The 120,911-nt window shown below is 41.8% G+C and overlaps 1 protein-coding gene and 1 non-coding gene across 3 annotated transcripts; one reads left to right on the top strand and one right to left on the bottom strand.

Annotated features, from left to right (window-relative positions):
- Positions 1–10,794: 10,794 nt before the first annotated feature.
- On the bottom strand, positions 10,795–107,655 carry SLC22A15 (solute carrier family 22 member 15). Of its 2 annotated transcripts, XM_069601497.1 has the most exons (14): positions 107,121–107,655; positions 89,469–89,681; positions 58,296–58,382; positions 57,870–58,002; positions 57,079–57,243; positions 47,938–48,067; positions 43,266–43,481; positions 37,556–37,696; positions 30,300–30,385; positions 16,931–17,051; positions 15,348–15,420; positions 12,512–12,700; positions 11,826–11,970; positions 10,795–11,740 (listed from the first exon to the last, which is right to left on the bottom strand). In XM_069601497.1, the coding sequence occupies exons 1-13, from the start codon at positions 107,205–107,207 to the stop codon at positions 11,881–11,883; spliced, it is 1,731 nt and encodes a 576-aa protein (XP_069457598.1). In that variant the 5' UTR covers positions 107,208–107,655; the 3' UTR covers positions 10,795–11,740; positions 11,826–11,880. The 2 variants fall into 2 exon arrangements, with proteins under 2 accessions (XP_069457598.1, XP_069457591.1); XM_069601490.1 differs by lacking the exon at positions 58,296–58,382 and having other exon boundaries at positions 107,121–107,359.
- Positions 107,656–120,672: 13,017 nt separating this feature from the next.
- On the top strand, positions 120,673–120,744 carry TRNAC-ACA (transfer RNA cysteine (anticodon ACA)). Its single transcript has one exon. It is a non-coding gene; the product is annotated as a tRNA-Cys (tRNA).
- The last annotated feature ends 167 nt before the right edge of the window (positions 120,745–120,911 follow it).

Below are 120,911 nucleotides of genomic sequence, written 5' to 3'. Positions count from 1 at the left end.
TGATTCTAAAACTGTATTCTTACAATACTGTGAAGATTTCAGAGGGTCTTTAAAATATCTTTTGGGAGCATGTTGAACTACTCCAAAGTTAAAAGTTATTAAGTTATCAAATAAAGAATTTTAATGAGGAAAATGAAAAAAAAAATTATGGCAGTCCTGGTCTTTGCACAGGACTTTGAAATGTGGCTAATCTGATAAAGGGAAAGAGTGTTTACAAGAGGAAATGTTTAGGTGTCCCTTTGCTGATAGCAGCAAGCTTACTCTCCTCAGATAACAGGCTTTAGTTAGCCTGTTAGTTGTTGGCATAATTAACCACTATCAAATGAAACCACTATCAAAAGTCTCAACCTGAGACCTCACCTCTCAAGAACTTCTTCATTGAAAAAGAAATCCATTTCAGTCACCAGCCAGTTTCCCAAACTTGGATCCCAGAAGGTCTCTCAGTTTCACTAAGTCCTTTTCAACTTGTTGGACTTAAATCCCCCCAGTTAGACCAAAGACTCTGGGAAGGCTCACAGCTTAAGAAACCCACCTCAATGATCTTTGACAACTCCAAGCTTATGAAAATGCTTGGTACACAGTAGGTACTCAGTGAATTTTTCTTGAATATATTCGGTGGAAAGGTAGCTTAATAGTTGCCCTAAAGTGAACAATGAAAGTAACCCCCAAAACTATTCAGAAATGGAGAATTTTTCCATCTTCTCTACGAGAGCATAACTGGATTTGATCCATTAATGAGCCATGTGAATCTTAATGAGCTTCTCAATCCCTATTTTTGCCTGACAATTATATTCCTTTATTGATTTAATTCTGGAAAGGAAAAAAAAAAAACACCTTAATGGTTCTAAAATATAGGGAGAATCATTAACTAATTAGAATCCTTTAAATATTCTGCCTCCTCAAAGAGCCTAATCAAAACGTCTGGGCCTTGGCAAAATGTGATCTAGACCTAACAGTGCCCCTAACCAGCTGTGATATTGATAGTTACATAATGCCCCTAAACTTTGTTGTTGTGCACCTGCCTAATAGGGTTGTTGTGAGACTCTTAGGACATAATCATAGACTGCATAGACACGGTGACATGATGCCAGGATGCATGGTGGTCAGTGTGTGGTAGTTATAAACAAACAGCACCTGGAAAACACAAGGCCTGCTACAATCATCAAACAGCACCTGGAAAACACAAGGCCTGCTACAATTTAAGAACCCCGGAAGGGCCCTTGGAGAAGGAAATGGCACCCCACTCTAATACTCTCGCCTGGAAAATCCCCTGGACAGAGAAGCCTGGTGGGCTACAGTCCATGGGGTCGCAAAGAGTTGGACACGACTGAGCTACGTCACTTTCACTTTCGTCACTTTAGAATTGTAGCAGTATAGCTTAGTCACTTAAGAAGTGACTTCTGAAGCCAGATAATCCAGGTTTTGCCAACAATTAGTTGTCTGACCTGGGGTCCTTAACTAGGGCCTCAGTTTTCTCACCTATAAAATGGGATCCATAGTATACATTTCATAGTTTTCTTCTGAAGATTGTATACCAAGAAATAGAAACTGTTTAGAATAATTCTCAATACATGTTCTCTCTTAACCCAGCACGAAGAATAGGACACAGCACAGAGTAGGCACTCTAAATATTTTAGGAATAAATTATTTTCCCCTGTAACTTTCCTCTTGAATATAAGAAACTAGTTAAGGAAATCTTTTGATATTTTGTGCACAAAATAATAATAATAATAATAATAATAATAATCTTGAAGCTATCTTGGGTGGTTTGAACGTAAACATTTAAAGCCTAGATGGTCACTCTTTTCACTGGATGTCATTTTATGACACCTTTGTCAACAAAACTTGTTAATGATTCTATACCTCTGCTTAACTTGGACATTTTGTTCCACAAGACAAAACAACACTCTTTGTTCTGTTTTTTTTCCCCACATTCTCTGCTGTTGTCCAGGTCTCCAACTTTTTACCTAGTCATTCTTAATCAGTTAAATCCTTATCAAGCCTCATCTCTCTCCTGATGGACTGGGTTGGGAAGATAATAAATTCTTTTACTGTTGGAAACGCATCTGCTATGTTCTGACTCTGCTTTGATACTGGCAAATCAATCATTATAGAATTCTATAACCCAAAAGCATCTGATTCCATTTTCTGGCCTTGAATTCAAAATAGTTTGGAACCTGCTTATCAATAATAAATAGTTTCTGCACATGGCAGAATGGACAAGTAAATACAACTAGCCTAACTATCCAGGTTTCCCCTTAGGCTTTACTCTGAGATGTTTTCAGGTATTTCTGCATTCCTCTGATAAATTAAGGGAAACATAGTCAACACCTGACAGCCAGCTTCTGCATCAACTAGCAAACAGGAAAATCAGGACATTGATCCAATTCCTAACAACTTTTTTGTTAATGGGCTGAGCCCTCAAATGCCTGGAATTGAATTGACAGCATTTCTGAAACTTTTACAAGTTGTTTCCATTAGATGAATTATATTAGGAGAGCTGATTATTATAACATTGATGGTTATACCAAAAACTTCCCCAAAGAATATCCTCTGGGAGAGGCCTCAGTGAGAAGAAAAGAATCACTAAATTGATTTATTCTACAACTCAGTAGGATGAATGGTGTTTTAGTAATAGGTATATAAATACATGGACGGGGGTGGTAGAGAGGCTCAAGAGGGAGAGGGTTATGTATACCTATACAAGATTCATGTTGTTGTAAAGCAGAAACTAATGCAATATGGTAAAGCAATTATATTCCAATAAATAAATACATGGATAAGATCATTATTTAATAATTAATCCTTCTTCGCTTACTTCTATTTTCAGGGTAGACATTTTAGACCTTGTTAAAAGGGATCATTTCTCTCTTGAACACACTCTAATCCCAACTTTCACTTTGCTCACAATGGTGATTTAGGTAATAGGAAGGTTAATGTGGAATGAAGGTTGTTTTTTGTTTTGTTTTTTTAAGGAACCTGTAAGTAGCTTTTTCAGAGCTAAACACTCCACAGACCTTCTTTTCAAACTGATCTTGGGGAAGAATATCCTGTTTAAGAACACTAGCTGATAGGTTAGTTAAGCCAATCTTGAATCCCTTGTGTCTAGGTATTCACTCATTTAAAAATTTAACGAATACCTACCGTGTCCCCAGTACTGTGCTAGTTGTTAGAAGTACTAAGTTGAGTAAGATACAGCCTCTTTGGTTGCTTTTGAGTTCAATGCAGTGACAGAGCTCATAGGAAAGAGTAGTGAGGAATCCTCAAAGATACCTGAATGTTTGGGATGGACATGTACAAATTGTTATTATCAAAATGGATAACCAACAAGGACTTACTATATAGCGCATGAACTCTGTTCAATGTTATGCGGCAGAGTGGTGGGGAGGGGAGTCTGGGGGAGAATGGATACATGTATATACATGGCTGAGTCCCTCGCTGTTCACCTGAAACTATCACAACGTCGTTAATCAGCTATGTGTGCTAAGTCGCTTCAGCCATATCCAACTCTTTGTGTCCCTATGGACCATAACCCACCAGGCTCCTCTGTCCATGGAATTCTCCAGGCAAGAATACTGGAGAGGGTTGCCATGCCCTCCTCCAGGAGATCTTCCCAACCCAGGGATCAAACCCACATCTCTTATATCTCCTGTGCTAGCAGGCAGGTTCTTTACTATTGCCACCTGGGCTATAATTGGCTATACTCCAATATAAAAAAAAAAAAAGTGCCTGAATGCCTAATAATAACACACTGGGTCCAGTGCTATGGGTGGGCATTTAGCAGGAAAAAAGATAGACATGTACCCTGTTTTCATACAGCTCATGGCTTAAGAGGAAAGACATCATCATTTATTAGATTACACAATAAATACTATAATTATGGAAAAGTACAAGATGCTTAAGAATATACAACAAAGGTAGAGAGAACAATTGCTTTTGATAAGAAAACTACTGGAAGTTAAGACACGGCAACAAATAAAACTCAAAGTCTTAGTAGGTTTAAATTCTTTTCTAAGCACTTTATTCTTTCAAACAATAACTGGGAGACTTCAAGTTTAGCCAACTGTGTCTATAAACTCATTAAGAAAAGTAGATTTGTGGCTGTTACCCATGGTCTGAGTACAGCTTATCTTGATGATGATCAGGTTTTCCCATAAAACTTACAAGTATACACTGATGATGCCAGCAGGTCCTGTCCACTTAGAAAACTTCAGTGACACACACTTAAGACACCTATAATAAGCTGACTGCTGGCCCCCAAAGATATTCACATGCTAATCACCAGAACCTGTGAATGTTACCTTTAACAGCAAAAGGGACTTTGCAGATAAGGATCTTGAAACGGAGAGAGGAGTTGGAATTATCTGGGAGGGCCTGATGGAGCCACAGATGTACTAGTAAGGAGGCAGAAGATCAGAGCGAGTAGAAGGCCATGTTAGACAACAGGAGCAGAGACTGGGGTGCTGTGGCCAGGCCTGAGGAACGCTGCGCTGTCTAGAAGTTGCAGGAGACAAAGGAACGGATTTCCCCCTGAAAGCTCAGGGGGGAAAACAGCCCTGCTGACATCTTCATTTTAACCCCTTAAAATGCACTTTGTCATCTGACTCTCAAATATGTAATAGAATAAGTCTGTGTTGTCTAAGGTCTGTGATATTTTGTTACAGCAGCAATAGGAAACTAATACAGCATCCAATTACCGATGTGAACTAAAAAGGGTCTTGGGGGCTTCCCTGCTGGCTCAGTGGTAAAGAATCTGCTGGCCGATGCAGGAGATACCGGTTCCATCCGATTTGGGAAGATTCCGCATGCCGTCGAGCAGCCAGCCCAAGGGCCACAACTACTGCGCCCATGCTCTAGAGCTGTGTGTGTTAGCCGCTCAGTCGTGTCCGACTCTGTCCTGCCAGGCTCTTCTGTCCATGGGATTTTCCAGGCAAGGATACTGGAGTGGATTGCCATTTCCTTCTCCAGGGGGTCTTCCCAACCCAGGGATCGAACCCAGGTCTCCTGCACTGCAGTCAGATGCTTTACCATCTAAGCTAGTAGGGAAGCCCTGGGGAGCCATAATTACTGAGCCTGTGTGCCCTAGACCCTCCACTCCCCAACAAGAGAAGCCACTACAATGAGAGGCTTGGGCATTGCAACTAGAATGTAGCACCTGCTCACCACAACCAGAGAGAAGTCCACACAGTGACAAAGACCCAGCACAGACAAATAAATAAATATACATATATTTTTTTTAAAAAGGAGTCTTGGGAATCTTTATGGAAAAGTTAATTTGATTGACATTTTCTAACCACCAGTGTATTCTGCTGCTATTCTACCTGTAGAAGCAAAATACTCGTTGTCTTCTCCCTTGATTACAGCACATATTCAGATAAAAGTACAATGGAAAACTTAATGATGATACATACTACAGGAAGGATTTTATTTGAAAGTGAATCGTGCTGTTACAGTCCCTCTTCTGTTACATTCACACACATATAACTGGGTCCTGCAACACGATTAAATGGATGCATGCCACCTGCTATAGCAAATAGGAAGCAGGCATCCTATCCATGGGGAAAGGCAACTATAGTAATTAAAGTGGCTCTAGGAAGCAAATGAATCCATTGTATCGTCACCAGCAAGCATATCGTAGCTTCTACAATTCAAAACCCCTAATCTGATGGGACAGATATTTACCAGCTCTCAAATGCTTCCCAGTGCTGAACACTTGACCTCTGTGGATCCAGCCCTCAACCTGTGCTGAGCCTAGGAAGCTGACCTGTGCAGACTGTATCGATGGGCTTCCTGCTGCATACTGCCTTCTATTCTGCGGTTTCCGGAAGCTCTGCCCACGTACTGGCAAATCACTCATTTATTGTTAAATTCACCTCCAAGTTGAGTGTGCATCTTTACCTATCTTACACAATCATTTCACCCAGTTACATTTTGCAGCAAAGCAATTCCATCAGAATCCAGTCTATTCAAAATCAGTTGTTCCGCAAGGTCTAGACCGGTTATTTTAATACTCATTTGGCTACATCTGCCCCTGATGTTTTTCAATAAATAACTAATCTCTTCTAAGATTTATATTACAGAGCTCTAGGGTCTCAGTTGAGAAGCAGTCTAAATGTTTTCACAGATGCAAAGGTCTTTTCCAGGAAAAATTCAGACGTAGAGGGAAGGGGGATAACTCTTCATTTGGGTAGGAATAATGGTGAGACTTGTATTTCTGCAACAGAATATCAACAGTCTTGACTGTAAAGTATGGCCTAAAAAGCATTTGGATCTCTTTAACTGGCAAATACTCCTGTCACTCACTAAAGAATTTAACCATGAGATAACTTTGATCTAGGAAAGATTAGCTAACATTTGATTCAACATTGAACATCCATCCACCTCAGTGCATAGAAGTCCCAGGTTTAATTCCATTTCCTGAATATAAAATGGTATCTGTACATTTCCCTACTGAAGGTATTTAATTTCATTGTTTCATTACAACTATAATGGACACCTCCGTACATATCTACTTGCAGACAAGCACACTAGGCAAGTACTAAGGTAAATATGAAAGGTATATTTCACTTCTTGCAACTGCATGCTTTAATCACTTTTGTGTGTCTTCACCAATATTCTTTTCATTTTAAGGTAAAATATAATAGCATAGAAAATACAGTGCAATGCATTTAGCAATGGTATTATTTTATAAAAAATGACTGGTGACATATATGTACATATGGACATGTATATGTAGGTTTGTGTACTATGTGTGGCACAGTGTGAAACGGTTTTCTTCAAAATATCTGAAAACTCTTCCATGACATGTTAATAGATACAGAAGTGTCACAGAATGTTTACATTTTTCAACCTCACTGGCTATTGACAATCTAACTAGATTTATAAGACAAGTAAATTTATACTTCTATCAGAATGTAGAGAAATTCCTTCTTCTTTGTATCTCCAAAATGTTGTTTTAGAATTCTTCTTTTCTTCTAATCTAATGGATTTTGAATAACTTAACATTGTTTCAATTTGTATTTCTCTGATCCTCTAGTGAGGCTGTAAATTACCTAAAAATATATTTTATAAGCTTCCTCCTTATTTTTCTTTCTGATCGGCACTAATTCTTTCTATATTCTGGATACTGATCTTTGTCTTTTACAGAAGTTGCCAATATTCTTTTCCCCATGGGGTCGCACAGAGTCGGACACGACTGAAGTGACTTAGCATTAGCAATCTATTGCTTTGCTTTTAATTTTGTGGTGTATCTAGTCATATAGAAAGAAGTTTTACATTTAGATGTAGTGAAACATATCAACCTATCTTCTTAAAAATGATTTGTGATTTTTACTTTTTGTCTGAAAAAATCCATCTATCCCTCAAGGTCATAAGAACATTCTCTTATATCATTTTATAATTTTTTTAAAAAGTTTTACCTTTTTCCATTAAGTTCTTCAATTCATTTGGAATTTTTGTTATGGTATGTAGAAGGGGTGTAATTCTTTTATTTTTGATATGGAAACCCAATAGTTGCCACAACAATAATTGAATAATTCAGTTTTTTCCCCACTGAGTTGTCATACCATCTTCAAAAAGTGCCAAACTGTTATATATCCTTTGTTGTTCTGAGATTTCTATTATGTTTTACTGATCTGCTTACCTATTACTACACTCATACCATAGCTTCAAAAAGTTTTAGTATCTGGGAAGTCAAGTCTCTTGCTCATCTTATATTTTTGGGATTGTTGAGTATTTTTGAAGTTTTACTTTCTTTAACTAGAGTTATTTTTCCAGGTTCTGTGTAAAAAAAAAAAAAAAAAAAAAACCTTATTAAGGTTTTAATACGTGTTGCCCCTGACTGTCAACATTTCTGCTGAAACTGCCTCAGCAAAACCAAATGCCTCCATCTTTGTAGACCCCAGTAGGGAAAAATGATCCACCACAAGTACGGCCTCCACCTCACTCCCACATTCCCAATTCCATCTGAATCTGAGTGACGGAAACTTAATTGCACCTAGAAGCCTAGCTGCAAAGGGTGTTTGGGAAATGTACATCTTAGATTTAAAGCCTTTGCAGTACAAGAAGACAGAGAAGAACCACGGATTTTTATGTTATAGCAGGTCATGAAATTGGTTTAGTGGATCACAAATGGCATTTTAAAAGACAAAATGGGACAGAATATAAGCTATCTTAAGAATAAACATGTTTCATGAAAGTTTTATATACATATTTTAATGTATTTTAAATATTTTCATCTAGTAGGCATTTGTAAGGCACGAAGAAAGAGAAATTGAAACAGACACAGAGATTAGAAAGAGGTGGAAGAAGAGGGAAGAGAAAGAATCCATTTGTTATTATGGTCATTATCAATAAAGTCTGAAGGCCACAGTTCTGGGAAGGTGACAAGATCTTATGTCCCAACTAACCTTATGTACTACGATACCCCTCATCCTGAGAAGGCAGTTTCCTTTTATTCCTTGTCTGCTAGTAGCTGTTACTTTAAATAGGTGTTGAATTTTGTCAAAGAATCTTCATGTATCTATTGAGATGGGCTTCCCTGGTGGCTCAGATGGTAAAGAATCTGCCTGCAATGTGGGAGACCGGGGTTCCATCCCTGGGAGGGGAAGATTCCCTGGAGGAGGGCATGGCAACCCCCTCCAGTATTCTTGCCTGGAGAATCCCCATGGACAGAGGAGTCTGGTGGGCTAAGTCCATGGAGTCACAAAGAGTCGGACCCAACTGAGCAACTAAGAACATCTATTGAGATAACCATAAGGACTTTCCCTTTAATATACTACGCAGATAAATTCTCTAATCATGCCCTAACTTTGCATTTTTCTCCTTCTAGATATATTTTTACAGTTATCTTCTGTTTCCACCAGCTCCTTAAACTTGCTATCACCCCTGTCCCACAAACCACCCAGTTACTAGCGTAATCTATATTTGTTCCATTTGTCAAAGATGCTACGGCATACACCCTGACATATTCTGTAAGAACCAAAGAAAAAGCCTATGTTTTACAATTCTCTATCAAACTCACAAGAAGCCAAAAAAGCTGCATTTTATTTACTGAAAAAAATCGTTTATAGATGTCCAATTTAAGATCTAATGATCTAATAAAAAACTGTAATGGAGGACTCAGTTCTATTAGAAAGCTGCATTTTAATTCTGGTTTAGTAGAGAGAATTACTGCAATGTTTTTGTTAAGAATATAAATCTATTAGAAGTATCTTTATCAAATTTGACCTCTATAAAAATACTTGTCCAGATCAAATTTACTTGGGCAGTGTCCCAGGAACATTTATTTGCTTCTTACTTATTGTATTTGTGTTTTTTTTTCTTTATTTTTAGATACTAAAGAATGTCTGTTGTCACTTGAAATCAGCCAAATGACAAATACTGCATTTTCAATGGGCAGTGGTTTTTAACTTACTGATCAGAAAACTACAGCACAGTTTCTTTCAAGACATCTGTGTGGTGCTTAAGTTCTGGACAAGCTGTTGATAAGATCTTAGATGCTGGAAGCCCTGGGATTTCTCATGTGTCTTACATTTTTCTTGTTGCTTTTCTGGAGAAAAGAAATTTAATTTTGAATACAATATAGACATTTAAAAGGAAACCTTTTACAGATCATCTGAACAGACAACATTTGTTATCTATAATTAGGAGTTTTCCAATAATTTAATCAACACAAATGTACTCATGTGCACAATCTCCACAATCACTATTTTTCAACAGTTAACAGCAAAAAGGAAACAAAATCTGTTTTTATAAAAGGCAAATTATTAAACTTTGCCAAAAGACCATCAAGAAAGAAACACTAAAGAAACGTAGTGGCACATCTGACACCAGCAGCTGCAAGTCCAGCCTTAGCGACATATGTTCCAACTGCGTTTCCTTCCCTCCCTTCTTCTCCCCTAGAGCTGGAAAAAGAGAACACTCAGGGACAGAACTAATGGAATGCTCATTCATCTAGTCAGAGGCAGAGGGAACCCCAGTGCCAACAAAAAAGATGGGCTACCAGTCGGTCTTCAAAGAGAACAAAGCCACAACACTGGCTGTCTCTGGGTGTTGAGTCTGTGAGTAATACATTTTTTTAGCTTCTAGTTTCCACATTTTTTGATAATGGGGTTATTACTCTTATAACGCAAAGAGGCTGACAACCAGACAAGAATCACCATATGTTAGCTGGTGTTTTCCCTTTAACGTCACAACAAAGAGCTGCTAAGTGTCCTTGTAAGTGCTTCTTTCTTCTTCTCCTGATGGTGGGCAGGGTCTCCAGCTCCCAGAGAAAGATGCCAAGATTCCACAGTCTGGGGGTTTGGGTCAGATTTGCCTGGGTTGGCCAAAAACGATACTGGCAGGAGTTCTACAACTTCCTTGATGGCTAGAAACAGCAATACATAGTGTGTTCTGGGCACAGCGGAGAGAAATAAACAGTAGCAGAGATGCTTCCTATTTATAAAGAGCCCAATACATAAGGGCATGAAGGATATAAAACACTTTAACAAATACAAAGGTACAGGCTAGTATAGTACAAACCAAGAGGCAAATGGAAGAAAACAGGAGAGGGCTGGAGCCAATTTGAGGTGAGTCCTCCAAGATTTCCAGAAACAGACACAGTGATGACTTCTATTTCTAGTGAAATTTCTTTTTCTCCAAGAGATTAGCAGAAATGGAAATTCTGAAAACACAGCAGCGGTCCCAGTTGGGAAACTGACCTAAAGCAATGCTGTCCAAGCTTATTGACGCCAAGATAACACTTCTTTTTGAGATAACACTCGAGTTTCACAGGAAACACTTCTGGCACAATTTGAGGAAACAGTATGACTGATTTTATTTGAAAGCCAGTGGTACTTAATGAAAACCAACATTTCCTAGGAAATTCCTGCGCCTTCCATTCTAGCTAAATTAAACAGGCTGGGGCTGACCTAGGACTAAATGAGTTCAAGTCCTTAAAGGTTGCCCAGGTTCCTCCTTGCACAACACTGAAGACAAAACAAACGGAAAACTGTGAAAGATGACGTTCTTTTCCTCCTTATTAAAAGCGGCATCTTTTTTCTCCCCTTTAAACATCCAAGGGCTCAACAAAAGGGTTCAACAAATCACTTTTTAACTTCCCTTCCCCTCTATAAAATGTCATCATTTACTGGGCATGTTTGGAAGTTTTGCTGGTACTAGAACCTGAGATGGAAATTTACGTATCAAAGGGAGCTGCTGGGGATGGGGGGTGGGGGTGCAGCCACACCTTGGACTCTGAACATTACTTTGGTGCGGCTGGATTCTTCTAGTGGGTCATCTGTCGGACTAACACGAGGAGCTGGAACCAATCACTGAACCAGGGACCAAGCTGAGGGCCCAGATTTCATCTCCTGGGGTAAAGCTGGAGGGCCTTAGGTCACACAAACAATCTCTTTCTTCTGGCACAAAAATGAATGCAACGCTAACATCAACTTGCCTCCAAAGATTCCTGGTGAGGAGCAATCCAGACAGGCAGATGTCAAATCTGGTATACAGATTCCATCTTAATGGTGAGAAGAAATTTTACATATTTGCCTTTAGGTCACAATGAAGTTTAAAGGCAACATAATCAAATGTCTAGAAACAACTGAGTTTACCACTCTGGCATGCAGAATTGAGCAATCTGGCCAAAGGTCATGATTCTGCACTCTATCTCAATTGTAGGCAAAGTAATAGTTCTTCACTCAAAGCAGTGATGTCCTGTTCACGGAAATCTCTTCTCCAACTTTCTTGGTGCCTATAAAACATCAGGTCACACTGAGTACCTTGTTTGTTCAAGCCTTTCTTTCCATAGCTCTCTGCAATTTCCCAGGAGCACCTACCCTCGACAGAGCCACAGAAGATGATCCTCGGCTTCCGAGGAGGAACCTGGGGCTCTCACTTGATCATCTGAGTCTCCTCATCCGCATCGTAAAACTCTTCCTCTTCGTCACTCTCGCTCCCTAAAGGGCTCTCTTTGTCCACAGACTAAAGCAGGAGAGAAGAAAAGGGCAGGGAAATGGTGTCATGACATTTCTAAAATTAAATTACTGTCTAGCATTCAACTGACAAAGGTACTCTGATGATATTTATTCCACTAAGAATTAGTCCCTAAAGTGTTCTAAGAAAGCTAATGAATCATCTTTCTTTCCCTGAAAATTAGCTGCAATTAGATCCCACCTTTGTTTTCCGGCATTTTTGCTCAGTTCTATTACTCTAACCAGGAGGCTTTCCAGGTGGCCCAGTGGTAAAGAATTCGCCTGCCAATGTAGGAGATGCAGGTTGGATCCCAGGGTTGGGAAAATACCCTGGAGAAGGAAATGGCAACCCACTCCAGTATTCTTGCCTGAGAAATCCCAGTATTCTTGCCTGAGAAACAGAGGAGCCTGGCAGGCTACAGCCTGTGGGGCTGCAAAGTCCACGTGACTGAGCACACACACATTACTCTAACCAGACATTCTTTCTTTTTATTACCCCCAAACTGTCATCATGTAGTAAACCAGAATGATTAAGAACAACTGTGTCATACCTGAGGGGGATCCAAGGTCTGTAAAGATAATGCTTCCTCCCCTAGCCTCCGATATGAGTATACTTGAAGGTCAGAAAATGTCTCCAGCAATGGGCTGTTAAGGGTTTCTGGCAATAATAAACTCAGGAGGCCTGAGGTCAGCCCTGTGGCTCCAAAGACAATGAAGGGTAAAGACCACTGCACATACTTCTGTGGGGACAGGGAGTGGAATGAAAACAAACAAAAACTCAGTGTTAGTTTCCTAGCAGATGACATCAGCAGTCTCATGACTAAGGACCTGGCACGTTTACTGTCCAGGTCCTGCTTTCCTACTAGAATACACCACACAGCCTTCCTTCTCTTCCCATAGAGAATTACTGGGGGAAACTAGAGCCAGTCCTCAGGCACAGAGATGCAGCTGAGCAGATAAAAAGGACTTCTGGCTGTGGAGCGGAAGCAGCAGACTGTTTTATGCTCGGGGTGGGGGCTGTGGGGTGGGGGGGCTGTGGGGTAGGGGCAGCGAAGACACACGGCCAGGGTGCATGGTGAGCCAGACACTCGGCTTGCACTTCAGGCGAGTGGCCTGTGACACGGTGATCTCCACATGCAGGCAACACTGCAAATGAACTTTTAAAGTCCCCAACCCTGGAACTGGCCAAATAGTCTCATACAACTGTGCTGATTCCCTAAGCACGAGAACTGAGAGGCTTGGGGGTTAAAGGTGTAAACACCCTTAAATATTCAGGACTGATTTCCTTTAGGATGGACTGGTTGGATCTCCTTGCTGTTCAATGGACATGAGTTTGAGTAAACTCCGGGAGTTGGTAATGGACAGGGAAGCCCAGCATGCTACAATCCATGGCATCGCAAAGAGTCGGACACGACTGAGTGTCTGAACTGAACTGAACACCCTGAAAAGGAAGAGAAAAGCCTAGAGAAACCTACACATATGGTTTTGCTATGCTAGCAGGCTGATCCAAAAGACATTCTCAGGAAAATTTAAACACAAACATATCATTTCAAAGATAACATTATGGTCCTTGCAGGACTGGGCTCCAGGAGATTCCTGAACTGATTATCATTCCTAAATTCCTGCATGGGAACCACCTAGTTTTTGTCATCCCTGGTTTGGGCTTCTAAATTCTGTGGCTGGTTAGAATGTCTGCTTTGGTCGTCTTTTCCTGGTTTTTCAAAGGTGATGACATGACGGGGGAAGAGAGGGAGGCATAGGGAGGAGGAGAGGAGGACTCCGGCCCTCTGCATGCAAACACGTGACCACACTGCAGGCGTGTGATTGAACCAAGGGGAACACTCGCCTCTTCTCAACTTAGCCAGACTCAGGGGGAAACACCGTGTTGGGTTTTATAACGTTCTAGGACAACCATCCAAAACCAGGCATCTTTAATGATAAACACCTAATGTTGGACACATTTTGCAGACTGGAACTAGTAAGACCTATAAGAAGGGTCCTGTGATCTAAAATTGAGTGTGAAACATGGAGAGATGGCTCAGGGAAGAGTCAATTCTTACTTCATGTTGGATCTGTTTCTTTGACTTGCTTTTCATTGCTTTTGTCATTATAATCATACATAATGGCCTGCCTCAGAGAACCTTGGGCTTCTCAGGTGGTGCTAGCGGTAAGGAACCTGCCTGCCAATGCAGGAGACGTAAGAGACACAGGTTCGATCCTTGAGTTGGGAAGATCCCCTGGAGAAGGGAATGGCTACTCACTCCAGTGTTCTTGTCTGGAGAAATCCAAGGACAGAGAAGCCTGGCGGGCTACGGTCCATAGGGTCGCAAAGAGTCAGACACGACTGAAGCAACTTAGCATGCACGCAGCACACAAAGAACCTTGCTTGAGGGTTAAAGTGCCATCATTCAACTCACAGAAAGATAACGTGACCCTGTCCACCTGTGAACTGCGGCAAGAAAGAAGAGATCAACACATCCCCTCTCCAGGCTGGCCATTCCAGGAGATATCTGCAAGATTAATGGCCTTTTTATTTCATTTCTTCATCTCCTCTGACTCTGTGTTCTATGATAGGACCTAGCATTCAGACTCTGACAAGATGGTCCTATTGAGACAGCAGTGGTTAACTGGCCTGTCACTCAGCAAGCAGAGAGAGCTTGGACTCAGTAACAGAGACACTCAGAAAAAGGAAGTGTATCCCGCTTCCTCAAGAAAAGAAAAGGCTACAATGGCACTTCAGAAATATCCTATACTAGGGCGTGGTGAGTCGTAGCCTGAGTGATGAGCGGTTGTCTATACAACAGGCTCACAGCCTCACATCAAACCTAGTCATGTTTCAACAAGTCTTGGCTGGGAAAGTCCTAGAGAAGACCAACAGAGACATGCCCAGGGGGGGTCCATGGGATCTTTCGCAGAACATGGACATTTGAAGATGGGATGGAATTTACAATATTCATTTCTCCCTTTCACACATTTCCCTTGTAACTTTCTTTTCCAAGTGGTGTGCTTTGTTCTCCTCGTTATTTAATACAGGGTACCAATGCCTAGCACATACTGTTATAGTGAAGACTGAATGGGATAATGTATGTAAGAGGCTTAGCACAGAGCCCAGCACACAACAGAAACTTCAGAAATGCTCACTAATCTGCTAACTTACAAATAGGGACAGGAAGGTTCAGGTTGGCATTAGCTAACTGCAGTGAACACAGTCAATCCCAGGGAAGGGTCCATCTGCACTGACAGGTCCTTAATCTAAAAGGCACAAGGTTCACGTTTGCATCAGGCTGGTCTTCCATGGCAGCTGTTTGCTGCCTCTTTCTACTCAAGAGCACAAACATTTACAAAGCAGACAATCAAGAAAAACAGAACTAGGAGGTACAAACCAACCAGTGAGGGGATGAAGGGAGCAATGATCCCACCAACTCGGGAGAACATGGAGCAAGTTCCAAGCCCAACATTCCTGTAAGGTATAAGAAAAAGCAAAAAAACAAACAAAAAAAAACCAGTAAGTTCTAGGGAGACAATTTTAAGGCTCTAAGGGATAGCGGGCTTAGAATAACAAATCCCAAAATGGAAGTACAGGATACTATAAGCAATACTGCCCATTGAACTTTCTATAACGCTAAAAATGTTCTGTAAGTTCCCTGTCCAACATGGAAGCCCCTGGACACACGCAGCTACTCAGTGCTCAACGTGAGTAAGAATGAGGAACTGCACTTTTAATTAATTTAAACTTACATAGCCACATGCAAGATTGGACAGTGCAGCTATAGAGGCTGGTGAAAAAATGAGCATGTGAATATTTCTTGTTAAATGTTCTCATGTTTTAGGTCTCCTATTAGTTCAAACAGTCAAAGAAAAGCCAAGGCTTTATGGTCTGAAAAGTCTGTCCATTCTTTTAAACTCAACTAACTAGCTACAGAAGGATCAGGCATATAAATAGGAACTGGCTGAACATATTTTCTCAGGAAACCAAGAACATTATCTTTTTGGGAGTGTGGGTATTAAGGAGGGGGGAGGAAATGAAAATGATAATGATTATAAGTAGTGTGATCATATAGCACCCTGCTATCCCAGCTGAACTGTTAACAAGTCCACTTTCACTCTAAAAAGTGTCCCAGTTTGGAACCAAATGGCCATCCTAGTTTTATAGGCAATAGCCAGAGAAAGCAGTTTCTGGGAATAACCAGGGAATGACAAGCCAATTGCAGATGATCTGATCTCTTACTGGGAAAAAGGCAGACAGAACCGTTAGGCTTCTTGCATGGATGAAGGAAACAGAAGGATTCATTTGGAATGATCCTCAAAAAAGACTGGGAAAATGCTAAATGGGGAACCAAGACCCAGCACACAGAGCCAGTTCTGCAAAGACTAAGCTGCATCTCTGCCCTTCAAATTAGGTTTGGTTTCTTGTTTCCAAACTTATTTTATGAGGAGAAACTTGGAAAGAAATATGTTGAGGCTTTTCTTGGTTTGTTTTTGAATATGTTATTTTTGATATAAGCATGTCCTCATTAAAAATTACTTTTAACATATAAATACTCACTTATAACTATAAAGGATTATCTCTTTTGAAATATGTATATTTTGTGCTAAAATACAGATTCTATGGTAACAGGGACCTTGTTCTCTGATCCACTGTGTGCCTGACACAGGAGGGAGGCATGCTGAGTCACTCAAGTGACTGAAATGGAAACAACATACGAGCGCTATCTGGGTGATGGGATACGCTTAGTGTAGAGTAACTCTCTCACAAGATGGACAGAGAATTCAGCCAAAGATAAAGCAATATTTTCCTCAGCTAATAGGGCAAGACTGAGCCTCCACAGGCCCTGGGTTCATGATTGCTTACTGTGTTGCTGCTGGCCCCCACCAGCTGTGCTCTAGAAGTGAGGACCACGCCTATGTCAATGCAAAAATCTACAACAAAATGCAGGAAATAGAAGGAGAAGGGTGAGTGCAAGGCGTACCTGATGACTGTGGGGTATAGCTCTGAGGTGTAGATATACACAATGTTGAAGGCAGCACTGATGGCCAGCTTTCCCAGCAGGGACAAGGAACGGCTGTTCACCACTGCAAGCACACCTGTGCCTGAGGAAGACAAGCGCCATACCTGTGAGGCCTTCGGTGGAGAAAAGTCCCTCTGAATGACACACTTAATTCTGAAGGAGTAGGACACATTCGTGGTGACGTCAAGTAGCAAAGCGGTCGTATAACTGGACACACATGCAAAAGGTTTAGTCATCACAAACGGCACAAAAAAAATATTCCTCAGCGTTTTGGCCAGCCCCAGGAGATCTTTCACAGTGGCTATCATGACGGGTGATTAAACCGGCACAACCTAAATGTCCATTGACAGATGAATGGATAAAGAAGATATATGTGTGTGTGTGTGTATATTTACATATACGATGGGATATTACTTTGTCATAAAAAATGCCATTTGCAGCAATATGGGTAGACCTGGAGACGATCATACTAAGTCAGACAAAGACAAATGCCATATGATGTCACTTATATGCGGAACCTAAAATATGACACAAATGAACATACCTACAAAACAGAACCAGACTCACATATAGAGAACAGACTTGTGGTTTCCAAGGATGGGGGTGGGGGAGGGGAGACTTGGGAGTCTGGGACTATGTGTGTGCTCAGTCTCAGCTGTTTCGGGGATTAGCAGATGCAGACAATTATATAGAGGATGGATAAACAACAAGGTCCTACTCTACAGCACAGGGAACTGTATTCAATATCCTGTGATAAACCATAATGGAAAAGAATGTGAAAAAGAACATATATGTATAACTGAGTCACTTTGCGATACAACAGTAATGAACACAACATTGTAAATCAACTATATGTCAATTAGGTGGAAAAAAAAAAAAAAAAAACAACCTGCACTCACTCCTTAACGACAGAGCTCCCTGAAAACGTCTGTACTGGAGTCAAGTAAGTGTCACAGAAGTCGTAAGTTCTACCTGTCTACAGGTATTACCTGCCTCTCCTTTCTTCCCAACCTCATTCAACAATCAATGATGTAAAAGGCAGATCAGCATGAGAAGCCCTGATACATGAGAGGAGTAAATTCCCCCAAACTCCAATCTTCAGTTTGTATTCCTTGGCGTTCCACTGCAAAGATAAGGAATAATCCCACTAAACTATTACCAGAAGATATACATTAATGTTCCTTAAAGAACAAGATTCTAAATATGGAACTACTTTTCATCCTTCCTCCTCCCCAACTTCTTACTTGGATTACTAATCAATAATGATATTTGAGTTTCCTAATGTAACCTTTTTTTAAACACACAGTGCAAAAACACAGTTTATGCCCGCTCGTTTTCCTATCTAAAATGCTATCAGTTGTCCAGTGGTTCTTTCTTTTTATTAATACTATCTTCTCTGGGATCTTACAATGTAATTATTCCTCAAAAATATTTAACCTCTTCCCTTCAGCAACCCACTAACCTCCACCTTCAAAAGAACACATTTTTCCTTCTACAAAAATACCAAAAATTCTCATCGGCTCCATTGCCCTTTTCCTCACTTCACAATCAAACATCTCCAATGAGTGACCCTCCCTTTCCTCAAATGCACCTGCCTTGTGACTCACTACAATGTGGCTTCCAATACCACCCTCTCCTGAAACTCCTGTTCTTGAAGGTCAACAGCAATGTCCTGATCACCGAAGTAATTGCTTCTCATTCTCCTTGACATTTCTGTGTAATAGAACATGCCTGTCCCTTCCTTGGGACTGCATATGTGGTTCATCAAAACCACTCTTCCCTTAAGTAACTCAAATGCAATATCCTCTCCTGCCCTTGACTTTCATGGCCCCTATTCCCCAATCCACACAACTGGCATGCTGCAGACACTCTCTTGTACTTGCTTACTTTCCCATTCTGTCTGCCCCAAATATATTTTGACTTCTCTGAGGCCAAAGCTTTGTTTGTGTTTCCCTCATGGCACCTCCCATAGTCTGATGCACAGAGGTGCTCACTAAATATTTAATGAATGGATAAGTGTAAACACTATGACAGGGATTAATTTAAGTGAAGAGCATCTGTGTTCATGCTCTCTCAACATCTGAAGAGGGAGGCACATAATACACCCCATTCCAAAATACAAGTTTCACATTCCAGCTTGACTATGAAATAAATCTTCATCTACTTTAAAGATGGCGTTCTAAAGATGATGTTCTGAATGCAGTGGCCCAGCACTGCCAAACTCGACCATCTGGGGCCTGCTTCTCTTCTGCCAGGCTATTTGGAAGACTGTGTCAGCGATTTTAAGTACTGAATATATTATTTCAAGCCATGAGGTGCTTGCTTCTGGAAAAAGAATCATGTTCAAGGTATAGGATTGGATTTTGATATCTAAAAAATTCAAGTAAACCAATAATGAGGGCAAATTAAATTCATCAGTGATTTTTCAGGAAACCGGGAAAGTCAGGAAGTGTCTTGAGTGGCACTGAAGCAACCAGAAATGTGCACATTTGCTTGATTGCAAATGATCTTTGGGACTATTTTCAACCCACACAGGATGGCATCTTTCAGAACATCTTTAAAACAGGTTAGGGGACTGTCATCCTGAAAATTAAATTCAAATAATATGTCGCAGAGGGCGATATCTAAACACCCACAAGATCCCAAGCTGAAAGACATCTCCCTGGCAAGGTTCAGGACACTTTCAGCCATGGTCCATCTGGGGAGCCTGGGTCCAGCCACATACCCACAGGATCCTCCCATCAGCCTGACACCTCGTCTGCTGCCTGAAACTTCCCCTCTATGTTCCTGCCAATGGAGTCTGCAGTGGCCACTTGAACGTGGGGAAGCTCACTTTCCCCAAAGTAGCCCATGTCAATTTGAGACAGCTCTGATTACTACAAAATGATTTCTTAGCCTTTTCCCTGTGGAGCTGCTCGGCTGTTGGTCATCATGAGTCAATGATGAGGTAGGCTTTGCAGCCACTGGGCTGGTTCCCTGGATTTCTGACCTTGGTTCTTTATCTGAAAATGAAATCATATATTATTGGCTGTTTATAAATGTTCAAAATGACTGTTGAGAAAACAGAGTGTTTTAAAAGGAAAAATTAAGCTCAATTATCTTTGTGAGGGAAAAAACAGAATTTTCAAAACATTTATATCCTTCAAAGTAATGAACTTAAAAGGCTTTAAGTTAATTCCAATGACGTAGCTACTAAGGATGTCATTTTCAGAACTAGTTATCTGAAGTTTTCTCAGAGTCCACTGGGGTCACCAGAATACATATCTCAGTATATTACAGTCACGTTGCGCTGACCCAAAGAGTACAAGTTCAACTTGATCATCCACTTCATTCACTGGGTGATTAGAGTACATTTCTACTATTTGTGAATATGTTAAAAACCTATCAGAGAGCTCTAATGCTTCTGAAATTCACCCACGACCCTGCATGTATCAGAAGGTTGTAGTTTCTTCCTTTGTTGGTGGTGAGTAATTCACTGTATGGATATAACACAATTTGTTTATCCATTCCTCAGCTGGGGCGCATTTGGGAACTATTACACACTAGGAACATTTTTACCAAAGTCCTTTCATGGATCTATGCTTCTGCTTCCACTGGGTATATAGAAAGTCCTATACATTCACTCTTATGCCAATACCATACTTACTATTGTTGCCTTTTTTTTTTCCTTTTTCTTGTTTTTAGGCCACACTCCGTGGTGTGTAGGATCTTAGCTCCCCAACCAGGGGTTGAACCCTGGCTACTGAAGAGAAAGCGCTAAATCTTAACTACTGGACCACCAGGGAATCCCCCATGTTGTCTTGATTAATACAAATTTGTAATAAGTTTCAAAATCAGGTAGGATAAAATCCTCCAACTTAATTTTTCTTGATTAAAAATTGTTTTGGATATAATTTGCATTTCCATAGAAATTTTAGTATTAACTTGTCAATATGTATCAACAAAAAGAAGCCTGATAAATATTTTACTGGGATTGTGCTGAAGATAAATTGATGTGGGGAGAACTTGACATCTTACATAGTATTTCCTGATCCTTGGGTTTGGTAAACTCTTCATTTATTTTATTATCACCATTACCACCAATTCACTTATTTAGCCTTCTTCAATTTCTCTCAATGTTTTATATTTTATAGTTTTATATAGGTTTTATACATATTTTTAAAATTCTATTCCTAGATATTTAATATTTTTATTTTTTCAAAATAGCATTGTTTTGTTTCAATTTTTTTGTTTATTGCTGCTGCTGCTGCTAAGTCACATCAGTCATGTCCGACTCTATGCGACCCCATAGACGGCAGCCCACCAGGCTCCCTTGTCCTTGGGATTCTCCAGGCAAGAGTACTGGAGTGGGTTGCCAGTGCCTTCTCCGTGTTTATTGCTAATATACAGAAATAAAACTGCACCAAAGACTGCTAAATTCATTTATTTATTCTAATAGATTTTTTTTTTTAGTATTTTCTATGGAGACAATCATGTAGTCTTACGAATAAAAACAATTTTACTTCTTTGTTTTCCAATTTGGATCCCCCTAATTTCTTTTTAATTGCCTCACTGTATTCGCTAGCAATTTCTGTAACTTCAGTAAAATGCTCCAAAGAAGTGGCAATCCTTGCCTTGTTCCCTGATCTTAGGGAACAACAATTTAGCTTTTCACCATTAAATGTGATGTTAGCTATAGGTTTTCTTTTATCAGGCTAAGTAGACTTCTTAGTTGCTGTGAGTTTTTTTCCCCTTGCATTTACACCATACTATTGTCTTTTTATTTATTTTTAAAAATCTTTAATTGGAGGATAATTGCTTTACAATGCTGTGCTGGTTTCTATCTTACGTCAACATAAATCAGCCATAGTACACATACGTCCCTTCCCTCCTGAACCTCTCTCCCACCCCCCATCCTACCCCACCCCACCCTTCACCACACAGCACCATGTTGAGCTCCCTGCCTCATATGGCAAATTTCCACTCCAGTATTCTTGCCTGGAGAATCCCCAAGGACAGTGGAGCCTGGCAGGCTGCAGTCCATGGGGTGGCCAAAAGTCAGACACGACTGAGCACAGCGCAGCATCTGTTTCACATGTGGTAATGCGCGCATTTCCGTGCTGCTCTCTCAGCTTGTGCCTCCTCCTTTCCCCGCTGTGTCCACAAGTCTGTTCTCTGTTTGTGTCTCTATTGCTGCCCTCAAATACGTTCATCAGCACCATTTTTTCCAGATTCCATATATAAGCATTAATATATGATGTTTTTTTCTCTTTTTGACTTAACTTTATTCTGTAAGACAGGATCTAGGTACAGCCACCTCACTAGAGCTGACTCAAATTTGTCCCATCTTATGGCTAGGTAATATTCCATTGTGTATATGTACCACAACTTCTTTACCCATTCATTTGTTGACGGACATCTAAGTTGCTTTCATGTCCTGGCTATTGTAAATAGTGCTGTAGTGAACACTGGGGTACATGTGTCTTTTAGAATTGTGGTTTTCTCAGGGTATATGTCCAGCAGTGGGATTGCTGGGTCATATGGTAGTTTTATTCCTAGTTTTTTTTAAAGAAATCTCCATACTGTTCTCCATTGTGGGTGTATCAATTAACATTCCCACAACTGTTCAAGAGGGTTTCCATTTGTCCACATCCTCTCCACTATTTATTGTTTATAGATTTTTTTGATGATGGCCATTTTGACCAGTGTGAGGTGGTACCTCATTGTAGTTCTGATTTGCATTTCTCTAATAATAAGTGATGCTGAGCATTTTTTTTCATGTACTTGTGAGCCATCTGTATGACTTCTTTGAAGAAATGTCTGTTTAGGTCTTCTGCCCATTTTTTGATGGGGTTGTTTGTTTTTCTGATATTAAGCTGCTTGAGCTGCTTGTATATTTTGGAGATTAATCCTTTGTCAGTTGCTTCATTTGCAATTATTTTTTCCCATTCTGAGAGCTGTCTTTTCATCTTGTTTTATGGTTTCCTTTGTTGTGCAAAAGCTTTTATGTTTAAGTAGGTCCCATTTGTTTATTTTTGTTTTTATTTCCATATTGTAAAGAATGGGTGTTGAAGTCTCACAAGTGCTTTTCCTACTTGTATTGAAAGGATCATATGGTTTGTTTTTCCTTTTGGTCTTTTAATATGGTGAATAACACTGATTAGCTTTTGAATGTTAAGCCAACGTTGCATTTGTGGGATAAGTCCTGCTTGATGATAATGCATTACCCTTTTTATTTACTGCTGAATTGAATTTGCTAATATTTAGGTAATGATTCTTGTATCTATATTAATAAGAGATACTGACCTGTAGTTTTCTTAAGTCTTTGTTTGGTTTTAGTATTAGGGTAATGGCTGGCCTCTCACACTGGGTTGGAAGAGTGTTCTTTTTTTTTATTTTCTGAAAGAATGTGTAGAATTATATTATCTCTTCCTTATGTGTTTCATAATTTATCAGTGTTTATAATTATGTGTTTCATAATTCCAGCCATCTGGGCCTGGAATTCTCTTTGTGGAAATGTTCTAAACTACCAATTAGATATCTTTACTGGATAAAATGGCTATTCAGCTTACCTTTGTTTCTGTACAATTTGGTAGTTTGTATCTTTCAAGGAATTTATCCATTTTGCCTAAGTCAAACTTATTGCCATAAAAATGTTTATGCCAATTTATGCCAAAAATATCTCCTTATAAAAGCCTACAATTTCTATAGTGATGTCCCTCTTTCATTCCTGATATTGGTAATTTGTGTCCTCTTTTTCCTTTATTAGTTTCAGTTCAGTTCAGTTCAGTCACCCAGTCGTGTCCGACTCTTTGCAACCCCATGAATCGCAGCACGCCAGGCCTCCTTGTCCATCATCAACTCCCGAAGTCTGCCCAAACCCATGTCCATTGTGTCAGTGATGCCATCCAACCATCTCATCCTCTGTCGTCCCCTTCTCTTCCTTCCCTCAATCTTTCCCAGCAACAGGGTCTTTAATGAGTCAGCTCTTCGCATCAGGTGGCCAAAGTACTGGAGTTTTCAGCGTCAACATCAGTCCTTCCAATGAACACCCAGGACTGATCTCCTTTAGGATGGACTGGTTGGATCTCCTTGAAGTCCAAGGGACTGTCATGAGTCTTCACCAACACCATAGTTCAAAAGCATCAATTCTACAGCATTCAGCTTTCTTTATAGTCCAACTCTCACATCCATACATGACCACTGGAAAAACCATAGCCTTGACTAGATGGACTTTTGTTGACAAAGTAATATCTCTGCTTTTGAATATGCTGTCTAGGTTGGTCATAACTTTCCTTCCAAGAAGTAAGCATCTTTTAATTTCATGGCTGCAGTCACCATCTGCAGTGATTTTGGAGCCCCCAAAAATAAAGTCAGCCACTGTTTCCACTGTTTCCCCATCTATTTCCCATGAAGTGATGGGACCAGATGCCATGATCTTAGTTTTCTGAATGTTGAGCTTTAAGCCAACTTTTTCACTCTCCTCTTTCACTTTCATCAAGAGGCTTTTTTTAGTTCTTCACTTTCTGCCATAAGGGTGGTGTCATCTGCATATCTGAGGTTATTGATATTTCTCCCGGCAATCTTGATTCCAGCTTGTGTTTCTTCCAGTCCAGCGTTTCTCATGATGTACTCTGCATATAAGTTAAATAAGCAGGGTGACAATATACAGCCTTGATGTACTCCTTTTCCTATTTGGAACCAGTCTGTTGTTCCATGTTCAGTTCTAACTGTTGCTTCCTGACCTGCATACAGGTTTCTCAAGAGGCAGGTCAGGTGGTCTGGTATTCCCATCTCTTTCAGAATTTTCCATAGTTTATTGTGATCCACACAGTCAAAGGCTTTGGCATAGTCAATGAAGCAGAAAGAGATGTTTAGCTAGAGGTTTATTGATTTTATTGATCTCAAAAAACCAGCTTTTGGTTTCATTGGTTTTTTTTTTTAATTCTCCTGTTTATATTTTTATTGATTTTTACTTTATATTTATTATTTCTTTTCTTTTGCTTTCTTTGTGTTTGTCAGTTTTTTTTTTTTTAATTTGCCTTCTATTTTCTTAAGGGAGATGCTTAGATAACTGATTTGAAAACTTCCTTTTAAAAAACTTATTATTTTTGGCTGTGCTGGGTCTTCATTGCTGCATGTGTGCTTTCCCTAGTTGCAGTGAGCCAGGATAACTCTTGGTTGGAGCATGGGCTCTAGGCACGCCAGGCTAGTTAGCTGTGGCACACAGGCTTAGTATCCCGTGGCATGTGGGATCCTCTCAAACCAGGGATTGATCCCATGACTTCCGCATTGGCAGGCAGATTCTTAACCACTGGACCATGAGGAAGTCCACTCTGATACATTTTTTAACTACACTAATTTCCCTCCAAACACTGCTTTACTGCATCCCACAAACTTGATACATTGCACTTTGTTTATTTTAAAATACTTCCTAATTTCCTTTGTGATTTCTTCTTTGACCCATGTTTTTTCCAAAGAATGGTTTTTAAAATCCAGGATTTGAGGATTTCCTGATATCTTTCTACTACTGACTTCTAGTTTAATTCCCCTTTGGTCAAAGAACTCATTTTTGTAAGAGTTCAATCCTTTTAAATTTATTGAAACTTGTTTCATGGCCCAGAACATAGTCTCTCTTGGTACTTGTTCTGGGTGCACTTTCCAGACGGAATACATATTCTGCCGTTTTAGGGATGTGTGTTTGATAAATGTCAATTAGTTCATGTTGGCTGTTTAAGTCTCCATATCCTAATTCTCTTGTCTACTTTATCAGTCATTGAGTCATTATAAATATCCAATTATAATGGTGGATCTGTCTATTTCTCCTCTCAGTTCTATCCATTTTGCTTCCTGAACTTTGATTCTGTTATCAGATGCACACACAATCAGAACTGTAATATCTTTCTGATGAACTGACCACTTTTTCATCAAGCATTATAGTTCTCATCAAATCTGGAAAGTAGTTGACCATAATTTTTGCAAGTATCTTTTTTTTTTTTTTTAAACTTTCTCCTTCTTAGGTTCCAACTGCATACATGTTGGGTTTGGTGTTGTCCTGTAACTTTTGTTTGTTTCATTCTGGAGTGTGTTTTGCTACGTCTTCCTCACTGATTTTTTAAAGAATTTAATTGTTCTGGCTGCACTGGGTCTCCATTGCTATAGTGGGGCTCTCGCTACCTGTGGTGAGCAGGCTGCTCATTGTGGTGGCTTCTCTTGCTGTAGAGCACGGGCTCTAGGCGTGTGGGCTCCGTAGCTGCAGCTCACGGGCTCAGCGGTTGTGGTGCACAGGCTTAGTTGTTCTGCAGCACGTGGGAACTTCCCAGACCAGGGATTGAACCTGTGTCCCCTGCACTGGCAGGCGGACTCCTGACTGCTGGACCACCAGGGAAGTCCCCTCCTCATTCATCTTTTCTTCTGTTTTTCATCTCAGTCATTGCTTTTATTTTCACATAATGTATGTTTCATCTCTAGATGTACCGTGTGCCTCTTTTTCTATCTTCTATTTCTCTGCCCATTATGATCATGCTTTCTTCTGTCTTTGTAAACATATGGCATACACTTATAATGGCTGTTTCAAGGTTCCTGCCTCCTCATTCTATTATCTGTGTCATTTGTGGTTCTGTTTCTATTGACATTTCCCCTTGTTGTGGGAGATACTTTCCTGCTTATCTGCACACCTGCTAACACTGACTGGTGCCATAGGTTATGCCACTGGTTACACTGTTAAGTGCTAGATTAGGTCATATTCCTTTACATATTGATGCTCTTCTTCCTCGAATGCAGTTAAGTGACTTGGAATCACCTTACCTCTGAGTGTTTGAAGTGCTTTTAGAGCAGGCTCTGCTATAGCAGAATAGCCTATCATGTTGGGTTACTTTGGCCCAGGAAGTCCCACCCAACGCTCCACATCTGGCTAAAGAGAACACAAACCAGGCATGGCCCTACATTCCAAGATTTGTTCTACTTGTTCCTTCTGTTCCAGCCCCAGGAGCTGCCTCAGACGCATGCCAGATCCGAAAGCAGCCAAGGGCTCAGAGATCTTCTGCAGATCTCTGGGGTTCTCCCTAAATAGATCTTACTCCTCTCCAGGATTTTGCCCAGAAAATTCCAGCTATATTGGCCTTCCCAAGCTTTACTATCCATCTTCTCAATTCGGCTCCTGCTTGGCAGGCAGACTCTTTACTGTCTGAGCCACCAGAGAAGCCCTCAATCAAGGATAGCGATCAGGTTAAATGTATGATGACCAATCTGTGGGATAAATTAGTGGCTACTTGGTAACACTGCCCCCAGGGGGGAACATCTACTTAGAGGCCAACCAGGGTGCAAATAGGTACTGAACAGACACACAGGCTAAGGAACGCCAAGCAATCTATTTTCTAGCTTCCTGGCTGTCTCTCCTAGAGGCACACCTGTGTCTGTGCCTCAGACACTGAGCACCATGATCATACGCAGATGCTAAAAAAGAGCTGGCAGGTAGAGGGCCACCTAAGTTGGCAGCAAGGAAAGAGTGAATGTATGCTTAATAAGGAAAAGTGAGGGCAAATGAGCAGAAAAGCAGCAAGAAAGTGAGTGGTCACCAGGCTCATGCACAAGAGGTTAACGCAAGTTTTAGAATGGCCAGGTCTCTTTCTTCACATGCATTTACTGGAACTTTCATAATAGGTAGCCTAAACCTCGGCCCTTTGGAAAAAACTGAGCTTTAAAAGAAAGCCATCAGAATATTTTAAAGAGTAAATATGAAAGGTTCAAAGAAAGTTTAAGGAACAAATATTTTTAGCTCAAAGTACATGACTGAAGTGACTTAGCAGCAGCAGAGAAGACTCAGGAATAACTTAGATGACTCCCTGCAAAGACAGAAAGGATTATGCAAAAAAGGGGTGACCATATGTTCACCATCTCTAGCAATGAATAAAACGAAAGGAAATGGGCTCAGTTGTAGTGGAAGAGGCTCATTCTAACACTGTAATGGCTATTAAAAATAGAGACAATTTGCTAAGGAACATTACGGAATGTGTTTCTCTGGAAATCTTCAAAAATAGACAACATCCACTTTTCTAAGTATGTCATAGGAATCCTATTCCCAGGGCACATCTGTGGGTGTGAGACTCTGCTGTTACGTTTGTTACTCAGCGTCCACCAAGGGCACGATCCATGAGGGGCTCAGCTGCTGTCTCAGGACAGATAGGAAGTGAGCAGACAGTGATGACCAGACTAGCCCAGAGACCACAAATCTGCATTCCCTTTGGCTCTGTGTAGAAAGGGCTGTGTGTAGAGTCCCACCGTGTGGGTTACCTGGAATTCAGATATGTGGGAGAGATGAAAGACATGAAGTGGCCAGGCTTGCCTAAGGTGTGACAGCTTACAGATGCATTTAGAGTAACAAGGAAAAGTTTCTCTCTATAAGAGACGACTACAGGTAGAAAACACCTGAATTTCCAGGTTGTCTATGAAAAACAGAATCTGCTGAACTGAACACTGCAATGGTTTGAAGCCCATCAGTGCCTCATTCCAGACAAACAGAACTGGGCACTTAGTTCTCCAAGCTCAAGGCAGGGCAATAGTAGAGAAGTTTCACTTTTCACTAGCAGAAGCACAGGTGACAACTTTCTTAGAGGTGAGAGAAGTAGGCAAACGTATTGCATTCTCTAGTTTCCAGGATTCCATGGAAATCACTATAAGGCTGATCTAAATACTGAGTAAAATCCTAACTAGAACCAACAGTGCTCTGGTCTTAAGGCACAGAACCTCAGGCAGCAGCCAACAGCACAGCAGGTGTACTGGGGCTACAGAACTAGGGCACGTGGCCTTGGCGTCTTCGGTGACCCCTGAAGAGAAGCCATCACCAAAGCAGCACTTAATACATGACATGCTCTGACAGCAAAGGAATTCTCCAGCCGCATTTCTAGCAGTTATCAAAACTTTATGTTAGGGTGAGCCTGGATGGGAGGGGAGTTTGGGGAGAACGGATACATGTATATGTGTGGCTGAGTCCCTTTGTTGTCCACCTGAAACTATCACAACTTTGTTAGTTAGTTATACTCCAATATAATATAAAACGTTAAAAAAAATAGAATTACTTTCAAGCAACAACCACACAAAAAAGTTTATTTTAGAGAGTTCTCTGGCAGTCCAGTGGTTAGGACTCAGAGCTTTCACTGTTGGTCCTTGTATACTAAGTCGCTTCGGTCATGTCCGACTCTTTGCAACCCTATGGACTGTAGCCCTCCAGGCTCTTCTGTCCATAGGATTCTCCAGGAAAGAATACTGGAGTGGGATGCCATGCCCTTTCTCAGGGGATCTTCCCAACCCAGGGATTGAACCCATGTCTCCTGTAGCTCCTGAATTACAGACAGATTCTTTACCACTGAACCACTGGGGAAGCCCAACCTGCTGGGCCTGAGTTCAATTCCTGGTTGGAGAACTAAGACCCTATAAGCTGCCCAGCTTAGCACCCCCTTAAAAGCATTTATGTTAAACCATTTCACAATGATCCTCACCTAAAGAACAAGCTCCATGATGCAGCCCTAACAAAATCCAAAAGCCTCTAAAACAGGGTTTTCATTGTACCCTATGCCCCAGAAGCAGAGAGTTCATTATGACCCATTTCTTATCTGTGAAAATCACTGCTAAAACCACAGTTCTCGATGCAATAGAGGGCATGCCTCAGGTGTGCTACTGCAAAAAGGAAATTGAGAAACAGCATTATCTATAGAATTTCTACAGAAGGGCAGAAATCATGTTAGAAATGAATGCCAAAGGGACTTTTCTTTAAAGCTGTGTTTACATAGCAACGCGACAAATATAAAACTAGCAACATTTCCTAAGGATGTTTTATTCGCACTTTACAAAAGAATGAGAGAAGGTCAATCATTACCAATATTATTCTTATTCTGCTCTTGCTATTATCAGGGTGCCTTGGAAGTACTGATGGAGACGCTGAGGGGTGCCAAAACCACCGTGGAGGACCAATGCCTCTCATCTCCAGTCTCGTGATTGGCTGGACCAAGGAGGGCAATCTGCAGCCTTGGACAGAGTTTCCTTCTGTGCAGAACTAAATGGCCCTCATCATCATCAAATAAACAACTCTAACAACACCAGTACTGCAGTCCAGACACCCCAGATGGTAGCTTAATCGCCTGAAAGAATTAATAGTGCACCTCTAAGCACATTATTCACCCAGAGAATAGTTTAGGCAATGGAAAGAATCTGGCCCATTATACCCCACACAATTGCTAAATAATATGCAATCACAGAAATGAAGCATGGCATATGGTAATCTCTCCACTATATTGAGATTCATTGTAATAAAAGTGCTGTTCAAAACCCCCATGTAGAAATTGAAAAGGCATACCTTTCTTTTCTGGAAGAAAGATGACAATAAGACAAGCCAGTCCTCCGAGGCACAGAAATGCTGCCAATGTCCGCTTCCGACCAAACCTAAATAAAACAAAGAAGTTCACGTCTCTCGAGAGAAACTTACACATTCATTTCCTCCATCCCCCAACCTTCCTTCTTAAATGTCCCCACTTTTATCACATGTTCATCTTTTCTTAAGGAGTGGATAGCAAATGTGACTGACTAAGACATGACTTAAGCAACCATCACAAAGCAAAGGGAAACCAGCTGGATGGCAGGATTAAATGATGTGTGTGGGACAAGAACAGAGAACCATCCCATCTACTTTTGTGAGTGCTTACTACGTTCTAGGCACTATCGGAAATGCTTTCTATCTCTATCATCTTATTTAATGCTAATAATCAGTCTTTAAGACATGTGCTTAAAGGTTCTCCATCTTCTAGAAAATAAAACTAAAACAGGGAGAATTTTATCTCATTTATTCATTTTCTGGTTATTTGTATCTTAAGCAGTTAAAATTTTATACACCTCTTTTTCTCTTAAAAAGACAAACAGAAGGAAATTTCTTGTTAGTGTATCAGAATTAAGTGAAATTCATTGCACACTTTCTTGGGAGAAATAATTTTCAAATAAGAGCTCTAGACTTGAAAGAAAGATATGAACATTCATAAGCCTTCCTTTACTAGGCAATGTGCGAGGTCCTCTGTGAGGAGCTTCAATGTCACTTGGTACTTTCATGATAATTTTTCCAGGGGACTTTCATAATCCCTGGTTTAAGGATAAACACATCGAGGAACATAACTTCTCAAAGTCATTAAATTAACACGTGGCTAAGACAGGTCTGCCTGACCCCCAATGTGGTGCTCCTTCCTTCTGCTTCAGGTTTTAATCCTGACTCCAGTGGTGGTGGCTGGGGGACAGGGAAGGATGCTAGTCTCCAGGTTATTGTGCTTAATTTAACAGTCAGCATCCAATGTCTTTCAAATGATAGGCATCATTCAAGGCAGGCATTAGGGATTCAAAGACATACAGGACACTCCATGGACTATGTCCTCATGACACTTTACATGGTTGTCAGAGTGGGGCACCACTCTACAACAGGAAGAACACCTGAGGGGTGACTGGAACAGATTTCTGGATACGTTCCCTGACTCAGCCCTTGGACCATGAGTACACTCAGTGGTGAAGAGAGGGGTCAGCAGAGGCAATTGGGACCAGTCCCCAGAGAAAAGCCCTTCAACTGAATGGAATCTAAAACTGCCCTTTAAAATAAGCTGACCTCAACACCCACAAGGACAGCATCCAGTACATGCTAAAGGAATGATGTGTTTTTTTTAAATAAAAATGATGACTTCTAGAAAATGAGAAATGGTATAAGCCAATTGATTTCTAGCTCACAATTTCCAACTGCCCTGGTCAGGGGTTTAGTAATAGAAGGAATCTGAGAAAGCCAAGGAATGAGTTCTCTATAAAAGAACTTTTAGAAAATATTTCAAAACTGTGCTCACTGACTATGACTGGCAAAAGCAGGATCTATTCTTCCCATCAACAAAGTCCAGTGGGACTTAAAAGGAAAGAAAAGTCTTTCTCATTCCTCCAGTTCTTTGTCTTATGTGAGAGCTTCTAAATGACCGTGAGTGGGTCATGAAATTCTGATTGGGTCATGGAGTTCTATGTATGTCGAGCTGATATTCCCATGTGTTGAGATGAACAAATTTCAAACAGCCTGCTCAAAAACAGTCAGGTGGTAAGGTCTTTTAATACTGGATTAAAAATCTATGAAGACCTAAATAGACATTTCTCCAAAGATGTGTGGATGGCCAATCAGCATAGGAAAAGATGCTCAACATTGTTAATTATTAGAGAAATGCAAATAAAAACTACAAGATATCACCTCCCACCAGCCAGAATGTTCATCATTCAAACTCAACAAACAATAAATGCTGGCGAGGATGTGGAAAAAAGGGAACTCTCCACACTACTGGTGGGAATGTAAATTGGTATAGCTGCTATGGAGAACAATATAGAAGTTCCTTAAAAAGGTAAAAATAGAGATACCATATGATCCAGCAATCCCATTCCTGGGCATAAATCCGGAGAAAAACAGAAAAGATACCCTGCACTCCAATGTTCACAGAAGCACCATTTACAGTAGGTAAGACATGGAAGGAACCTAAATGTCCATCAACAGATGAACGGATAAAGATGTGATACATAAATAAAATGGAATGCTACTCGGGCATAAAAAAAGAGCATAATAATGCAACATGGATGAACCTAGAGATTACCATACTAAGTGAAGTAAAGCCGCTTAGAGAAAGACAAATATCATGACATCACGGATATGTGCAATCTAAAATATGACACAAATTGAGCTTCGTAGATATTATCATACAAAGTGAAGCCAGTTACTTAGAGAAAGACAGATATGCTATTACTTACATGTGGAATTTAAAATATGGCACACATGAACTTATCCACGAAACACAGACATAGAGGACAAGCTTCTGGTCACCAAAGGGGAAGGGCGGGGAGAGATAAATTAGAGGAGTCTGAGACTGGCAGACACAAACTGCTATATATAAAATAGATCAACAGCAAGGCCCTAGAGAGGGTAACGGGCAAGAAGGCTAGGGGTCTCCAAATGGAGGGAACAGGCTGCAAGTGTCAGACGCGTCTCTCTCAAGTGGCAGGAGGAAACAAACTCTGAGCCTCAGGTTTTCTCCCTTCTCTACACAAAATTAAAAGGAGGCTTCTCTTAGAACTCTGTGTCGCCATGATGACAGCTGCTTCCACCTGAACTTAACTTTTCCCAAACCTTGAGCTAACCTACGCATTTTTCTATGGAAATGTTTTTCTTAAGCTATGTTAATGAACTATGTACTTACCCTAGACTCTGTCTTTCTTCAAGTCAATTCTGTTTAAGACACAGAACCCATAAGGGCTCACCAAACCAGTACGTTTTACTCATACAATTATTCTCTTAATCTATGTTAATGAAACTATAGGTTTTGCGTGGAAACCTGTCTTTCTTCAAGATTCATATCAATCATTTTATGGCACGGGATGATTTACCTTGACGCAGTCAATAAGCAGAAGTAGATGTTTTTCTGGAACTCTCTTGCTTTTTCGATGATCCAGCGGATCTTGGCAATTTGATCTCTGGTTCCTCTGCCTTTTCTAAATCCAGTTTGAAGTTCATGGTTCATATACTGTTGAAGCCTGGCTTGGAGAATTTTAAGCATTACTTTGCTAGGGTGTGAGATGAGTGCAATTGTGCAGTAGTTTAAACATTCTTTGGCATTGCCCTTCTTTGCAATTGGGATGAAACTGACCTTTTCCAGTCCTGTGGCCACTGTTGAGTTTTCCAAATTTGCTGGCATATTGAGTACAGCACTTTCACAGCATCATCTTTTAGGATTTGAAATAGCTCAACTGGAATTCCATCACCTCCACTAGCTTTGTTCATAGTGATGCTTCCTAAGGCCCACTTGACTTCGCATTCCAGGATGTCTGGCTCTAGGTGAGTGATCATGCCATCGTGGTTATCTGGGTCATGAACATCTTTTTTGTATAGTTCTTCTGGGTATTGTTGCCACCTCTTCTTAGTATCTTCTGCCTCTGTTAGGTCCATACCATTCCTGTCTTTTTTCGTGCCCATAATGCCCATATTTGCATGAAATGTTCCCTTGGTATCTCTAATTTCTTGAGGAGATCTCTAGTCTTTCCTATTCTATTGTTTCCCTCTATTTCTTTGCACTGATCACTGAGGAAAGCTTTCTTATCTTTCCTTGCTATTTTTTGGAATTCTATGTTCAAATGGGTATAGCTTTCCTTTTCTCTTTTGCCTTTAGCTTCTCTTCTTTACTCAGTTATTTGTAAGGCCTCCTCTGACAGCCATTTTGCCTTTTTGCATTTCTTTTTCTTGGGGATGGTCTTGATCACTGCCTCTTCTACAATGTCACGAACCTCTGTGACATAGAGTTCTTCAGGCACTCTATCAGATCTAATCCCTTGAATCTACTTGTCACTTGCACTGTATAATCATAAGGGATTTGATTTAGGTCATACCTGAATGGTCTAGTGGTTTTCCCTACTCTCTTCAATTTAAGTCTGAATTTTGCAATAAGGAGTTCATCATCCTTATGATCCTTACCACCCTTATGATCCTTAGCACCCAGTCTTGTTTTTGCTGACTGTATAGAGCTTCTCCATCTTTGGCTTCAAAGAATATACTCAGTCTGATTTTGGTGTCGATCATCTGGTGATGTCCATGTGTAGAGTCTTCTCTTGTGTTGTTGGAAGAGGGTGTTTGCTATGACCAGTGCGTTCTCTTGGCAAAACTCTGTTAGCCTTTGACCTGCTTCGTTTTGTACTCCAAGGCCAAATTTGCCTGGAGTGTTTCTTGACTTCTTTCTGTACTCCAGGTGTTTCTTGACCTCCTATTTTTGCATTCCAGTCCCCTATAATGAAAAGAGCATCTTTTTGGGGTGTTAGTTCTAAAAGGTCTTGTAGGTCTTCATAGAACCATTCAACTTCAGCTTCTTCAACATTACTGGTTGGGGCATAGACTTGGATTACTGTGATATTGAATGGTTTGCCTTGGAAACAAACAGAGATCATTCTATCATTTTTGAGATTGCATCCAAGTACTGCATTTTGGACTCTTTAGTTGAATATGATGGCTACTCCATTTCTTCCAAGGGATTCTTGCTCACAGTAGTAGATATAACGGTCATCTGAGTTAAATTCCCCCATTCCAGTCCATTTTAGTTCACCAGTTCCTAAAATGTTGATGTCCACTCTTGCCATCTCCTGTTTGATTCACTTCCAATTTGCCTTGATTTATGGACCTAACATTCCAGGTTCCTATGCAATACTGCTCTTTACAGCATCGGACTTTACTTCTATCACCAGTCACATCCACAGCTGGGTATTGTTTTTGTTTTGGCTCTCTTTATTCTTTCTGGAGTTATTTCTCCACTGATCTCCAGTAGCATACTAGGCACCTACCAACCTGAGGAGTTCATCTTTCAGTGTTTCAGAAAAACATCTACTTTTGCTTTATTGACTACAACAAAGCCTTTGACTATGTTGATCACAACAAACTGTGGAAAATTCTTTTTTTTTTTTTATTTTTTAAATTTTAAAATCTTTAATTCTTACATGCATTCCCAAACATGAACCCCCCTCCCACCTCCCTCCCCATAACATCTTTCTGGGTCATCCCCATGCACCAGCCCCAAGCATGCTGCATCCTTATGGGAACACCAGACCACCTGATCTGCCTTCTGAGAAACCTGTATGCAGGTTGAGAAGCAACAGTTAGAACTGGACATGGAACAGACTGGTTCCAAACCGGGAAAAGAGTACATCAAGGCTGTATATTGTCACTCTGTTTATTTAACTTATATGCAGAGTACCTCATGCTAAACACCAGGCTAGATGAAGTACAAGCTGGAATCAAGATTGCAGGGAGAAATATCAATAATCCCAGATATGCAGATGGCCCCACTTTATGGCAGAAATCGAAGAAGAACTAAAGAGCCTCTTGATGAAAGTGAAAGAGGAGAGTGAAAATGCTAGCTTAAAACTCAACATTCATAAAACTAAGAGCATGGCATCTGGTCCCATCACTTCAAGGCAAATAGATGGGGAAACAATGGAAACAGTGGCTGACTTTATATTTGGGGGCTCCAAAACCACTGCATGGTGACTGTACCCATGAAATTAAAAGCTGCTTGCTCCTTGGAAGAAAAGTTATGACCAACCTAGGCAGCATATTAAAAAGCAGAGACATTACTTTACCAACAAAGGTCCATCTAGTCAAAGATACGGTTTTTCCCATTGTCATGTATGGACGTGAGAGCTGGACTATAAAGAAAGCTGAGTACCCAAGAATTGATGCTTTTGAACTGCGGTGTTGGAGAAGACTCTTGAGAGTCCCTTGGACTGTAAGGAGATCAAACCAATCAATCCTAAAGGAAATCAGTCCTGAATATTCATTGGAAGGACTGATGCTGAAGTGGAAACTCCAATACTCTGACCACCTGATGCAAAGAAATGACTCATTGGAAAAGCCCCTGATGCTGGGCAAGACTGAAGGCAGGAGAAGGGGACAACAGAGGATAAGATGGTTGGATAGCATCACCAACTCGATGGACATGAGTGTGAGTAAGCTCTGGGAGTTGGTGATGGACAGGGAAGCCTCGCATACTGCAGTCCATGGGGTTGTAAAGAGTCAGACACAACTGAGGGACTGAAATGAACTGACTCACCTTGTGGCGATGTTATCTCAAAATGCATGTTATGGGTGAGGGACCTGGTGCCACTCTGAGTTTTGAGACATTTCCTTTCTCTAATTAGCAGCCTGCTGCTGCTGCTAAGTCACTTCAGTCATGTCCGACTCTGTGCGACCCCACAGACGGCAGCCCACCAGGCTCTTCTGTCCCTGGGATTCTCCAGGCAAGAATACTGGAGTGGGTTGCCATTTCCTTCTCCAATGCATGAAAGTGAAAAGTGAAAGGGAAGTCGCTCAGTCATGCCCGACTCTTAGCGACCCCATGGACTACAGCCTACCAGGCTCCTCCGTCCATGGGATTTTCCAGGCAAGGGAACTGGAGTGGGTTGCCGTTGCCTTCTCCGTAGCAGCCTGCTGATAGGTATATAACATATACCTACCATAGGCTAGCAGGTGGGGCACTCTTTCTGCCCCCTTCTGATGTCTATGTCAGAAGCTTTGTCTTATCTCTTATAATTTAATAAAACTTTATCACACAAAAGCTCTGAGTGATCAAGCCTTGTCACTGGCCCCAGATTGAATTCCTCTCCTCCAGAGGCCAAGAATCCTGGTGTCGTCCATGGCTCAGCAACAACCTTTCACTACTGTATGGCACATGGAACTATATTCAATATCTTGTAATAAACTATAATGCAAAGTGTTATGAAAAAGAATATATATATATATATGTATAACTGAGTGGCTTTGCTATACACCAAAAACTAACACAACACTGTAAATCAACTGCATTTCAATTAAAAAAAAATCTACAGAATGACTCATAAGCTTGAAACCCAAGGAATAATACACTAAAAAATGAATTCTCACTGTGTTTGGTCTGAAAAGAATTCTGATCACCATGGAATACTTAGCAGATACTGCATATGGACAAAGACAATAATATTTGGGTGTTTATGCATGTTAGTGTATGTGTCCTCTACACAGTACATTTCGTACCCACTCATACTCACCATCTTTGGTTAATCAAGTAGATGCAGACAGGGTAAGATGGAATCTCTATGAGGCCAGACAGGGCCAAGTTGGCATAAATGTTTCCACCTAGATCACCTGCACTCAGAGTGAGGCCATAATACACCAAGCTGCACACGAACCTGCAATTGGGGGTGAAAGACAAGAAAGACAATGAAAAAGTCCATAAGAATTTGTCAGAAAAGATTACAATACTGGTTCAAGTAATGCCTTCTGTCTCAAAGAGTAAGTTTGACTCCCTCACTAGGCTTTCTATCCTAATAGAATTTCTATACTAGGACAAAATTTAAAAAATAAAGGGGCCTTGGAAATGATGTTAGCAACATCTAGATGCTCTATAAAGCAAACGAGTCATCAGGTCCTGAGAGAGATGTCATTAGTGCCCTCATTACACACTTCTGCATTTATTAGAAGACAATGACTCTATTTTAAATTTATTTAATTCAACTATTTATAAACACTTGCCCTAAGCAGTCATTGTGATATTATGAAAATGACTCTAGAAAAGAACTCCTAGGGAGCAAGCCAACAGGGGACGGTATTGAGAACACATGCTAATAAGTGCCTGAGTCGCCAGTGGGTGGCCTGCAGGCCAGAGTGACAGGGACTGTAACACCTGGCCAGAGTCTCAACCCCTCCTGGCATTCAGCAGGTGCATATGCTGCAGACAGCCAGAACAGGGAAGAGAAGATGAGGCCGTGGCAGAGGCAGGCTCCTCTAGGACTATCAAAGCCCGTCACTGATTTCTGGGCAGCATTGCAGAAACATCGAGGCAGCACCTCTTGCGTGGCAGATATTGTGCCAGGCGTGGAGCCTATGTCTTACAGCCCAGAAGCTATGCTGGAGAAAAGGCCATCTTGAAACTCCAAACTGGGGAGTAACAGGAACTTCTTCCAGACTGAAGGGAATACAGCACTCTCTGCTTATCCACAGAGGATACGTTCCAAGACTCCCAGTGGATGCCGGAAACCATCGTTAGTATCAAACCCTTTATATACTATTTTTTGCCCTAGACATCCATACCTATGATAAGGTTTAACTTCTATCTTGGGCCCAGTAAGAGAACATCTGAATTGCTGGCATCACTACTCTTATGCTTTGGGGTCATTACTAAGTAAAATAAGGGTGATGTGAACACAAGCCCTGCGATATGGACAGTTGATCTGATAAGTAAGACAGTGACTAAGTGACTAACAAGCAGGATATGCTGGACAAAGAGATGATTCATGCCTTAGGTGGGATGGAGTGGGAGCGTATGAGATTTCATCATACACTTAGAATGTCGCACAATTTAAAACTTATGAGTTGTTACTTTCTGGAATTTTTCATTTAATATTTTCAGACTGTAGTTGACCTCAGGTAATTGAAACCACAGAGAGCAAAACCTTTTGTGCCTAGGAAACTGCATTATTAAAAATAAAATGAACTAGAACAGAACATAAATAAACCCTGAAACTTGGCTTTGTTAAATATGAATGCATTTTGTAAACTAAAAATTTCTATACAACAGTAAAACACTTGGGTTTTGGAAATTCATTAGTTTTACGTTTATACAGTTCATTTTGACAAGTGTTAATTACGAGGAAACTCCCACTTGCATCCCTTTTCCTTAGAAAAAGTCCAATAGGCTACAACTATGAAGAGATCAACAGGAAAGGGAAAGCTTTCTTTCCATCTCTGCCAAAAAAGCAAAGTGGGCCAAGTGCCCTAGGTTATTATTAAGAATGGGCCACAGGAACCAAGGAGAGGGAAGGCAAGGGAAGAGAGGTCCCTGGAGATGGCCTGCTGAGTGACTCATCCCTCTCTGGCAAATGAGCTCCGGCAGCAGCTACTTCCCATTACTTCGTCCTAGGTGGAGCTGTCATTCATAAACTATGGATGATGAGCAGAGTCACAGCTGGGACATCATGGGTAAGGATGCAAGGCAACAGTGAATTGTCTGTTTTCCCTGCCTGCTAGTACTTTGCTGTGAGCAGCAAGCTAAGCAAACTGAAATATTTTCCTAATTTTTTTTTCTTCACTTCACACAGCCTGTGGGATCTCAGTTCCCCAACCAGGGATTGAACCTGTGTCCCCTACATCAGAAGCACAGGGTTTTAACCACTGGACTGCCAGGGGAATCCCCTTCCTAAAATATTTTTTAAATCCTTTCCATCTGCAGTGGGGACGAGACCCTCCTCTTACTTAATGCTATTCCTACTGTATTGTATGTGTTGGTATGTATTTATTCTGCATTTAAAATAGAAGTCCTAGTGAAGTATTCCAGACATAGAAATACACATACATATTTAATTCAGGCTGTGAAGGTAGTAAGAAGGGCACAAACAAACAAAGCCGGTTCAAGACACTAGAGGAGCTTAGCTGGTGGTAAGAGAAAATCGGGAGAACGTGCAAGGCCTCTGGTCCCGAGATGGGGACCCCGCCTACAAATTTCCTTGATGGTAGAGTGGTCGTTTGGATGCATAATCACAGCTATTAAAATCATTTCAATCCTGTTTATGGGACCCAAACAAAAATTTTAAATGCTTGCATAATATTTAACAGTATACTTAGGGCATCATGGAATTATTATCCCACACTACTGTGGGAAATAACCAAAGGAACAGATGTTCAACACAGAGGTATAATTTCACTCCCCAGTTAAGGCTTTCTTCAATGACAGATCCACAGAAAAGATTTTAGAATTTTATAGCATCTTCAAAAAGAATGGCACTATGTGGAATGACACTGTCTCTGTTATCGTGTATTTTAGCATTCTGAGCCCTGGGGGAAGAAGTTTATTTGAGAAGAGCTCCTTTGGCTGTGTAAGACACAAAATAAACAGGAATATTCTCCCTGACTCTGGGTCTAATTTATTTGTTTGTCTATTTTTTTTAATCCCCTGAAGTCCAGAACCCAAAAATTAATATTCCCAGGGAAAAAAAAAAAACCTTAAAATTGTAAGTAAGTAACCCCTAAGAAAGCAGATGCTTCCTTCAAGGCAGAGGGTTTGACTGACTCTCTACATAACACACAAATGCAGTTTTATGGAGCCTTAAAGTACCTGAACATACTTTGTAAGCATTTCCTTTACAATTGATAGAACCTCAAATTAGTAGCTCCCATGGAAGGACATAGAAACTGGCATACTGAGTGAAGTGAGTCAGACAGAGAAAGATAAATATCATGTGATGTTGCTTATATGTGGAATCAAAAAAAGGGTACAAATAAACTTATCTACAAAACAGAGTTACAGATGTAGAAAACAAACTTACGGTTATCAGCGGTAAGGGGGAGAGACAAATTGAGAGACTGGGATGGGCAGATACATACTGTGTGTGTGTTGGGGGGTGGCTGCAGTGTGTGCTTGAACTCATTTGCTAAGTCATGTCTGACTCTTTGTGACCCTGTGTACTGCAGCCCTCCAGGCTCCTCTGTCCACAGGATTTTCCAGGCAAGAACACTGGAGTGGGTTGCCATGCCCTCCTTCAGGGGATCTTCCCAACCCAGGGATCGAAGTTATGTCTCCTGCATTGGAAGGCAGGTTCTATACCACTACCACCACCTGGGAAGCCCCCATACGTACCCTACTACATATAAAAGAGATAACTGACAGTCCTTCCTTGTGCTACTGTATAGCACAGGGAACTCTGCTCAAAACTCTATAATGGCCTATATGGGAAAAGAATCTAAAAAAAATGGATGTATGTATATGCACGACTGATTCACTTTGCTGCACACTTGAAGCTAACACAGCAGTGTAGATCAGCTGTACACCAATAAAAATTTTAAATTAATTAATCGATTGTTTTAAAAATAGGTTCCCTTATTCCCTTAATCCCCACGCCTGCAAGCTTGTGTCCTTCATTCAACATTTCTTATGTATCCATGATATTCCAGCAGCAAGCTGGCTCAGTGAGCTGGTATGACCTGGCCCCTAACCATTTAGGTGATAGCCAGGGTTTGATTGGGTGGGAAAAGAGAATCATGCTATAGAAAACTATCTTTGCAGCTTCTTATTCTCAATCTACTGTTCTTTTCAGCTTTATATATATGATTAACTTCATATAAAATGACTTCCCATGTGAAAAATACAAGTTTCTATGTAGCCTTCTTGCCAAATACATGCAAACCACAGCACAACCATCCTTTACGCCAGTAAATATGATGTTCATGTCCAATCCTGGACCAATTACACTTATGGCACTTTAATGGAATGACTATTAAAACACATGGGTACTCTACAAATTCTACATATGGATTATCCATTTCTCCCTTTTCCACAATTTTATTCTTTCAATGGAACCATTTTGAACCATTCAGTGCAACCTACATTAATGCTAAGAACATTGTGAGGGCAGGTCAGAATCAGCCAAACTAGAAAATCAGGTTTGGAGAGTGCTAACCCATTCATTCACTGACTGGCACCAGGGCTTTGAGGCTGCTTTGAGGCTGTCATGTGGCACTCCTAGGACACTCCTAGGATCTCATTCATAGGAGGGATAACAGTCAGCTCACTTGTTGAGTCAGTGAGTGGGAATGTTAAATCAGAATGTGCTACCTACCTGAGGCCAAAACCAAGGGGAGGTGCTTCAAAGTCCTCAGAAACTCTTCTGTCCCTGGTCTGTCTGCTGCTTTCCTTCTTTTTTAAGGAGGAGGGTTGGGGGATTTAGGTCCACCTAGTCAAGGCTATGGAGAAGGCGATGGCACTCCACTCCAGTACTCTTGCCTGGAAAATTCCATGGACAGAGGAGCCTGGTGGGCTGCCATCCATGGGGTCGCGAAGAGTCAGACACGACTGAGCAACTTCCCTTTCACTTTTCACTTTCATGCATTGGAGAAGGAAATGGCAACCCACTCCAGTGTTCTTGCCTGGAGAATCCCAGGGATGGGGGAGCCTGGTGGGCTGCCGTCTATGGGGTCACACAGATTTGGACATGACTGAAGTGACTTAGCAGCAGCAGCAGCAGCAGCAGTCAAGGCTATGGTTTTTCCAGGAGTCATGTATGGATGTCAGAGTTGGACTATAAAGAAAGCTGAGCACTGAGAATTTATGCTTTTGAACTGTGGTGTTGGAGAAGACTCTTGAGAGTCCCTTGGACTGCAAGGAGATCCAACCAGTCCAATCTAAAGGAGATCAGTCCAGGGTGTTCACTGGAAGGACTGATGCTGAAGTTGAAACTCTAATACTTTGGCCCCCTGATGCAAAGAGCTGACTCATTTGAAAAGACCCTGATGCTGGGAAAGATTGAGGGTAGGAGGAGAAGGGGACGACAGAGGATGAGATGGCTGGATGGCATCACTGACTCGATGGACATGAGTTTGGGTGAAATCCAGGAGTTGGTGATGGACAGGGAGGCCTGGCGTGCTGCAGTTCATGGGATCGCAGAGAGTCAGACATGACTGAGCGACTGAACTGAACTGAACTGGGGGATTTAAAATTTACATTAGATACTTCATAAGCAAAAATGTGTTTCTGACATCTATAAATTCAGTAAACCTCCCGGCAGGCACCATTATTTCCTCCTTGAAAGGGAGGATGCTGAGAAAGCTCAGGTGAGTACAATGCCTAAGGGAGGCAGGGGAGGGTTGTTTTTTTGAAAACAATCTCATGCTGAACCCAAGAGTGAAATTTTCTGTAACCCTGAAGAAAGAAGAGATTATCAATAACCTGGGTTGCAGATCAACAGCAGAGCTCTTAGAGAGAATTACCAGATGAACATCAGGGTCAGCGTGTGCCCCAGGAGCACCCGGTGACGAAACAGGTCCAGGAAGCTGCCGGCCTCCTCGCAGCTCCCGTCGGCCGGGTGTGCCAGTGAGAAGCTGCACCTGAGTTGCCGGTTCCTCTTGGCGATGAGGCACAGAGCGGCTTCAGCTTCACGCAGCCGACCCTGGGAGTATAACCAACGAGGTGATTCAGGAATGGATCTGAAAGAGACGTAATCAAAGGCTGTATATTCATATAGGTACATACACACCAGAAGGAGACAGATCCCCCATGCAGGACATGGTCCCCAGACCACAAGCGGATTCCATGTTAGGTTTAGAGCTTGACTCTCCCAATGACATGTGGAAGAGAGAGGGCTACAGAGGGCAGCTGTCAACAGCTGCCAACATTAATAATGGCCTCTTTTATGAATGGAAACCAAAAACATGCTTCCAAAGCTGCAGCGAAAAAAGCAGACTATGCATTTACTTTTTTCTACTTATTTTTAATTGAAGGAAAATTGCTTTACAGTATTGTGTTGGCTACTACCAAACATCAACATGACACATTTACTTTTCAGAAAATTTTAATATATTAATAGCAATTTATAATTATAAATTATATACATAATATAGAAACAGCAATACAATACTGAGTAATTCTTCATAAAACATGCATCAGAGATGAGACTCCAAATCATGGTCAAGTGTTGTTAGAATAATATTCATAAACATAATACAGAGTTTTTAAAGATCTGAAAAAGCCTCGCAAAGATTAAAATCTCTATTATACATCAGAAAAGAATTTTTAAAGTGTTTTTAACATAGTGATGCTATTTAAGAGGTAGAGATTATTTGAAGACTACATATAAAAATGAAAAAGAAGTGATGACATTTTAGCAGCTCTAGAGCTTTTAAAGCTTTAATATTTTCCAGTCAGCTGACACACTCACTTTAATATGTCCTGAGGATATTTCCTGATCTCCCAAGTCCTTCAAGAAACAAAGCTTATTTTCTGGTTAACTTTCAGTTTCAAAAAACAACAGCTGTTTCTCACTATAGCTATAAAGTATCGAACATTTCTATTGCCACAGCAGTTCTCTTTCATCAGTTTCAAGACAGGTATTATGCATCTTTTCTCCTCTTCACAGTTCTGCATATTTTTAGGGGACCTTTCAAAACCAACCGGTGGCAGGAACATGGACACCCTGTTTATAAAACACAGCATCAAACCTTTTGATCTAATTTGATATTATTTGACTAAAATGAAACCTGTATGCATTTACTTTTCTTTGATGTACTTGTTTTTAATTGAAGGATATTTAAAGTGCCTTCTAGAACTTCCATGCCTTTCAGTACGGAGAGTGAAGGGCAACCAACACCACAGTTTGTAACTTCATGGAGAGCCAGTTCGTCAATAACCATTTGAGCACTTTCATTTTGCATGAGCAATGTAATAAGTGCTGAGAGGAAAGACAATGAAAACCAAAAAAGGCAGGCATTTTCCCAGGAGTTCTGCTCGGGGGAGAGACTATGCAGGCACAACATTTGGTTATCAACAAAGGCTTCTATAACCTCCTGAAAAAATTCCTTTATCCACCTTTTCACTGCTATCTGATTATTGTTACTAATACACAAGTAAATAGCCAAGTAAAATGCCATTTGGTTGGAAGTTAGGCCAGCCGATGATGATCATCTGATCAACCGGTCCTATCCACAGGGCCATATATGAGGTACAATGTAAAACTATCTGATCAAGCCTAAATACAAATAAGAAGAACATAAGACTGGTGGGGTGAATATGGAGAGTATCCGTGGGATAGAAATATAACTGAAATAACAGAAACTCTATTATAGTAAACATTAAACTGAGGGGGACTAGAGGAGTGGTAAAGAACCAACAAGGACACAGTCAACATATTAGCAGTCACTATCATTATATCTCTGACTAATTTATTCCCCCCTTCCTATTAAGGTTCTCTGTGTTTTCAGAATTGCTTATAAGCAATAAAGTCACTTTTAAAACTTTATAAATCATGTTTAAAGATGGTATTTGAGAGATACTCAGGTTTTAGAAATTTGACTCTGTTAATAAAACTATTTCTACTTGGATTTATCTGGATGATTTAAATTTAGGACCTGATATTTCTCCACATTTTGAGATGCCGATAAGCTTCTCAACAACGAAGCCCCACCCAGTTGCCAATGGACAGATTTAGGACTACGAGTTCTAACGCGAACTGATTATTCCCACAGAACAGTAGGGCATGTTTCCAAAAGGAAAAGGAGGCCCTTGAATATGCTGCCCTCTACACAGTGTCCTGATCACTTTTAGAAGCTATATTGCTAATTTAACACTGAGGCCTCTGCTTGAAAATGTCCTGTGAATTTCTTTCAAGTTGGAAAATCTTTTTAAATTAAGGGGGCACTGATTTCTAAAATAAAACTGTTCTAATTCAAGTATTGTGAAAATGAGGAATTTTTGAGCTAAGTAACAAGATCTCTAGTAAAACAAACAAGGTATGTCTCTAAAATGACATGACTGTTTCTGATGTTGCTGACAGTTAATGAAGGCTAATTCTAAAGGTTTTTGTGCTAACATCTGTCCAATGGACAGGAGGCATCTGGTCTATGGAAGGGCCCAGGGCTTTGGTGCTGGGAAATGCAGCTGAGCAAAGAGCCGGGGCTGTTCAGAGCTTGCTTTATAGAGGTTAGGCTCCGTGTGAGGCAGAAATAAGGGACCACTGGAAGGGCGCCAGGAAGGTACTGCAGAATTTAGACAAAAAAGTGAATGATTGGGTATCCGACCATGAAAAGCTTGGAGCGGGTGGCTTTTAAGCAAACTGGGAAGGCTACTAATAAATAAGAGAAATGGCGAGAAGGGCACTGAAGGAGCTGGCCATAGCACTGAGTAGGAGGCACCGGGGCAGACCAGCCTAAGGTGTAAACTGGAACAGTGAGCAGCTTAGTATGCTGACGGGAACACAAGATGGGATAGGAGAGAAACTGGAGGCTGACTGCAGCAAGCCTTACTTTCCAGGCTTGATGGAATACACATATAGTGTGATTTTATGTGCTTTCTTCAGTTTCCCATTTTTCATGACCCGAATTAATCTCCAATCAAGTCAAAGTCCCCACCGAGTACTAAGTGGTAACAAACAGAATATACATTCTGAAAACTAAAAGAATGCCTTGGATCAACCAGTGAAGTCACCCTACTATTGAAGGAGGGATGAGAACCAGCCTGGATTAAGAAGTACACCTGTGTGCTCACTCACTCAGTCGTGTCTGACTCTTTGTGACCCCATGGTCTCTGCCTCTCCTGCATTGGCAGGCAGATTCTTTACCAACTGTGCCACCTGGAAAGCTCTAAGAAGGAGGCAGTTTATTACATATTTAAAAAGAAAATTCATTTATTTACTATCAATAAGAATGCTTATAATTCAAGGAATCCTTTTTTTTCCCCCCAAATTTACAATATATAGCTTAATAAAATATGGCTAGTTTTCCTTTCTAATAAAATTATCTCACTCTAGTTCACATAACTGAATGCATTTCATAAATTTTACCTTTCTAATATAGTTTGGGGCCTTCCCTGGAGGCTCAGTGGTAAAGAATCTGTCTGCTAAGCAGGAGACATGGGTTCAATCCCTGGGTAGGGAAGATTCCCTGGAGAAGGAAATGGCAACCCACTCTGGCATTCTTGCCTGGGAAATCCCATGGACAGAGAAACCTGGTGGGCTACAGTCCATGAGGTCGCAAAAGAATCAGATATGACTTAGACATCAATAAATATAGGTTAACTATTTCTACTATATTCACTTTTGCACTTAACAATTCTCTTAATTTCAAAGAGAGAATGAAAACAGATTTCAGCTCAATCCCCACCAAATCTCAATAAGTAAAACTTATATAAAGAATTACTAAATCGAATTGCTACCTCAATGAAAATTCTATTACAGGTATCTCACTGTACAGCGCAGAAGAAAGCTGGCACCACTGGCTGAAAATTTTATTTATCCCAAAGATTTTGATGTTTTGGATTAAAGGTCTGATATCTAAGGGGAGAAAACCTTTCATAAGCACAGTAAAACTTCTGGAGAAACAGGCCTAAGTTGGTGGCTCATTTTACAGCCTTAAGCGGAGCATGGCATGTTATCTTGCCTTAAGAAGGGCATCACCCTTGTACTGCTTTGAATCCATGCACTCTAAGGATTTCTCCCATATCTGAGCATCTTCCCATGTCCACCTGTAGAGGCCCTGAGATGACAGTCATCTGTGGAATGAGGAGGTATCACTATATATTCAATATGCATAGACTGGTCTATAATATCATACTTCGGTCACACCCCTAGCATGGGATCTAATCCAGTCTGAAGATTTTTAAGCCTAAGACATTAGGTTAAAAAAGAAACTAGTACCCTCCCTTGAGAATTTGAAGGTTAAAATGCAGAGGTTGAGAGGTTACTTTAAACAAGGGATACCTGCATTCTGAATTAATTAAGCATCTCTCTTCCCAGGAGCTGCCAAGCATTGGAGCGCTTGCGGAATTTAGTTCTTCACCAAAGTCAGTTCAGGCAAACTCCTGAAAAGGAATAACGCTGCTCATTGACCCGCATCCTCTTAAGACATTCCTTCTGCTTATTAAATTAAAAGTCTAAGAGGAAAAACTACTTACAAAGATAAGAGAAAGACCACTGTTCCCTGCAGGTTAACCAGTATGGCTAGGGTCCTCCAGGAACGGATGAAGTATCCCAACAGGGCATATTGGGCGATGCCGACTGCGAAGAAGAGGCCACCAATTGACCCTAATTCAGGAAAAGAGGCTTGTTACTTGAGAAAGAACCATCTGCAACCCCATTTCCAACCCAGGTCACGGAACCAATCCTTTCTTTCTGAGATGTCAGCAGAAAGAAAAACCTACACAGATATCATCGAAGATCAGATGATAAGACCAGAAGAGAGGCCAGGAAATCAGTGGGAAAGAAAGAAGGACAGATGAAAAATACAAACCACATGTGGTCACGATAAATTTTAAGAGCTGGCCAAGTGCTTTCTGCATTGATGTTGCACTGACATCTGCCTGAACTTGTGGCTAAGGCTTGGAAACATTACTTGCTGCGTGGTGGGAGGTTTTAGGTCATGAGACTATGGCAGTGGTGGGACTGCATCTCCATCACAGCAGCTGTCCCTGAAATCCTTATCTTGAATCGCAGCCTATTCCCCAGTTCTCCATACTGTCCTTCCCCATTTATCACCACCAGATACCTGACATTATACATTTGTTTCGTGTCTTTCTCTTCCAAGTAGAATGTAAGTTCCACAAAGCATGAATTTTTGTCAGCACACTGACAGGTAAAATATCAACCACAGGGTTGTTAAGGATCTTATGATTTTTGAAATAAATAACAAGTGAGCACAAACCCACTGTGCTGCCCAGTATACTTGCAGATTCTGTACCTCTGACATGCTTTCTATAACTGCTACGATTAGTAGTAAAGTACACCTATCACTATTTATTTATATAATAGCTACTATTTGTTGAGTATTAGGCTGTGGAGGACCCTGGTAGGCTGCAGTCCATGGGGTCTCGAAGAGTCGGACACGACTGAGCAACTTCATTTTTACTTTTCACTTTCATGCATTGGAGAAGGAAATGGCAACCCACTCCAGTGTTCTTGCCTGGAGAATCCCAGGGACGGGGGAGCCTGGTGGACTGCCGTCTACAGGGTCACACAGAGTCAGACATGACTGAAGCGACTTAGCAGCAGCAGCAGCTTAGCAGCAGACTTTATCAACATTGTCCTATAAAGCCGGTACCACTATTAGCTATCTACAGACGGAGGAAATAGCTCAGAGAAAGTTAGGTGCTGCAGTCTAAGACCTGGGGCTGCATGTGGCCCAGCCAGGAGGTGCTGTCCCCCGGTCTGACTGGACAGCCTGCACTCGGTACCGTTCCTGTCCCCTGTCACTATTCTAGGGAAAGGCGGGCTCCTATGGGCATCCCACAGCAACACAACTTTGTTACAGGAATTTTCTACAACAATCCTGCAAGACAAACATTTCTCTTATTCTTGTCCACAGATTATCAATCTATAACAAAACACAATGACTTGTTTGCTGTCTGCCCTAGTGAGGAAAAAGGGGATGCAGAAGGGAAGGCTAATGTGACAGTCAGTTCAGCATGAACAGAAAACCAGTCAGGGCATTCGGTCTGTTAAGTAAGGGAATGGGATTTCCATTCCCTGTGATTTCCCTAGAAACTTAGATAATCAATAGCTATTACAGATTCATTACAGTGCACCAAATAGCACCTGGTTTCCAAGAACAAGGCTTTCTGTCACTGCTCAGAACAGTTCCGAGTACTCGGTATCCACTGACAACAACGTGGGCAAGAAGACAAAGGACCACAGGACGGGACCACTTCAGCAGGACCAAGTTCAGACCCCAGTTCTTCTACACTGCCATATGACTTAGGGAAAATCCCTAAATATCTGAGTCTCTGTTTTCTCATAAATGAAAGAGAAATAATAACACAAACCTCAAAAAGTATAGTCATTAGTTTCAAATGAAATAATGCATGATGTACAAATGTTAGCTATACGGTCCTACTGTAAAAAGGGTATAGCCTTTTTAACGTTTTAGCCTATTAACGTCCCCAAAAATGCCATCTGGAAGCCTCCCCTGGTGAGTGTCTGTTATAAAATATTACCTACTTAGCACTTCTTTCTAACTCCAAGAATCCTTTCCTTTTTTTTTTTTTTTTGGAAAGATGACCTTCCCATATTTCATCCCTGTGGTTCAAGGGGGAGATGTCAATCGTGGTTCCCCCATGGTGACCCCAGCTGGGACAATCAGAGTTCCTACCAGTATTTCAGGATTTTCAAATACTGAACTTGGCAGTGAAACCAATGACCTGCTGGGCCTCATCCCTGACTGAGCAGGGGAAGTTTCTCAGAGACGACGGGAAACAGAAATGAGACACATCTAACTTCCTTGTTCTAAGCATTGCCAAGGCCTGGCTCTTCTTGGTTTGAGTGCGTTAACTAAGTGATTCCCCTTTGTATCTAAGCTCATCACAGTTGAATCTCTATCACAGAAAGCGATATCTCTATCAGCTGGATATGGTAAACAGCAGGAAAGGATTCAAAGGTTCCAGTTTCATGACTTAAATACCATGATGACATGGCTATAGATAGAAGTCCCAGAAAAGGATGTAGATTTTAGGTGAAAGAAGGCAATATCTTTAATTTGAGGGGTCAACAGATACCTAGCCAGAAGTTGCACACATATGCCCGGAAATGACAACAGGAATAAGGTGAGGAGATAAAGATGTGGTAAGGCTCTAGGCTATTTGGTTAAAAATTTTAATTAAAAAAAAATGAACATTTCAAATCACCACTTCTGCATTTTGTAGCTCTGGAATGCCATAGGTGGTTTTGTAGCTGTTTATGGGCCTATCCAGGTGGCACACTGGTAAAGAATCTGCCTGCCAATGCAAGAGACTCAGGAGACTTGGGTTCCATCCCTGGGTGGGGAAGATCTCCTGGAGGAGGAAATGGCAACCCACTCCTGTTTTCTTGCCTGGGAAATCCCATGGACAGAGGAGCCTGGCAGAGTCCGTGGGGTCACAAAGAGTCAGACATAACTGAGCACGCACACATGCACCCATGGTCTTTGGTTATTTACATCTATTTTTCTGATTTCTTTTCTGCTTATTTTTAACTAATTTCAAGTCTGCAACCCCTGGTCAGTTTGCACTAGCAAAAGTCAAATTTCAGCAGGTGAGAAGATAATGTACAGTGATGACTTCATTTTTATAAGCAGCACCAACGGTCCATTCAGCTTTCAAGCAGAAGGCCGTGAAGCCCCCTTGATCCCTTCTTCTCTTGCCTTCTCTGCTGATTCTTTAGCAGGTCACCACGCACGCACTTTCCTCCTCTTTCAAAACATCTGCGGATTCTACAGGGGTAACCACACCAGCCTCCTGAATGGCCCCTCAGTTTCTACTCTTCCTCCTCTACGATCCAGCCTGCATACACCTACCAGAGCGATCTTTCTGTATGTAAGGTTCTATGGCTCCTCTCTTTAATTCAGTCACTGGCAACTCACTGTATTTTTAGTTAAAACAAAAAACAACCCTAATTTGGCCCATCACGCACCCTACAACACTCAGCCCCTCCAGCCTGATCTCAGCCCAGCCTCCTCCTGCCTTTTCCACACTGCATCTTTTCAGGTGCTTAGAGCAGCTCATTCCTGCCCTCAGGGGCCTGTTCCTGCCACTCCATGCGACTGGAATGTTTGCTCAGAAAACCACACCCCCTAGGTCTTCCGCATCCTTCACATCTTTGATTAAATACCTACATCAAAGTTTTCTCTAACTTTCCTATTTAATGTAACTGTCTCCTGCACTTACTGCATACTCTATTATCCTGTTTAATTTTCTTCACTGCACTTAAAGTTTTCAGAAATTACTTCACATTGGTTATGCCTCTCCTGACTAAAACATAAGTTCCATAAGAGCAAGGACCTTCCCCCACCCAGGCCTGGCGTGTTCACTCTTATATCCCAAGTGTCTGTCTATAAAAGTAGCATCTGGATAGCATTAACAAGTATACCCACCACGTGTAAAACAGAGAGCTGGTGGGAGGCTGCTATATAGCACAGGGAGCTCAACTGGGTGCTCTGTGATGACCTAGAGAGCTGGGATGGGGGGGATATACGTACACATACAGCTGATTCAGTTGTATAACAGAAACTAACACAACATCGTAAAGCAATTATATTCCAATAAAAAAATAATAAATGGAAAAGGCCAACTTAAGAGATTTGGATTGACATATACATGCTACAATATATAAAACAGATAAGGACCTACTGAATAGCACAGGGAAGTTTACTCAGTACTCTGTAATGGCCTATATGGGAAAAGAACCTAAAAAAGGAGTGGATATATGAATATATATAACTGATCGACTTTGCTATCCACCTAAAACTAACACAACATTGTAAATCAACAATATTCCCATGAAAAGTTTTTTAAAAAGCAATGTGTCTGGTACATGGCAAGGTCTGTTTAATAAATGAATGTTGCAGAAGAGATATGCAAAGGAGAAGCTCTGGAAGGACACACAGCAATCTGTTTACAGTTGTGGTCTTTGGATGAGCAGGACTATATGTGTTCTTTATGTTTCACTTCTATACGTTTCTTGATTTTTGTTTTTACAATGAACATCAATAACTTTTGTTATAAGGTATTTATATAAGAAAATTAAAAACAAATATATTAATGTGACATTTTTCATAGCTTTAGTATTTTACTTTTTCTACTCTCAAAAATTTTCAATCAATTTTACTTATTCTTGTTAAGCACTACACTGCAACTGGTTAAAAAATGGATGTTTTCAGTTTGCACTTATACTTTGTTATATGTACTTTATATAGTACTTTATTCATACTGCAAATATTATTTGTAATCATGCATAATTTTTCAAAACAATTTTTTTTTTACCGCTAAACAATCAGGGTGCTGTGCCATGCTAAGGCACTTTAGTAGTGTCCAACTCTTTGCAACCCATGGACTGTAGAGCCTGCCACGCTCCTCTGTCCATGGGATTCCTCCAATCAATCCCCTCCTGTGAATTATTTAGGTTTTTTCCCTCAATTCCTTTCAGCTCTGAGCATACTGGATGTTATAGGAGTACATAAAGTCGTGCTGGAGAGCAACATGGATGGACCTAGACAGTGTCACACTGACTGAAGTCAGATAGAAGAGAAATATCATATGACATCCCTTACATGTGGAATCTAAAAAGAAATGATACAAATGTACTTACTTACAGAACATAAAGAGATTCACAGACTTACAGAACAAATGTGTGACTGCTGTGGGGGAAGGGATAGTTAGGGAGTTTGGGATGGACGAGTACACACTGCTACATTTAACACAGAAAACCAACAAGGATGTACCCTATAGCATATGGAAAGCTGCTCAATGTTATGCTGCAGCCTGGATGGGAGAGGAGTTTGGGGGAGAACAGATACATGCATATGTATGGCTGAGACTCTTCGCTGTTCTCTTGAAATTATCACAACATTGTTCATCAGCTATACTTCAAAACAAAATAAAAAGGTTTTATTTTTTTAATTGTACTGGAAAGAAAGGTCAAGGACAAAACTTCGGGGGAAGACTGCTCATGGAGGAGGGAAGGAGGAAACTCCTCACAGAAGAGTTTTAGGAGCAGCAGAAACTTATTTCTGTCCTGGGTGCAGGTCAAGTGCACTGGCCTTCTAGGAACTCTCTCAAGCTCCTTCTGAATTTCACATTGAATTTGGCAACCATCTGGTACCACTGCTGCAGTTTTTTTCCCCTTTTTCCCTTTGCTATAGAAATTTTAATAGTCTTACTTTAACTCAGCCTCAAGGACAAGGACGGAACGTGAAAGCACTTTAACAGAGATCTTTTCACTGGCTTCAGGAAACTGGAAAGGGAGCAAGAGACCAAGAGGTCTTCCTTTTTGCTGAGGGTAGGCAATGGGACAGGAACTATCCTAGAGAACTTGGTAGGGTGGGGGAAGTATATATGTTTTGTAAGAAAGCATCTTCTTCATGGAACAACTAGAGTCAAATGTGAATATTTTAATAGACAAATGTGCCAGGAAGATGAAAAACATGTACTCATGGTGCTTTGTATGAGCAAGATTTTGGACTCAGGGAAACCAAAACCCCAGGAGAGGGTGCTTGTGTGTCTTCCCCTGGATAATGTGAGTGGTCATGAATACCATCATCACTCATTTCTGGCAAAGTCCCAGCAAGTCTGAACCCACTACTTGCAAAAATGACTTTAACAGTCTCAATGCAAACTGAAGACTCAAAGATGTTTTCTCACTGATCCTAACTTAGGATTTGGGCTAGGGAAAAAAAAAAAAAAAAGCCCACCTCTAATGGCTTTTCTGAAAGCTAATATAGACAAAGTGAATTATGAAGCATGATGTGTAAGAAGCAGGCAAGAAGCCTGTCCTGCAAGGATGGAGCTGGTGTCTCCTCCTCCCAGTCTAGTTCTAACTTGTTCAACCCTCTGTGTCCTTCAGCTTGGACAGCAGTTCGGTGGACATAATACAGCAGAGCTTATTTTGCCTCTGTCTTCCAATTCAATACATCAGCCTTTACTAACTCCGAAGACAAGACCAGTGACAAAAAAGGGCCAAGCAACTAGTATTCATATGAGGTGACCCATGACAACACCCTCATGGCAGAAAGCAAAGAAGAACTAAAGCACCGCTTGATGAAGGTAAAAGAGGAGAGTGGAAAAGCTGGCCTAAAACTAAACATTCAAAAAACTAAGATCATGGGATCCAGTCCGATCAGTTCATGGCAGATAAATGGGGAAACAATGGAAACAGTGACAGCTTTTATTTTGGGGGCTCCAAAATCACTGAGGACGGTGACTGCAGCCATGAAATTAAGAGACGATTGCTTCTTGGAAGAAAGGCTATGACAAGCCAGACAGCATATTAAAAGGCAGAGACATTACTTTGCCAACAAAGGTCTATATAGTCAAAGCTATGATTTTTCTAGTAGTCATGTACGGATGTGAGAGCTGGATCATAAAGAAGGCTGAGTGCTGAAGAACTGATGCTTTTGAACTGTGGTGTTGGAGAAGACTCTTGAGAGTCCCTTGGACTGCAGGGAGATCCAACCAGTCAGTTCTGAAGGAAATCCACCCTGAATATTAGTTGGAAGGACTGATGGTGAAGCTGAAGCTCTAATACTTTGGCCACCTGATGTGAAGAGCCAACTCATTAGAAAAGATCCTGATACTGGGAAAGACTGAAGGCAGGAGAAGGGGGTGACAGATGATGAGATGCTTGGATGGCATCACAGACTCAAAGGACATGAGTTTGAGCAAGCTCTGGGAGATGGTGAAGGACAGGGAAGCCTGGCGTGCTGCGGTCCATAGGATCACAAGAGTCGGACGTGACTGAGTGACTGAACAACAATAAATGGAAGATACAGAGGGGAGTCCTCAGGGAAAAGTGGGATGACATGGGCCTGGCATCATCCAGGCCCTGACCGTCATGTTAGTTAGTTAGTTAAGTCGCTCAGTCATGTCTGACTCTTTGCGACCCCATGGACTGTAGCCCACCAGGCTCCTCCGTCCATGGGATTCTCCAGGCAAGAATACTGGAGTGGGTTGCCATTTCCTTCTCCAGGGGATCTTCCCGACCCAGGGATCGAACCCAGGTCTCCCGTATTAGAGGCAGACGCTTTAACCTCTGAGCCACCAGGGAAGCCCTGGTCTGTCATGAGCTGTGTGAAACAGGCACACAACCTCTCCTTTCGTTCGGGGGAACACACTGACTGGAGCCACCCACTCCGGCCAGGCACCAGCAGCCATCTGCAGTGTTCTATGACAGGAGGTCCTAGTAAGGAACATAGAACTAACAAGCCACCACCAACCAAGAGAGTTTGGGAAGGGTCAAAAGGAGACACCTTGTGTCCGACCGCCTCCCAGAATTCTTCTCACTGGCATCCGTCTTGGCTAAGCAACACCTGTGCCACCAGGAGGCGCCCTGAGTCAGAACGACCGGCCAAAGACCACCCGGAAACTAATCCCATCACCATGACACCGAGACTGCGGGCCTCGTGGTAGCGCAGCTCTCCGGGTTCCCTTGCGGCTGCTCTCCGCCCAGGCGCCCTTCCCAGTTAAGTCTCTTGCTTTGTCAGCACGTGTGTCTCCTCCGACAATTCACTTCTGAGTGTTAGACAAGAGCCCATGCTCGGGTTCCAGAAGGGCTCCCCTTCCTGCAACATCTTCAGTGGTGAAGTGTCCTCATTTGTAAAATGAAGGTAGAAGTTCTTAACTTGTAGGTTCTGGGAATATTAGAGGCATTGGCCAGATGCGGAGCTTGGTTCCTGGTACATAACAGATGCTCAGCAAATGGTAGCTGGCACTCTATCAGCTACATGCTCATGCAGACTCATCTCTACAGTTGCACAATCAACTTGCTCCCCTAATAGTACAAGAGCATCTATAGTGCTCAATAACGTTTAAATGAATGGAAAGCAAAACAAAGTTCTTCACTGCAAACCTATAGTTCACAAAGTAGAATCTTAGTGCAATCGCCCTCCCAAGACATGAAGTCAGGGATGCTTTTAAAAATCATTGACACTTCTCGAAAACATAATGGGATGGTTGAAAGTAATACAGAACATGGCCTCCATCTGGAAACTTAAACATCACTAAAGAAATACTAGAAGAGTACTACCTGCTGATTTGAAGAGAACAGTAAAAAGGCCTATGAGACAAAGATTTAATAAAGTACAATACCAAGGCACTGAGAAAGGAGTTTCTAGTATTTCCTCTGCACTATTTTTCACTTTATGGTAAAAAAAGCAATTAACAAATACCTTCAGGCAATCTGAGTATAGGGACAAGGTCACCATCTGTAGGCCCCAGGGGAGACTACCAATAGGCGAATAAAATAAAATGACTAATGACTCATTCAAGGCCACACAGAACTGAGGAAAGGAAATCTAGGGATTTCCCTGGCAGTCTCATGATGAAGACTGTGCTTCCAAGACAGGGAATGCAGGTTGGATCCCTGCTCAGGGAACTAAGAGCCCATATGGTGAAAAAAAAAAAAAGAAAAGAAAGAAAGAAAGAAACCCAAAAAAAAAAAAAAAAAAAAGCAAATCTAGTATTTGGATAGAGCACCTCAAGTCTAGATGCATTTTTAGACACGAGGGCTAAGCTGGTTCCTGCAAAGTTCTCTGGAGCCACTCCCCATCTCCAAGTCGGCCTAGATTGAAGCAGTACCTGCGAGTGCCCAGTAGGCGGTGCCCACACATTCGTTCAGCAGGACAAAGGCCACTAGCGACATCCCTCCATTCATCATGCCCACCAGGAAGCGAGTTATTGCAAAGAACTCATATGAAGGGGAAAAGCCATTTGCAATAGCAAACAAGATGTCAAGAGCAAAACCTAGAAAGAGAAGAACAGTATGCAATAAACCAGAGACAACACACACTTGATGAATGTAATATATGCGTTAATTTGTGAAGATAAATCTTTGTGAACTTAGATTTTCTAAGCTATGGTTTGTTTCTAAATCAGTTTCTCTTAAAGATTATCAAGAAAAACTGAGGTTTTCTTTGTTACAAGTTGATTTCTGTCCTCATGCGCAGTTTTCAACTATTCCCAATAACACTGAAAATTGAAAATTCCTAGTTCGTACTCAGCTTGACCAGTGAACTATGCTGAGTCCTGTGGAGCTCATCTGAAATGAATCAACACACAAGATACAAGGAAATGGATCTAGCAAACCGCCTCAATCTTTGTTCCCCTTAGAAACATGGCATGAATTAGAATCCACGGATTGCAGAAGGCACCACTAGCAAATGCTTATAATGCAAATACCTGGCTTTCCCCAGGTATGCTTTAAAATGCTTGGCCAGAAGCACTTGACCTCTCACCAGTGAAATAAAAATCAGTTCTGGGTCCATACAGCAATTCCCTGAGAAACTTAAGAAAATGGTCTCCTTACTATTTCTCTGGGAAACTTAGGAAAATAACTTCTCTTACTCAGTTCATGAACACTAACAGATTACCTGTGAGATAGACTTTCTTCCTTCCGAAGCGATCAGAGAGTTGACCGAAAGTGATAACTCCCACAAACACTCCACTGAAGAAAAAAGAGCTTGCTGCACTCACTTTGTAAGATCTGTTGGCAATTAAAAACCACTAGAGGAAGAAAAAAAACAAAGAGGAGACATTTAAGTCACAGAAAAGATGGATGGATGGAGTTAGCTATTTAAAAAAAGCAAATGTACAACAAAAACTTGTATACTAGAATTTCTCCACTGCATTACCACTGTTAACCAGAATTCAACAGAACATCCATCCAGGACAACACCCAAGGAGATTCTGTCTTCAGAAACCCCAGAAATTGGTATTGTAATGTGCTCCCACAGTAGTCTATAAACATCCTGTGGCAGCACTGAACACAGTACAGTATGCAATAGCTAATTACTTACCCGTCTGTTGACTATGTCCTTCACTCCAAGTCCCTGCATCTCGAGACAGGAAGAGCTGTAAGCCATTTGTGTCTGTCTCTCTGACACCTAGCATAGTATATGACATATATGAGGCCAAAAAGGAACGGTCCTTTTCTCCAATAAATTAATGGGCTTTAAATCCCTTGAGTATTTTCCTTGAAAAATTATATATACAATAACAATATGATTGGGCTTCCCAGGTGGCTCAGTGCTAAAGAATCCTGCAGTGCAGAAGACTTGAGTTTGAGCCCTAGGTCAGAAAGATTCCCCAGAAAGGGAACTGGTAACACACTCTAGTATTCTTACCTGGGAAATCCCATGGGCAGAGGAGACGGACAGAGTCCACAGGGTCGCAAAGAGTCGGACATGACTTCGCAATTAAATAAAAACAAACCATATGATACAGTGATTCCACTTCTGAGTATATATACAAAAGAACTGAGAGCAGGGATTCAGACAGGTATTTGTGTGCTAAGGTTCATAGCAGCATTAGTTACAACACCCAAAAGGTGGAATGAACCCTAATGTCCATTCACAGATGAACAGATAAACAAAATGTGACATATACATCCAATGGAATATTATACAGCCTTAAAAAGGAATGAAATTCTAGCAAGCTACAACATGAATGAACTCTGACTCTATGCTAAGAGAAACAGACAAAAAGAAAAAATATTGTGTGATTGCATTTATGAGTGTGACACTGCAATTTATAATAAGAAATATATATTTGGTTTTCAACCATTGTTCCTGTAACATAGCTCCTGAAGCCCTTGTAATTTCCTATGTAAGAATTACAGGGGTATCTTTTTTTAAAAAAACTTTTCATATGATATTGGGGTAGAGCCAATTAACAATGCTGTGTTAATTTCAAGTGAACAGAGAAGGGACTCAGTCACACATGTACACGTACCTATCCTCCCCTCCCATCCAGGCTGTCACGTAACACTGAGCAGAGTTCCACGTGTTGTACAGTAGGCTCCTGTTGGTTGCCCATTTTAAATATAGCAGTGTGTGCGTGTCCATTCCAAACTCCCTAACTTTTCCCTCAGGGGGTATATTGTTTCTGTAAGATTTATTTTTCCAGTTCCTGAAAAAGCGTCAGAGCAATACAGCTAAAACAGGTGTCTTTTATTATTTATAATAAGCCCCTCTCAATCACACTGAGCTTATTATGTTGATGAGGTGACTTTTGGAAAGCCTCATAGATAGGGGCTGGTTGTCAGGGGAGCCAACCATGTAAAGAGGGTTGGAACTTCCAGCCCCTCCCTCCAGGCCTCTGGGCAGAGGTGAGCTATTGGAGGTTGAATCAACTGCCAATGGCCAAAGGCTTAATCAATCATGCCTTCATAATGAAGCTGCCAAAAAATCCAAAAAGATGTGGTTTGGAGAGCTTCCAGGTCACTGAACTTGTGCTGGTACTGGGAGGGCAGTTGAGCTCTGGGGGCGTGGAAGCTCTGTTCTCTTCCATCCATCTACACCTTGTCCTGTGCACCTCTGCGACCTGGCTGTTCTAGAGTTACAGCTTTTTATAATAAACCAGTAATTTAGTAAATAAAATGTTTGAGTTCTGGGAAATTCCCTAGCAAATTAATCCAACCAAAGGAGGAGGTCAGAGGACCCTTTGATTTACAATCAGCGTATCAAAAGCACAGGAAACAGGCTGAACTTGTGACTGGTGTCTGCAGGGGTCAGCGGGGCAGTCCTGTGGGATGGAACCCTGACCTGTGGGACCTGATGTTAACTCAGGTAGACGGTATCAGACCTGAACCAATCTGTAGTACACCCTGCTGGTACGGCAGAACAGCCTGAGGTGGGAGCCCCACCCTGCCCCCTAACTCCCACCCACACGAATCTGTCGGCAGAAGTGTCTGAAGGGAAGTAGCTGCCAGTAGAGGACACGCTGGAGGAGTGTTTTTCCTTCACCTGGACTAATCAAATCCCCAGAGACAAAGCAGCACCCTGGCTACCAGGGGCTGGGAGAGTGAGGGGCTACCTGTGCGGGATAATGACACAGTTGTTGAGGTGGAGAGCGGTGATGTTTGCACAAGGATGTGAATGTATTTAATGTCCCTGCACTGTACACTTTAAAATGACACACTTTATGCCATGTATGTTTTACCACAATAAAAAATAATCCCTGGAGTACTGTGTATGTTAGTTGTTCAGTCGTGTCTGACTCTTTGTGACCTATAGACTGTAGCCACCCAGGCTCCTCTGTCCATGGGATTTCCCAGAAAAGAATACTGGAGTGGGTTGCCATTTCCTTCTCCAAGGGATCTTCCCAACCCAGGGATTGAATCTGGGTCTCCCGCATTGCAGGCAGATTCTTTACCGTTAGGGAAACTTATAAGCTCAAAGAGAAAGTAATCACCTTCTACTTAAAATGCCATTATCTTTAGACCTAGTTAGTGACGTCCACTCCAGTACTTTTGTCTGGAAAATCCCATGGATGGAGGGGCCTGGTGGGCTGCAGTCCATGGGGTCATGAAGAGTCAGACACGACTGAGCGACTTCACTTTCACTTTTCACTTTCATGCATTGGAGAAGGAAATGGCACCCCACTCCAGTGTTCCTGCCTGGAGAATCCCAGGGACTGGGGAGCCTGGTGGGCTGCCGTCTATGGGGTTGCACAGAGTCAGACACGACTGAAGCGACGCAGCAGCAGCAGCAGCAGCAGTGACGTGTTACAGTGACCTTTGCTTACAGAGATGAAAGCCAACTGGTGTCTCAGATGTGACCTCAGAGAACCAAGAGATTGCTCATCTCTCCCCTCCACAGCCCCTTTCCTGGGCTCAGCAAAGACAAATTTAAGAAAGCCCCTTCTTGAAAACTCGCATGGAGACACCCCTTACTTGTCCCTTCTCTATCCATCAAACCACTCCTGTCCCATGCTTTGACAACCAGTTGTTATAGCCCAAAGCACATCTAACTTCTCTCCTTCTCTTGTATTTCCTGCAAGATCAGATGGATAAAGGTCTTGACAAGACATCTTTAGGCAACAACAACACACACAAACATTTAGGCACTGGAAAATAAGCAAGGATGAAGCCCCTCACTAATGCTGTGCTTTACTACTTCTGAGTTCTTCTGTCCTTCACATGCAGTTCTTAACAAGATTAATTAACTATTTTCCTAGCCCTTCATGGATTAGAAATAATAGTCTAGGGTGCTACAGCCCCTAAAAATAGTAATCAGGTAGCTACTGCTCTCAGTGGCAGTCGTAATTTAAATGAGAGAGTGATGGAAGCTCTATGACCAAAAACTGAACTATACTCCAGGTTTTTTCATCCCAGTATTTAATAAGTATTTGATTAGTTTCTACTAAAGGTTAATAAAACTATTCTAAACACTGGGAATACCGATGCAAATGGGCTAGACTTGGTCCCTGCCCTCATGGAGTGTAAGTTCCAGTAGAGTGAGACATTAACCAAGTAAACATACAGGGACAGGCTGGAAGAAAATCTCTTTAAATAAGGTACCCAGGAAGGCTTCTCTGGGGAGGGACATTTGCGACCTGGATGATGAGGAAGTGATCAACACTGAAACGTTGTTTGGGGAACATGAGGATAAGTGCAATGGCCATAAGGTCCTTGAAGACATGTCAGAGTGCCTTTTGCAGGGTGGGATGGAATGAGACCAAAGAGCTGGGCAGGCACCAGGTCATGCAGGCCCTTGAGTCACAGGAAAGAGCTGGGATTTTAGTCCAGTGCAGAGGGAAGACCGTGCATTCCTGGACTTAACGTTTCTAAAGCTCAGCATTCACACTTAAAGAATGCAATACAACACGGAAAGTGGGAGCAGGGAACCTCCTACAATAGTCCAGGAAATGATGTGGGCTTGGATGAAAGCCAGAGTGATGGAATTACATGACTCACATGAATGTGGGAGGGATCTTGAAGGCAGCAGGACTTGTTGATGAATGAGATGTGGAGCGGGGAGGAGAGAAATGGAGAGTGAGGGATTCAACCCAGGTTTTTAACTTTGGCCATTCAGTAGATGCTGGTGACAGTTTTTAAATTTTTTTTTTAATATTGAGGATATATATATTTTTAATTGGAGGACAATTGCTTTACAATGCTGGGTTAGTTTCTACTGTGCCACAATGTGAATCAGCTATAAGTATAGATATATCCCCCTCTCTTGAGCCTCCCTCCACTCCCATCCCACCCCTCTCGGCTGTCACAGAGCACCGAGCTGAGCTCCCTGTGTTACACAGAGCTTCCCACTAGCTGTCTGTGCACACATGGCAGTGGATACACGTCAATGCTACCCTCTCGGTTCGTCCCACCCTCTCCTTCCCCGACTATGTCCACAAGTTTGCTGTCTACGTCTGTATCTCTTTTCCTGTCCTGCAAACAGGTTCATCAGTACCATATATATATGTTAACATACAATATTTGTTTTTCTCTGACTGACTTCACTCTGTATAACAGAGTCTAGGTTTATCCACATCACTATTAAACGACCCAATTCATTTCTTTTATGGCTGAGTAATATTCCATTGTATATATGTGGTGGTGACATTTTGAGGTAGAGGAAGCTGCCAAAGGGTTATCAGGTACATAGTGGGAAAGTAAGAGTTCTGTTTAGACACATTTTGAGGGTGAGATGGAGACTGAGATGCCTATAAAAACATTCATACTGAAATGCTCATCAAGCATTTGCATGTGTCTTGAGCTCAAGGGAGAGGAAATGAGAGCTTATGAGAACAGAGATGAAGGAGGGGGCTCAGGACAGGAGCCCAATACACTTCCACATTTGGTGGCTGAGTAGAAGGGAACTACCACAGAAAACTCACTTCTAGCAGGGGGTCAATGGAGAAGGCAGTGGCAGCCCACTCCAGTACTCTTGCCTGGAGAATTCCAGGCACCGGGGAAGCCTGGTAGGCTGCCATCTATGGCGTCGCACAGAGTCGGACACGACTGAAGCAGCAGCAGTAGAGGGGTAGAGAGAGCAAGAAACAGAGGGCAGGGTGGTGTCACAATCACTACAAGAAGAGATGTGACTGAAGGAGGAAGGGGGTAATCAAGTATATCCAATGTTGCTTTAGAGGTCAAGTTAAGATGAGGACAGAGGTGTGCAGTTATATTTGGAAACAAAATGGACACTTAAAAACCAATTTCAGTAGAGTGCTAATGGCAGCTGGGTTGGAGACGGCTGAAGAACTGGACAAGCTTAAGGAACTGCAGGCAGCAGATGTACACAGAATGGGTTCCGTGAGTTTTGCTGTGAAGAAGAGTAAGGAAACAGGACAGGATTTGGACAGGGAGGTGGGGGTCAGAGATAACTGGTGTATTTTTTGACATGTGTGCGCATTAATGAGAGACAGTAGAGAAGATATCTCTGTAGGAGAGAAGTACTTGGAAAAGCAAGAAGGAAGGGGCTTGAAGGTACCAAGTAGAGAGGGTATGCTCAGTCACGTCTGACTCTTTGTGACCCCACGGACTACAGCCCACTAGGCTCCTCTGTCCGTGGGGTTCTCCAGGCGTGAATACTGGAGTGGGCTGCCATGCCCTCCTCCAGGGGTCATCCAGACCCAGGGACGGAACCCACATCTCTTCACGTCTCCTGCACTGGCAAGCAGGGTCTTTACCACTGGCGCCACCTCAGGAGAAACAAACCTGGAAAAGCAAGAAGGAAGGGTCTTGAATGCACAAAGTAGAGAAGGGACCCTTTCACAGATGTGAGGAACTTCCAGTGCAAAAGGAGGAAGACAGAACGTGGATTCAGAAGCAGGCAGTAAAGGGACCTTGCTGTATTGCTTCAGTTCTTTTTCACTGAAATATCAAGTGAGGGTGACGGTTGAAGGGAGTGTGAGTGGAGGGGGAACTTACAGTTTAAGGAGGAAGAAGACAGGCCCTTCTCAGAAGGGGACATGACCCATTCAAAGGAAATGTCACAGGGCACGGTGAATGCACATTTGAGTTCTGTTCTTACTCACTGTGTGCAGAGAAGGCGCGGAGGAGTCAAGGGGTTTCCCAGAAGTATTACACAGGGAACGAGGCACCAGGAAGTTGTGGGGATTTGAAAAGGAATGTTTATTATAATAACAAAATCTATGCTGAGAAAAGGAAGACATAGGGGGATGATGGGTGGTGAAAGAATGTCCCACCTTCAGGAAATCCCCTACTTCTTTAACTCCTCTGTACTCTCCATTCTTGATCTTACTGAACTCTGTTTGTCCACAGAGGAAATTCACTCACTGAACCAGGTCCTTCTCAACTGGAGGCTGCTTTTCCTTTTTACCCAAGGACCTGAGAAGCAGAGATGCGAGCTGATAACCAAATTCCAAAATTATCAGCTTGTCTGAAGACCACATCATTAGACTGTGCAGCTTTCTGGGGCAGAGAATCTAGCCTGTTTTCAAACAGCCACTCTTCCTTTCTTTCATAGGAAGAGAATGCTTAGCTGGGCATGTGGCTCCCCAGAAGAAAGGCTAAATTTCCCAATCTCCTGATAATTAGGATGGCCACACTATCAAGTTCTGCATAATGAACATAATTGGAAGCATCACGTAGCTGTGTCCAGGAGATGGTCTCAAGAGATGGCTGATCTGTCCTCTGTCCCTTCTTTATTTCTACTAGTCTACTTAAAATGTCTATTTGAAAGCTAGATCTCTAAAAACAAAAGTAGAGTTACCATATTATCCCACAATCCCACTCGTGGGTATATATCTGGAGAAAACCATAATTTGAAAAGACACGTGTACCCCAGCGTTCACTGCAGCACTATTTACAACAGCCAAGACATGGAAGCAACCTAAATGTCCACTGACAGACGAATAAAGGAGATGTGTTATATAAATACAATGGAACATTACTCAACCATAAAAAAGAGTGAAATAATGTCATGTGCATCAACATGGATGGACCCAGAGATATCATACCAAGTGAAGTAAGTCAAACAGAGAAAGACAAATGCCATATGATATCACTTATTTGTGGAATCTGAAAAAAAAAGATACAAATGAACTTATTTACAAAACGGAAATAGATCCACATACATAGAAAACAAACTTATGGTTACCAAAGGGGAAGAAGAAAGCGTTAGTCGCTCAATCGTATACAACTCTTTGCAATTCCATGGATTATAGCCCATCAGGCTCCTCTGTCCATGGGATTTTCCAGGCAAAAATACTGGAGTAGGTTGCCATGCCCTTTTCCAGGGGATGTTTCTGACCCAGGGATAAAACCCGGGTCTCCCACATTGCAGGCAGATTCTTTACTGTTTGAGCTGCCAGGGAAGGGGGAGGGATAAATTAGAAGACGGGATTAACATATATACACTACCATATGTAAAACAGATAACCAACAAGGATCCACTGTATAACACAGGGAATGCTACTCAATATTTTGTTATAACTACATGGGAAAATAATCTAAAAAGATCTTCGCTACCCAGAGATGAAACCCATGTCTCTCATGCCTCCTACATTGGCAGGGGGTTCTTTACCACTAGCACCACCTAGAAAGCCCATATATATGTGTGTATATATAAAACGGAATCACTGTACAGTATTCCTGAAACTAACACAACAGTGTAAATCAACTACAATTAAAAATTAAAAATAAAAAAGGTAATGTGTGTATGCAAAAAAGGAGAAGAAATGAAAGCTGGCACTCTACCTGAGTCCATGATGAAGAGGGTCGCATGTTAGTGATGGTGAAGTCAAAAGCTAAACCCCTGACAACACTGCGGTGGAGAAACACTGCACATTTTTAAGTTCCAGGCAGTCGGGTTAAGAATCCCCTAACCCCCTCATCTGGACCGTGTCATCCTCAACAACAGCATCCCCTCTAAAATCCTGATTATGCGCATTCCAGTCTCAGACCACCATTCCCCAGACTTCCGCCCACTTCCTCCAGTGCCCCTACTTCAAACATTCTTCAGCCTCTTCAAGACCTCTAATTAGCCAAACACTTCAGGAAGCATGGCCTGACCGATCAAAAAAAATTAAGTGATGTTAAGAAACTCTGATTTAAGGATCTGTAAGGAACGAGTAAATACATTTTAAAGCTTCACATAAAATGATTGCAAGTTTTGGAATTTGAAGGAGAAATTCTGTTTTGTGAAAAATTAATTTATTTTGGATGTATGGATAGTTCTGTGGTAGAATTCTCACCTTATAAGGAATGCATAGGGGGACAATTTTCAGGTTGAAAAATGAATCAAATATTAAATATTAGGTTGGTTGATTAGAGAAGAAAGGACTGCATTTGTTACAGAGCTAATCTCTCTTCTCTTACAATGGCCAATAAGAAACAAGTGCAGTCAGGTCTTGTTAACACCATGGAGTTCAAACACGTGCTTTTATGTCTTTCATATGCTCGGTGTTTGTTCTGGTGCTTTCATGCCTTTAAAATCTGGCCTGCAAGTTTAGCTTTGATTATCCTGAACTTCAATTCTGCTGGTCTGTTTATATGGCCAAGAGGTTCAGACTTCCGTTGATCAGTTTTGCGTTTAATCAATAAGGAGAGACCAACATGGCTGCCAACCACATTTACAGAACTTCTCAAACTCATCAAAAAGGCTGTAATACTAACCTTCTAGCCACTGGACAGCTATCAGATTGGATGGCAGTTTTAGGAAGACATGGCCCAAGGGATGTTTCACCAGCAAATTTCAAATTCTAATTCTCAGGCTGCTAGTTCTAATTGTCAAAGTAATTTCTAGTAATTTTTCTTCAGGTCAATGACGGCTGGACTACTGCATCTTCCTACATCTCTGGGAAACAGTTAGGAACCAACAGAAAAATTGAAAAGCACTGCCAGATTTTTTTAAAGCAAATTAGAGAAAGTGACAACTGGAACCTGGGAAATCCCACTGACAAATCTAGGTGAACTAGGGGTGGCTGACTCAGGAATGCCAACTCAAGCGCTTAGGACGACTTGTAAACTTGTGTAGTTTTCCTCATTCCCTGTCCCCTGAACTTACGCAATTTTGGTTTGAATGTTTTGTCCTGTTTTCAATATTAAAAACTTTCCAAATATAGTTTACATGCTTATCCATACCTACTATATAATCTAAAGAGTTTTATTTTGTCAAAGCGCAGACAAAATACACTGGGAGAGTGATCCCCGCAGTATTTGAGAAAATTTATCAGGAGATGACCTACTTTTACAGTTTTATTTATTTGTTTACTTATTTTTGGCCGTGCTGGGTCTCTGCTGCTGCGCAGTCTTTCTCTAGCTATGGAGAGCGGGGGCACTTTTCGGTTGTGATGCGCGGGGTTCTCGTTGTGCTGGCTTCTCTCGTTGCACAGCACAGGCTCTGGCACGCTCAGGCTTCAGCAGCTGCAGCCGTGGGCCCAGCAGTGGCGGCTCCCGGGCTCTAGAGCACAGGCCCAGCAGCTGCGGCACACGGGCTTAGCTGCTCTATGGCACGCAGGATCCTCCCAGATCAGGGACTGAACCCACGTTTCCTACACTGGCAGGTGGATTCTTTACCACTGACCAAAGAGGTCACCCACCAAGTTAGACTAAATTACTAGGTTATTTTCTTGCCCTTTGGTCAATACTTAGTACCAAGGCAAAACCCAAACCAAGGTATCAGAAATTAAGCTATAAAAATCCTAAATATGATGACTGTGACATTCTTGAAAAATGTGTTCTTTATGAGGCTTTAAATTTTAAAAATCATAAATTTATAAGTCATTCAAGCCCTTAATTGGCTAGAGATTATAAGTGATGACTCTCCTCTCATTTTTAATGACAAGCCAAATTCTAAAGCTACAGAATATTCCTTTCTATACTAATTCATTTCAAATTGAAAAATCACTTGCAAATTGAAAAAGCAGGAAATCTACTTTTCTTTTATCATACAGAAAAGGAAGAACGTAAAATTAAGATATTTTCAGTTCATCAGTTTGACCTATTTTTATTTCATAACCAACATCTGTATTTCTGTTCATATGCTTACCACAATCACTATATTGCATTAAGTTAATAATACTGTGTTCTTAAGTTAATAACACTGTATTTTGAAAAAGGACTTAAGGGGCCTGGCATTAAGAGCACTGGTACAATCATTCACTCATCTAAAGAAAGCAGACCTGAGAAAATTGGGCACAACTGGGAATAGGCACCAACAGCAGGTGCCTTGAAAGGAACAAAAATACGGTAAGTATGGGTTTGAGTCCAGGGCCAGGTGGCATGCAAGGCCTTCCAGCTCTCAAAGAGGGTAAAAAGGCAGGTAGACAGACATGAAGAGTTGAGACAGTAACCACTGACTGGGCATTAAGGAAGCATCTGGGAGGTCTTGTGTTTAATATTAGGATTCCTACTGATTAGCGACTGAGAATGGCACCTTTCAAAAAGGGATGAAGTATTAGTGTAAGTCAAGAAAAGCTGAACTATTATTTACATACAGAATGGATAAATAGCAAGGCCCTACTATATACGGCAGCCACAGGCTTCCCTGGTGGCTCAGAAGTTAAAGCGTCTGCCTGCAATGTGGGACACCTGGGTTCGATTCCTGGGTCGGGAAGATTCCCCTGGAGAAGGAAATGGCAACCCACTCCAGTATTCTTGCTTGGAGAATCCCATGGACAGAGGAACCTGGTGGGCTACAGTCCATGGGGTTGCAAAGAGTCGGACACGACTGAGCGACTTCACTTTCACTGTATACAGCACAGGGAACTATATTCAATATCCTGTGAAAAACCATAATGGAAAAGAATATAAAGGGGAATATGTATACTCTCCTTCATTTTGAATCACTCTGCTGTACAGCTGAAATTAACACAACTTTGTAAAACAACTATACTTCAAGAAAATACTTTTTTTTTAAATTACTTTAGCTGCAATTCAAAGAATGGAAGAGTGATAGTAAGCATGGGTATGGAAAGACCTGTCAAGGTCATTGCAGTGGTCCAGGCCAGTCTGGACAAGGTGGAGACCTCAGAGAAGAGAACAGATTCAAGCTGGAAATGCTTACGCTGACTCATCCATGAACAAGTATTATCTGATACCGTTAGCATGAATGAGATCAACCTCAAATTGAATGGAACTAGAGATAAGTTTTAAAGGTGGTAACAAAATATGTTTTAAGAAATTCCCTTGAAATCATCAAACCTTATGCCTTAAGGGACCATCACAAATCACATCAATCGTTTTTTTTGACATGGCAGAAATATAATTTGAAAAAATAAATTATTGCTTTAAAATGGATTGCATGCTTACATAATCCTAAAACAAAATTAATATCTGAGTAATAAAAATATATATCAAAGATATGTCACAGACATACAGATCAATGGAACAGAATGGCAGCCCAGAAATAAATCCACATGTACATGGTCAGGTAATTTACAAAAAAGGAACCAAGAATGTTTGATGGGGAAAGGACAGTCTCTTACATAAACAATATTGAGAAAACCAGATACGAAAGAATGAAACTGGACCTCTATCTTACAACATATACAAAGATTTTTTTTTAAAAAATCAAAACAGATTAAAGACTTGAACATAAGACCTGAAACCATAGAACTCTTAGAAGAAAACAGCATTAATAAGCTCCTGGACATTGATCCTGGTGATAATTTTTTGAATTTGACACCAAAAGCAAAAGTAACCAAAGTAAAAATAAACAAGTTGGACTATATCAAACCAAAAAGCTTCTGCATAGCAAAGGAAACAATCGACAAAATGAAAAGCAGCGCACTGGACAGGAGAAATTATTTGCAAAGCATATACCTGATAAAGGGTTAATACCCAGACTATATAAATAACTCATACAACCTAATAGCAAGACCCCCAAACAATCCAGTCAAAAACTGGGCAGACAATCTGCCAAATTTCCAAAAAAGACAGATAGATAGATGGCCAATAGGTATATTAAAAGGTGCTCAGCATCACTAATCATCAGAGAAATGCAAATCAAAGCCACAATGAGCTATCATCTCATACCTGTTGGAATGGCTGTTATCAAAGGGACAAGAAACACGGGTTGGTGAGGATGTGAAGCAAAGGGAATGCTTATGCACTGCTGGTGGGAATGTAAACTGCTACAGTCACTGTGGAGAACAGTATGGTGGTTCTTCAAAAAATTAAAATCAGAACTACCATAAGACCCAGTAATTCTACTTCTAAGTATTTTTCTGAAGAAAATGAAAACACTAACTAGAAATCCCATGGACAGAGGAGCCTGGCAGGCTACGGTCCGTGGGGTCACAAGAGTCAGACACAACTTAGTGACTAAACCACCACAACTAGAAATGACATCGGCACCCCCATATTCACTGAAGCATTATTTATAATAGCTAAGGTATGGAAACAGCCTAATATTCATCAATAGATGAACAGATAAAGAAAATCTGAGATATATGTGTGTGTGTGTGTGTGTGTGTGTGTATGTGTGAATATTATTTAGTTACAAGAAAGAAGGAAATTCTGCTATTTGCAACAATATGGATGGGACCTGAAGGTGTTATGCTAAGTGAAGTAAGTTAGACAGAGAAAGACAGATAGACAAATACTGTATGATCTCATTTACATGAAGACTCTAAAACAGAAAAAAAGCTCATAGATACAGAGATCAAATTAGTGGTTGCAGAGACAGCAGAGAAGGGAGATACAAAATGGGTGAAGGGAGTCAAAAAGCTCAACCCTCCAGTTATAAAATAGGTAAGTCATGGGACTGTAATATACAGCATGATGTCTATAGTTAATGCTAGACAGCATATTTGAAAGTTGCTGAGAATATATCTTAAAAATTCTCATCACAAGAAACAAACTTTTATAACTATATATGGTAAGGGATGCAAGCTAGACTTATTGTGGTTATCTTTTCACAATATTATTGCACAAATATTGAATCATTACATTGTATACTTGAAACTACTATAATGTTGAAGGTCAATTATACCTCAATTAAAAAAAGATGTATCAAATGGGGGTATGCTGCTTACAACTAGATGATGAGTAACCATCCAACTTTTATATAATATTCTCCTCTAATCTCAAATAACCACCTTTCAAAATAGGTATTTGCTATTTCCATTTTATAGATGACCCAACTGCAGCTCAGACACAATCTTATTAGAGAGGGCAGTGGATTATGGTCCTAATGCCAAGATATCTGCCTCAAAATCTTCCTTGAGCATTATATGCTCAAATTACTTACAAGTTTTAGAATTCTGGAGTTAACTAGTGATAAAATGATGCATTTGAGCACGTTAAATGACAAGCACAGAGATTACAACATGCTGGGTGAAGGCTATTTTTTTAGCATGTGTTTCATTCCAGAAACTATGGAAAAAATGAACTGATCATTAGAAGGAATACTAGAAATAAGCAGGTCATTGTGGCTTAGGGTAACAGCACCAGGGGTTGGCAGAAAGGAGAGGGAAAAGGTAGAAAAGGAAGATGGCATATCAAATTTGGAGTGGAGGTTCTGTGGCCTGGCTACTTGGGAAATGATAAGAAGGCTGGGGGTGAGGAGATAGGAATAATTCATTTTAAAATCAACTTCCAAGCTGGTTTTGTTTATTCATTTATTTTTTTAAGAGTAGATTTAGCTCGTTCTATAGTGCATGTTTTAAATACAGATACTTAATAAAATTTCTAACTTTTAACTGAACTTTTACCCTTTACACACTGTCTGACATCCTGGTATAGCCACAGGGATACAAACCAACCATCCCCAGGTTGCCTTCTTGTCTTCCCTCCTCGGAATAGTGCTGTGCTGCCTTAACCTTCCTCACTGGCCTAGAATGCGATTATAAGAGATGTTTCTTAAACTGGTTACACATATTAGGAAGACTTTAGAGCAAGAAGGATCTTTAGACACAAAACTAGCCTTTGCTCTGAGACTTCTCATTGGCTCTCAATGTCACGAGTTTGTCCGCCTTCCTCCTGTGACCTGAGCTGCCCCTTTCTCCCCACTAATGTATGGTGACATTTCATGAAACAAGGGTTGAGAAACGTGTTGTAACCACAGACCACTCTAATGGAAGGGGCGGGGCATGGTAAACACAAGCCCTTTCTCCTAAGCTTTCTGGAGCGTGGGTCATATACCTCCCCAAGGAGGCTGTGACCTTCCGGTCCTCCTTGTTTTGGCCATCGGTGGATGAATGACTCTGCATTAGCCACACATGAATAATGTAGGACCGAGCCTTGCAGGTGCCCAGGGAGGGCACAGCTCCCCAAGGGAAAACAAACATTACTCACTCCACTGTTGCCGAGAAGCCTGCCACCTTAGAGAAACTGACTACCCTTAGAATGGGCTGTGCCCCTGCCTCGTATACCCACCCCCAACCCCACCTGGTCCCCTGGTGGGCTCCTATTCATCTTTCCTCCTCTCCTGGGAAGTCCTGCCTGACTTGTAGGAGCAGGGCTGACCACTCTAGCCCTCTGCCATCTCCTTCCTATTTTTGCTTCTGTTCCATAGGGTCACAAAGAGTCAAGACATGACTGAAGCAACTTAGCATGTGATGGATGTATCGTGAGTTACTGGTTTACTTGTCTCTCCCCTATGATGCTGTGAGTCTCCTAAGTGCATAGTTATATCCCAAGTGCTTAACTGACAGTACCAGCACAAATTAACTATCTGATGAATTATCTATATAATAGGAGTTCGTATACACTATCTCATGAAATGTTATAATCTTATAGGCATCTTCATATACACTGTCTCAAAGTCATGACTTCAAGCATCAAGTTCTAAGTTGATGGACAGGTGGGGAACCACCTAGCTTGTCATCGTTTCCTTGGAGCCACTGAATGAATGACTTTCTTGTATGAGGAAAGATTTGGTGTATGAGAGAGATTTGGGATTTGAGGGGTTTTCTTTTCTGCTAGCACCAATCTGACACAGGGAACATTCTGGTTTCAGCTTAGCCCTACACCAACGAGAAAGAAAGCTAAGGAGAAATGCAAGCATGGCAGTGTACTGGAAACCCGGCTGAAAAAGCTGTCAAGGCAAAATCTGCCACTGAAACATCTACTTCCCAATGCCCGAGCGACTGAAGCAGTACAGCCCTGAACGCACTTTCCCTGGTCCACAGATACCCCTCTGAGAGAAGCACATGGAGCACAAAGCCATTAGAACTGTGCCGTCTGTAATACACAGAATGTCAATGAGCCCACAAGCCAGGCAGGGGCCTCAGCAGGACATAGAGAGGCACTCAAGCTCCCCCACCTGGCTGCTGTGTCCCTTTCAAAAGGCACACTCACTCACTAGCCCAGAGGAGATGACTAGTCCAATGTAGCTTCCCCAGAAAGGAAAATGAACCCATGGCTTCTTGGGGACACAGCCTGCCTGACCATAAAGAAAACCTAAGACTAAGGCAGCTTCCACGGGCTGACTGGGTGGCCAAACAAGACTGGGCACGTGTTACTGATCACCCCCTGGGCACAAGCTCCTGGCAGACATCATATTAAAAAGCACAGACATCACTTTGCTGACAAAGGTCCAGAGTCAAAGCTATGTTTTTTTCAGTAGTCACGTATGGATGTGAGAGCTGGACCATAAAGAAGAGCACCGAGGAATTGATGCTTTCGAACTATGGTGCTGGAGAAGACTCTTGAGAGTCCCTTGGACTGCAAGGAGATCAAGCCAGTCCATTCTAAAGGGAATCAACCCTGAATATTCATTGGAAGGACTGATGCTGAAGCTGAAGCTCCAATACTTCGGCTACCTGATGCGAAGAGCTGACTCATTGGAAAAGACTGATGGCAGGAGGAGAAGGGGCAACAGGATGAGATGGTTGGATAGCCTTGCTGACTCAATGGACATGAGTTTGAGCAAACTCTGGGAGATAGTGAAGGACAGGGAAGCCTGGTGTGGTACGGTCCCTGGGGTGGCAAAGAGTTGGACATGACCTAGCAACTGAAGAACAAAGAAGTCAGATTGCCAGCACCACAGCCCCACCCGTACTGGCCCCTCACTTGTCAGTATTTCCAGGCTGTGGGGCTGAATCAGACAGTGCCTTCCCCTGCATCATTACAGCACGTCCCCCAGGGCTCAGCACAACTGGTGTGCTGGGTACCATGCTGAGAAAAATTCTGAACCGTTCTGGTAACAATTCCAACCAAACTTCAGCCCTCCGCTGTCCTGTATATCCCACAAAAATATAATATTTACGGCTGTGTACACAGGAAAGTCTCCCTTCAGTAGAAAGTCAGGTCCTCAGGGGCCTCCTGTGATTAGGGAGTGCTTGGACAGGGTAGTTCAGGAACAGTTTCATGGTGATTAACTAACTTGCTTCATTTCAATGTAGTTGTCACTCTGAATTACCACTTAATGGGTGAAGTGTGTAGCTGATAACAATCAGTAGTACAGGCGTAAGGAAGCAAGACATTAAAAAAAAATTAGCCCCTAAAGCAATTATTGCAGTGAATTTTTCCAATAGTTTTAACACTCTGTTTTTTGACCCCAGGGTATGGCTTGGGGAAAATATATTAATCTCCAGATAATAATCAGTCAATTTCAGTTCTTCAATATCTACAATGATATTAAAGATTCCAACCTTACTCTTTTTGGTGGCAAACATTAATTAAGCATGATAATTGTGTGTCTCCGTGATATTTGGCGCTTTCTGAATGAGTCAGAGCTCGGGGAATAATTTGAATAGAGCAGACAGCAATTTGCTACATAAATTCACCCCGATGGCTATTAGCTCATTTTAAAGTAGTCAAGACTCCTAGATTAGGTTGTTTTTTTTTTTGCATTAATACCAAGTTAATCACATCTACATAACCTTTTATTCACCCTTCCTCAAAACCCTGCATGAATAACTTCTGCAAAGCCTGACCTGAATGTAATAAGGGCAGGAGTCTTCAGGTGCATGTTTTTAAGACAATCTCCCTAAACTCGAGTTCTGCAGACTCTACCTTGGTATTTATTTTCAAGTATTTTATATGAGGAGACAAAAAGACTTTATGCTTGCTTTTTTACATTTTTATTTACTTATTTATTTGGCTGAGCTATAGGTATCAGTTGAGGCACACGGGATGTTTGATCTTTGTTGCAGCATCCAGGATCTTTAGTTGCGGCCTGTGGGGTCTAGTCTCCTGACCAGGGATTGAAGCGGGGGGGACTGCGTTGGAAGCCTAGAGTCTTAGCTACTGGACTTAGCCATCAGAGAAGTACCTCTATTTGCTTTTTAAACTCTCATTTTATACCAAATAATTTCAATATGTACTATATATTGTCTACAAACACAGACTGTATACCAAGGATATTTACCAACTAACTGGCAAAGTTTGGGTGCTGCTTTTAATATTATCACTTTGGAGTTTGGGAAGAATAACTGAAAAACTAGAGTAGTAATCGAAACTAAAGTAATGCTAAAAAAAAATAAAAATAAAAAGTAATGCTAAAGAGGGAAACTAAGATCCCACATGCCAACTGGCAGTCAAGAAAAAAAAGTGATTTTAAGCCTTTATGTGGAGTGCTTGGCTGGGGTTGCACTCCACCACTGTAACTGTGGATGAACCTCGGAGTGAGTGCAGAGAACGGCAGTTTCTACAGGATGCTGGCTGAAGAGTGGTCGCCACCGCCATCCCTCCTGGCACCGCTGCCCCCGATCATCATCTCATCATTCTGCCCCTGCTGCTGTTGCTCCGCTAACTCTCGTCATGCTGGTAGAGGAAGCAAGAACACTGGCCGCCACCCATACCACCTGCTCCTGTTCCAAAACTTGGAACACCACCCGGCTAGGGCTCCGGTGCCCAAGGCAGAAGTGGAGCATGTGAACCCACATGGAACTCACACACTCTGAGGTGCTGGAGATGAGGGTGCTTGGGGGGCACTTTCTTTGGACCTCGAAACAAATGACTTCAGGGAAAATAGGAGATTCTGCACTAAAAATATACAGCAGACATACCTCATCTTGGTACTATGTGGACACATGCAAAGAGATGGGGTGACCCTGTGAAAACCAGGGCAGCAGGCGCTGAGTTCTGGGCATGCAGGTGAATGGCGGAGTGGCACGGGAGTTGTTGCTCATTTTATTTGATTCTTCGAGATTTTTTTGTTAGATCAGGACACCTGTAAGTTTATTGGGGCTTGACAATTATGAAAGCCGAGTGGGATCATTACTACTTCTGTAGTACTTGTGTGATTCGTTTGTGTGGGACCACTCGCCAGGCTCCTCGTGAACTAGATACAAATATCCCGACAAGCCACATCACTTTAGGGAAAGCCAGACCGTGGCAGATTCCTAAGTGGGCTGACTCCCTGCCTCTGTCACATGCCACTGGAGAAAGACCACAGAAAATCAGTGGCCACACACCTCCATTCACCACTGTGACACTAAGTCGCCCTGCTACTCTGAACCTGTGCACTCTTATATTTTTAATTTGCCAGCCACAAAACAAACATTACAATTGTTTGCTCTCTCCCCTAGAATTTACTCTGTCAGAGGCAATTTCAAGTGGGCGACTGGCAGCTGGGGGAGATGAGAATCTACTTTGCTTTCAGTCCCACCCGTGTGGACCATGTGCTGTCACCCAGGGCCCCCTGCTCTCTCAACGCCCCACACACCCACACTCCCACCCCTCCTCCCAGACACAGCCAAGCTCTCGCCCTGCTCACCACTGCCGGTGGCACTGGCAGGGCTGGCTGGCGGCGGCAGAGCGTTGGGCCCTGGACTCTGCTCCTCTTTAATGCAACAGCACAGCACCCAGCTCTTTTCAATACTGAAATGTCAACTGAGATGCCACTCAAAAATGAAAGCCTTCTGTTTTGTAAGGGGAAAAAAAAGGAGTCTGGAGATCACTGGTACAATGGGAAGAATATGGGCTGGCTCACTGAGTCCCCAGACCAGTGGCTTATTAAACAGGGCTAATTTAAAAAACTGTCTCCATGTCAGCTGTTGAATCCACAGGGTGGGGCTGTTGGCAGGAGTAAACAAGCAGCACACAGGGAAAGCTCCTGGGAGAGAGCCTCTCACACGACACGGCCCTGGAAGGTAGTCAGGGTTATCTGCCTCTTGACTCCCCTCTACCTACTAAACCTTGTAAGACGCGTCATCTCACCCACAAACTCCCTGCAAAGTATGAACAGTCTTGCTGCAGCTGAGGAGCCTGTGGGGACAGTGGACTTCTGTCTCACTGTGCAGCCAGAGATGCCACCTGTGCTCCATCACCAGGGCGGGCAGGCCACAGCCACCCTTGAAAGCATCACAAACTCACATAGGCTGGGAGCATAGGCTGAGCATCTGAGATGCTCTCAGAGAATTCATCCTAAACCATGACCCCACCGTCTGCATGGAACATCCCCTGGGAATCACATGGAGAGGTATATTGGTACCAACAAGCTATGCAGCTGGCTAGACCTCCTGCCTAACGCCCGCCTGCACCCCCCACCCAATAGTTCTGGAACACCAGGTGGAGACTGAAGGTCATTTTCTGCCCAGGGGATGTTTGTGCCTTGAGACACATTTCTGAGGTAGAGAACCATTCTGACCTTCTATCAGCTTGGCAACAGCATGGGAACAAATATATGCTTCTATACCATGGGGGAAAGTACTGTGTATCTATAAATCTACAATGATATACATATAAGCAGGATGGGTAATGGTATATGCTAGTATGTACATCTCAATGGAGTTACATAGGTGGGAATGGGAAAGAGGACAGGTGAGTAACCAGGGAGAGGGAGAGAGGGCAGGGAAGAAAGAGTGAAAAGGGAAAGACACATGGAGATACACACAGAAAGACACAGAGACATCAGAGAGAGAGACTGAAAGCCAAGTAGAGACAGCCAGTGAGACAGAGACTCAGACAAAGGCAGAGATGAAGAAATGGTATACACACAGAGAGACAGAGACTGAGACGGGAAAGGTGGGGGTACCGAGGGACTCCGAACGACAAAATGACAGAGACAGAGGGATAAGGAAACAGGAGAGAGAAAAGGAGACGGGAAGGAAGGAAAGCAGGAAGCAGACAGAGTTACAGTATGACAAAGACAGATGGCAGGAGAGATAATGACTCACAGACACAAGCGGTGATAAGACGAGGGACCTGAAGCTGCTATCACCGGAAGGTAAGGTAAAGGGCCACCTCAGTCAGCTCTTTATCTCCTCTTTCTCCAAGCTGCTCTAAAGACCTTCAGCACTTTGCTGCTGCTGCTAAGCCACCTCAGTCGTGTCCGACTCTGTGCGACCCCAGAGACGGCACCCACCAGGCTCCCCCGTCCCTGGGATTCTGCAGGGGAAGATATTTAATTCCATTTCTCCTGCATCTACCAACTTTCTGTCTTGGGAATCGTAGCCCTCTGGGGTCCCTTCCCTTCTTATTCAGTCTCTAGTCAAGCTGTGCCACAGGCGAGCTTCCCAAGAGCCAAGGTGCCAGCACAGGAGACCAGCTGTTGACTAAGTGCCATTGCTGCTGTCTTAGAGGATACGGGCCAACAGTACTCTCCTTCTTCATATCAAGGCTTCCTCTGGCATCAGGCATGCAGTAGTTGCTCAACAACATTTCTAAGAATGGTGTCCCTCAAGTGATATCTAAAAGGACTCCTAATTACAGATTTCCTAAGTAGTAATTCAATTCCACTGAAATTTGTTGCGTGTCTATGATGCTGAAGCATGGCGTCACTGTGTTATCTAATTTACTTTAAAGTATTAAGCACATTCAGTGGGATATTATGCATCAGTATTACTTAGGTCAAGCTTTCACCCTGGTACCACGAGCATTCTCATCAAGGTTGCATTGTCCAGTGGTGGTCAGCTGGCCTTCTCTTCAGAAAGCCCATTCTCCATCATTGTCTCTATCAACAAAGGGTGCTTTGCTTATTCTTGACTAAAATAGCGGCCTGTTGACTAGCAATGATGAATATAAAAAATGGGCTATCCCTAGTGAAATTAGACAGTCAAGATACACAGATTAGCTCAACATATTTGAAAGATACTCACTAACCTTCCATGAATTTATCAGATAAACCAGTATGTTTTGTACTCTATAGAGGTGATGCCCTAGGTTAAAACCCCTGCTTGGTCCTGAGCCAATATGAACTCTGGAAAGTTCTCTGTGTTTGAAGCTGTGGGAAGGTGGGTATCTGTACCTTGACTACGGAAAATTGGGGTTTGCCTGTAGTGACCTGCCATGAAAGCAATGTACAGAACACCTATAAAACCAGAGTTTAGACTTTTAAAGTCTGAAAGAAAGATTATTTTGAACTTCTCTGAGAATAAGAATTGAGTTAATAAGTTAATAAGTTTATTTATACTTGTGGTGAATCTGGTCTGAGATCTACTTTCACTATAATGTGGTTAATGGATTTGTTGGAGAGCAGACTTATGGCTTTCACCCATTTCAAAATCCAGTGGGGGCAATAAATAGAACCAGAGCTTTTTGGAGAAATGCCTAGTCCCACCGCTAGAGCAGGAAGATGCAAGATAAACCCAGACTATCTTGTTATGCCAAAAATTTTTAAAGTGCTCATAAAAGAAAAAAAGTGGGCACATCAAAAGGACACAGGATTTTCAGCTCCAGGAAGATGGAGTAAACAAAGAGTGATTTTGTGATTTATAGGAAAATATATATATTTGGTCATTCAGATGACCAAATGCAGGTATATCTGTCACATATATTCGGTCTTCATTCATAGTTCCTGGTTCACAGCTCTCAAACCCTTGGAATTCCTGAGCTTAGTATAAGAGTAATGGAGTAATTGTCTCTTGTCCTTCATTCCTGAAAAACGCTTCAGGGAAGGTGACTTTTGGGTCCCACCCTGGAGGAGGAAATGGCACTCCAGTATTCTTGCCTTGGAGATCCCATGGACAGAGGAACCTGGCAGGCTACAGTCCATCAGGTCGCAAAGATTTGTCCACTTACATGGACATGCTGCTGCTGCTAAGTCACTTCAGTCGTGTCCGACTCTATGCGAACCCATAGACGGCAGCCCACCAGGCTCCCCCGTCCCTGGGATTCTCCAGGCAAGAACACTGGAGTGGGTTGCCATTTCCTTCTCCAATGCATGAAAGTGAAAAGTGAAAGTGAAGTCACTCAGTCGTGTCTGACTCTTAGCGACCCCATGGACGGCAGCCCACCAGGCTTCTCCGTCCATGGGATTTTCCAGGCAAGAGTACTGGAGTGGGGTGCCATTGCCTTCTCCGTCCATGGACATATGAGTGACTAATACACACACAAGGGTGGAGGCTGGTTGTTGAGAAAACAAACCCTGTGATTAGAGGGTTAGATCTTTTAGTTTCAACCTCCATCCCTCCCCCTAAACTCCAGGGAGAAGAGAGGGGATGAAATTTAAATTAATCACCAATAGCCAATGATTTAATTGGTCATGGTAATGAAGCCTCCAAAAATCCAAACTAAACTAAAAGATACAATGAATGGATTCAACAGCAGACCAGAGGAATAGAGGAGATAGAAGAAAGAATCAGTAAACTTGAAAACAGAACAATAGGAAATACTCAATCTGAAAACAAAAGACTAAAAAAAAACGAACAAAAATTCAGGGGTCTCTGGGGCTAAAACAAAAGAATTAATATTTCTGTCACTGGAGTTCTAGAAGGAAAGGAGAAAGGAGAAAATATTAAAAAAGAAAGAAAGAAAGAAAAAGTACATGAATAAATAACAGCAGAAAATGTTCCAAGCTGTCAAGAGATAAAAATCTAAAGATCCAAGAAGCTCAGTAAATCCCAAGTAAGGTAAGTCTGAAGAAATCAACATCAGGAAACATCACAGTCTAACTTCTAAATATTGACTTCCCTGGTGGCTCAGTTGGTAAAGCCCCCAAAATAAACAACCTTAAAAGTATCAAGAGATACTTGCCAACAAAGGTCCACCTAGTCAAGACTATGGTTTTTCCAGTAGTCATGTATGGATGTGAGAGTTGGACTATAAAGAAAGCTGAGTGCCGAAGAATTGATGCTTTTGACCTGTGGTGTCGGAGAAGACTCTTAGAGTCCCTTGGGCTGCAAAGAGATCCAACCAGTCCATCCTAAAGGAGATCAGTCCTGTGTGTTCACTGGAAGGACTGATGTTGAAGCTGAAACTCCAATACTTCAGCCACCTGATGCTAAGAGTTGACTCATTTGAAAAGACCCTGATGCTGGGAAAGATTGAAGGCAGGAGGAGAAGGAGATGATAGGGGATGAGATGGTTGTATGGCATCACCGACTCAATGGACATGAGTTTCTGTAAACTCTGGGAGTTGGTGATGGACAGGGAGGCCTGGTGTGCTATGGTCCACGGGGTTGCAGAGTCAGATACGACTGAGCAACTGAACTGAACTGAATACAGGAGGGAAAAAAAAAAAAACAATTCAAATAATACCATATTTTCCATCACAAACCATAAAGGCTAGAAGGAAGTGGCACAGGAAATTTTAAATGCAGAAGAAAAAGATTCTAAACCAAGAGTTTTCTAACCAGTGAAAATAACAGATGAAGAAGAAATCCAGATAGTATTGGATAGGAGTAGCATGGAAACATACACACTAACATACATATAACAGCCAGTAGGAATTTGCTATATGACTCAGGGAACTCAAACCAGGGGTCTGTGACAACAGAGAAGGGTAGGATTGGGTGGGAGGTGGGAAGGAGGTTCAAGAGGCAGGGTACATATGTATACCTATCGCTCACTCATGCTGATATGTGGCAGAAACCAACACAATATTGTAAAGCAATGATCCTTCAATTAAAAAGAAATTGTTTTAAGAGATACTATTGGATAAAGAAAAAAAAATCTGTCACCATCAGAACTACCCTAAAACAACAGCTAATGGCAATTTTCTAGAAAGGAAAAAAAACACAAAAGAAAGGATTCTGAAACATCAGGAAGAAAGAAAAATGTAACAAAAGATGGGGATAAATATAATAGACTTTTCTTTTCATCATGCGTTTCCTAAATTACGTTTAATGGTTGAAGCAAAAATTACAACACTGTAATATGGTTCTACAAGTATATAGAAAAATATTTAAGACAGTTATAAACGTGAGGGCAAAGGGATACAAGGTGAGGTAAAGTTTCTGGTTGTCACTCATACTGGTGATCTGACATTAGTAGACTGTGGTAAGTTTTAGTGTGTGTGTGTGTGTGTGTGTGTGTACACTGAAGTTTCTGGTTGTCACTCATACTGGTGATCTGACATTAGTAGACTGTGGTAAGTTTTAGAGTGTGTGTGTGTGTGTGTGTGTGTGTGTGTGTGTACACTGTAATGCAAACAGCAATCACTAAAATAGCTAGCCAAAGAGATACAGTCAAAAACACTGTAGATAAGTCACCAGAATCCTAAAAAATGTTCAAGCAATCTACCAGAAGGCAAGGAAAAGAACTGCATTAAATGTAAATTGTTTAAATACACAAATAAAGACAGAGATTGACAGTCTGGATTTTAAAACTTGATCCAGTTATATGTTATCTATAAGAAACTAATTTTATATATCATGATACAGGCAAATTGAAAGTAAAAGGAGGAAAAAATATACATCATACCAAAACTAATCAAAGAAGGCAGGAGTGGCTATAATAATATCAAATAAACCACATTTCAGAACAAGAAAATGATCAGGGAAATTATAAAATGATAAAAAGTTCAATCTTTCAGGTCAGGATTCAAGAAGACATAGCAATCATAAATCCACATACATACAAGAAACAAAAGAACTATAAAATTATGAAGCAAAAACTGAGAGTAGTAAAAGGAGAACTCAGCACATCCATAATTATAATTGAAGACATAAACACTCCTCTCTTGACAGTTTATAGAAAAACAAAACAGAAAATCAGCAGGGATACACAAGAACTCAACAATATCATCAACCAACAGGATCTCAATAATATTTATCAAGTACTCCATCCCAAAGCAGCAGAATATACATTTGGTTCATGTGCCAATGGAACATACACCCGAGAGAGACCAAATCCCGGGCCATAAAAGAAACCTCAACAAATTTAAAAGACTTGAAATTATCCAGAGAGTTTCCTCTGACTATAAAAGAATCAAATTAGAAATCAAAAAAAGAAAGCTAACAAAAAAATCTCCAAACATTTAGGAAACTAAGGAGCATACTTCTAAATAATCATTGAATCAAATCTCAAGGAGAAATCTCAAGTAGAAAAAAAAAAAAAAACATTGATCTAAATGAAAATGAAAATACATCAAAATTTGTGGGGCATAGCTACAGCAGTCCTGAGAGGGAAATTTCCATTACTAATTGCCTATATTTGCAAAAAGAAAGGCTCTCATCAATAGACTGCCACTTCTAGAACCGAAAAAAGAAAAAAGAGAAATAAACTCAAAGCAAACAAAAGAACATAAATTAATAAAAGTGAAAACAGAAAACAATATCAATAAAACAAAATGTTAGTTCTTTAAAAAGATCAATAAAATTGACAAAATCCTATCGTGACAAGTAATTAAGAAAGGACAGAAATCACCAATACTGATATTTTGTTACCAATACTATAACAAAAGAGGATATCATTTCAGACTCTGCAGACATCAAAAGGGTAATAAAGTAATACAATGAACAACTCTATACACATAAATTTGAAAACTTAGATGAAATGGATCAATTCTCTGAAAATAACAGGCTGCCCCAACTCACAATACGCTGTAGATCATTTAATTAGTTTTATATCTTTTGAGGAAACTGAATTCATAATTTTAAAACTCCCAAAAAAGAAAACTAAAGACCCAGATAATTTCACTGAAGAATTCTTCCAAATGCTTTAAGGACTAACATGAATTCTACACACTCACTTCCAGAAAACAAAAAAGGAGAGAATGTGTTTCAGTTCATTTTATGAAGCTTGTATCATCCTGATACCATCACCAGACAAAGAGAGTACAAAACAAGAAAAAGCTAGTGACTAATATCTCTAATGAATACAGAAGCAAAAATCCTTAACAAATTACTAGCAGTTAAAATTCAGCAATACACAAAAAGAAGTATCTACCACGCAGAGATATAAGGCTGGTTCAGTATTTGAAAATCAAACAGTGCAACCCACCACGTTACAAGGTGAAGAAGGAAAACCACATGATCACCGCAACTTGTGCAGAAAATTGCAAAGTGGTATATCTGACAAAATTCAATACATGCTCAAGGTAAAACAATAATATTGGAATGAAGGCGTTTCCTCAACATAATAAAAAACATCTACAAACACCAACAGCTAACATTAAACTTAATGGTAAAAGACTGCAGCCTCCCCATAAGACTGGGAACAGTGTATGGATGCCATATACACAAGAGTGCTAGAAGTCCTGGCGGAGCAATAAAGCAACAAAACAAAGCACAAAAGCCATGCGGTCTGCAAAGGAAAAATAAAACTGTCCTTATTTTTTATAAAATTATCTAGAAATAGCCAAAGAATCTTCAAAATATTCCTAGAATTAATGAGTTCATAACTACATAGATTATACATGCAAAAATCAACCGTACTTCTACAAACCAGCAATGAACATACGAATATCAAAATTTAAAATACAATACCACTTACAATCGCTCAACAACAACAACAAAAAAAGAAGCATTTAGGATAAATCTAACAAAACATGTACAGGACTTATAAGCTAAAGTCTACGAAACACTGAAATCAAAGAATCCCTAACTAATACATACAGAGTTCATGCATTGGAAGATGTAACAGAGTAAAGATGCCATTTATCCTCAAACTGATATACAGGTTTAACACAGCTCCTATCAAAATTGTAAGATTTTCTGCAGATACAGAAAAAAAGTTATCCTACAATTTACATGGAAAGCCAAAGGAACTAAAATAGCTAAAGCAACCTTTGAAAAAGAATAAAGTGAAAGAAACCAATCTATCTGCATAAAAGACTTATCATATAACCAAAGTAATATAACTAAACCTAGATGAGTCTTCAGAGAAGTAAGCTGAATGAAAAACAGCCAATCCTAAAAGGCTACATGCATGATTGCATTTTTATAATATTCTTGAAATGAGGACATTAAAGTATAGGAGAACAGATCAGTGGTTACCAGGGAAACTGGATAGCATTTGGGGAGGGTGGAAAGTCGGTATGTCTATATATAAATATATATGGCAACAGACCCTTGTGGGGTCTGTTGTTCTGTGTCTTAGCCATATCAACATCATTACCCTGGTTGTGATAATATATTATGATTTTGAAAGATGCTACCATTGGGAAAAACTGGGTAAAGCATTCATGGAATTTCTCCGCATTATTTACTGCAACTTCACATCCATGGGGTCGCACAGAGTTGGACACAACTAAAGCAACTTAGCAGCAGCATGTAAATCTACAATTATCTCAAAAATTTTAATTACTGAAGAGCCACCTCAAAGAGGTTCCCACTGGTAAACTGGGAATAATTTGAGCACCAAAATAACTGAAGGCTATAATAAATTATAAATAGTTGAAAAGACTCCATGGGGTTGCAAAGAGTATAGACACGACTGAGTGACTAACACTTTCACTTTCTTTCAGGAAGCCATTAGTATATACTAATGATAGAGAGAGAGAAATGGAGATAGACAAGCAGACAGATGGACAAGGAAGAAGAAAACGGCTTATTTATAGTAGAATCCAAAAAGTTTTATGGCGATCTTGTCACAATGATAGAAATAGTGAATCATTATGTTGTACACCTGAAACTAATATAATGTTAAATGTCAACTGTACCTCAATTGGAAAAAAAAAAAAACCCAACTGGCAAAGATGGAAGAAGCACTAGAGTTAAGAATTCATCATTTTGTAACCATCATAGTCTAGCTTGGCTTATGAAGCTACAGCAATGGATGCTAAACTGGAGGGAGGGGGTTCTGATACAGAACAGCAAATTAGCATAATCTTAGTGACTCAACTCCATATAGACTGCTTACTTCTTGAAGTGAAAAACACACACACACACACACACACACACGAAAACAGTAACTGTACCGGGGAGAAATCAGGTAATATCTGGCATAGATGGACAAACCTCACATCACCCCAAAAGGGCAGATGAATATTGTGTATCTCTATATGTGATCCCCTGTGGACACAACATTACTACACAGTTTTTCTAACTGTGGATGCACACCCTGAATGAGGAATCATCAGAAAGTTTGAAAGTGAAGAACACCCTAACTATTTAATCGATATCATAAAAATGAAAGAAGGGCTGAAGATACTAAATAGCTATGACAACTAAATGTACTATGTGATCCTAAACTGAATTCAGTGGAAGAGGGGAAAGTTAGCACTACCAAGGATATTACTGGGTCAAGTGGGAAAACTGGGTATGGGCAGCAGATATGAGAAAACATCAGCCTTTCTTGAAGTTGGTAAGTGCACTATGGCTTTTGAAGAGAACGTGCTTATTTTTAGGAAATACACACTGAAGTGGTCGCTGTTTAGTTGCTAAGTTGTATCCGATATCCGACCCCTTTAGGACCCCATGGACTGCAGCCCCCAAGGCTCCTCTGTCCCTGGGATTTTCCAGGCAAGAATATTGGAGGGGCTTGTTACTTCCTTCTCCAGGGATTGAACCTGTGTCTCCTGCACTGGCTGGCAGATTCTTCACCACTGAGCCACCTGGGAAGCCCACATACTGAAGCATTTGATTGAAAAAAAAAAAAAACACCAATATGTGTAGCTTTCAAGTGGCTTTTAAAAATTAAGAAAAACAGATAGCACCAGTGAGGTAAAATACTAACAACAGATGAAACTAAAGGATATAAGGGTAATCTTTACACTACTCTTGAAATTTCTGACAGTTTGAAATTATTTCCAAATAAAATAATTTTAAAGTCCTTCAGCTTTTGTTAACCAATCAAAAAGAAGTAAGATGTGTAGACTAATTTAGATAGGATCAATCAGTTTAGTCACTCAGTCATGTCTGGGTCTTTGCGACCCCATGGACTGCAGCACGCCAGGCTTGCCTGTCCATCACCAACTCCCGGAGCTTGCTCAAACCCATGTCCATTGAATAGGTAATGCCATCCAACCATCTCATCCTCTGTCATCCCCTTTTCCTCCCACCTTCAATCTTGCCCAACATCAGGGTCTTTTCAAATGAGTCAGTTCGTAGCATCAGGTGGCCAAAGTATTGGATTTTCAGCTTCAGTATCAGTCCTTTCAATGAATATTCAGGACTGATTTCCTTTAGGATGGACTGGTTGGATCTCCTTGCAGTCCAAGGGACTTTCAAGAGCCTTCTTCAATACCACAATTCAAAAGCATCAATTCTTCAGTGCTCAGCTTTCTTTATAGTCCAACTCTCACATCCATACATGACTACTGGAAAAACCATAGCCTTGACTAGACAGACCTTTGTTGGTAAAGTAATGTCTCTGCTTTTGAATATGCTATCTAGGTTGGTGATAACTTTTCTTCCAAGGAGCAAGCATCTTTTAATTTCATGGCTGCAGTCACCATCTGCAGTGATTTAAATTGGATAGGCCCCTAAAAAGTACAATATTAAGAGCATAGGCTTCTGGGTTAGGACAAATTTGGGTTGAAATCCTAGCTCTGCCCTTATTAGCTGACCTCAAGATGTCTCAATTTCTTCATCTATAAAATGAGAGAAATAATGCTTACTTCATAAATTATTTTGAGAGTTAAACAAAACAAGGTCTGTAAAACATTACAATGCCTGGCTCATTGTTGTCACTGCACAAGGCTACTCATTACTGTTATAGGTGAGTAGTGGTGATACGCGTGGTGATGGTAGTTATCGTTGTGGCGGCGAGGAAGCCATGGAGACACAAAGATGACCAAAATAAGGTTTCTAAGCTCAAAGGATTTAAAACCATAGAGATGAACCATAAACTACAGTGTGTCATGTAAGTGCAAACAAAACGTTACTGGGGCGGAAACAAAAGTGTATTTACTTCTGGGCAGCTGGTCAGAAAAGACTTATCAGGGAAGGCGATGGTCACGTGAGCGGGAGAGGTAAGTCAAGATGTCCCCGGGGAGAGGAGCGGCTGAATGGCGGGGCTGTCCTCACCGAGGTAAGAGGTGCAGTCTGAGAGCCTGGGGCATGTGTGGCAAGCAGGGGAGACGGAGGGAAATACACAATGTGGCTGGAAAGCATACAAGCACCAAGCTGGGGATGGTACAGGGCCTGAATGTAACATATAGGGTTTCACTGTGTGTGGTGGGAGAACCACTGGAGGTTTTGGGGTAAGGGGTGCTGGACTGTTGTCATGAAAACCCCACTAGGCCAGGGTGTCAGCAGGCAAATGGATAGCTGGTGGGGACCAGGCAAAGGACACTGAGGATTTCAACTTTTTAACAACCAGCTGTGTCCGGGCCCTGCGTCTCTTACTCCGGAGTTTCTCTGCACCAGACTGTGGGCTCAGTTACACAGTCATGTCCGACGCTTTGCGCCTCATGGACTGTAGCTCAACAGGCTCCTCTGTCCATATCTCTGGCATCTCCTGCATCGGCTGGGTGATTCTTTACCACTTAGCCCCACCAGGGGAGCCCTTACCCACCTATGTAGACTCAGCTTATTTACCTCAGGCTGGCCCAGAAAGCACTCTGCTTACCAGAACGTTCTAGCTACCCAAATCCCCTTGAAGATGAGGCTTCCTGCCCACACTGGGTGGTACCGTATGTATCTGATGTTGTACAGGCGAGGGGCCCCCAGGTGGTCCACACGCAGGACTGCACCTAAACATGAACTGTGGGTGTTAAAGGTGAGTCATTGCACTTCTGTCTGTACTCTGTTGACTTTTGTGGATATAAGAAAAAGACATGAAAGTTTTAATTCACTTTTTTTTAAGGGACACACTAGTCAAATTGGGGTTCTTCTAGAGTTCGCGTGTGCATGCTCAGTCGCTTCGGTCAGATCCGGCTCTTTGTGACCCTATGCACTGTAGCCTGCCAGGCTCCTCTGTGCGTGGGGATTCTCCAGGCAAGCACACAGAGGGGGTTGCCGTGCCCTCCTCCAGGGGCTCAGACCCACATCCCTTATGTCTCCTGCATTGGCAGGTGGGTTCTTTACCACTAGCGAGTGCCACCTGGGAGGCCCCTTCTGTTCGTGTCTTACTTAGCCCAACTAGTTTGGTTAGGACTCACGCTTCTCCCATTTGTAGTAAGAAGGAAGAAGAAAGTGTTTTCAAAGGATGTTCTTTAACTCTCAAGTTTACTAGAAAGCGATTTGAAGGTGGGCTGAAATTTAAATCAAGCAGGCCACGCAGCGGCTCCGGGTGGATCACGCGGTGGTCACGAGGGTCCGCTCCCACCTCCTGCAGTTACCTCGGAGGCGATGGAGGTGAAGCTGCTACTGAAGTGCACGTGCTTGTGCATCTCGCTGCCGTTGGCCGTCAGGAGCCAGGCCCCGAGGGCCTGGTCTTCACCAGCCGACTGGTTGCTGTGGCTCTGGTTGGGCAGGAGCTCGGCCAGGTCCCAGTGGTACGACGGTGTGGCCCCGACCAGCGCAATGAGGATGGCTTCCGTGGCCACGTAGAGCTGAAAGAGGAAACACACAGAGCCATCTAGGCTGGAAATGCAATTAGCAAGCTTACAAACCTTCAATGAGCAGTCTCGCTTTTGTGTCTGTAGGAGCTACCGAAATCAGACGCTTTAGAAACAAAGGAGAAAATGGAAGGAAGCTTCCTGATCTACCACAAACGGAACCCAGCCATCGCATCTGTAAAGCACCCTGTACTTCCTTCAAAGGTTTTTTCCTGCATTTGAGATATATCAGATCTGAGGGCACAGCATAGAATGGTTCCAGACTCGTAGGGAGTATTACCTGCTCTGACTTAAACTAACATTCTAGTTATTTTCTCCTCAACACCACACATTAGTTCAGATAAGCAGTTTCCAGGGCACAGGAGTGTCTTGGTCTTGGATTCATGATCTAAACAAGAAAACATGTTGTGGCATAGTTAACGTTTCCAAAAACAGTATGTGTGTGTACATATATATAAGTCAACAAGATCACACAATAAGTGACTCCAGGTGGATGGGTGTGTGTGTGTGTGTGTGTGTGTGTGTGTGTGTGTATGAGAGAGTTAACTCAGGCAGGTTGATAAGAAGTCCAAGCCTCCAAAAACAGTATGTGTGTGTACATATATATAAGTCAACAAGATCACACAACAAGTGACTCCAGGTGGATGGGGTGTGTGTGTGTGTGTGTGTATGAGAGAATTAACTCAGGCAGGTTGATAAGAAGTCCAAGCCTACATGCCTTTTTTTGAGCTTTGGATGTACGCTATGGTAGAAGTAAAGTGAAGTGAAGTAGGTCAGTCGTGTCCAACTCTTTGCGACCCTATGGACTGTTGCCTACCAGGCTTCTCAATCCATGGGATTTTCCAGGCAAGAGTACTGGAGTGGATTGCCATTTCCTTCTCCAGGGCATCTTCCCAACCCAGGGATCGAACCCGGGTCTCCCACATTGTAGGCAGACGCTCTACCCTCTGAGGCACCAGGGAATCCCATGCTATGGGAGAAAGTCTGGGCAAAATTTTCACAGCCTTGAGGTATTTTCTTTTCTATTCTCAGCAGCTAGCAGAAAAGTATAGAAGGCTCCACTTAAACTAGTGAGGCAGGTACTCTCCCGCCCACTTCCAGTGCCTCTATCCCTGTTACTTTAATAAAATCTACACAAAGCTCTGAGTGATTGAGACTGCCTCTGGTCCTGGAGTTAAATCTTCTCCTTGGGACCACGAATCCGGCAGCACTGATCACCGTTCACCATAAGCTGTTGTCTATGTGTGTGTGTACATACACATACACACACATGGGGGAGGAAGGAAGCATGCTCTGTTAAAGCAAGGAAGCTTTATACGCACTTGAGTAGGTACTAAGGTATCCTATACAACTTACAAGATGTAAACAACTCAAAATCCTAGGTGCTCACCCAGGCTTTTAGCTGTAATTATTGTTTAATCTAAACAGAGCTTCCCTCTAAAGAAAAAATATCTCATTCATTCAATCAATGATTATTTATTGAGCATATATAACATTTCTCACTGAATGTTTTGGGCTTTATGGCTATTCACAAAGCTATATTGGGTTTGTAAGCTGTTGAGCCCTGTGCGAACTTTTTATGCTATAGATACATTTTAATTTTTTTTTCCATTTAACAACCTTTTATTTTATATTGGAGTATAACTGATTAACAGTGTTGTAATAGTTTCAGGTGGACAGGGATGGGACTCAGTCATACATATTCATCTATCCATTATCCCCCAAACTTCCCCCCTATCCAGGAGGCCACATAACATCAAGCAGAGTTCCTGTGCTATACAGTAGGACCTTGTTAGTTACCCAGTTTAAATATAACAGAGTGTACATGTCCATCCCAAAGTCCCTAACTATTCTTTCCCCCCAATCCTTCCCCCTGCAACCATTAAGTTCATTCTCTATGAGTCTGTTTCTGTTTTGTAAATAAGCTCATTTGTATAATTTCTTTTCAGATTCTGCATATAAGGATTGTCTTATATTTCTCCTTCTCTACCTGACACTATAGATCCATTTTATATTACTCCTGTAATGACGGTTTCGTTTAAATTTTATTAGGAAAATACAGGAAGTCTGTTCCATTGTGAAACAATCTTATTCTAAGAAATTAACACAACTTAAAAAAATTTAAGCTAAAAAATTATCGCTATTAACTTAGAACTTAAAGTCTTAAAATACCTTTAAACAAATTAAGCATTTAAAAAACACAAAGCGTATGATTTCTGTATAGTACCTAGTAACACCTAACTGGGTGGATGAGTTGACTGAGGCATAAAAAGGTGGAGAGACTTGCTCACAGATTTATCTCCACTGCCAGGGAACTCCCAGCTCCTTCCACACCATTCTGGAGGGGCATATTCAGCTGTTAAGTGGATAAGCTGAAGCACCAAAGGCAGAGTAATTTATCACAAGCAGATGATGGAATTACTGTCAAGGAAAGAGAAAAGAAGTCATGACACTGTGTGTGTCATAACAGAAAGCTAAAACCCAAGATGTGATTTTTCCCGTCTGCCAAGGCTGCAAGGATGTAAGCAGTCCCAACCTATGGTGAGTCCAATGACTGTGGGCCTCTGGAGATGCAAAGTCGCCACAGGTCAGTGTGTGTGTGTGATTTACTGTCAAATGCAAAAGAAAACATGTTTCTAGACTTATATTGCTTCTTGGCCCCTATTTGCATATTATTAAGGACGTTTTCAGAACAGGAGGCAATCAGCTTACAAAAATGAAAACCTTAATAATTGCAAGAACAGCATTTAGCAGCAGCTATAATTACAAAGCCACTTGCACCCGTTTTAGTAACTGCCCTTCCTGATTACAACCTGCTGAAATTTAATTCATGGGTAAAGAAATGAAAAAAATGCAGCAAAGGGAACTCAGGAGATGAGGCAGAACACATGTTCTGGTAAACGCACAGCCTTCAGCCCAGCAAAGCTAACTAATGGTGTTTTCTCTCTAAATGTGCTCTTTTCTGCTTTGGTTGTACCACTGACTTCCTGGAAAGCACTTCCTCCTGCTGTCAACGTCTGACTCTTTCCCCACCTCTGAGATGTAACTCAGATTCCCCTCCTTCACCCCACCCACCACCACCTTCCCTCCATCCCCCTGAAGCCCTCTCCTGCTTCCACTCATTCTGAAAACTCCATCGAGACCTTTCTCAGAACCCATATCATTTTCTTCACTGCACTGTACATTTATGTATTTACTTGCTTTCGTTTTTTCTACTGAAATATACTCTCTGAGGGCAGGATCTACATCAGATTCACCTTCAGGTTCCCGAAGCAAGAAACTAAGGGCCCAAATAGATGATATCACACATTCAACAAGTCAATGGATGAATGAATGACCAGGATGGGAATACTAATAACAGCAGCAAGCACTTCTCTAACTACATAAAAGACACCATTCTAAGTGTGTGTTGAAAATATATTAAAGCATCTTATTTTTATCTGGATCATTCTAGGATAAGTAATGTTCTAGGTAAAGGAGGAAATCCTCCAAAGGATCCTCTAATCTGAGGCATATTTCACTGTGGAGACTATCATTCCTGGAAGAAACTACAATGTATAGAAAAGAGTTAAAAAACAAAAGAGGTGGAGCTGATACATAACACAGGAAAATAACACAGGGGGCAGTAAAACCTAGCTAATTGGTATTATCTGTATCATTCTTCTGCCCTCCTCCTACCACGCCGCAATGTTCTCATTACCCCCACGCGCACACATACACCCGCCTCAGGGAACACACAGGGCCACGGCTTTGTGTCACCAGAGGGGTCAGAAACCTGCAGCTCTTCCCTCAGTGCCATCGCCGCCACCCCACCTCCCACCACCTTGTCTTCCCTCCAGTTCCTCCGGAAGCCCCTCCTGCTTCTGCTCACCCCCTAAAGATCCACCTAGACCCTTCCTGGAACCCATATCATTTGCTTCACTGCACTATCCTTGTGTATAGCACGGTATCAGCCTTTCCGTCTTTGACGCAGATGGCCACCTGGCTTTGCTAAAGATAAAACAGACCGGGTAGCCTGGCAATGCTACTGCACGATGCAAGCTAACTAGGCAAGGTGATAGGGATGCCAGGATTAGGTAAAAGTGGAGAGGCTTAAACTCTGCATACAGATTACTGTTAGGTCCTCTACACCAGAGCCACAGACATGGGACACATGGTCCTATGAAGTCAAAGACGGTTTAGCCCTTGGCTAGTCAGAGGGATGTGCCACCTACACAAGAACACAGGGTGGTTGTCCCCAGTTTGCCTTCTTCAGCTGTGACAGTGTCCCAGAGCTCTCATCCTGCTTCTTCGACCGAGGACAAACACTTTCCTACCTTCCCGCTGCTGTGACACCGTGCACACTCACCGTGTAGCCTCGTCCAGAGAATCACACCCATCTGCAGATGGGCCTTAAAGCCATGATGGAAAACCACCATCCACTCTCCTTCGGAGTGGGACTAACAACGTCTCAAATAAATCATTATCCTCACTAGTGCTACCTCCAGGGAAGGAAAACAAGTGCCACAGATGGCGGGATTGTTGTTTCCCTCTCGGTATAATTATAATTAGAAAAGTGACTAAGATGCACTGGGGGATTGAAATTTTAAAAGTTTCAAAAAGTGAACGTTTTAGAAGTAATTTTATACTAACAGCATTATAAGCTTTTATCATGCTCAGGAAATGAAAAATGTCTCCCATAAATCATCTCATCACAATAGCTTGTGCTATGATGTCATGGTAAATGTGATGTTTATGTTGTAAGTAGGAAAGATGAGCCACAGGGCAATTATGTAACACACTAATGGCAAAACCAGGATGAGACTGGGAGCCACCTAACTTTGGGGCCAGAACATTTTTCAGAGAAAAAGTCGGGAGAGGGGAAACAAAGGCGACCTCACGGTGGTCATCACTGTGAATATCTTACGCACTTAGTACTCAGCTATCTAACTGACTTAACCAAAAGCACTATATGAGCATGACCACATCACGAAGGCAGCACTAAATGCCCATGGCCTGGCACAAAGTAGGTGTTCAATAAATATCTGTGGGGGACTTACTGATAATATTGTTTTTGGTCACACCACACAGCTTTGTGGGATCTTAGTTCCCCAACCAAGGATCGAAACAGTACCCCCTGCCCTCGAAGCACAGAGCCATAAGCAGCGGGCCACCAGGGAGCTTCCTGATACTTTTTTTTTTTTTTTTTTGGCAGCACTGGGTCTTCATTGCTGCACGTGTGCTTCTCATTACGGGGCCTTCTCCTGTTGCACAGTATGGGCTCTAGAGCGCGGGCTCAGTAGTCATGGTGGACCGGTTTAGCTGCCCTGAGGAATATGGGGTCCTCCCAGGCCAGGGGTTGAACCTGTGTCCCCTACATTGGCAGGCAGATTCTTAACCACTACACCACTAGGGAAGTCCCACTGACACTATTTTTTGCGTTTAAAATTTTAATTCCGCTCTAAATAACTGGTGTCTCTAAGTCCCATTTCCTCCCCGACTCTCACCTACATAATGCCACCAGATCGTCTCCTTGATGCAGTCCTCGTGAAACCCTTCTGGTTAGATCATATTACTGGGTAAACAACAGATGTCCTAGCATCCAGGTCTCCACCACTTGGCACAACTGCTACCTTATCCACATTCGAGCTTTCTGAACCAGCCTGTTGAATTCCCCAAACAGGACTTTTCACGGTGTGCTGTGAAAAGCAGATGCAATCTGTACACCTGAGTCTGAACTGCAGCTCTAGTAAATTTCCAGCAAATCAAAACCTTCCTAACCTTCATGTTTCCTTCTAGTAAGACTGGACATTGGCAGTACATCTTTATCTAACTCATTCATATCTAGCTAGCCTATTCTGAAGGTCAAAGGGGATATTTCTTTAGCCAACAATGTAGAGTAAATCATATAGCTCCATCCAAATAGCACCTATCAGAGCCTCCCAAACTCTACCTTGCAGAGACTGGTTCTGTAGGCCAGGATGGGACCTGATATTCTGTTTTTCTAACAAGCTCTGGTGGTGTCAGTGTTGATGGCTTGGGCCACACCTTGTGTAGCAAGGGTCTAGGGTACGCCCTCTTCTATACTTTCTCCAAAGCTATGTCTCCCCACCTGAAATGACCTTCCTGCTTCTCTCTAAACCCAATCTTCAAAGTTTAGCTCGAGCTCAGCCCTTCTTCTGAAGTTTCAACAAATCACTCTGGACATTTTTTAATTAATTTATTTTTTAATTGAAGGATAATTGCTCTACAGAATTGTGTTGTTTTCTGCCAAAATCAACATGAATTAGCCACAGGTATACATATGTCCCCTTCTTTTATAACATATAAAGCATTTAATGGTTCTATTACTTACTGCTGCTGCTAAGCCGCTTCAGTCGTCTCCGACTCTGTGTGACCCCAGAGACGGCAGCCCACCAGGCTCCCCCGTCCCTGGGATTCTCCAGGCAAGAACACTGGAGTGGGTTGCCATTTCCTTCTCCAATGCATGAAAGTGAAAAGTGAAAGTGAAGTCCCTCAGTCGAATGCGACTCTTAGCGACCCCATGGACTGCAGCCTACCAGGCTCCTCTGTCCATGGGATTTTCCAGGTGAGAGTCCTGGAGTGGGGTGCCATTGCCTTCTCCATTACTTACTGGGAAAATATTATTTTGCATCATTATTTAACAGTATAGATAGAGTTACTTTTTCCTTTGCTAATGATTGATCATCTTCTGAAGAGAAGAAACCCTGACTTGTACTTCTATATCCTTTTAAGAAAACCAACACACTACTGTGTGTCTAACAGTCTAAGATACATTTTGTTAATGAATTCCTTGCATAATCTGGCACAGAAAATGACAATGGGTTAAAAAACAGTAATTCTTGGACCAGCCAGTAATTAAGATTTTGGACACATATTTGATATGCATCTGCTTCAATCTCAATCTCCCAAATTAAACGGAAATGCCACCACCTGACCACCTCCCTTCTGTTACTTTAGTTTACTTTTAAAAAAAAATTTAGTGAGCACCAACACTTCACAACACAGTGTATCATGAGCCTCGGGTGATCACAATGATGAATAAGAAACAGTTGTTTTCTTCTGAGCACACACATTCAGGTGAGGACAACAAATATGCCCAAAAATATAAATACAAGGCACATTTAGCAAATGCTCTATTAGCCAGAGTAGAAATTAAATTAAGGAGAGCATAAAGAAAGCAGATGTGAATTCTAACTCAGGGAATAAAGAGAAAGGTTGCAAATGTGACATCTGAGCTAGGCAGGGAAAGACTGGGAGGGGTTTAGTCAAAAGAGAAATCAAGGAAGGGGGATTCCCTGGTGGCTCAGTGGTAGAGAATCCACCTGCCAATGCAGGAGACATAGGTTCTGTCCTTGATCCCAGAAGATCCCACATGCCTCAGAGCAGCTACGACCAAGTGCCCCAACTACTGAGCCTGTGCTCTAGAGCCTGGGAGCCCACGTGCCGAAACTAGAGAAGAGCCCGAGCAGCAGTGAAGACCCTGCACAGCCAAAATAGAAAAGGAAATTATTTTTTAAAAATCAGGGAAAGAGTTCTTAAGCCAAAGAAGAAGTCCAGTCAGAGCCAGAAAGATAAAGAACACATTCTTAGTGTTCTTTGAAGAAGCAGTACGGGGCAGGCTCAGCTTTTGCCAAACTTCAGTCACCTGAGTAACCCCAGCTGCAACAGTGCTACACGCCCATTTCTGCTTTTTATTATTTACTTAATGGTCTGCTTTTAAGTTGACTCAAATTTTTTTAACTTAAGTGAACTTACAGAGAAATAAAACTGTATATCAATACAAATATAACCATCCAGGTATAACTACAAACACCCTGTTACAATGTAAGTGTTAGCTAGAATATTTTTATTTAAGGTAGGACACAAGAGATATTTTGGGGCAAGTTTTAGCAGGGAGGCGTGAAAGCAAGGGAGCATGCTCAGAGGGTTGGGGTCAGTGCTTTTGTGCCTCACAGCCACCGTCACATCTTTGTCTGCCTCATTTGGACCTGCTTCTGATCTATACTCCCCTGGACCCTCCTTCAGCTGCTCTGATTCCTGGGCCAGACACGTGTTTAGTTCCAGGATAGCATTTGCCTCATCAAGGCTGCAGGCAGTGAGAATGACACGGATTCCGATCAATTCTGATGGGCTCCAGGCTGCCCTCCCTGCAGACTTCAAGCTCCAGCTTCAAACACAGAGACAACAGCCTTACAGAGACTGCCAAATCAGCTCCCACGATGGTGTAAGGTCAAATCCTCAGAACAAATTATTCACTGATACATATATAATCGTATACATATACACAACACAGATACACACATATATACAAACATATATCTCTCTCTAGGAGTTCTGTTTCCTCTTTCTCTGGTTGAACTATGACCAACACAACCTTAGACAAACATGGCAAAATACAGGCATTTATTAAACCTGGAAGTAAGTATACGTGTTTGTGATACTATTCTCTGTATTCCATTTGAAATGTTTCATAATTTTTGAAAGTTTTTTTTAAAAAAATGAGTAATAGGGGAGTTCCCAGGTTGCCTGGTGGCTACGATCCTAGGCTTTCACTGCTGTGGCCTGGGTTCAATACCTGATGGGAGACTGAGATCCTGCAAGCCACATGGTATGGCAAAAAAAAAAAAAGAAAAGAAAATGAATAATAAATGCAATAAAAACAGAATAATGTTGTTCAATCCTAACCAGGTAATGTTTTTATACAAAGTCTGAACCTTCCTTAATTCTGGTTCAGTCCCTTTGTTAAGAGAGGTATTTGCTAATGTTTTGAGAAGTGCTAGCACTTTCTTCTTAAATAAACAAAAGGATTCAAGGATTCAAAAGAGAGTAACCCTCTTATTTTATGCGTTAATGCTATTTAATAATATTTCCATACACCACCTAAATCTACCACACAGTCCATTCCTTGCGATGTCAGAGAATGCAGAAAGCTGCAAGATCGGAAATAAATGATGTGGTGGTTGCCAGGGCTTAGGAAGGAGAAACAGGCAGAGCACAAAGGATTTTTATGGCAGTAGAAAGACTAAATACGATACTATAATAGTAGATACATGTCATTGTGAGTTTGCCCAGGCTCATAGAATGTCCAACGCCAAGAGGGACCGTAATGTAAACTGGAGACACGGCGGTGATGTGTCAGTCTAGTCTCATCAGTTGTAACAAGTGTGCCACTCTGAGGGGGGATGCTGACAATGGGGAAGGCTGTATGTTCAGCTCCTCCCTTGCGGCTCAGACTGTAAAGAATCTGCCCGCAGTGCAAGAGACCTGAGTTCAAACCCTGGGTTGGGAAGGCCCCTAGAGAAGGCAATGGCTATGGCAACCCACTCCAGTATTCTTGCCTAGAGATGTAGGGGAAACCTTTGTACCTTCTGCTCAACTTTGCTGTGAACCTAACACTTCTCTAAAAAATAAAGTCTACATAATTCTATGCTAAAAAAAAAAAAGAAAGAGCTGATGTAGAATAATATAGAATCAAGAACAAAAGTGAGAGGATATCCATGAAAAGAAAGCAGAGGTATGTTTTCCTCTTGGACACTGTGGAGAAACATAGACAAGAATAAAAAATTAATTCTGAAGTTAAAGGAAAGGATGCTTAGTAAGTTTACATCCATAACCTCTATTTCATCCATCAAGCTGAGACAAAGAAGACCTGGGGGAAACGAGAGGAACCAAATCATCAGAAATTTGGGCTTAAAAAGAGTGGTAAAACTGCCTGGAAAAAGTGACTGAGTCAAAGGATGACCCAGAAGTCATGAGTTCCAGAACACTGAAAAAGAGGAACCAACCAATCTACATTTGCAACAAAAGAGAACTGGAATAAGCAAATTATGATATGGCCACACATTGGGACACCGCGCTGCAGCCATTAAAAAATACGGGGTTGTTAATCTGTGAGTGCAGCAAGATATTCACAATGTTATTGACAGACAAAATCAGGTCAAGACAAAAATTTCTGCACAAAAGACAAATGTACATATTTATAAAATACAAAGTCGGGAAGCTCATCCATATGCCAAAGGGTGAGCATATTTTACTTCTGGGTGGCAGAAGTTCCGGTAATTTTTTCCCTATATTTTCTCTTTTTTTTTTTTACAGCCACCATATACTATTTGTTGAGCATCATACAATTCCCATTAGTGCAGACATTAGTTTCTGTTTAAGTGTTTGGTCAAGGAAATGAGAAAGGAGATTTCTGAGCTGTGTGTGTCTTTGGATTCGATGGCTCCTTCTTCTAAGGCAGCCTCGAGCTGTGGGGTTGAATCAAGCCAGTATTCTGACAATCCCAAAGTCAACACTAACACAATGCCAACTAACTGATAGGCAGAGGGCAACTTTAAGGGATTCTGACCTTGCAAAACAAATGAATTGAACGTTCATGATCCAGCCATTTCCAAGAGCACAAAGAAAACTGAGGGTTCAGCGGCATGAGTTGACTCAGCCACCTCTCAGCACAGTCACAGCCTTCAAGTCTAGTGTCTATACTGTCATATCCACACTGCCCGGCTTCATATTTTAATGGCTTCTCTGTGCTGTCTTTGAGTGTAACACGTTCCTTCTCTCATGGCGTGTATCGATCAGCCGCAAGTAGCCCTGGCCAGCATGCTGCTGGGGGCCGGGTGCTACAATGATGTCAGTTGCTTCCCAAGGCGCATCCTAGCTCTTGAGACCCTCCAGGCTCTAAGGAGCTCCCTTGGGAAGTTCCCCTGGAGAAGGGATAGGCTACCCACTCCAGTATTCTTGGGCTTCACTTGTGTCTCAGCTGGTAAAGAATCTGCCTGCAATGCAGGAGACCTGGGTTCAATCCCTGGATTGGGAAGATACCCTGGAGAAGGGAAGGCTGCCCACTCCAGTATTCTGGCCTGGAGAATTCCATGGGCTTTATAGTCCATGGAGTAGCAAAGAGTCAGACATGATTGAGCGACTTTCACACCTTCTGGAGGCCTCCTGGTATCTCCATACCCTCCCCAAACGAAAACAGGAGGGTCTGACAATCCGCAGCTTCCTCTGCTTTACACCAGGGGGCAGTGTCCGTTTGTAGACAACATTTTTCCTGGGATCATACTGGAGACAAGAGTAACTATGGTCTCCTTGACCTACTGGCACCCATTCCCCTAAACTGATGGAAGGAACAGAAGGCAAAGTTCCCCAGATTATCATCCAAGCTCTCAGCCATTGTCTCAAGGCAGACGGAACTAAATTTGAGGGTAAGTGTGGCATAAAACTGGCTCAGACTAGCAGAGATCCCTGGTAGACGGTCCCACGTCTTGGGAGTCCTAACAAAAGCTCTAACTAATGCCACAGGTTCTCGTCACGGCTGAACGCCAGAGGGTGGTGAGAATTCCCTGGGGCCTAAGGGACGGTCTTAGTGATTGCAGTCCATTAAGGTCTTCCCTACGGTTTATGATGTGGACTGTATCACTCACTTATGGTTGAGAGGTTAGAACCATAAGCTATCCACCTCAGTGACACCTCATGGAAAGGCAGTCTTCCAACGAATCTCCTGGGGAGAAGGGACATAAAGATAAATACTAGCAGGCAGGAGCCATGAGATGGGATGGTGTTCTACACAAAGTTCAATAAAGCATCCTGAACAAAACCCACTCTTCCTCCTGAGTATTTGCTTTTTGCTCAGTTGCTTTAGTCACATCAGACTATTTTGTGACCCTATGGACTGTAGCCCACCAGGCTCCTCTGTCCATGGGATTCTCTAGGTAAGAATACTGGAGTGGGTTGCCATGCCCTCCCTCAAAGGATCTTCCTGACTCAGGGATCGAACTCGGGTCTCCTGCGCTGCAGGCAGACTCTTTTACCACTGAGCCACAGGGGAAGCCCCACTCCTGAGTAGTAAATGACCACAACTCACAGTCATAATGGGTTAAAGGAAGAGCAATAAAAGAGTGAATTGTTATTCTCATACTGTAGCATCCTCTCCAAGGCATGCACATCTTCTTTTACCATTTTAATTAAAAAAAATTTTTTTAACACAGAAAAGTGGAACAAATGAAAATGATTCATGAACCCACAACCACAATTAACTAGTGGCAATTTATCATATTTGTCTTAGATTCTAATAATACAATATTACAGATACAGAGGAAATCTCCTTTGTATCCATCCCTTCTTACATCCCCTCCCTTCCTTCCCAAGAGGGAAGGAACTGTGTGTCAATCTACTTCATGTTTATGCTTCTACACTGTTCATATACATTCATAAGCCACATACAGTATTGTTTCCTAATTTTAAAAAATTTGTTATGAGAGTATGTTTCACGTTGTATATATCACACTGGTTTTTTTTTCATTTCACATTGTGCTTTAAAAGATTCATCCATGTGGTCCTGTGTAGACCTACTGTGTTCATGTTAACTGTTTTATTCTATCAAATTTATATTACATTTTAATTATCCAGTTCCTTTTGGGGAACCATTGAGAAAGAAAAGAAAGAAAGTGAAGTCGCTCAGTCATGTCCAACTCTTTGGGACCCCGTGGACTGTAGCCTACCAGGCTCTTCCGTCCATGGGATTCTTCAGGCAAGAATACTGGAGTGGGTTGCCACTTCCTTCTCTAGGGGATCTTCCTGACTAAGGGATTGAACCCAGGTCTCCTGCATTGCAGACAGATGCTCTACCCTCTGAGCCACCAATCATTTAGGTGGTTACTAGTTTTTATCATGACAAACAATGCTGCAATAAAAATCCTACACTTATCTGCTTATGCAGAAGCTCAAGAGATATCACACATATACCAAGGAGTCCAATGCTGGTTGTAATTTTACTGAAGTGAAGTGAAGTTGCTCAGTCGTGTCCGACTCTTTGCGACCTATGGACTGTAGCCTACCAGGCTCCTCTGTCCATGGGATTTTCCAGGCAATAGTACTGGAGTAGATTGCCATCTCCTTCTCCAGGGGATCTTCCCGACCCAGGGATCGAACCCAGGAATCCCGCATTGTAGACAGAAGCTTTACCATCTGAGCTACCAGGGAAGTCCAAAGACAGTGCCAAAGTATCCCCAAAGTGGGATACTTTCTACTTCTCATTTTCATCACACTTGTATTGTTAGATTATTAAATGTTTGCTAACCTAATAAGTGTGAAATCATATTTCATAGTTATTTTAATATGCCTGTCCCAGATGACCACTGAAGGTAAACATCTTTTTATATGTTGACTATCATAGTTTCCTCTTCTGCAAAATATCTGTTCAGTCATTCCACTTTCTAAAGCACCATGAAAAGATATTTATTGCATGAACAATATGAAAATACTGGCAGTTCTAGGAGCTGAAAAGTATTGTTCAGGTTATTAAGAGTTCATATAAAAATACTGCACTCCAAAACACTAGAGTACTGTATCTTAAGCTGACGTTCACAGCAGCATCTCAATTCTGCAGGTGAAATAAAGGCTTATTACAGGTTACATGTTTCTGTTAATTAATGGGTGTTTTAAATTCTGTGCAAATTATACCACAACCTATGATTCATAATCCTGAGCAAAATGAGGGAGCTGAAATCTCTGACTCAGAACAAAGTAGTAGGGTCCTTTTCCACTTTATGTCCAAAGGGATCAAGAAGCAAAGATGTGTATTCCAACTTTCCTCCAAATGGTCTGGCAAATAAGCACACACAAACACAAAACAGTGATGACAGCATCGATTTTGAATCACGACTAGAAAATAGAAATGGTAATAAATAGAATTATCATATTTCAATATTACAGATATTTACCTCCTACCCAAAGGAGGGTGAGGCTCCCTACATGGCACAGTGGCAAAGGATCCAGCTGCCAGCACAGGAGATGTAAGAGATGTGAGCCTGGGCTGGGAAGATGCCCTGGAGGAGGAAATGGCAACCCACTCTGGTATCCTTGCCGGGAAAAGCCCATGCACAGAGGAGCCCGGCGGGTTGCAGTCTATGGGGTCACAAGGAGTTGGACACGACTGAGCGCACACAAAGGAGGGTATGTATATTTCGGGGGTGGGTAAGAATTTTTCTAACTAAAAACTTAGAAATCTTATTGCTTGTTTACAACACGGCTAGTTTCACAGAAGGCAATTTTTCTCCTCTAGGTTTCTGCTTATGAAAAAGTGGGCTTCCCAGATGGCTCAGAGGGTAAAGATTCCATCTGCAACGCCGGAGACACTAAAACCAAGCATCCTTACTATCACGGCATGTGATCCCATCATGATGATAAGAAATCTACAAAACCTGCATTTATTCTCTATGTATCAGACAGTTGACCGCTATGGGGATTCCAAAGATTGTGTTTGCAAAGCAAGTGAAGGTAGGTCTCCTAGCCAAAAGAAACTGGATATTGAGAAAATGTTTGAGGAGTTACATGATGGTATCTACAATCTAAGAAAACAGCCTAAAGACCTTTAGATGTGGCTTATAATTTGGTTTTGTCCTCTCAGTTTTAACTTGGATGTGTTCGAAGTACAGGGAGTTGTGTTGTTTTTTTTTTTAATGATCCTAGAAAGAAGAAAATGCAAAAGGGTCTGTAAGGTTTCCATCTTTGTCCCTCTAGCTTGGTGTTTCTTGGATGAAGCTGGTCATCACCAAACCACAGACACAGAAAAGGCTCCTGCTGAGGCAGTTCCCCCATCCACCCTCCACCACAGCCCCTCTCCCTGGCAGTCCACAGTGTGCAGTCTTAATGTGCAGGACTCCCCGTCTCGGGTAGGGCTGCTAAACCATTGGTCTGTACCCTCACTGAGCACTGGGAAGACAAGGGCTTCAGTTTTAAAAGCAGACAAGCCATCAAGCTCCTTCCATTAAAGCCAATTAACTCTAAAAATGGCTTTTTCCTCTGGTAGAGAAAGCGACTCCCACCTGAATGATGAAAGCATTGCATTACAACTGTGTTAAGGGGCTCTCCAGTTCTCACGCTCTGCAGGCCAGCTCCCCTAGCCCAAATCATCAAGTCTACCAAGTAGACTTGGTAGAACAGACTCTGGGGAGCTCCACTCTCATATCCAGGATAGCTCTGAGTGACCCTAGGACCATTTGGATGATATAGCTCTATGGAGTAGTTAAGTCCTCACAAAGAGGTAACAGCTATGAATAATTCACTTCTGCCTGGATGGGCATCTAATCTCTTTTGTGATCAGCACAGCTACAGGGTACCTTCCCAGCCCATACTCACAAGATAAACAGGTACTCATGCCTAACGCTCTAAGAGCTAGTTCTTCTATGATGAATGCTGACCACACAACAAGTAGGGTTCAATGAATGGTCATGGGCTTAGATCACTCTGGTACCAAACTCTAACCACCTGGGTCAACCATTAAAAAAAAGGTTAAAGTGAAGTTGCTCAGTCGTGTCTGACTCTTGCGAGCCCCATGTACTGGGGCCTGCAAGGCTCCTCTGTCCATGGGTTTTTCCAGGCAAGAATACTAGAGTGGGTTGCCATTTCCTTCTCCAGGGGATCTTCTCCACCCAGGGATCGAATCCAGGTCTCCTGCATTGCAGGCAGACTCTTTACCATCTGAGCCACCAGGGAATCCCCCCAAAAAAGGTAAGTGGTGGAAATTTAACAGGTCCTGAACACAGGCAACAGTGGCCTTTTTAGTGCCACACTCCACTCAAGACAGTTATTCAAGGTCACTGAATACCTGGCTAGTCAGGTGAGAAGATAATGACATAGGAGGTAGAGTGCAGGGATGGGGACGTAAGGTTACTCAGAGAGGGAGTCATGTTCCTGAAATTCTTGGTTAGAATAGGAAAAGAATTTTCTCAAAGAGAAAATATTATACTGGGTTTTCCCGTAAGATGTTATGAAAAACCTGAACAAGCTTTTTGGCCAACCCAATAAGCACCCATCAGGCATCATGCTTACAATTCTGTTGTTGGCATTAAATACTCTTTTATGATTGAGCACAAACACTTTTTCTCCACAGTAAACTGCATTTAAAGCTAAAACAACACACTTAAAGGAACTTCAGAAAATTGCATATTTGTGAACTGAGAACTTGTTTTGCGGGAGAAAGAACTGACTTAATCTATGAGAGCATCGTTCAGATGGTTCTACTGCCAGATGATGAAATCAACTGAAATTTCAAACATTTTAGTGGAAAAGAGAATCACTTAGTCAATCCTCACCTCTAACCCTCCCAATCGTCCTGTTGAGCAGTTGACTTACGCAAAGTTTAAGCAACTGGTGGATTGGTACTTATATCCATGACCACCCTTGTCCTTAGCTCAGAATAACTAATTCAATTAACCATCACAGGTTAATTGCAATTATTTAACTTCCTGCTTTCTGTGGGAGACATGAAAGAAGAGGGTTCAATCTCTGGGTGGGGAAGATGCCCTGGATGAGGACATGGGAACCCACTCCAGTATTCTTGCCAAGAAACTCTCATGGACAGAGGTGTCTGGCTGCAAAGAGTGGGACGCGACTGAAGCAACTTAGCACACACTGCTTCACCCCAAGGCCACAAGAATGCAAAGTTCACAGGAAAGAGACTTCGATTTATAAACATTGCAGCCCCTGCTAAGCATACAGCAGGCACTCACTATATGGTGAATGAAGGAAAAACTAAAATGGCCAACTCATAGTAGATACTAAAAGGGATCTATGAATAAAATGCCACTAGAATAAGAGTAGTAATTAATGTCAAATGGGCCATTCTAAAAAGCAAAGAAAGAGTAACTTTTGCATGGCAAAGTGTATTTGTAGTGACCTTGAGCATACAGAACTCACATTTCTAGGATGTGGTGTGCAGGCAGTCTGGAAGAATTCTATACCATGAAGAACTGATTCCCTCTTACACCACCCGCTGTAGATGGTACTATGGACTTAAAATAGTGTCAAGCCCAAAGTGGCTCTGGGCAGAATGACCCAGCAGAACTTAAACCAGAAAGAAAGAAACCGGAAGCATTGAAAGCCCCTGGAACAGGAAGCCCCCTCAAATCTAGGAAAAGATAGTAAGTCGACACCAGAGCTAAAGGATGGGCACTTTGGTTAGCGGATGATCAGGGCCCTCTCAGTTCAAAATTTCAAGGGGACAGCGCCACAGGTTAGAAATTCCCTTTCCATAGTCACAGCGTATTCCAGCTAACAAGGGGATTTTGCATCTCTTACTAAGCAGCTCGCCAGATTAAGTATTCATTCCCCACAGATTCCTTCCCTGCTCCAGGTGAAGGGAGCAGGGCGCCTATGGGGCGAGGATCCGAGGCTTGGGCGGGGACAAAGCTTGACAGGCCGGCCAGCGACCTTGGCTTTCGCGGGCGCAGGCCAAAGCGTGGCGCCTAGCCCACAGCCGCCCTCGCGCGGGGTGGAGGTGGAGGCGGGGGAGGCTCGCCACACCTGGGGGTTTGACCCCTGGCATCCGGGCCGGGCTTTGGGGAATCGCGGGGCGGGGGGAGAGGGGTACGCCTCGCCCCAAGCTGGGTGTCCAGGAAGAGGGAGCGGTGGGAGCTGCGGGAGACTCACCTGCAGCAGCACGGCCAGCAGGAAGCACAGGTACATCTGGTAGATGCCCATCTCGCCCACCGCCTGGAACGCCTCCTCCACCTCCATGGCGGGCCGAGCGTTCGGCCCCCGCCCAGCACCCAGCTGGAGCCCGGCCGCGGCCCCGGCCCCGGCCCGCCCTCCGCTACCCCCGCCCCGGCGTGGCCTGGCGTGGCCCGGCGTGGCCTTCCCCGGCCGGCCCGGTGCGCTGGGCACCCGCCCGGCCCAGCCAGCGGGGGGCGAGGAGCGGCGTGAGAGCGCGGGCAGGGCGGGGCGCGCGGGCGGCGCGTTGGCGCGGGCGGGGCCCAGGGCCTCGTGAGCTCGCGAGTCTGGGGCGGGATGCCGGGTTCTCGGGCCTCTGGGCTTTCCGTTCAAGATCTCCTTCTGAGAGGGTGGGTTAAAACGCAGCTTAAAGCGGCTTAAAACGAGAGGAAAGAGGAAGTGGGTTCCGGTGTAGGCATCCTCTCTGATGGAGAAATAAGGTGAAGGGCAGCCTTCTCGTCTAAGCCACGGCCTGCCCGCCGCCCGCTTCGGGGGCTGTGGGGCGCAATGACGGTTGGGAGACCCGGTGACCGGTGGTAAAATTTGTCCTTTTGTACAAATCGGTTAAATACAGGAAGTGGAAATGGTTTCTAGATCCTTCGGAGAAAGTGCTGTTTAACATTTCTTTCCTCCTGCTCCCTGCTAGCTATGTGGTCAGGCCACAGGTAACCAAATTCTTGCAAAAGCCTGAGATACATTTGGTTATGTAAATAGACACGAGGTAAAAAATATGAAAGGTTAATTTGTGGGACAGGACGTGATGGCTGCTAAAATGTTTGAAGGATAAACAGCAGTTTGAAAGGCTGGCAATGGAGAAAAATGCAACAGGACCTAGAGACACTGGTCACCTGGTTTAAGTCCCCTCATTTCTCCACCTCCCTAGGTTGGTTTTAACAACTGCATAGTATTCCACTCTGCAGGCCATGCCACCCAATATGATATTGAACAGAAAAGGTGACTAGCTAATGCTTTATCTAGAATTTTACACATAAGAGAGTGAGATAGGCTTATAATTTTCTTGTTACTGTTCTTGTCTAGGTTTGGCTGGAAGATTATTATAGCCTAGTAAAATGAGTTGCAAGTGTTTGGTAAAACTTCAAGCCATCTAGGCTTGGCTTGTTTCGAAGGGGGAGCCTCTTTATTACAGAGGTGGATAGAGAGATTTTTGTCACATATGTTTTGGACTTTTGCTTTTGAATCACTTTTAGTTTCTTCTAGAAGTGTTACTGTTTTATCCACTTTTTCTATTTTTTTGGAATAAACTTGTTCATCTTGTTTTCATAGGGTTTTTAATTGTGCTCTAGCTGTATTTATGCCCCTTTTTTTATTACTCATTTTTATTGTCCTTTTCTTATGAGTCTTGCTAGAAGTTTGTCTACTTTACTATTTTCTGAAGAACCAGTTTTTGTGATTTAAAAAAAAATTTATGTCTTTGTTTTATGGATTATATGAATTAATTTTTTTACTTATTTTTGCTAGTCTGTAATTCTTTTACTACCTATGTGACTTGAAAGTTTAGGTTTTTGCTTTCAATTTTCCTTTTATAGGAATAATTATATATAAGACTTAAGCATTTCTCCCTTGGTACTGCTTTGCTCTATCCCACAACTTTGTCATGCGGTGCTTTCATTGTCTTTAGTTTTAAATATTCCATGACATTGTAATGTCCTCTCTAACCGATGAGCTGTTTGTTAGTTCATATTTCTTTAGTTTCCAATTAAAGGTTGTTGCTCTTTTTTAACCATCTTTTTACTGTTGATTACTAATTTAAGTGCTTTGTGTATGAAGATCTGAAATCTTGGAAATCGTTTGAATTTTCTTGTGACCTAGAGATTATCATTTTTGAGTTTTTATCAAGTTGTCTTTTTATTTGTGAAAGTTTATAAAAGTACCAATTGAATCATTCCCCTTAAAGCATGATACAATACCTCTTTTTACTTTTAAAGCTTTTTGTCTTAAGTTTTGTTTTGTTTAGTGTTAATATTGCTATGTCAGGTTTTTGTTATTTTCCTTGTAATCCTTTTATTTATTTCATATTTTCAGTTTTGTTATATTCTAGACATGTTTATGAAAGGAAAGCTTTTTAAATTTGTTTGTTTATACAATTTTGTAATCTTGGTCTTTTAACAGGTAAGTTAAATCTATGTATATTTATCCTGAATGATAGATTTGAACTCATTTCTACTATTTCCTGTTTTATATTTACCATCTTCTTTCTTTTTTACTTCCTGGCCATCTATTAGAGTCTTAAAGACAGTTTTTTTATGATCCTTCTCTCTTTCTGCTACTTTTGGGAGCTACAGATGGCACAGTTATTGTTATTATTTTAGTAGTTACTCAACATTATAATATCTACAGAACTGAAATACTGTTCTACCATGTTGATAGTTATTTAATATATCTATTCTCTTTTTAAACTACCCGAGATTCCAAGAATGCTTTATCTGAGAAAACATAGGAGACATAAAATGTTATGTTTTGGAAAACTTTGTTAGGTGACTCAATAAGTGACTACTGTGGTGCCAGAACACTGATAAAGAAGACTAATGTGAAGTGTTCGTGTTAACTTCTATTGTTAAGGATTTAGAAAATCCTTGTATTTAGAAATAATAAGAAAGCAAGAAGAGGACTATATGTCCTTTCAATGTAGTAATGAAACAGTATTCAACAAGCCCACCCCCAGAATTATTTAATCATTTAATTCAGTAGGAAAATTTACCTGTATTTAACCTGGCTATTTGCTATGAATTTGACTCTATGTAACCCCATGGACTGTAGCCCACCAGGCTCCTCTGTCCATGGGATTTACCAGGCAAGAATACTGGAGTGGGTTGCCATTTCCCTCTCCAAGATACTGTGCAGTTACATGTAAATTTGTAGATTTTTGTTTGGTAGAGATGTAAATAATTATGTCTAATAGGAAAGATAATGATTATTATTTCATTGCCCTGTAAAACATTAACTTGTTTATATCTAACCTAGCAATCTTTTCTTTTCCCCTAGAAATAACCAGTTTGTCAAATGCTCTTGGAACCAGCTTTACCATCCTACCTGTTCTTTCATCAGTTAAAATAAAATCATTGACAAGAGTTCATTCTATATAGGTACAAGAGTCATATTTTTAACTTTTGAAATTTTCCTTTGAGATTATGATGTGAGAATGAAAAATTATAAATCAATATTTATGATACATAGCTAAATTAAATTGTTAAGTAAAAATTGGGTTATTTCATCTTAATTAAATTTTATATATTTTAAATCAGTCAGAAACTTTTCTATATATTCAGTGTTAATTCACATTATATTGGGACATATATGCTAAAAGCAATTGGTTATTGTAAGGACAGAAGATATAACCTAGGGAGCATCAGAAATGAGGTCTGTGGGTTCATAGAGACCAGGTATGCAGTACTAAGGAGCTTTAACTTTTTCCTGCAGGCGATGGGCACCACGGAAGTGTTTTTTTAAGGTTGGGTGGTGTGATTTTTAAAAGATGATTTGGCAGCAGTGGAAAATGCACAGAACACCAGTGGAGACACTGTAGTAATGGCCCAGGGACTTCCCTGGTGGCTCAGCGGTAAAGAATCCTCCTGCAATGCAGGAGACACAGGAGACGTGGGTTCGATTCCTGGATTGGGAAGATCCACTCCAGTAGTCTTGCCTGGAGAATCCCATGGACAGAGGAGCCTGGTGGGCTATAGTCCATGGGGTCACAATGAGTCGGACACGACTGAAGCCATTTAGCATGCATGTAGTAAAGGCCCAGGCAGGACCCAGTGATAATAGTGATTGAGAAGTGAAGTCAAATTTTAGGTAAAATCTGCAGAAATTGGTAGTCATTCATTTTGCAGACTTGTAAGAGAGGAATCAGCAAGGATGCTTATGTTTTTGAAGTCAATAACTGGGAAAATGGAGGTAGTATTATTAACTGAGGTAGGGAAAATAGGAGGTGGAATAGGACAGAGGTGATAGGTCTAAAGGCCACAGACAAATGGTGGGGCCAAGAGGCATTGCTCGTTTAAATGGCCATTGCCCCTTTAAGATCCTGCCCTTCCCCCACATTAACCCACCAAGGCCCCTGCTGGATTTCCTTGCCCTAATTTACAGTCTGTGCCAGAGCTTCTGAGCATGCGCTGAAAGAAGAGCTGGCCTAATTAAGGCTCTCCTGAGGCTCAAGGTATTGCATCTGTGGCTCTTAGCAAAGAGTTCCATTTTGAGAGCCTATTTTCCCCATCTGACCATTCTTTACTCATTTTTCTTTTTCTCAAGTTCTTTTCTACCATAATTTTATATAGTACCTGTATTTCCTTTTATAACTCAGAAGTAATGAACATCTGGGGTTTTTTGAATAATAAAAAATTAAAATAATATTTAAAATACTGTGTCTATCAAATATACAGTTGTTGGAATGTGAGGAAGAAAGGTAACTTATCTGGTAAATTACAGAAAGCCTTGAAGCAAATATATCCAGATATTATTACCTTCTTTCTTTTGTTACACTTATCCACTGTGTCATGCCTTTTGCTTCTTTGGTAATTTGATGTCCCAGAAGACTACTAAAATTTGCTTTGCAAGATAGTAGACTTCAAGTGTGTTAAGTGTTGCTTCAAATCCTTGGAATCAGTGTTGCCAGCCTAATGTTTACCAGCCTAAACGTACCCAGAATAAGTCTTTTTTAAAAATCTGAGGAACATTTTTCCTTTTACATAAACCTTCATGCTGGATAGCTACTGTTAGTATTGCACAGCAACGTTCCTTAATAAAGATAGCTAAAGGGCAAATACCTCTGTCAACGTTAAGTTGGTATAAACACAGTGAATATGATGGGAGTGACCAGATCACAAGGAATCCAGATTTTGAGGGCAGTTGAGGGAGGAAGAAGCAAGAAGACAAAGGGAGGACAAGCAAAAAGAAAACGGAATTAACAGTGATATGGACATGTCGCTCTCATCTGGCCTCCCAAACCAACAGCTATCATTCAAAAACCATCCATAAGTGGATGAAAGCGTATACTAAAATAGATCTAAATTTAATATGGAGGAGTTGGCCATTTCCATGTCTCAGACCTTAGCAATAAAAGAATATGAATAGAGTTAGGACTAAAATTCAGGAGGTTACAGCAGAGAAAGATGAACTATGAGGGAAATTAGCCATTAATTATGTTTGAATTTAGATTGTGGAGTGTTTTGCTTGCTAAGAGTCCCAATTTTACATGCTGTCCCAAGAGGCACTGAGCTTAGATAATAGGACATTCATTTAATTCAACAGATTCATTCCTGAGTGCCCAACTCTAATGAAAATGTCAGGGTTGTTGTTGCTGTTATTGTCGCGTTGCTACTTACATAGGAGAGTTCTACAACAAGGCAGTACAGACTGAAATGATGAATTTGCCATACTCATGGGGATTGATCAGTTGAGGCTATGACTCAGGAGGAGTGATAAAAATTTGCCAGTTGCCCCAAAGTTCCCCAGGCTTGAAATCTGGATGCTATTGGAATTGCCTGAAACACTAGAGTTGATTGAATATCACAAAAACATGATGTTAACCTGCAGATTAACAGCCTGAACCCCCAACTGGGCTTTCTAAATTAAAACCAGAAATTTACATTGTTTTCAAAAAGTAGGAAGCCAAAGTAGATTTCAGCAAATCAAGTGTGATCCACTGAATCTACTCAGTCTCAGAAAGAAGTCACCAATCCTGAAACCATTCTGAAAATCGTCAAGCGTGAGAATTCATTCGACAAATGTGTTCTGAACGACCACTCTGTATTGAGCACATTGTTCAAGGTGTGAGGAATACAGTGTTAAACCAGCAAAGCCTCTCCCTCTCCCTAGTGGCCCTTGCCTTCCAGTGAAGACGTTACTCTTGGCTGCGGTACTGGATGGGATGGGTGGGGTGAGAGCAAGGAGGAGGAATTGTAGTCTATGGAAATTGAATCCTTGCTTTGCTATCTGATCATGAGATGGACTCCAAATCAAAAGATAACAATGTGAACCAAATAGATTATAAAGAATGATGGCATTCATTATGTCTTCTTCAGTCTAAAGGCTCTTCTCCCTATGTTTATCTGCCTTCAGAAGAATTAGCCAAATCTTATTATCTCCCTGCAGTAGTGAAAGTCACTTAGAAAGTTACATTAGTGCATAAATTCATATGATTTTTTAGAACCAAGTGAATCCTTAAATTACTGGCATCTAGCTATTTGAGCCAGAAGATCATATTGCATCTTAAATTATATAAACAACTCTTCATCAGTTTTCATTTGAATGAGATGAGTATATTATTCTCAGCCAAACAGAGCAAATCAAATCCTCCTGTTAATTATCTGTTCCGGCACAAGATTTTGAGTATTGTCAGTTTTAGCCCTGGGATTCTTCCTTCACCTTAAAAAAAAAAAATCGTTCGTTTGTCTGAGCTGGGTCTTTGTTGCTGCACGGGCTTTACCTAGTTGTGGAGAGAAGGGGCTACTCTAGCTGCAGTGCGTTGAGTTTCTCATTGCACTGGCTTCTCTTGTTGCAGAGCAGTCTCTAGGCACACAGGCTTGGGGTTGTGGCACATGGGCTGTAGCGCACAGGCTCAGTAGTTGTGGCCAATGGGCTTAGTTGCTCTGCCGCATGTGGCATCTTCCTGGATCAGGGATCAAACCTGTGCCTTCTGCACTGGCAGGTGCATTCTTCAACTAAGGAAACCCCCTTCACGTTTCTTTTTTTCATAAAGAAATTTTAAAATTGAATTATAATTTATTTACAACTTTATGTTCGTTTCAGGTGTACTGCAAAATGACTCATATATATATATTCTTTTTCAGATTCTTTTCCATTATAGGTTATTATATTAAACATAGTTCCCTGTGCTATACAGTAATCTTTGTTGTTTATCTGTTTTCTATTTAGTGGTATGTATCTATTAATCTCAAATTCCTAGTTGATCTCTTCCCAGCACCTTTTCTACTTTGGTTACCATACATTTGTTTTCTATGTCTGTGAGTCTGTTTCTGTTCTGTAAATATGTTCAAGTATGTCGTATTTAGATTCCACATATAAGCAATATCACATGGTATTTGTCTTTTTCTGTCTGACTTACTTTACTTAGTATGATAATCCCTGAGTCAATCCATGTTGTTGCAAATAGCATTATTTTATTCTTTTCCCTTTACCTTTTTTTAGTCACAAGGCCTTGTGCAAACCCAGTGAAATTAATGGTTTTTCTCAGGAAAATGAGAGTGCTGGAGAAGGTACACTCACACACACATTTTGAATGTCATTTTTTAGAAATCACAGAGCCCACTCCCCACATTATAAAAATGTTAAATTAAGGCTATGGGAGGTTAGATAATAGGTTTAAGATGGTTCAGGGACATACTGAAAGTCACATAGTTGGCACAGCAGGACATAAAACAACGTTCTCCAAAGTTAGTGGGTTATTTTTTTGGTTTTGATTTTTGTTTGTTTTTATTCACAGAAACTGTTCTCTGGTACAGGTCCCATCTCAGAACCACTTTTTTCTTACCTGGAAATGTTAATACAGAACAATATTATCTTTGTTAACACATTTACACTCTGATTCCTTTGTAAACAGAATAAATGTGTCCCTGGATCCACGATTTTAAGGTTGGGGCTTTAACTGAATAGGGCTCTCCCTCCCTGTCTCTGAGGCCAGACACTCTCGTTGGGCATCGATAATAACTCAGCAACGTGATTGCAGTCTCTAACACGTGCAAAAGGAGTTCTCATCTGTTGTGTTTGAAGCCAGAGAATGGAATAGTGCTGTAACTTTCCTTGGTGGATTATTCCTTACTCAACAGCCACTTTGCTTTTGACCTGAAAAACTGGGCCACAGAGATCTTACACCATCAGGCGTCTCTCTTATTGGGCTGTGAAAGTCTAGCATATGGCTAATTACAATTTACGCCTCCTTAAGTGCTCGAACAATCCGCTAAAGGATGTTTTGTCTCTTTGGTTTACTGTTCGGAGCACTTTTTGCAGACAAAGCAGTAAACAGTTCCTGCGGAGGCACTTTTTAATTTCACTTGATGATGAAAGATGATGATCTTCTGTCTGGGTTCTTAATGATGTATTCTCGGCCTGGTCTGTTACATGACTGTGTTCCTAATGACGTGTCATTGCCATTTACAGCATCCCAGTGACCAGCTTGCCTTTTCCTCACTATCTTCTTCCCAGGGTAGAGACATGAGTTATGTCCGTTGAGGATAAAATGATGAACTAAAGTAAGTGAAAGAAGAGATTTTAGGAACAAAATGCCTATGGTATAAAATAATATAATGGACAATAAAGATATTTGATAAAAAATACCTAAGTTGTTTTGTGTTTATGTTTTTGGGGTTTTTTTTAGGGGGGTGTTATTTTGCTTTTTAATTTTTGGCTGTGTTGTGCAGCATATGGGATCTTAGTTCCCTGACCACGGATCAAACCTGTGCCTCCTGAATTAGAAGTGCAGAGTCTTAACCTCTGGACCTCCAGGGAAGTCCCCAAGTTTTTATTTTTTATCATTGCTCTTTTCAGCTGTGTGTATGTTTGTGATATAAAAACACACTGTATTGCAAGGAGACGGGTGTCTCTTGAAATAACGTATAGTGGAAAGTTATTGCACCAGAATGTTGGATATCAAAATACAAGCTGATAATGAGACATCACTTTAGCAGAGAAGTTTTCTGTTCAATGAGGTGATTTGCACATAGAGAAAATGTGCTGATGGATATGTTTTATTTGAAGCTGGATATCACTGGAAAAGACTCTGATGCTGGGAGGGATTGGGGGCAGGAGGAGAAGGGGACGACAGAGGATGAGATGGCTGGATGGCGTCACTGACTCAATGGACGTGAGTCTGAGTGAACTCCAGGAGTTGGTGATGGACAGGGAGGTCGGGCGTGCTGCGATTCATGGGGTTGCAAAGAGTCGGACACGACTGAGCGACTGAACTGAACTGATAGAAGGCAAGAATGGATTTAGTGCTGGAGCTTTCTTCTGGCCCTGCCAGCAAGTGACCAGTTGGCTCAGTCACTCAGTCATATCCAACTCTTTGTGATCCCACAGACTATAGCCCACCAGGCTTCTCTGTCCATGGGATTCTCCAGGCAAGAATACTGGAGTGAATTGCCATTCCCTTCTTCAGGTCATCTTCCTGACCCAGGGATCGAACCCAGGTCTCCTACATTGGCAGGTGGATTCTTTACCACTGAGTCAACTGTGTATTTTCTCAACCCCAGAATTTTTTTCAAGCTCGATTTCCAGACTCCCCACTACCGATCACTTCTTATCTTGAATATTTCAAACATATCATGTTCTAAAGTGACTGTGTGATTCCAGTCCACTGCTCTGCACCTGCTTCTCTTCCAAGGTTCCTGCACCATCTGGTTTCTCATGCAAAAAAAAAAAAAATCTAGGAGTCATTCTTGAAGCTTCTTTCTCAACATATATAAGTCATAAAGTACAAACATTTTTCCTTCTAATTATCTTTTGAATCTGTCCCCAATACCTAACAAGAAACTACTGGTCCTGGACACTAAGCATGACTCGAGCAGAAGAGAGTGGCATGTTGATATAGCAGGGCCGAGAGTGTCGTCCGCAGCCAGATTGGGAAGAAGCAGAACATTTTTCCTTGGAGAACAGTTTGGACACAGTGTAAGAATCAGTGGGCATAAGGAGATATCAGTATGGTACAAAGATGAGAGGGAGGCCCAAAAGGGAGGGAAATATGTATACTTATGGCTGATTCATGTTGTACAGCAGAAACCAACACAACATTGTAAAGTAATACGGATATGGGGGTGCAGCAGAAGCCTGGGTGAACCTCTGACCATAGGTCAGATGAGACCAAGAATGTGTCAGTGGATCTCAGAGCGGAACACCATCAAGGGGACAAGATTGTTCACCTGTGCAAGATCTCGTGCAAGATCTCAGCATACCACCCCTCCATGTTCAGATCCATACCAAGGAAGAGATGGCAAGACCCCCTAAAGACACTGAAGTAAAATTCACAAATTCTGTAAGAATGCAGCTTGAAACTGAAATTAACTTTACTTGTATAAAAATATTACGCTACTTCTTTCCAGAGGAATAAAAGTTAAAGACTTGATATTTAATGTAAATTATAAATAAGTGTAAATGCAAAGATTAAGTAGGCTCTGCAATTAGGAAATTTTCATCCTCATCCAAGCCACTATCATTTCTTGCCTGAAGGCTAGTTCAGTTCAGTTCAGTCACTCAGTCATGTCCGACTCTTTGTGACCCCATGAATTACAGCACACCAGGCCTCCCTGTCCATCACCAACTCCCAGAGTTCACCCAAACTCAGGTCCATCGAGTCGGTGATGCCATCCAGCCATCTCATCCTCTGTCGTCCCCTTCTCCTCCTGCCCCCAATCCCTCCCAGCAGCAGAGTCTTTTCCAATGAGTCAACTCTTCGCATGAGGTGGCCAAAGTACTGGAGTTTCAGCTTTAGCATCATTCCTTCCAGTGAACACCCAGGGCTGATCTCCTTCAGAATGGACTGGTTGAATCTCCTTGCAGTCCAAGGGACTCTCAGGAGTCTTCTCCAACACCACAGTTCAAAAGCAGCAATTCTTCGGTGCTCAGCCTTCTTCACAGTCAACTCTCACATCCATACATGACCACAGGAAAAACCATAGCCTTGACTAGACGGACCTTTGTTGGCAAAGGCCAGTAATCACCTACTGAATGTTCTGTCATTTTCACTCATATTTACTTCCAATCCCACTCTCTAAACCAAAACATGGATGATCTTTTTGAAATGCAAACTTGAGCCTATGACTCCTATGCTTATGACCCATTAACAGCTTCTGTTTGTTTTTAGGGTAGAGTCCAAATTCATTTACCAGGGCCTCCAAGATTACTACCCTTGTGGTCCTCTCTCCTTTAGCCTCACTTAAAAAAAAAAAAGTATATATATATGTATGTATATAGCTGCTCCCAGGTCTTAGTTGCAGCATACAGGATCTTTAGTTGTGCCTATGAACCCTTTGTTATAACACTATGGGATCTAGTTCCCTGACCAGGGATCAAACCTGAGCCCCCTGCATTCAGAGCTCAGAGTCTCAGCCACTGGACTACCAGGGAAATTCCCAATCCTCGTTTTCAACTTCTGTGCACTGAACTTCTCTCAGTTCCTCTAGCATGCTAATTCCTTAGGACTCTAGATAGACCTGGAATACACCTTTTTGGTTCCTCCCTATATACACACTAACTGGCCAACTCCTATTTATCCTTCAGTTTCCTGCCTGAGTGCCACCTCCTCCCTAAAGCCTTCTTCTGTTGCCCAGATCATTCTGGGGAATCCTATGAACCACTCTTGTTTGCTCCCTGTGATTTTCCCTCACAGCACTTGACCACTACTGTGCTCCAAGAGAGCAGGGAGAGGCCCTCTCCCTTAATCCACACACAGGTAGCACACTAAGCAGAGCTGTCTGGCACAAGAAGGCATGCAGTAAATGTTGAATGAAAGAAACGAGTCCAGAAAACTTACCCCACTACCAACTCAATGGACATGAATTTGAGTGAACTCTGGGAGAGAGTGAAGGACAGGGAAGCCTGGCATGATGCAGTCTATGGGGTCACAAAGACTCAGACACAACTTAGCGACTGAACAACAACAAACAACCGAAGTATTAATTGATAATGGTTTAAAAATGCTTCCTGAAGGATGGAAGATATTTAGATAGAATTTCCAAACCGAAAGGAATGTATCTCTACTGGAAAGGCTTCACTTACTGGCATATTTCTTAGCTAGAGGCTTTCTACCTCCTGATACTTCCTGGCTGTTCACCAGGAGAAAAGGGACCAGTTATGCCTGCCGTTACCCTTGAATCCCTAGGTCATCTGTCCCCTGCTGACGTCACTCTGGTCTCTGCTTCTGCAGTCACATTACTTTCTCTTGTGTGATCAAATCTCCCTCTGTTTTTCTCTTGCAAGGACACGTGACTGCATTAAGTGCTGTGTGAATAATCCAGAATGATCTCCCTAGCTCAGGAGCCTTACTCACTCACACCTGCAAAGTCCCTTTCACAATAGAAGGCCATGTTTCCAGCTTCCAGGGAAGAGGAAGTTTGTATCCCTGAGGGACATCACTCAGTGTACCACGTGTGCTCTGCTCAGTCGCTTCAGTCGTGTGCAACTCTTCGTGACCCTGAGGACTGTAGCCTGCCAGGCTCCTCTGTCCATGGGATTCTCCAGGCAAGAATCCTGGAGTGGGCTGTCATGCCCTCCTCCTGGGGATCTTCCTGACCCAGGGATCAAACTTGCGTCTCTCATCTCCTGCATCGGCAGGCAGGTTGTCTACTACCAGTGCCTGCTGGGAAGCCCAGTCTCTCATGGGTCCACTTCAAATTTGAATTTTCTATCATGTTATCTCTTTAAAAAAAACAAGTGCTTTATTTGTTTGAGTTGCTTTATTTTCATAACTCTAACAGGCTCTTCATAATTAGTCTTTTCTTCATTTCTCATAGACCAAAACTTTGTTTTTATAAGAAAAAGGAAGTATATCCGAAACCAACAAAACACTTCAGCTTTGTTTACTGTCAGGCATTTCTTTTGAAAGGCACCTCCAGTGAAACCAGACTTAAATAAATATTTATCTGATTAAAGGTTTGTTTTAGACAGGACAAAAAAGAAAACTTTCAGAGATTTCTGTGAGGCAAAGTCCTGAGCAACATAGGTTTTAATGTTTCTGCTCTTAACAGATCTAGTCCCACCTATTTAAAATGGAGAAATTTATGGTAGCGAAATTTTTGCTATTCTGTTTTGAAACTTCACAGCTGTGGTGCTTAAAAAGCAACTTAAGTGGAATTTGCCCTTCAGGCCGCTATCTCATAACCCTGAATACCTGTTCAATCACATATCCCCCAGTTAAGTCAAGTTTCTGATGGAAATAGTTGTAATTATAGCTCCCTGAAGGCACATAATTTGAGAGCCTGCGTGCAGAGCCTGGAGCTGCTCTCTGATGGAGACCTTTAGTTTCAGACCTAGATCAGGTAAGGAGGAAGCTATTCCTAGAAAGAACCCCAGATGTCTCAGCTCAGTTGCCATGGACATGAATTAGTTACTTCTAGCCCAGTGCTGTCCAAATAGAAATATAACACAAACATTCTATTTAAATATGTAGTTGACATTTTTCTAGAAGCTATGTTAAAAACAGCACAAAGAATAAGTGAAATTAATTTTAATGATGCAGTTTACTTAACCCAATATACCACTGGGTATATCATTTCAACACCAATCAATCAATCATCATTACAAAATTTTACATTAACTTTTTTTTTATACTAGGCCTTGATTCTGGTGTATATTTCATACCTCTGGAGCATCTCAGTTTGAACCAGCCCCATTTCAAGTGTTCAGTAGTCAATATGCTCAGCAGCTACTATGTGGGTTAGTTCATCTTTCTGGATGACTAACAAAACTTTGGGTTTCCCAGGTGGCTCATTGCTAAAGAATCCACCTACCAATGCAGGTGGCTTCCCTGGTGGCTCAGATGGTAAAGCGTCTGCCTACAATGCGGGAGACCCGGGTTCAATCCCCGGGTGGGGAAAATCCTCTGGAGAAGGAAATGGCAACCCACTCCAGTATTCTTGCCTGGAAAATCCCATGGGAGGAACTTGGTAGGCTACAGTCCGTGGGGTCACAAAGAGATGGACATGACTGAGCGACTTTATTTCACTTCACTTCACTTCACCAATGCAGGAGACATGAGTTTGA

This window comes from Ovis canadensis, chromosome 1 (assembly GCF_042477335.2).
Source record: "Ovis canadensis isolate MfBH-ARS-UI-01 breed Bighorn chromosome 1, ARS-UI_OviCan_v2, whole genome shotgun sequence".
NCBI lineage: Eukaryota > Metazoa > Chordata > Mammalia > Artiodactyla > Bovidae > Ovis > Ovis canadensis.
This window is presented reverse-complemented; position numbering and strand designations above follow the sequence as displayed.

Coding starts and splice junctions, on each gene's coding strand:
- SLC22A15 (XM_069601497.1), bottom strand. CDS start 107,207: ATGGAGGTGGAGGAGGCGTTCCAGGCGGTGGGCGAGATGGGCATCTAC. Junction 48,068..57,078: donor CGCCTACTGGGCACTCGCAG/GTACTGCTTCAA, acceptor TTCCTGAATTAG/GGTCAATTGGTGGCCTCTTC. Junction 30,386..37,555: donor TACTTGATTAACCAAAGATG/GTGAGTATGAGT, acceptor TGTTTTATTTAG/GTTTGGTCGGAAGCGGACAT.